The 105,852-nt window shown below is 42.4% G+C and overlaps 2 protein-coding genes across 4 annotated transcripts; one reads left to right on the plus strand and one right to left on the minus strand.

The window, feature by feature from the left end:
• The first annotated feature begins 7,558 nt into the window (after positions 1-7,558).
• Positions 7,559-27,311, plus strand: MNS1 (meiosis specific nuclear structural 1). 2 transcript variants are annotated; one of them, XM_034784647.1, is made up of 10 exons: positions 7,559-8,008; positions 8,403-8,630; positions 10,775-10,902; positions 14,154-14,256; positions 16,681-16,910; positions 17,787-18,003; positions 18,093-18,200; positions 21,206-21,463; positions 23,534-23,659; positions 26,884-27,311. In XM_034784647.1, the coding sequence occupies exons 1-10, from the start codon at positions 7,808-7,810 to the stop codon at positions 26,980-26,982; spliced, it is 1,698 nt and encodes a 565-aa protein (XP_034640538.1). In that variant the 5' UTR covers positions 7,559-7,807; the 3' UTR covers positions 26,983-27,311. The 2 variants fall into 2 exon arrangements, with proteins under 2 accessions (XP_034640538.1, XP_034640539.1); XM_034784648.1 differs by lacking the exon at positions 7,559-8,008 and adding an exon at positions 8,011-8,032.
• A 1,438-nt stretch (positions 27,312-28,749) lies between these two features.
• Positions 28,750-75,644, minus strand: TEX9 (testis expressed 9). 2 transcript variants are annotated; one of them, XM_034783829.1, is made up of 12 exons: positions 75,406-75,644; positions 74,631-74,722; positions 72,892-72,955; positions 64,551-64,627; positions 55,980-56,028; positions 54,485-54,567; positions 51,249-51,427; positions 46,754-46,836; positions 42,274-42,447; positions 34,080-34,214; positions 32,172-32,306; positions 28,750-30,005 (listed from the first exon to the last, which is right to left on the minus strand). In XM_034783829.1, the coding sequence occupies exons 1-12, from the start codon at positions 75,616-75,618 to the stop codon at positions 29,928-29,930; spliced, it is 1,362 nt and encodes a 453-aa protein (XP_034639720.1). In that variant the 5' UTR covers positions 75,619-75,644; the 3' UTR covers positions 28,750-29,927. The 2 variants fall into 2 exon arrangements, with proteins under 2 accessions (XP_034639720.1, XP_034639719.1); XM_034783828.1 differs by having other exon boundaries at positions 75,228-75,484.
• Between the last annotated feature and the right edge of the window lie 30,208 nt (positions 75,645-105,852).

Genomic DNA, 105,852 nt, shown 5'->3' on the forward strand with positions numbered 1-105,852 from the left:
CATACGTCCGGATTTTCCCAGACATGTCCGGCTTTTTGGGCTCCAAATCCCCGTCCGGGGGGAAATCCCAAAAAGCCAAACATGTCCGGGAAAATCGAGCCGGGCCGGCGGTGCGGTGCCGGGCCAGGGGCTCGGGGGCCGGGCCGGCGGAGCGGGGCCGGGCCGGGTCGGCGGAGTGGGGCCGGGCTGGGCCGGGGACCGGCAGTGCTGGGCGGGCTGGGGGTGCTCGGCCGGGGGCCGGGCCGGGGACCGGCAGTGCTGGTTGGGCCGGGGGTGCTCGGCCAGGCCGGGGACCGGCAGTGCTGGGCGGGCTGGGGGTGCTCGGCCGGGCCCGGGGCCGGCACTCCAGGGCCTGAGCCAACCCAGGCTGGAAACGCCGGGAGAGCCAGCCTGGGCCGCGCCTCCTCCCCCCACGCCCCCGCTTACCTGCTTCAGGCTTCCCGCGAATCAAATGTTCGTGGGAAGCAGAGGAGGGGGCGGAGACTTTGGGGAAGGGGCGGAGTTGGGGCATGGGCGGGGCTGGGGGCGGGGCCAGGGCCCTGTGGAGTGTCCTCCTTTTGGAGGCACAAAATATGGTAACCCTACATAAGAGGCCATCCTGGTACTACTGCAGAAGTAACATAAACCCAGGAGAGAAGGATGAGGAAGAGAGAGTACTCTACTGATTTGCAGTAATCCTTCTGGCTAATTAAAGAGCATCTTATCTCTTTCCACCTACATCATTACAGTCAGAGATATGCTCTCTGCCAGTCCCGTTCTTCCAATCATTTTGCAGGAACAGGTCTGTCTCATTGATTAGCAGGAACAAGGGAAAACTATAGAAAAAAACAGCAAAAATTCCACTGATCTTTGGCTGTTTTGCAAAACACAACGAGTGTACCTCAAATAATGAGTAATTCATTTTGCATTATGGCATTATATAATGTTTAACTTCTAATACACTGTTGTAAAACCAACAGAATTTTTCTGGCAAAAATGGTTTTCTCTCTAAACTTCTGCAAGTATTAGCTTTACATAATGAGTTTTATAAAATAGGCAACTTCTTAATGAGTTTTGTAAGTGCATTTTTAAATGAGATCCTGAGTCTGTGTAGTTTCACATATTGGTTAATGTTTAATGTATTTGCTTTTTAGGTTTTGTATTAGATATAAAGCAAACTTTACTGACACAATGAGAAATGAATTACAAGTTCTGATGGATTTCAAGGGTAATGTGGGCATTGTGAATATTCCTCAACTCTTTCACCTACTTCCCCTGAGCATATCCCTTTCACTTGTGTGGAGTTGAGCTTCAGCAAAATGGTCATAAAGGGGGAGAGAAATTCACAATTAAATGCCCTCAGCTGGACTTTTAAGTTACAAACAAGTGAGGTAAATAGGAACAGTGACCTTGTTGCAACTGAAAACAGCAATGATTTAGGAAATAATCTAAAATCTTTTGGGGCAACTAAAATTTTCCTAAACTCTGTTTGTTCAAGGTTTTGCTTAGCAGGAAAGGAGTGCTGTATCTATCCAAAAGAATTTGTCTGAGAGCAGAGCAGGATGGATTTAAGAACATCTGGTGTAGGAAAAATAGTTCTCTCAACTCCACTGTCTCTTGCCTTCGAGACAAATTTAATCAGAAGTCTCACTTTCTGCTCCCCCATAACTATTTTGTTCCAGGCATTTATGGGACAACTACTACACTACTATCTGCGTGCCTAGCTGCTACTCAGCTGTTATATTAGTGGTCTGAAATAGATTAAAAGACATGATCTACCTGTTTATTCCAGTCCTTCTTGAAGGTTTGGTTACATCTTGAGTATAAATGGGAATATATTGAAGTTCTCTGTTCTTGGGTTAGGTTATTGTGCAAATGTATTAACAGGAATGGTCTCTTTTGGTTTTCATTTTCAAATTATTTTGAATATCATTCTCTTTTATAAAGTACTATAGAGAAACTCCAGTTCGTGAACCTACTAAACATTATTATTTGATGGAACTGTTCTATAGTTTAATGTTGAAAATAGGATGGGGATATGGAGAAAGGGAGGGTCTAGATTGAGTTGGATGGAGTTTTGTTTCGTTGATTGATATAAGGCTGGATTTGTCAAGGGATGAAACTGTTTGAAGTTTGTGTGATCTGTATATCTATGTCATTGTTTTTCATTTTGAAAGTCAAGCCCCATTTCAGGAAAATGAAACACATTGCCCCTCCATAGGCCTATACATCTTCCATGCTCCTTCACGCCAACCAGTCCTTTCTATCCCTCAGGGGTACACCCCCTACACTTTTAGAAACACTGTATTAAGTAGTGACAAGATACACAGAGATATTGGATGAGCAGAGCCATCCATAGGCATAGGCAGCATATGCGGCTGCATAGGGCACCTGAACATTTGGGGCATTCCTGGGTCTTAGTGTCCACCAACCCACCTCTTCCTATCCCTGTTCTGACCCTTCCTGCATCCTCCCACAGTTGGCTACTGCAGCCTGGTGACTCTTACTCTGGAGGGGATCTTAAAAGTGAAAAAGCTTTCCCAGCCTGCCAGACCTATTAGCACAACACTGAAGCTGTTAAAGAGCCATCCAAGTGATAATGAAGCCATTTAACAGGCATTTGCCAATCCCCAGGTATATAGTCAGTTTCTGAATATACTGACAAAAACAGTGGTGCATTACTATAATATTTACTCAGAATATGTTAGTCTACAGGACCTTAGTTTAAAATTTGCTTTTAAATATTTCATTAGTGTGTTGCTGAAGATGATAAAATTACATCTCTAAAAAATCCTTGCATAGATTTTTAGATGAACAATCTGAGTATTCATCTTTAGCCTTAAATGCTTGAATCTTCAAACATACAGTTTTTAAAATAAATCCTTCAAAGGACCACCCTTATCTAAAATACACATTTTAATTGTAATTACTATAGTACAAAAAATTTGCTTCCAAAGTCTTCCTGTCCTTTCTCCCTTCACCCCCTGTTGAAGAGAGCCCTTAAAGGGACAACATCCCTTTCCTGACAGCTGGACAAACGAGTTTCCCTTTCTTTACTTCTGACTATTTGATTAACTAAGTTTTAAGAGAAACCGCTAGCAAAATCAGTACCTTAGTAAGATATAAAATCCTTTGTTATGCCTAAAATCTTTGGAAACATTTTTTTTAAAGTTGAAATTTTTTAAAGGTGAAATTTCATAAACTGTTTATTGTTATGGAGATCACACACAAAGTAAATTAGTGTTCCCTTTTTCTAAAAGCAATGAACACTGTTATGAACACACTAAATCTCTATGACTGATTAATTTAAAACGTCTTTGTTTCAGTGAGTTAAATATGTAGTAATCTGGAATGATTACTTTATGAAGGCTTAAGAGTACATTTAAAATATAAAATCGGATTAGAAATACTGATTAAGAAAATGTAAAACAGAGAAGACCTGCATCATGTATTCCATAATATTTAATGTTGTATTCAGCAGGACAGCTGACTTTCCCTTACTACAAAGTTTTTCAAATAAATCTCTGACAAAATTCAGGGTACATCAAAAACCCATGACTGACATTTTTTATTCTCAAGTTTAGTGCTTTTAATTAGGTACCTTCTGCATGTCCAGTCTTCACCTTCTGGCATGCAGTCGAAAACATGCTCCATTTTCTTTAGAAAGAAATTGCAGAAGAGTTGTGTGTTTGTTTTGTTTTTCAAATGCTATTTGCTTCATTTGGGTTCAGGGATTTGGCTGGAAGGGGGTGATCAGGGAGGGAAAGAGAGGAAGGATAGAGTAGGGAGTGGGTGGGGCCTGGGGCAGAGCAGGGGTGGAGTATGGGCAGGGCCACAGGTGGGCTGGGGAGCTAGCTTCCCAAAGCAGCAGCTTCACCCACCACTCATGACAGCAAGTAAGAGGGTTGGCTCCCACACACTCAGTGCGCACTGCAGTCTCCTTATGCAGGGGTGGTATTCACAGAGCCAAATGCGTCGGCGCCGTGCATTCTGCGTGAGGGAGAGGGTATGGGGGTGTCTGTGGGGAACTGTGACTCTCCGCCACCATGAGGCAGGCTGGGCAGCTCGGTATCCTTTGCTGCCTCGTTCCCCCCCCCCCCCCCCCCCCCCCCCCCCCGGGCTGCGAGCCTGGGCTGCTGTCGGGCATAGGAGCACCAGTTTAATAATACTGCGTAGGGCCCCATAAATCCTAAAGATGGCCCTGTGGATGAGTGCCCTTTTTTTAAAGTGTTTTTATAAATCTAAATATACTAGTAAGACTGAAAAGACAGGAAACTGGGAGGAAGTATTTTCATAAATGATCCTTCAACTTCCTTTTTTTCACCAGAGTTCATTAAAGATAAGGAGGTACAATCCCCTTTTGCTCTCCTTCTTTCCAAACCACTGTCACATGAGCATTAGAATATTCTGGGAGTATTGTTTCTATGGAAACCATTTCCTTACTATCCTACTGTATTTAGCCTACCTGTTTCTGCTTTGTTGTTGTTGTTGTTGTTGTTTTGATTCTCAGACACACTGCACCATAGCAATGGAGTGTAAAAATGCTTAAATTACAAATAATATTTTTCCTTAATTAGGGTTACTATATTTCCACAATCAAAAAAGAGGCTACTTGGGGGGGAGCCCCGCCCTAGCCCCGCTCCATTCAGTCCCTCCCACTTCCCACCCCCTGACTGCCCCCTCAGAACCCCCAACCCCCCCCACTTCTTGTCCCCTGACTGCCCCCTGCTGAGAACCCCCCGACCCTAACTGCCCCCCTAGGACCCTACCTGTCCCCTGACTGCCCCGACCCTTATCCACTCGCATGGGTGGCAGGGTTGTAGAAATTTTGGTGGTGCCCAGAACCCCCCCACACACACCTGCCTAAGCTCTGGGAGGGGGGAGGAGGTCGGGGGTACAGGTCCTAGGCTGGGGATTAGAGTGCAGGAGGGGTGCAGGGTGCAGGCTCTGGGATAGAGTTTGGGTGCTGGGTGCAGGCTCTGGGCTGGGGCAGGGGGTGGGTGTGCAGGAGGGGGTGAGGGGTGCAGACTCTGGGATGGAGTTTGGGGGTGGGAAGCGGTGCAAAGGGAGGGGGTACAGGCTTTGGGAGGGAGTTTGAGGGCAGGAGGGGATGCGTGGGAAGGGGGAGGGAGTTTGGGAGGGAGTTTGGGGATAGGCGGGGGTGCAAGGGTGAGGGCTGTGGGCTGAGGATGAGGGGTTCATGATGCAGGAGGGGGCTCGAGGCTGGGGCAGAGGATTAGGGTGCAAGGGGATGAGGGTTGGGGCTGAGGGGTTCATGATACAGGAGGGGACTCAGGGCTGGGACAGAGGATTAGGGTGCAGGGGGATGAGGGCTGGGGCTGGGGATGAGGGGTTTGGGGCGTTGGAGAGGCTCGGGGCTAGGGTGAAAGGGCAGGGTAAGGGCAGCCTGTCTTGTCATTAGTGGATGGGGGGCACTAGGACCTGAGGGCAGCAGACAGCAGTTGCTGCTGGCTCTGGCAGTACAAGCAGGCAAGGGAGAGGCAGGCAGGGATGGGGGGGGGGAATCTGCAGGGGGGGGATGCGCAGAGGGGGGGTGGCAGGTGGAGGCCGGGGACCCATCCAACCCTCCCCCCACTCCCTGACTGCCCCCCGGGACTCCCCATACCATGCCCATGTCCACGTGTAGGCAAAACATTCTGCAGGGAGCAGGGGAGGGCTCTGGCTGCTGGAGGCCACTGGGATCGGCTCAATCAGGCCCAGCTGCCAAATCAGCAGCCGCACTTTGAGGGAGGGCGGGGAGGGGAAAAATCCGGGACCTTTTAACCTTGTTACAATTCCTTCCGGATGGCTATTTAGAGACGCAAAAGCCGGACATGTCCGGGGAAATACGGACGGATGGTAACCCTACCTTAATACAATATGATTTTGGAATTTGGATTTTGAGTTGGAACTGTTGTGTCCTAACTCTGACATCTATTTCCCATCTTACAAACTGTCTTCTTTCTGTACTACTTCTGTTCCTCATATTGTGGCTTCTACTACACTTCAGCAGATTTAACTAAACTGGTTTTAAAAATGAGTCTGTTCATTTTTGCCTTCTCTATATTACTGCTTCTATGAGTTTATTTGAATTTTGGGAGACATTTCCTCAGTGTAGTAAAGCCTATGAGCTAAATATCTATAATCTGGAAAAAATTGCAGCAAGGAAATGTCCTTTTGATGTATCTAAAACCTCCTCCCATCTGTAGCATGAGTCCTGAATGTGATTTTTGGGGACTACATGAGAGTTGCATAAGTACAGGTGAGCAACAATTGTTCCATAGATGCTAAATTCTAAAGATGCTAGAAGACGGATATTGTAGAAAACCACCCTATGCCCTCACTGAAAAGTACTGGGGCAGGTGACTTTTATGAGGACAGAGCTAAAACATTCTTTTTTGTTGACAGTTAGGGCCATGCCTTTACTAGACAGAAAGAGCTGACCTCAGTGGTATTCACCCTGGTAATTGTTGAATAGGAGGCAACTGGATATTTTTTATTCATTGTTGCACAAATGTTTGTCAAAATAGAGGGGTCCTTAGTAAATCTGATGGTTATTATGAATGTTTATGGTTGCAATTAGCCTCATTCATGCGCATTAACAGAGCGATGTTCCCTTGCTGTCTAGGACAGTGGTGCGCAAACTTTTCCAGTCATTTCCCTTTCTATTATTTGTAATCGGAAACTGGTTTTTTTGCATTACCTGTAATCTGAAACTGGAAGGTGGAGTGGAAACACAGAGATAAGACTATTCATTCAGTTTAGTGTTAGAAGCGACAGATTCGAGAAGTCATGGGCTCTCAGCCATTATTATATATGTTGCCAATGTATGTTTTTTAATATCAATTAATCATTAAATGAGTTTAAATTAGTGAGATTCCAAAAAAAACAGGAGTACTTGTGGCACCTTAGAGACTAACAAATTTATTAGAGCATAAGCTTTTTGGGATTTCCCCCCGGACGGGGATTTGAGCCCCAAAAAGCCGGACATGTCCGGGAAAATAGGGAGGGAGGGCTCGGCGGTGCTCGGCCGCGGCCTCTGGGGCTGGGGCCGGCAGTGCTCGGCAGGAGCCAGGGGTGCGGGGCCGGGGGCGCGGTGCTGGGCCGGGAGCACAGTGCCGGGCCCGAGTCCAGGAGCTGGGTGCGCGGTGCCGGGCCGGGAGCACAGTGCCGGGCCGGGGGCCAGGAGCCGGGGTCACAGTGCCAGGCCGGGCCAAGCGTGGGGCCAGGCCGGGCCAGGAGCCGGGGTTGCGGGGCCGGGCCGGGAGCACGGTGCTGGGCCGGGAGCCAGTGCCCCAGGGCCCGAGCCAAGCCGGGCGGGAGACGCCTGGGCCGGCCGCCCTCCCTGTTTCAGGCTTCCCGTGAACAGCATGGGCGGGGGAGAAGTAGGGGGCGGAGAGTTCAGGGGAGGGGGCAGAGTTGGGGAGGGGCTCAGGGCGGGGAAGGGGCGGGGCCGGGTCCCCATGGAGTGGCCTCCTTTTTAAAAACTAAAAGATGGTAACCCTAGGCCAGCCCCCATTTTCTATTCGGTATTTGTAGTGCAGCCAGGGCTAGAGGCCTCATCAGAAATCAAGGCCCGACTCTGCTAGGCCCTGTGGTCGGCCCTTCCCCCATTTTCTATAGAGGCCGATGCGGTGGGGATCAGCCTCCAGCCACTTGCTGTAGAATTTTGTCGCTGCGAAGTCGCTTGCCCTGGACAAGACCCTTGTTCACGCCTCAGCCCGAACGATCCTATTGCCTGATTGCCAATACCGGAAAGGGCGGTTGCTTAGCGACAGCGCATTCTGTCTCTAGAAGGCTGAGCGGCATTGGGCCGCCCGCTTGGCCAATGGGAGCGCGGATTCCCAGCAGGTGGCCTCTGCGCTCCGCCTGCGTCGACCCGGAAGCTGGAGCCGCCGCTTGTTACCAGGGCAACGGTTTCGGTTCCCAAACAGCGCGCGGGCACTACAGATTTGGGGGAGGGGAGAGGCTGCCAAAGTCCGTTAGCGGTTGCTCCTCCCCGGGCGGTCTCTTTGAGTGCGAGAGGATGGTGAGTTAGCAGCGGCAGCGAGCCGTATGTGGAGGAGCGGTGGGGGGTAGTGGGGAAGCGGCGATGCCCTGCGCCGAGCGGGGTAGGGGGGAGCGGCGAGGCCATGGGCCGAGCGGGGTGGGGGGGAGCGGAAGGCCTGTCGGTTCATACCTGCTGCATTGTGTACATTGCTTGGTCCTACCTCATTCACTCACGGCGATGGCGTTTGAGGTAATTATGGGGCGGGCTGTGTCGATAAATCCGAGTGTGCGGTAAGTGAAGGAGAATTTGAACCTGGATTATTCTCTCATGAATCTCCAGAGGGCGCCCTTGGCTCAATTCCTGTCACTTTGTGCATCCCTGCAGCATTGTGGCTCTGCTCCATTATAACATTGTTCCTTTCCCCCCCACGCAGGAGTCGATGAGAAGGCCTCCGCAGCTGAATGCTGCCCAGCTGAATCAGAAAAAGATGAGGGAATTGTATCACAAAGATCTCCTCCAATTGGCACATGAAAAAAAGGTGGAGAGAATCAGGCAATTGGAGGTGATGTGGGAAGCTGAGGAACGGGTTGATCAGAAGCGACTCACAAGATTGCTGAAAGATGAAGAGTATGAAAGGCAGATGGAGGAAGCTATTCAAAAAGTGAGTACTTAGTTGTGTTCTGGTGGTGTCTATCACGTGTGCTAGTTACTGTTCACACATACACATATGAAGATACAGTTCCGGCTTGGGAAAATTCACAACCTAAGATGACATGCAACATATAAAGGGTGGGAGTGAAGGATAAAACATATGCGTAAAATAATCAATGTCTAAATGTCCCCAAACCTAATATTATTTAGCTAATCTTACAGGCAACATAGCAGAGCGAGTAATTTGCAGGGCTTCTTATCGTTTTCATTGCATTTATAAATAAGAGTTACAAAATGGAAACATGGACTGAATAACAGGCTATATGATATCATAGTGTAATTTTGTTCATTGAAGACAAAAGATATCTATGAGCATACCATTTAGTCTAGAGAAATGTATTCTTTAAAGCTGTACATTATAAATAAATATCATAGACTATAGCCATCCAGAGCATGTGTATGTATATACAGTAACTCCTCACTTAAAGTTGTCCCGCTTAACATTGTTTTATTGTTACGTTGCTGATCAATTAGGGAACAACATACTCGTTTAAAGTTGTGCAATGCTCCACTCTTACGTTGTTTGGCTGTCTGCTTTCTCCACAACGGCAGCCTCCCTACGCCCGCCCCCCCAGTGCCTCCTGCCCGCCGGCAGACCCCGTAGATCAGCAACTTCCCTCTCCTCCCCTCGCCTCCTGCCCGCAGCGATCAGCTGGCTTGCAGAGTTTTGGAGGTGGCGGGGGGGAGGAGCGAGGACTTGGCACGCAGGCTCCCCCTCCCTCCCCAACATGGCAATCAGCTGGCTGCTGACGTTTAGAAGGGAAGAGGGGAGGGAGGGGGGAGAAGCTAGGACGCAGCATGCAAAGTAAAGGGGGAGAAGGAGAGGGGGAGACGAGGCGGGTCAGGGGTGGGGGCTTGGGGGAAGGGGTGGAGTGGGCGGGCTGAGGGTTGAGCCCCCCCCACCCCTGGTGCTTGCAGAGTAGGAGAAGCTGCCCTGGAACCTAACCCCCCCCCCCCAATTACATTAATTCTTATGGGGAAATTGGATTCACTTAACATCGTTTCACTTAGGGTACGTCTTCACTACCTGCTGGATAGATCGATTACTATCTGCCGATCGGGGATCGATGTATCGCGTCTCATCTAGACGCGATACATCGATCCCCGGACGCGGTCCCCGTTGACTCCGGAACTCCACCAGAGCGAGAGGCAGAAGCGGAGTCGACGGGGGAGCTGCGGCCGTCGATCCTGCGCCGTGAGGATGCGAGTTAAGTCGATCTAAGATACGTCGACTTCAGCTACGCTATTCTCGTAGCTGAAGTTGCATATCTTAGATCGATCCCCTCCCCTAGTGTAGACCAGCCCTTAAAGTCACATTTTTCAAGAACATAACTACAATGTTAAGTGAGGGGCTACTGTATTTACAGTTGTACATTAACACAATATATCATGTTTAACTGTAATAGATTATGTGACCAGAAGCATTATTTAACCTGTTCCAGAGTAATTGCAGTGATAGATCCCCGAGGAAAGTAAACTATTCCATTTTCAAATGGTTCTTTCTTTTCCAAATGTCTAGATTAATTTGCTTTATTCCTTACCTGTCCCATATTTATAAGAAATTTCTATTATGTTTGCACTGTCCATCTCCAAAACAGTAATCTACTGACTGTTACGATAGGTTTTATGGCATGTCCCAGATCCTCAATATATGTTAATGCACCCATGCTATGCTGTACAACATGCATTATATTTAAATTCGTATGAATCGCATTCTAGCACAGTAACAGCACATGAGGAAAGAACATGGTTTGTTAATTGAAAAACAAGTACAGCTTGATGCAAATTGCTGTGGTGGATCAAACCAGGGTCCATCATCCTGTCTCAGACATTTTCCAGCCCTAGTTATTTCAGAGGAAGAAACCCTGCAAGTAGGCAGTTATGGTGTAACTTGTCCCAAGGGAAAGTTTTCTCCCAACTTCAATAGTTAGAGGTTGGCTTATGCTCCAAAGTGTGAGCATTTACGTCCTTTCCAAATCTTGTTTTTTAATTGACTATTATAATTGAATATTCTCTTAAACGGATTGATAATAAGAATGAGTGTATGAAATGTCTGGGGGGAAAATTGTTACAGAAATTATTTGCTCTGGCCAGGCAGAAGAAAACAAAAAACTGAAAGAGCTGCAGCTGGAGCAGGAAGAAAGACTGGCAACTGAGTTGGCAAGATTAAACTATGAAAAACTTAAAGATGAAAAAATGAGGCAGCAAATAAGAGAGAACAGGTATTTTTATATATAGAACAAATACAGTAATCTCATTTTTAATTCATAAATATTCCAGTACTGTAAAACTGATTCATGCTGAATTCTGAAAATTATATTTCAAAACATATTTATTTATATTGAAGTAATGGAATAAGTTCCATTTATTATTTTGTTTTGTTTTACAGCTGGGGTTGAGCCCTAATTCAGATGCCACAGGATAGGATGCAGTGAGAGGTGCCCTCAGGCAAGGGAGGGAGAGAGGGAAGTTTAAATAAACTAAGGGCTTGTCTACACTGGGACTTACAGGGCTGCAATTTCTTCGCTCAGGGGTGTGAAAAAACACCCCCCTTAGCGCTGCAAATTTCAGCTCTGTAATTTGCCAGTGTAAACAGTGCACCAGCACTGGGAGCACGTCCTTTGTGGAGGTGGTTTTTTTTAGAGCGCTGGGAGAGCTATCTCCCAGTGCTGTGCCGCGGCTACACAAGCCATGTTAAAGCGCTGCCATGGCAGTGCTTTAATGTGGCTCATGTAGTCACACCCTAAGAGTATGAGCCTGTTAGTTTTTGAAAGGGACCTCATGCCTGGTTCCTTTTTTTTAAGACTAGTGTATGCCTGTATGTTAGATCAGTAAGGGAGGGTGGTTCATTATTGGAGAAACTGGAAAGGAGGTGTGTTTTCAGGAGGAATTAAAAAAATAGGAAGATTGTAAAGCACACAAAATTGGTGAGGATATTTCAGACACAGGTGGAAGGGAGAGAAAACAGTTGTGTGTGGGGAGGATACAAAGAGGACAAAGAAGGAAGCAGAATTAGAGAATCAGAGATCCTGAGTAACACAGTGGCAAGAGACAATATGAGATGGAGGCAAGATAGAATTTGGTGGAGTCTAGCAGGCAAGGAGTTTAAATCTAATCTGGAATGAGAAGTCAGTCAGGACAGAAGGGTGACAGAATTTCATTATTTACAACACTGGTCAATTTGAATAAAGTTTCTATTTCTTTTCCTCTCTCTCCCTCTTGTCTATTTTTTCTGTCTCTTTCACAGCTACTCCTCTTTGGCCTATTTTAAAAATCTTTTTAAAGGTAATTGCTGCTCCCCCCCCCCCCCCCCGCCGGCTCAAAGAAAAAGAGGCAAGTGGAGTGGGGAAAGAGGTTTGACAACTGACGGTTTCCAATGTTTTCCTATGATCAGTCCTGAAATCTGCTCTGGCACCGCTATGGAATCATGGAAAACTACAAGCCCTGACTGTAACATTAACTCCTTATTAACATACTATTGGTGTTAACAGATTAGACAAAATTCTGTGTGTGGTTTCAGCAGTGCTAATTTTTTTTAATAAATTTTAAGCATTTAAAGCACAAATTTTAAGTCATATTAACATCGATTTAAAAAGTTAGTAAGAAAGATATTTTTTAAATACTCTGATTTGTTATAAACTGAAGATTTTTAGGGCCAAATTTTGCCCTCAGCCATGAGTATACAAATACTCATTGACATCAATAGGCGTTGCACATGCATACTAGGGGAAGGATTTTGTCCCTTAAAATTAATTTAGTTTTTCTACTCCTTTAACAGAGGGATAAGTTTCCTTTTTAAATGGAATAGCCACATCAGTTTTAGAAACACAATATTTAAATGATTTTTTTTAATTACTAGTGTAACTCATGTGCCTAAGAATGTTAATATGGTTAAAATAAGAACCAGTTCAAACCTTACTGAATGAATACTTTCCCTCTCATTCAATGATCCCTTTCACAAAACCTTTTCCAAGGAAAGTTGTTTTTCTTTTTTGGGGGGGTATGCTTGATAAAATTAAGGACAGAATGACATGAATACCAAAGCTTGTTGGGCTTTTTTTAAGAATTAGTACAATTTCCCATGTAACTTCAAAAGTGGCTGTTTGGTCATGTAGTGCAATGCTTGAATTACCTATCTCCAATAATAGTCCAAGCATGCACCGTCTTCTCTGTTCACCAGCTCACTTCTAGGCTACATCAGAATTATGATGAGGAACAATGGCTAGCTATTTCAATGACGAGGACAGAGCATTAATGATTTTTACAGCTGCTAGTTACAAAATGTAATGTAGCAAGTGGACATCATGGCAGTAGATTATTAAATGACATTGACATTATGGGAGAGCAGATAGAATTAAAAAGATACTACCAGTTTATGCAGCAATTTAAAGTCAAGCTAAGTAGGAATCCTGGTTAATCCTTAAATATGTTAGTTAGGGAAAGAAGCTTAGTGATTGTTCTGTCAGTGATCACTTCAAGTTGGCCTCTATGAAAAAGGTTTTGGAATAGCCTTTTATAACTTTGCGGTAAGCAAAAGACCATTGATATCAGCTCCTCATTATGCTTTCCATCTGTCTTGTTTGACTGTGGTATCTCTATGGCTCTTCAAATCCTACCTCTCCAGACTCCAGTATGTACAAAGAAGCATAACTCCATCCTCAAATAATTTGTCTTCATTTCAAGCTTCACTTTAAATTTGCATTCCATGAGTGAAATCCTGGTCCAGCTGAAGTCAGTGGAAATTTTGCCATTGACTTAGACAGGGCCAGGATTTCACCTCTTGTTTTTAAAAATCCTCCACATAAATTTTTTGTCTCTTTTCTTTTCTTTTTCATTCCACCATCTAGCATAGGAATCGTCTCTCTTTCCTGGAAAAGTCTTAAAGTATTTCTCATCAATTCTCCGTCGTCTTTTCTATCTTGCCTATGTTTCTTAAACATTCTCTTTCTGTACTATTCTTTTTACATGTGAAACGTACCTATTTTAATTTTTTCTAATTTTAACTAAAGATCTGTAAACTATCATGCACATCTAAACAGGTGCCCAACTGCATGATTTCTTTTTACAGTTGTTAGTTGGTTCTTAATTAATGCTGGTGTCCTTTAATACTTGACACTTAGTACAGTTAAATAATGTGGAAACAGCAATAATAAAGTGAAGCAGCAGTTGCTTTAGTAGCTCACCATCTGCAAACTGTTGTAGGTTGTCATAAATATTAAAACTAAATTGAGAACTGTAAATTTTTTTCATTTCAAAACCATTCTATACCCATATTTCAGTTTTAATTTGAGTTCAGCTGCTGGTCCATTTCTGACTTCATGTCCAGTGCTTATGTCATCTCAGCTCTCCAACACAGTTGATCTGGCCTCCGATTTAAGTATTCTGTAATGGGCTGAATTTTTCACGCTGTTCCTGCAACTCAATTAACTTCAATTTTTTTCATTCTCATTGACAAAAAAAATTGTTTTTGCAGTCTTGAACTTCGAGAATTAGAGAAGAAACTGAAATCTGCTTACATGAATAAAGAAAGGGCTGCCCAGATTGCTGAAAAAGAAGCTATAAGATATGAGAAAATGGTAATTTGTTTTTCTGACTTTCACTAAACAAAGGTCCATTTACTGTGTTAAATAACCTCAGATCCTAGAAAAAAAATGGAATAGTATTAAAGACTTCTGATTTTTGGTTTATTATAATAAAAATGTGAAATGATTTCCTGAAGAAAACTAATTGAATTCCAGTAAAGAGGAATTGTATGTTCAAATGTCTTAGAAAACTCATAGGTCCCAATTCAGGAAAGTCTTTCTTTAAAGTACGTGCGTAAGTTCCCCTAAAGTCAATGGGACATAAGTCTGTGTTTAAGTGCACTTTTGAGTAGGGACACTTTCCTGAATTGAAGTCTTACAAAGCTTTTTTGCCCTCTTCGCAGCCTGAGCTGTCTGCTGTTTGCTGGTGGATGTATTCAGGAGTCACAGTGCTCTGCATCGGGACAACCTGCAAATTCTTATATGCTCCTGGGGGTTGTATAGCTGCTCTGGGTTGGCAGTAGTGTATTGGGATTTAACTCAGTTCCACATTGCCTGCACACTCAAACTCCATGTCTTGAATCATATTTTCTATTTCTTTCCACCATGCTGGAGTTATTCCAGCCAGTAACTTAATTGCTAGCCTTGTTGGGTGAGGAGACATTACGATATTGTGGGGAAGAGGAGGAATTACCTGCCAGGATTGAGTAGTATCGCTCCCATCTTAGTGGCTAGAAATGAGGTGAGGGGCTTCTGCCATCTGTTACAGATAGCACTCTGATTCAAGTCTAGGAAACTCTCTCAGTCTGTCTCCTCCATTAAAATTGTCAGTTAAAATAGCCTGGCTGATTCATCCACCCCATGCTAGGGCATAAGGGAACACACCTAGCTTGTTCAAGTATATTTCCTTAAGTTATTCCCAAGAGCTTGATTCTCATATGAAAGTATGTCTCTGTGTGAAGAAGAGCAGCCCAGATGTAATGCCAACTTTGACATTATGTGGCATTTTCTCATGGTTTGGTATGATGATTCTATGCCTTAAAAAGAGTACTGCTTCCATGACTGTGCAGTCCAGAAGGCTTACAGCGACTCCCTGGGTCAGAAGCCATGATGTGAATTAGAGATGACTGGAAGAGAGCCCTTTGGTAGGAACTATGCTGTTGACTTTTGATAGCATAAATACCAATGACTAAAATATTTGTTTAGTTTTACATAATGACGGGAATTATTTTGATTTCTAGACTAGTTACTGTAACAACTAGAATTTAAACTTTTTTGTATATGATAAAGTCTTCATTCCTATCTTTTATGGTTGCTAATTAGCCAGCAAGTTAAATATGCAGGCTTGTGAGTATTTACCACTGTTAGGGTGACCAGATGTCCCGATTTTATAGGGACAGTCCCGATTTTTGAGTCTTTTTCTTGTATAGGCTCCTATTACCCCCCACCCCCATCCCGATTTTTCACATTTGCTGTCTGGTCACCCTAACCACTGTATACAAATTCAAAATTGGGTTAATACGCTGAATAATCATTGTGGTGCATGGAAAGTAAGAGACTGATCCAGCTGTCATTGAAATCAGCCTGTTTTGCTTTTCACTTAAGTAGGAGCAGGTTCATCCTCCTCATTCTCAGCAACAGCTGAAAATAAGCAACTATGCTGAAAGTGTCTCCTTTAAAGTTAGCCTAAGTGTGAAGCTGATTTATCTAAAATGTCATTCGAGTTAAGGGTCTAATAATTTGTTGTAGATCTGATTTTTGTTATGAAAGGTTAATTAGTTGATAGTATATGACCATAGCAAAGAAGCTTAGTTTATAGCAACAATCAGAGCAATAGTTAATTAAATTGCATGGTTAAATATAATATCAAATTATTTTAAATGTTTAACAGAGTCTCTTCTTTTGAATTAAGCTATAGCAAACAGCAGCAGTGTATTTTTACAGTGCGTGGTTAGTGTGCTGATTTTAGAAAATACACTGGTGGAAATTTTATTGCTATTAAATGTATATTTAAAGAATTTCAGAAAACAATCGTGGATGCTTTTAATGTGTGTGATAATGCTGACAAACAGGCAGGTAACTTTGATTATGTCATCATTCTAAATAAATACCTTATTCTTTTGATTTATTTTGCTAGAAAGAAAACATTTTTATTAAAGATGGTCTGCAGAGCTAAGCCACCATATTCCAGTGACCTTTCAGAATTCATCAATAGCTAGGCTGTGAGAGGCGTTCTACATAGTGTTACATACATATCTTCTTTTAGGTGCTGGGGTAATATGTGCTCAGATCTTATCTGTTAATTCAGCACACATTGGTAATTATATTTGTAGGTCATCTTTCAGGATGAAAACATTCGCTTCATTTTTATGGTACAATAAGATGCTATAAGATTGCTTGTATATACGTTATAGTTTTTCATTCCAGATTATACTTCTAAGAGAGGAGGGAAAAATCTTACAATGTTTTTAACAACAGAAACGTGATGCTGAAATATCACAAAAGATGAAGGAAGAGCAGGAAAGGGTGATAATGGAAGAGAGTTCTGCAGAACTGAGGCGAAATAAGGAGAAAATACTTTATCAGCAAGAACTGGAGAAACAGCTTGAGGAACAAGAAAAAAAGAAGCAGGATGCTTATGAGGAGTTCCTAAAAGAAAAACTCATGATTGATGAAATCGTAAGGAAGATCTATGAGGAAGACCAAATGTTAGTTGTTTTTGGTTTTGTATTTTTTACCAAAAAAGTTCATATGATCACATATAAGATGAACCAATTCATGATGTTTATTTCACAAAATGTGGCCCTGATTCAGGAAAGCATCCCTATTCAGGAAAGGTGCTTAAGCACATGCTTTAAGTTAAGCACATCCTTAAGTATTTTCCTGAATAGGAGTGGATTGAAGCATGTGTTTTCCTGATTTGGGCATAAGTATTTTTGTCATCTAGCTCAGGTTGTGCTTTTGTTGACCAGCTGTGAAATCTGCAGCTTATTTCAAGGAGTACTTCCTTGCTTTTTCTTTACCCCAGAAATGGCTACATAACACAGATTTCAACTTTTCATGGTCGCACATGCCTACCTGACACAGACAGTTCTGTCCAGCCAGACTGTTGTATGTGGCAGCTTGGGCTCATGGGGATGGGTAGGGGAAGGCGGTTTTATTCTGGGTGGCTGATGTAAGTTAATCAGAAAGACAACTGAGTTTCTGCTTTCTGAAACATTTCTGCTCTTAAAGTATTTCTTCTGGAGCTTACAACTCCAAAATAAAGCTCAGCCCGTGATATTAAACTGTGCCACATGACCTGGTCTCTGTTGGCATGTGCCTGGACATAATGCCAAGTTCTGTAGAGTAGCTATGTATAGCCTTAAACCACCTGAAGAAACGTATTTATGGCATGGGATCTTCTTTTAGACTAAGTACAATAATAGGCAATAGGGAGGGTCTTGGGGACACTAGGCACCTGCTTTTTTTTCCCTAAGGGGATATAGTATTTACAAAGAGTGAGAGCATATTAATAATAAAAGATCAAAGTATAATTTTTAGAATAATTATTTTGGTATTTACATTTTTGTACCATCATATAGGGAAAGACAGCTCAAGTTAGAGAAAATGAGAGCAACTCAGAGATACATAGAAGAATTTAAAAATGAACAGGCTATTTGGAGGAGAAAGAAGCATGAAGAAATGGAAGAAGAAAATAGGAAAATCGTGGAGTTTGCCAACATGCAGCAGGAAAGAGAAGAAGATCGGATGGCTAAAGCTCAAGCAAGTGAGGAAAGAAAACAAAAGCTCCAGAACATGGTATTAGAATAGCTATCAAAAACTTCGAAATCTTATAAAATGTCTGATGTCTGATTGTTATTTAAAAATGTTTCTTACTCATGTTTTAGATTGCGCAGAATCTGGAAAGAGAGCAACAGGAGCGTGAAGATCTGGAACAAGTGCGACAAGAGCTATATCTTGAGGAACAAGCTGAGGCAGATAGAAAAAGGGAGATGGTAGGTGTTTGCTAGTGGTTAAAGCAATAAGTATAAAGTATAATATTTTTCCCTGGACCAAATTTTCCTGTTAGATATGCACATGGGTCTTCCACAAGTATCTAATGTGAGAATTTGGCCCTTCATGCAGTGGGCTCCTTTAAGTGGTGTTTTGTGTTACCTTCGTAGTTCAGGCACAGATAAACCTGTGTGGATAGGAGGCAAAAGATAATGATGTTGTCATACTTCTTGCAGAAGATTGAGAGAAATAATGGGGGAAATAATAGTCTCAAAGAAGTACAGAAAAAAATATTTAGATTTAGTAGTGTATATACAATAATAAAGTATCTTACAAAGTATTTACAGCTAAGCTCAGGTAGCCAACCCTGTAATTGAGGTGGTTTTACTCCTTTTGATCACTGGTGCAGGACTGGTGCTTAGAAAAGTTTGATCCTGAAAGAATTTGAACAGCATCCATCAAGGTGCTAGCTCTAGCATTTGTAAAATATCAAACTTAAAAATGATGTTCTGGTTACCATCTTGCATTTTTCTACACCATCAATTCTGACATGACTTTGGCAGCTGCTACCTCGCCAACAACATGACTTGTATATAGGTTAATGCTTATTGCATTTGAAAGTTGGGTTCCAAGTTTAAGACGGTAACAAGCACTTAAAGCAGTTTGGCTACCTTTAATATGAATTTCCATACTTTCAAGGGTTTTAAGTTTCTTTCATGTTTAATTATAATGCTGAATTTCTTGACTTTTTAATGGTTTATTTGTTCAGTGTTCTTGTAAGGATTTTATCCTTAAGCTATTGATAGGTACTCCCAGTCGCATGAACTTAAAAGTTATTTGTATGAACATGTATTAATATTTGATATAATCCTAACGTGACACTGGGGAGAGCAGGAAGGGGAAAGGCAAGCTGACTTGGAAGTCTGCAGAAATGGAGCCTCACTCTTGCTCCCCTCCTGATATGCACAGGAAGAGAATTCCACTGCTGTGGAAACTGAGGTGCAGGGTATAATGGGGAGAGTAAGATGGATGTGGAAGGCAGTATATCTCGAGGCATTCCTGTTTTCCTTTCTTGCAATGCTTCTGCAGGACCACTCCCTGTACGCCTTGGGAAATGCCTGGAGTAATGCTCCATCTGGGTGATGCCTCTGGAGAGCTCTCTGGGTATGTCTGCATTCAGCTGTGAGTGAGCCGCCCAGCCTGGGTAAAGAAACTCATGCTGGCTTGGGCTGGAAGGCTCGCTCCCAGTGTAGACATACCCTACGAAGCTTGTGAGCAGGTCTCTTTACCGCTTCCTGAGTCTTAGAATGCTCTTCTGGAGCCAAGTATCACCCTCCTACCACCCACCTAGTATAATTCTCCCTCAACAATCTCCCTTTAGAATTGTTCATGGGCTGACATCCCTATTTAAGCTTGTTTGGATCTGTTAACTCTAATAAGGCTGTTGGTAGTTTGGGGGTATTTGTGAGGGACTTCAGTGAGTCCGTTGTGGTTTCTGAGGTGCCCCAACAAGCATCCTGTATCTTGAAGAATTGGGGGATTAGGGTGAGATGCATTGGATAAACTTAATTTAAATTGTATCCCCTTTCCACTATCAAACTAGGATCTGCCCCCTGCCCCAAAAAAAGTTAGTTTCTAACTGTGGTGGCTAATGCCTTTTTAAAAAATGTGTCTGACTTTACAAACAGCTTGTTCAACTGACTTCAGTTTTGGTGGTGGTGGGGGCGGGGGAATATTTTTGCTATTGACAAGCCTCTTTGGCAATTGGTTTACATTTTGAGGTTTACTTTTTCATGGAAAAGAGCTGGAGACTATTTTTTAAAAATGAAAGTTTAGGTCTCAGACATTCTTATGACCAGGGCCGGCTCCAGCGTTTTTGCCGCCCCAAGCACCCAAAAAAAAAATAGCAAACCATCGTGATTGGCGGCAGCTCTACCGCCGCTTCATTCTACAGCGGCAATCTGGCGGCAGGTCCTTCCCTCCGAGAGGGAGTGACGGCCCCCGCCACCGAATTGCAGCCAGACGTGCTGCCCCCCTCTTCATTGGCTGCCCCAGGCACCTGCTTGCTACGCTGGTGCCTGGAGCCGGTCCTGCTTATGACAGTTTGTTGGAGCGAATGATCCATTCTCTTTGAAATGTCAGTAACTTTAAAATTCAAGTTTAATCAACTAGACATTGGACTTGTGCTCTAGATGACAAATAGATGAGTTTGGTGCATGCTACTAGCCTTCTTTTACATGGTGGTGCCAATAAAAAAAAAAAATCAGACTTTGAGTTCTTCACATAACGTTTTTTAGATGCCATTCAGGAGTAGCTTGTTCAGTTCACTTCAGTTTTTGTAGAAAAATTTTACATTTGCCCCAAACTTAACCTACCAGTTTTAGATTTTTTTTGTGGATTTAGAGAGGGCATATGACAATACTGGAATTATAATAGAAATACCATTGCAGTCTTAACTATGGAATGTCTACCATGTCCACATAATTTTGAAGTGCACTTATTTATTCTGGAAAACCACAGTTACAATAAATAATCCAAAAGATTTTCCAGAGAAGATTATCCCAGATGCTGTTTTTAAAATGTCACATGACAAAATAGCTAAAGATATCAACTTCTTTGCTTGATCCTCCATTAAGTCATGTTTACTATGGCTAAATAAGAAGGCATTAGAAGGGTCAGCATTTTATGGCACTTATCCTGCACTGTATAGTTACGCTATACACTTTTTCCCTAATACCATCCTTGTTGGTTTTAGGAATGATAGCCCCAATAAACAAGTGCAAATCCTAGTGTAAAAATCTTCTTGAAGGATGGGAGAATCTTGTAGGTCCCCAGTAATATACTATTTATTTCAATTCAGATACTTATCTGAGCCCCTCCTTATGGGTTTAAGCATAGACTGGTTGACAGTATTTAACTGGATGCAAGGACACAAGGATGTGAGTACAGGTAGATATGGTACACAGTATTTGCAGTGTATTAGCATTTTGTTGGCTTTTCTCTATAGGCAGAAATGGAGAAGAGAATTAGGCAGCGTCTAGAGTTAAGGCAAACATATGAAGCACAATTAGCCTTCAAGAAGATAGTACTGCAGGCTTTGCAAGAAGAAGAAGAGGCCTTCAGACAGAAGATGTTAGCCAAGTTTGCAGAGGATGATCGCATTGAACAGATGAATGCTCAGAAACGAAGAATGAAACAGCTTGAGCACAGAAAGGCAGTGGAAAAACTTATTGAAGAGCGTCACAAACAGTTCCTTGCAGACAAAGTAAGAGGCTTCTTTTTTTTTCCCCCTCTAGATTTCAATATGAGCTAAAGCTTATTAAAATTATAAGACAATATTTGCAGCAGTTTGTTAGGATTGCTGCTTTCCTTTCCATATCCTCAATCAAGGAATGGGGAATTCTTTTTGTTTTTTATTTTTCATGGAGAAGTCACCTCATGGCTAATTTTGGCTAAACTTACAATGAATGTATTAATTTAGGCCCTGATCGAGCAAGTAGATCCACCATCCTGGACCTCTATGGACAGGGAGCTCTGTTGAAGTCAACAGACTCTGCAGGGGTCCATCCAGCATATATACTTGCCACAACAGGGGTTTAGTGTGCTGTTTTAGGTCACTTTATTCAGCATCATTGTAGAAAATATTCATTTAAAAATTGAACATGCTGTTGTCTTAAAATGATGGTTTAGTCCAAAGAATTTATTTTAAAAGTTTAAATCACGAAATTCCCTTTTGAGATTTAAGCATCTCTTTCCAAAGGAATCATGGCACAGGAAAGGAAGCAGATTCATGTTAACATTCACCTACTAGGCTCACACTCAAAAAGGGGAATGTAATCAGTCTAGATGTTTTATAAACAAAATTAGGAGTAAAACTATGTGAACTGATTCACTGAATCTTTTATTTCTATAGTAGGGTAAAATATAAGGGAGAAAGTTATTACTCTAATTTATACTCGCATAGAGTGTGAAAATTTTCCATATCTGTTTAAAGTAGATGACATATCACATGTTAATCCAACTAAATAGCAGTATATTAGCTTTGGAGTCAAAAAGGACCTTTCTTATCTTGGATATTTTAACATTCTCCTTCGACTTAAAACACATATTCAAATACTTTTATATAGGTAGGTAGAGATACAAAATCATTACTAAATGTAAAACAGTTGTTTAATATTTAAAATCGCATTACTATACGAATTAAAACAGACTCGGTACCAGATTAATGGCTCTCGTTGCAAAAAGTGACAAGCACAAAATCAATCCATTGAAAAGAATATCTAAATATGTTCGCTCCAGAATCTTAGCACTTCATCATAGTTTTGATATATCAAAGGCCATTACACTATTTTAAATACTGCAGGGTACATGGCTGTGTAGCATACTACAATTTAGACTTTAAACCAATACTGAATGTACGTTTCCTTAAAGGGAAATAATACTTTGCATTTAAATTATTAGGAATTAAAGGATTTAATTGACAGATAAATTGCTCACACATTGTATATATGAAACAAATCCAATTACATATCACCTGCAGTAGCCATCTGAGATTCCCTCATCTGAATGTTTAAAAAAATTATATAGCCAAAGGTGCTAAGCAATGTCTAACTAGTTCAATTTTACTTTGAAAGTGATTATGTATAAATGACTTTCTTATTCAGTGGATCTGCTTCTTGTGTGTATTCAGTATCATTTGCTCACTGTATTAACAAAAAATGAGTTTCTTGCTTTTGCACATTAGTACTGTTCTGTTCCTTTTTATACATCAATAGAATTGTTTACTAAATTTCAAATCAGCTACACCTGTGCAAGCCTGCTAAAGATAATCAGGGTTGTATGGATGTTACTGAGGATTCAGTTTGGCCTGAAGAACATGTCTATTTTCTTTTCGAGTTTCTTTTGCTGGACACACTTTATCTTGTCTGAAAATACTTTTAGGTCACAGGGAATCATATCTTCATATATCAGTTTTTAAAGAGGGACTTTTGTAAACATGTAAGCAGCAAAGTAACTTCAACTCTCTTATCTTTCAGAGGCTTATAATTTCTCTTCTCAAGTTTTCTAATTATTAAAATTATGTATTTAAACAATAATTTACTCCTTCACAGCCACTTTCTCATCCTGTTTAAATGTTGAATTTGTGTTGTTTCAGCAACAATCATAACAAAAAAACTTGTTACTTTCTTGCAAGATGATGCAAAAGCTGAGCAATTAAGTGGAAGCCCTTGGTTTGCTCTACTGACGGAGTCCTTCTTTACCAGTTTATATATGTGGTTGAAATTAATTTTCATAAAACAGAAATAGAAGGGTAACGAAGACATGTTTTCTGTAGGAGCGTGAACTTGAAGAAAGGCAATTGGAAGAGAGACGACAAGGAAATATTCATGCAATTGTTGAAGAAGAGAGACAGAAACTTCTTAAAGAACATGCAACTAAATTATTGGGGTATCTTCCTAGAGTAAGTGAATTATATTTTCCCCTAATACTTGAAATATTCATCCCATAAATCTGTTTTCTCTTAACTATTACACCTCAAGGATAATTTCTATAACTAATGTAATTTTTTAAAAATATATTGTGGCTACATTCCTGCACTCAGTGCAGGCCTGTGTGAGGGGTACACAGAGCAAAAACCCATTTTGGCTTTCTGTAGTTGGGCGGAAGTTGGGGGGGCTGCCCAGCTCTTAGCATAAGCAAAGGCAGGCTGAAGGCTGTGCTAACTGACACTCTGCTTCTCATGATCTGAGTTCTGGGAAGCAGAGAATTGCTGAAGTGCAGAACATTCAGCCATGTTTTTCCCTCCTCCAACATATCCCATATGGCAGGAGGAGGAGGGCTAGAGTTGGAGGCTTATACATCAGCTCTATACCAGCCAGAAAGTCCTCCTTAACTTATGGTATTTCCCAGTCGCAGTTTCCACTAGCTTTCTGCTGCTGGAAGGTGTATGGGGAATGGGTCTCAACAGTGAATCTGGCCCTGTCTCCGTGATACCTAGCCCTTCATCTGTGGCAGTAAAATAAATTACTCTGGTATTTAGATGAAACTCAAACCTCATTCTGCTCATTCTAGCAGTTTGAAAGTTCAAAAGATAAGGAGGGACTGCTTCATGTTAATAAACTGTGAAATGTAGCTGAATATAAGTATAATTATAATGAGTATCTTAGACTACACAGACGATCAGAGAGCTTGCATTCAGAATGAACACAAGACATTGTAACTACAACAGAGAAGGGTTAATCAGATACTTGACGAAATAGGATTTACAGTAATATTTCTAAATATGCAGATATCCTGTTAAATATGATGCCTAACATTTATTCATTAATTGTATTCTAATTCAGAGCACCCAGGTGTGAATTTGTAAACCTTAGAAGGTTGAATTTTCAAATTCCACCTAACCCTTTGCTAATGTGGTTGTTCTTACAGAGCGCGAATAATTACATCAAGATATACCAGATGGGCCTTTTTTTGGTTTGGTATTTGAATTAACTGACTGGAATTTGTGTGTTTCTCACCGTGTTGAAGGCACATCTCCTGTCCGCACCCATTCCTTAATTTGTTCCTTTCCTTCATTCTTTGGGTTTGTTGGTTTAGCTTGGGAGCAGGCAAACTTTTTGGCCTGAGGGTCACATGGGGTTTCCGAAATTGTATGGAGGGCTGGTTAGGGGAGGCTGTGCCTCCTCAAACAGCCAGGCACGGCATGGCCCCCACCCCCTATCCAACTCCCCCTGCTTCTTGCTCCCTGACGGGCCCCCCAGAACCCCCGCCCCATCCATCTCTCCCCGTCCCCTGGACTCTCCGCCCCTGACTTCCCTCCACCGCCCCATCCAACCCCTCCTCTCATTCCTAATTACCCCCCCCGATCCCTGCCCCATCCAACCACCCCTTCTCCTTGACTGCCCCCAGAACCCTTGCCCCCATTCAACCCCCCTCTGACCACCCCAATCCCTATCCACACCCCCATCTCCTGAGCACCCCCCCCCCGAACTCCCCTGCCCTCTATCCAACCCCCCTTGCTCACTGCCCCCTTACTGCGCTGCCTGGAGCACTGGTGGCTGGCAACGCTACAGCCATGCCACCCAGAGCACCAGGACAGGCAGCCGCACCGCCCGGCTGGAGCCAGCCACGCCACCGCGCAGCACAGAGCACCAGGTCAGGCCGAGGCTCTGCAGCTGCGCTGCCCCAGGAGCTTGCAGCTCTGCCGCCCAGAGCATGGCGCAGTGAGCTGAGGCTGCGGGGGAGGGGGGATAGCAGAGGAGGGACCGGGAGCTAGCCTGTGGGGCCAGGGGCTCAGGGGCCGGCAGGAGGGTCCCGCGGGCTGTAGTTTGCCCACCTCTGGTTTAGCTTTACCTATTGTATTGTTTACACATGCTGTTTACTCCTGAAGTGAGTTATTATGAAAGGAAGATGTCTTAAAGTTTAACTTTCAGACATTAAGATAAGTGGAATGTTTCCTCCTCTTCTCCTCCCCCCCCCCCCCCAATTCTAGAAATAATTGCAGCAGGGATTGTTTTACTTGCCAGTTGTGCACCTTAGGAGAACGCATAAGGAAATTAAAAAAAAAAATTAAACTGCATTAAGCTGATAAAATGCAGGTGTAAGTTATAAGTACTAGAATATAACAAAAAAAGAACAGGAGTACTTGTGGCACCTTAGAGACTTATGCTCAAATAAATTTGTTAGTCTCTAAGTCTCTAAGGTGCCACAAGTACTCTTGTTCTTTTTGCGGATACAGACTAATACGGCTGCTGCTCTGAAACCTATCAGAATATAAGACATAATTCTTTCAGCATGGGCACAGGACATGAAAGGGGTTTTTTGTTTGTTTTACTTTCAGGTCGTCTTGCACTAGCATAATGGTTTGCCATTTGGGATTGCAAATAGTTAAAGTGAAATATTTTTTTTTCAAATTCCAATTATGGCTTTTATTTTGTGTAACAACTGACTTGAACAGAATTTAAGTTTGTGGTCATATGTGACCTGACTAAAGTCTCTTTAATGCAGTTCCTGGATTTTTATAAATCTGGGAGGTTGGTTCTGTGCTGTGGCCCTTACAAGAGACACCCAGTATGTTTACACAGCAAAAGCTGTGTATAGGCTAGCCTAGCCAAGCTAGATTGAATCCAGCACTAGCTCAGGTAATAATCATAATAAAGACAGCACCGTGTGGCCTTCAGTGCTGATAGTACAGGCCTTGCATGAATCCTGGACATCTTCTCATTTCATTAGCCCATGCTATGATGTCTTCACTGCTATTGTTGCCTCTGTTAGCTGGATTCAAAGTAAACTAGTGCATGCAGAACTTTTACTATGTACATATCCTCACTTGCATTGGTGATGAGCTCTATCACAAACAAATAATACTTTGCCCTATTATGTGATGTCAGAAGCCATTATCCTTACTGACTTCACATCCCCACTGAGAACTAAAACAATTAGGCAAGATTTTTGGTAACTTCTAGCCTCCTTATTAACTCAACCTCCAAAATAATTGTGCTTCTTTACAAAAGAAACAGCCTACCCACTCATTCTTTATTTTCAAATTTCATAATAGTACCACAGGCACTGTACTACAGTGCCTTGCATATACATACCTAAGAAATAATTTATGTATTCTTGGGCCAAATATACAGGAGCTAAATAACATGCACAATGTTTATTCCCCATTCTCCTTAATTGCAGGGAATACTCAGAGATGAAGATGATGTTAATATGCTTGGTGAAGAGTTTAGGAAGGCTTATCAGAAGAGAAAAGAGGATGTGTATTCAGAAGATAACTGAAATTCCCCTGAATTTGTTTTGTTGCATACCACTAGATGTCATCTTATTTCTACATGCTGCTGTTAATAGTGAGAAATTCCTGTTTAATGTTATGAGAAAGGGTCTTGGTTTAGTTCTGAGCTTTTTCTAAATGGTTACAAGAGCTGCAATTTTTAAGTCAGTGATGTAGTTAGTTTGGATCAATAAATTTTGCTATTATAGTATGTCTCAAACAGTGCATGCATAATAAAATGGACTTGCTAAGGGAGTTCACTTTAGAAAGAACAGGAGTACTTTTGGCACCTTAGAGACTAACAAATTTATTTGAGCATAAGCTTTTGTGGGCTACAGCCCACTTCATCGGATGCATAGAATGGAACATATAGTAAGGAGTATATCTATATATACAGAGAACATGAAAAGGTGGGAGTTGCCCTACCAACTCTAAGAGGCTAATTAAGATGAGTAATTATCAGCAATAAAAAAAAAAACTTTTGAAGTGATAATCAAGATGACCCATTTCAGACAGTTTGACAAGAAGGTCTGAGAATACTTAACATGGAGAAATAGATTTAATGTGTGTAATGGCTCAGCCATTCTCAGTCTCTATTCAAGCCTAAATTGATGATATCTAGTTTGCATATTAATTCAAGTTCAGCAGTTTCACATAGGAGTCTGTTTCTGAAGCTTTTCTGTTGCAAGATTGCCACCTTTAAGTCTGTTACTGAGTGACCAGAGAGGTTGAAGTGTTCTCCTATTGGTTTTTGAATGTTATAATTGCTGATGTCAGATTTGTGTCCATTTATTCTTTTCATAGAGACTGTTCGATTTGGCCAATGCTGGCACATATCACATTGGTAGATGTAACACAGCTGCTACTCTGAAACCTGTCACTTTAGAAACTGATTCATGGACAGATGATAGGAATTCCAGTTACATTAGGAAATGTCTTAGCTTATGAAAGAGAATTATCACAATCACGGGACAAGGACAACTTTTATTTCCAAGAGTGCACCTGGGGACAGGTTTCACTACTTTAACTCCTCTCTGTGTGGTACTATGCAGTCTTGCCTGAGGTTGGGCTTTGTTCACACAGGAAAATTAATCTGAATTAACTAAAGGTGTGAATTTGAAGTGATTAGTTATCCCTTTGTCGACACTCATTCAGAACGAAAATGGCCTTAATTCACTTTGGAACCTGTAAAATCCTTCTTATAGCTGCTGATTAAAGTGAATCAAAAACAGCTTGTTCAAAACAAAGCATTGTTTAGTCACGCAAACATAAACAACACAGAACAAAGGGTTAAAATAAAAGCTTATAGGGATTGGTCTTAACTATACCATATCTTTTCTTGGAAACTTCAGAACAGTGTTCTCTATTGCTGGGTTGGGAGAGACAGGCTGCTTGTGCCAGTTTGTCTTCTCAGGGAGTCTGTCACCATCTTTCCCATAGACAGCTGCACACAATCCCCACCCCCATTCTTCCCTAGGCCAGCATTTTAGGTTTTAATATCCTCTTTGATAGCTTAGATATTGGTTTGGGAAGAGTGAACCATGGCAACTTCGGGTATTCCCCAATTAATACTTCCCCATTGTTTCCTCAAGAACCTGTATTCTCTCAGACAGTAACTGATCTTGGCCATTGTTTCATTTCCTGTTTCCTCCTGACAGCTTCATCTGCTGCAGGAGAAACCACTTAGATTTAATAATGGGTGACAGAAGCAGCACAAACTTACTGCGTACCTGTCATTACTCTGAACATACATAGAATAGCTGATTCACCTATAGTCAGTTTTGTCCATTTATTCTTGATTATTGTAATAGGATTACAAAATCATCACATCTTTATATACTACCTAGCACAGTGGGGTCTGCACTCCTGATTGTGCCCTTTAGGTTTGACTGTAATGTACAGAACACTAAATGAATGATGCTAAGAATGATCATTACTTTCATCGAACGTTTACACAGCCATGTGCATTTAATATGGAAAAAGATAACACTATAGGAACCAAATGGGACTGAGAACAGTATATGATGTTAGGAGGACTTAGGAAAATGGACGGGGTCAAGAAAATATTCAACTTCAAATATTTCAGGAGGCACGTTTTAACTTATTAAATATTGCTGAAAATTGAGAGATTTTCATTTTACATTGACACCCATATTTATCACTTTTAAAAATAAAGGTATGGGATCGGATCTTGTCTCTAGTCATCAGAAGCAATTTTAAACAATACTTCCATGTTAGCAAACTAATTTTTGTATGCTTTATTGGACATCAAGATCAAGATTTAATATCTATGGCAAGCTATCAACTTTCCTCTAAATTAAGACAACCAACATCCACTAATGTATTTAATGTTCCAACCCAGCTAAGACTGTGAAGATCTAAGGCGGAATGAACAACAAACATTGTCCCTACGTAGTTCCCAAACCTTTATTTTTACAATCAAATTTGTTTTTATATCCAAGTTGTAAAATTTTCCTCCCTATTAATGAGGTTTTTGAACTATCACCTTAGTTTTCTGAGATATATAAACATTACCTTTTATTTGGACAACAGTGTTTTTCATCTTCTCAACTACAGTTTCAACCAATCAGTATGAAAACAGAAAATTGGTAACTAAAACAGATGTGTATATAATGTGTTCTTCTCTCCATACTGCTTGCTTTACCCCTTACAGTCAGTGAGGATATAGATAGAGCATTTAGCCACTTAGCTAAAGTGTTGGATGAATAACTCCATTTCAAGGTATGTTGCAACACAAAACTATTTACAATCAAACATTAAAATGTTTATCCTATTATAACTCTTAAAAGTTGAACAATTTTACCAGGATTAATCTAAAACTATCTATTTGGACATTTGTGGTAAGTAGCGAGCTGAGGGGTGAAAACATTATATATTTTCAAAACAGCATACAATCAGAACTGATTTTCAAACCAAGGCATTGAACACTGCATCATGGATTTCCCCACTCAAGAGCTTTCATGAACTCTTCTTCAGTAAAAGAAAGCATTTTAGCTGCTTCAATATGCATCTATAAAAGATTAAAATTAATTTTGTTAAACAATTAGTTGTATAAGAGAAGATGATTTTACATTTGCTATATCAAGATATTTGTAGCCTAGATAGCTTAATGCAAATAGAAGTGGAATATGAAATAGGTTTCTAAAAAAAAAGAAAAAGAAAAATTGTGATTTCTCTTTTTGTATGTGTTGCACTATTGATGGAAGTTTGGCTTTTTCTGTCTTTCATTACAAATTAAGCACTGGTCCTTTCCTTATATGTACTTCTCTACACCTGAGATGCTTTTATAAGAGAATCATTGTCTTTCAAAAACATAACATTCAACTCTGCTTTGTATTTCTAGGAACCTTTTAAATTCATGTTTAAGACGACAAAATGTTTCTTCTGAGCAGTCTAAAAATACTTATCAGTTAAGATTACTACAGGAACTATTCAGAACAGAAGAATCTGCTGCTATTTTATCTGTGCATATCAGTTTTCTTTTTTAAAAAAGCAGTTACTAAAGCAGACTGCCTTAGAGACAGTTGGAGCCCACTACTGGTTACTAAACAAGATTTAGTGCCTTCATGACTTTTCGAGCTATTGAAGAGGTTGTCTGTCTCTGCAGTTTCAGTACAACAATTAACTTAAGATACTGTACTAGACCATAAGTATGGTATAAAAGTATATTACATAAATTACCAAAATCTCAATAGTTTACAGAAATGCTGTCTTCTCATGACTAATAAGCATAGTTACTTAAACTCCTAGCAGGGTGGTTGAGAGGGAAAAATGGTGGTAAACACACAAAAATAAGGACCTTGCTTTTTCACACTCCATCCTGACACAACCTACCACTCAAATGGGCATCAGCTATTGAAGCCTGTAAAAGCCCCTTAAAAATGCCATGATGAGATCATATTAAGCTTCAGATCATATTACAGAGATTAATATTTTTATCATCCCTACACTTTAAATTGTTTTTTTTTAAGTAGAAAATTACAATCTGTCCTAGATTTTAATTTTTGAAGGTTGCAAAATCAATGTCCCATTGAGATTTTTTTTTTCTGCTGGCAGAAAAGTTTTCTTCAGTATAACTGTGTTCTTAGGGAATTAGTCTGATGTGGTAAACATTAAGCACAAGAAGCAGCTGATGTCCAAAAGGGATCTGAAATTTTAATCGATAAACATATCAGTTCGAAACAAAAGACAGCTATAACTCCTATAATACACCAGCCTCCAGCTCTGGAAAGCTGAAGGGATCTTCCACCTGTATCCTTTTTTATAAATAAGGCCTTTTCCAAAATATTCTCCTCTGGGAGCTTGTCCTCTAAATCTAGTGAGGCAATCATTTTGAACACCAAGCAAGCTGACTGCTTCAGATTGCAACTCCCTTCTTTCCAGATAGTATTTAGCTTCATTTATGTCCTCTCTCTCACTCCTAAGGTGGTCGCACTTCCTGACCTGCAGGCTACTTCCACCTATTGTACCCTTTCAAATTTGGCATACGAATATAGTACAAATGATCCAACCGATCTTTCCCTGTGAGTGCAATACATCAAGTTTATTTTGCCTAAACTTATTGAAGTTCTTGTCATAGATTAGGAGGCTAAACATAATCAAAGTTATCTGTAGAAGACCACACAATTTCTGAAATAGCTCATGTAGGACAGAACATTGTCGCATTAAGGTAACATGTTAGTACTGAAAGGCCATGGTGCTGACATGTCTAAGCTTTATTTTACATAATTCCCAATTTAAGAGGTATTCCCTGCATTGTCAGGACAGCATGGGGAAGCTGCTCCTATCTAAGCTGTATTTGCTCAGCGAAGGAAGAGGCCGTTGATCTCAGGACTGCTCAATACAGCTTTCAGCAGCACTAAACACATTCCAATTCAGGGACAAAAAGCCAAGACAATCAATTCAAGAGATGACCTGTCCAGTTTTCATGATTTCTTGGTAAAAGGAGAAAACCAGCAATGTTACTTGTACCCCCATAACAGCAGCAAGCCTAAAAACCCACATTGCCTAAACATACCACTTATTGGAAACTGGGGGGATGCAGATCTGTTAGTTCACGTTACTGCCAGAAAAATACTGATGGTAATCTTGACAATTAGCATTCGCAACCTGTATTGTGCAACTCTATCAATATATAAAAGTGAACGATGTTAACCTTTTAGGTTAATAGACTAACCTTTTGTCTCTTCAGAATATCAATTAACTTTAGCTGTTTCTTGAAACCTGTCATTAGCTCTCCTTTTTGTTTCTCCAGTCTCTTGTTTGCTATTTTTAGTTCTTCAAATTTTTTGTGCTCTTGGTTGGCTATGTCCTAGAGGACAAAAACAACCTGTTAGCTGTAGAATGGGCACCAGCAATCTGTGATATTTCAAAAGGAGAAAAAGACACATCAAAACTATTCTTTTACCAAAGCTTTTGACTTCTACCCTTAACAAACAAACAAACAAAACCCCACATCTAGCTGATAACTCTCTTCTGCGCTACTAAGGCAGCAAAATTTATACTGGTACCACAATGTGCATTGTTTCTGTGTGTCTTAGGCATGCATGGTCAGTTGTAATCCATACCTATGTCCACAGAGGTATCTCTTCTTTCAAGCTGTCAGAGATCTGTTTGGGTGCCCCCTTTCAGCCCCCCACTAAACTGCTGTGAGGGGAATTCAAGCCTCTGGATCCCCTGATTTAAGCCTCCAATGCCTGAATGGCGTCAGGCCACTGCCCTAATCTTGGGAACTGTAGGCACACTTGGGGTGCAGAATAGCTGGCACCCCCGTCTGAGAGAAGGAACCCACTGTTCAGCTGCCTAGCGCATGGGTGCTAGGGTGACTCTTGACACTTGCTCATACCTAACAACACACCCTCTCCCAGAACTTCCACCTCAAAGGTGTGAATCTTCTGGTTTACAGTTCAACGCCTTCTCAAGGCTCATCATAATTGTGAAGCATATAACGCACACAATGCTTTGCACAAATCCAATGCATTATTGCTCTTTTACTTAATCATATAAAGCACATAAATACAGATCATATAGAAAATAAACCCTGCATGCATTTTTCTTCATTAGGTTACTCCTTCCTTAGGAGTTGGGGTGGGGGTGAGTGCATGGTTTCCCCTGCCTCATGTTGGGTAGCTTCTTGCTCATGTCATGGAATCTCACCTTCCTCAGCTTGAGAGACCTTTCTCTCACCTTCCCAGCACTTCCTCGTGTGATTCCCTATTTTATATGCCCCTTTCCAATGCCTGTCTTCCTTTATTTCATTTCTTGATAACCTTCCACCGCTCCAAAATAACCCTCCCTCCGGGATGCAGTTACTCTCTCATAACTTTTGTGTGGTCAAAGCACTGTCGTTATCCTTAAGTACCTTTCCTCACTCTGGAGTGTACCTGGTGCCTGGCCTGTCAGTAATGCTGGACAGACATAAAGGCATTCATGATACAGTTGTTTTTCATAGTAACATTTCGTAATTCCATAAGATCAACCAGAATTTGTGTGTTGTAGAGATGGATTTCCAAATAGTTAAACATGTCTTCCTACCACATGCCAACATCTGACAGTCCAGTGTAGTAGAGAGAGACACTCCCTAGCTATGTTTTTTCTAGACATAAGACAACATAGATATTCAAGAGAAATAAACTGCTTTGCAGTTACATGGCCAAATTTTGCCAACATGAATTATTTCACTTATAAGTGAAATATAATATTTGTCCCCTTCCATTTCTAATCATGTAGAATCTAATCTAATCAAGCAGATTGGGGCGGTGGGGAGGGAGGAGAGACAAACTCCAGCACTACACTTTATATAACCAATATGACATTTTTCAACAGGGGTTGCAATATTCTCTATACAGCTAGAACGCTTGTCCAGATACTCAACTGATTTGTTACAGTATTCTAATTGCCTGAATAACTTCTTCCAGCTTTGGATTGTCTATGAAAGACAAAACCCCCTCAACACTCTTATTGCCATCCATTATTTGAGAGTGCTCACTTATTACATGATCGAGCCCTTTGGTGATCTTTAAAGCATTTTTCAACAGGGGGTTATACTTTTAAATCAGTTTATTTTTTTAAACAACTACTGTACCTTATTGCTTTGCTTCAGTTTATTCAGCTCCATTTTATACCTTTCTGCTTCCTCAAGAGCCCTATTTAAGCGAACTTCTGTAGCACTCTGACTGGTAGAAGCCTGCTTTTGTATGCGCTTTAGATTCTCTAGTTCCTAAATAAATTTAAAAAAGTGTGTTGAATAATGGTAAACCAATGAATCCCCCTATAAGCAACACAGTTAGCGCAAGAAACATGGCAGAAAGCCTGTCTGATCTTGTTTGGCCCTGCAGTAGAATCGGACTTCACATCTCCTACTTTTACAGTGCTAGAATAGTTCTGACTCCTACCTTGCTTTCTTTCCCGCCCCCCTCTAGAAATTCTTCTATCTGAATACTAAGACAGGGATCAATGAGACCAGAGGAATGCACAATGGGCCAGTGACACTGAATCAATGTTGCAACACTTAAATCCCCTTGAGACAACTTGGTGTGCTGTCTAGTCTGAAAGACAGAACTAGAACGGCCTCTCCTTCTGATGCTACTATTTGATAGTGCTGTGAGTGGGGAGAAGGTGAGGGGATGAGGCAAAGGTGGTGATATGTAGAGCAGAGTAAAAGATAAGAGATCGAAGGATGAAACTAACAGACTAAGACAAAGCAGAAGGCGACAAGAACATATGGTAGTCTGGCAGAAATGGCAACTCTTGTTACTCACGTGAAAGATGAGATGTCTCTACAAAAGCAGAGTCAGGTTTTGTAAAGTAATAACTAGAGAAAGGCTAAATCATTTAACCAAAAGATAAAAGAGAGTAATGTCTTAAGTATTAAGTCTGCTCCCTGAATTTGTGTCTTTTTGGGAATTGCCCCACTTTTTCATATTTCTGATATCAACCCTGCTGAGGCCAAGAGGTTGTAGTGGTGGTTTTTTTAAATGTGTGCCATTTGTGTTAGAAAGCTATCCTTAATGAAGCTCTATAGGATGAATGACTTGATTATGTAAGTGTCTGAATGACAAATCTGTATAGAAAAGCATTGTGGCAAACTAACACTGGATCATATGGATAATGGAAGGATCCTTGACTTCTCCAAGCTGGACCCAGAGAACAGGAAGATGTGAAATCTAGAAAAGAAATGTGTGTCTGACTAAACCACCTAGATTCTACTGCCAAATTTCCTTCCCCCAAGATTTTGGACAAATAGAATGGTTTTGCTACACTACGTTGTGTCAGTGAACAGGTCATATACAATACTGAGGTAAGATTCACTTTTTTTACCTCTGGAACGTACACACATTTTCAGGTAAGATAACTTGGAAATATAGATTCAGGCAGTAAACAAACAACACAGTCTGCTCCTCTTCATAGCATTACCATCTCTTCTCTTATGTTAAGATGGCAGAGCTCTGAATAAGGTCAATTGCTTGTTTTAGTCTTCAGTGCCATATACTCCACTTCACATTAAAGTGAAATTCTATCTTTTGGAGTAGAGCATTTCAGAACCTGGCAGCATAAAAGGATACAGGCAGTCCTCGACTTTAAGATGTTCAACTTACAACGAATGGCACTTACAACGTTTCTGAATTGACACCCTGAGTCGACTTACGACATTGGTTTCGAGTTTATAACACTCAGTCCTGCAATGGAGTGGATTGCAGTTCCGAGTTATGACATTTTGACGTACGATGCAATTTTCACGATCCAATTGCGTCGTAAGTCCAGGGTCTGCCTGTATATCACTTGCACAGTATGTAAGCTATTGGCTAACCTAATGATGTAACAAAAGGATGGTTAAATGCTCTTTGAATGTTCTGTTTGACATTGACTCCAGAGAGTAATAGAATGCAGTGGGATTTTTGCAGATCTATCAGTAAGGTTGTATTGTATTTTCATATCTTGTCAACTAATGCTACAAAAATAAATAAAAAATAAAGTTCTAAGTAACCAGGATTTCTGCAAATCCTTCATAAACAATTTTTAACTACTGAATTCTGTTTCCCAATTAAGTATCTGAAGAAGGGGGGGAATTACTGCATTACGTCTTTTCAGATTTTTTTCTTAAATATTTTTGTTTAGCATAGCCTAATTTAGTTTAATTTAAAAAAAAATGCTTTCCACTGCCCCTCTACAGTTACTTTAACAAAAGAGTTCAATCTCTCCATTTGCTCTTACAACTATAGGTGGCCAAAAATAATGTTGAAAGACAATCAGCTGAGCATGCTCAAAAACCACTAAGGTAAAAGCATAGGGGATACTTGCCAGATAATGGTTTTAAAACTACTCAGCAGCAGAGCAGTCTTAAAAGGGACAACGCAGAGGCCTTAGATATCAATATTCACAACAGCCATTCAGGGGGGAGGGGAGAGAGGGCACAAAAATGGGCACAGGAATGTGTCTTATGAGTAACATGCATCCCAGAGGTGTTTCATATGAAGGCATATCACACTCTGAAGTTCAACAGCAGTGGGTTAGAAGTAGAATCTGAAGTCCACTAAATTTTTGGGAAAAGCAACAGAGGGTCCTGTGGCACCTTTAAGACTAACAGAAGTATTGGGAGCATAAGCTTTCGTGGGTAAGAACCTCACTTCTTCAGATGCAAGTAATGGAAATCTCCAGAGGCAGGTATAAATCAGTGTGGAGATAACGAGGTTAGTTCAATCAGGGAGGATGAGGTGCTCTGCTAGCCGTTGAGGTGTGAACACCAAGGGAGGAGAAACTGCTTCTGTAGTTGGAAAGCCATTCACAGTCTTTGTTTAATCCTGATCTGATGGTGTCAAATTTGCAAATGAACTGGAGCTCAGTAGTTTCTCTTTGGAGTCTGGTCCTGAAGTTTTTTTGCTGTAAGATGGCTACCCTTACATCTGCTATTGTGTAGCCAGGGAGGTTGAAGTGTTCTCCTACAGGTTTTTGTATATTGCCATTCCTGATATCTGACTTGTGTCCATTTATCCTCTTGCGTAGTGACTGTCCAGTTTGGCCAATGTACATAGCAGAGGGGCATTGCTGGCATATGATGGCATATATAACATTGGTGGACGTGCAGGTGAATGAGCCGGTGATGTTGTAGCTGATCTGGTTAGGTCCTGTGATGGTGTTGCTGGTGTAGATATGTGGGCAGAGTTGGCATCGAGGTTTGTTGCATGGGTTGGTTCCCGAGTTAGAGTTGTTACGGTGCGGTGCGTGGTTGCTGATGATTTTTGGGGTTTGGCTAAAGTGAGATCAAGGACCAAATCACCCTGCTTATCTCCACTGTTCATTAGATTGTTCTTGAGTCAGTTTTCACCTTCTTAAGGCGAATTTGTGTCTTAATTTGTGTCTGGGATTCTAGTCATTCAGACCTGTGTGTGTGTGTTTGTGTAGACCAGAGGCCCCCAAAGTATAGGGCGTACCCCGCTAGGGGGATGTGGAGGAACATCCAGGGAGCATGCAGGACCTGGGCCAGTCCTCAAGGGGACGGGGAGTGAGCGCCACCCAGTCCCACCCCACCCCCAGCTCTGCTCTGGTCCCACCCCCACCCACATCCCCGGCTCCAAGCCCCAGGCCTGTCCCTGTCCCCAGCATTAGCACAGCTCTGCTCCCGGCCCTGCATCAGCCCTCAGCCTCGCCCGCAGCTCCGTTCCAGGACTGGGGTTGAGGCTGGGGCGTAAGACCGGGAGCAGAGCCACACCTGGCTGCCTATCCCTACCGCAACCTGGGTGTGGCTCCACCCCTAGACTTGGCTCCGCTCCCAGTCCCAGACCCACCCCCAGCTGTGACCCCAGCCTTGGCACCCTTGCCCCTGTCCTCATCCCCCATCCCCATCCCTGGAGCTGTAGCTCCACTCCCAGCCCCAACTACAGTGGGAGGTGGAGAGGGTGCAGACAGGTATAAGGGAGGGCATGACCCTCAAAAGTTTGGGGGCTGCTGGTGTAGACAAACTGCACTGTGAAGTGCTGCCAGCAGTACTTCATTATTTGAGATCAGTAATTCTAGTTTTCCTGCAGTACAACTCACTGTTTTGGCAAATTAAGGGTCTAAAATTTCTTCCTTTTCTTCACTGTCCTGGTGTATTTTGTGGCCCCTAAATTCGATAAATGTGAACAAGTGCAAGGAGGTATTTAGTGCCAATGATTCCATGGCTACACTGCTCATGAATTCTCTCCCCACTAGGCAGATAACAATAAACACTTACAGAAATTTATCTTCAGAGTGCTTTGCAAACAGTTAATCCTCACCACAGCCCTGAGAGGCACACAAGCATTATCAACTCCTTTACAGAGGCAGAGTAAAGTGACTTGCCCAAAGGAAATTAAAGGAGTCAGAACTCAGAAGTTTCTGTCTCCCATCCCATGTATCCATACCACTCATTCTCCCTGAGAGTACAGAGTTCACTCATCAAGAATTAATGAGTGAAAGAGAATGGGAGGAAGTGACATTTGCAGAGGGTTTGGGGAGTAGCAGAATTCAATTGTAGTGCCTGTTCCAGGGAAGGAGGTAGCATCCCCTTGAAGTTTAATACCATCCCTCTCTAGAACAGAACAAACAAGAAGGTTGCTAAAATTATTTTAGGTGAGGTATAGCAGCACAGAGGATGGAAGCCAGCTGGTGAGTCTCTGTCTACATACACACAGAAGAGCAGCTGAGGAAGCAAAGAAACCTCAAAAGTTGCTGGGGAGCTAAGCAGGATCAAGAAAATATCCATCACAACCTCATTTCTGTATGGCTTAAATATTACCAACCATACAAAGATTACCTGGATTTTAAAGTAGCTTTTAAAATTCATCTGGACAATCAATATCAAGTGTCATCCACTGTACACACATATGAATACGATAAGTTTGGGACATTGAAACAGAGACAAAACCAAGAATATACTATAGTATAATAATATACTTCTTTAGACGTTAAGCTCTTCACTTGCTAAGGGTGCAGAGAATTAAAAGAAAAGTTTTACGTTAGAGAAATGAAGCCAAAGGCACAAAAATAAAACAGAGGTTAAAACTCATGCTATCCCAACCCACATATACAGACTCTCTAGACTCCAAAGATGTCAGTCTTCAATATCTGTGATCAACATAGTGCAGACTCAGCTTATGATATTCAGCCAAATTTTCTGAAACATATCTACAATTCATCTCTCTTTAATTAAATATTAATTAGTCTTGAATAATGTACTACAAACTTTGCCAAAGAACAAATAGCTTTCAAAACCAAAAGATCAACTCTGTAAGAGATTTAACCATTTAAAAACAAGAATGATTTTTTAAATCCATGTTTACTGGTAGTTAAAACTGAGTTTATGATTAAAAATATAAATGCTAATTCCCTAGAACATTGAAAATCATACTTGTAAATTAAAGAGAACTTTACACATTACTATTTTCCTCCAAAAATGGAATATTCTCATTCCTGACAAAACCATTGGCCCGGGATGGTGAACTGCGGCCAGTGGGGGCCACGATCGGCCGAACCTGCCACGTCAGCAGGTAAATAAAACTGGCCCGGCCCGCCAGGGTGCTTACCCTGGCGAGCCGCGTGCCGAACATTGCCGACCCCTGTTTTGTACCAAGGACACGTGGTTTAGGCTCCAAGTTATGTGTTCAGTTTTCATTTAATAATTTTTTTAGATAATTTTCTCTAGGTTGTTCAGATATGTTTGATTTTAAAATCGACCTCTCCAACTCTGAATAATTAAAGAAAAAAAACACATGCTGCTCTTAGCTTAAGTTCCAAACAAACAAAGCTGTGTATGTGGGCCATCTGGTATAACCAGGCACTTCACAACTTTGCATATGTGGCTTGTACTTGGAGCCAGGTTGGTTTGGTTTTGATTCCTTAAAATCGGAGTGTGATTATTTTAAAGAGACACAGTCAATTTACCAAAAAATAAAAACAAAGCAAGTGCACACACACATACACCCTTCCACCACCATGTACCCACCCACCACCACCAAAAAAACACCCCTACGTTGAATGGTGTTTTATTTTAAATCTACTATTGTTACAACAAGGTTGCTACAACTAAAATAATTAGAAAAATTAAATATTTCTCCTACTTTTTGTTTCCTCCTTTGTGAACTTGACTGCACTTTGTGTATAGTCAGTGTCACCTGCCTCTAGGGATGTTCTACACAAGAATGAGGGGAAAAAATTAAATATAGGAAAATGTGATTGTAAAACCTTAAAACCGTTGGGGGAGTCTGGGAGAAAATCTAAAACTATTCAATCTTTTTTTAAAAAATTGGCTGACTAGACACTATCTTTAAATCAAAATGTACAGCATCAGTATAAGCAGAAGTCAGTATGTTAACTACAGATTTGACTGTAAAGCAGGGCCGGCCTTACATAGGGGCAAACTGGGCGAAAGCCCAGAGATGCTGTTATAAACGGGGAGCCTCTGGAGCAGGGGTGCGCCTCCCCCTTGCTGCTCTGCTAGCATCTGCAACCCCGCGGCTCTGCCCCCTGCTTTGGAGCCGCCCCTGGCAAACTGCTCCTGGAAGCTTCCCCTTTGCTGTACGGGGGAGGGAGGGAGGAGGGTGCTGATGTCAAGGTGTTCCCTGCCTATGTACCCCATCTCCACAGAGAGAGAGAGAGAGAGAGAGAGAGGCTCACCAAGAGAGGGAGGGAGCTGCTGGCGGCTGCTGCAGTGTCTGATAGAGCTTTCCTTCAGGTTGGTGAGTGCAGCTCTCTTAAAGGGGCAGCGTGCAGTCTCACACAGTGCCCCAGCTCACACATGCTGTTTCACACTCATCCTCCCAACACATACTTATATTGTTGTTGTTACTTGTTGGTACTTTCTGCAATGCAAAATCTCTGTAATTTTATTCTTTCAAAGTGCTATTTTATTTTTTTGACTGGTCTGTGCATTTCATAATTTTATTTCTTTCTCATGCTTACATTTAATTCTTTGAGTAGTGAGTTCTAAAATGCCTAACCTCTCCTGGCTGGAGTAATTATCATTATTACTTTTATCATCATATTGTGCTTTCTCATTCATTATTTAAAGTGGTACAATCAAATAATAGTGTCCTTCTAGAATGTAACTTTAGCTTGTACTAACCTTAGCAGTGACGGTTTAAAAAACATTAGCTAAACACATAACTTTAGATACTGGGCAAATGAAAGTTGCTTATTTTCAAATTGTATTTTTAGTTATATCTGTAAAAAAAAACTTAAAATCTGCATGAAAATAAATGCAGTTCCAGCTATGATATCAATTGCAATGATGGAGTCAAATGTTAGTGAGTCACATACATAATTGTGATCGGTAAACATAAATGCCAAAATAATTAGAAAAATAAATTCCCTTTCTTAATAAAAGAGGAAAAAACCTTAATAACATATGTTAAAATTATGTTTTTAGTGAAAAACAATTGACTGAAAGAGTAGATAATAGCATTAACACAGATTTTAAGCAGATTTTATTTATTTTTATGTATCTCTAATAAAGATAGTGTACAAAGTATCAAATGTTTGTTTCTGATATCTGTGTTAAAGTTCTAGAACTGATACCTCAAGGCTTGGGATTGGGAATATCTTGCTGTATTATCTCCTGATTGTTCTAAATTTACATATAAACTTTAAACGTGGCTTAATTGGAGTTTGTGTATATATATATAAATTTATATAACAATTAGATGCAGTGCTCCTGTCAGCTAATTCCTAAGTTATCTGCAGAAAATCTTAGAGTTTTCAGGTGCCTCAGAAGTCCCTGGAATCATGATTAAAGTTTCCTCCCCCCAAATCTGTAATGGCACCCTGGGTGAGCCAGGAGGGCCATGGGCTCTGGCAAGATGCGGCCCCCATGTGACAGCGCGAAGCCCGCCTTGAGCCACACGCCGAGAATCAGGCGCCACAAGCCACAGCAGCAGCGCAGAAAAGTGGCAATACACCATATACCATGCAACCCTTACTTCTGTGCTGCTGGTGATGGCGTTGCCTTCAGAGCTGGGCGCCAGCACCTGACAGTATCAGGCCCCCGTGCCAGTGCTTAATTTGTGCCAGGGCTGAGCTCTAGCTTCTGGCATCTTTCAATACAAATTAAACACTGGGGGAGGCAGCCAGGCCCAGAGGGGAAGCCCAGGGAGCCCATGGGGGCCAGGAGTGATGGGGGGGGCAAAATACAAGTTTGTGGAGGGTGCCATTTTCCCTAAGGCTGGCCCTGCTGTAAAGCAATTCAGGTAAAGGATGTACTTGTGGCAATTATATATTTTTTCCTTCAACTAAGGCTAAGGAAATGAAATGAATGACTGCATTACCTTTTCTACTGCAGTGAGCTGTTGCTGTAATCCTTCACTTTTCCTGTTAGCTTCCTCTGACAGCATTTTGTACTTTTCAATTTGAAACTGTTGAGTACTGACTGTTCGCTGGAGTCTAGCATGTTCTTCCTCAGTTTCTTTAACCCGAGAGTTTAAATTCCGATTCTCATCATCCTGTCAGTCAATAATTTGTAAATTTAGAAATCAATGAATGTTTTAAGAACGTGTTAGGATGAGAAAGCGTTTTTCTACAACTTAATATGGAGTCATTAGTACATGTTTTTTGCAGATATTGTTGTGATCACTGGTGTCTTGTTGTTTTAAAAACTTTTTAAAAATTATTTCTCTCATAAGCAATACCTGATAACTCACAGTGGAGTTCACAATCCAGTTTGGTTAACAAAACAAAAAAATAATAATAATCTTAAATTTTGCTCTTAGTCAACACTTCACTAAATTTTAATTTTCTACCAAATTTTGTCTAGTCTTATTTGAACAATATGCCAAATTAGATATATGCTTTAAATAAAACTTCAGTAATTTAAGGTTCAAGGCACGGAAGATCACAGCACAATACTGTGATAGCCATCATTAGTTATAGAATAACATGTATAGTAAAGCCATGTAGATGTTCTACAAAGTAAATTGAGAATAGTAACATATTTGTGAGAATGTATATAAATAAATGTTTTAAAAAAAAATCTCACTAAGAGAATTAAAGGGTGGATACTCTGAATTTTCATCACAATTACAAAAAAGTAATCAGTTCCCAACTTTTAGTGAGATCATTGATTTTTGAGTTACAATCACAGCTCATATTCTTGGATACCTCAAGTACCCAAATTCATGTTTATTTTAAAATCAAATGGTATACAGCAACAGCTGAATTTTCATGTCCTATTTACCAAATTACATCCGTATTTTAAATAATGTTATGACTTAGAAATCATTTTTTTCCTTTAGAGTATGAAATATCATGAATATTGTCTTATAAATCAGTGTTAATACAGACAAGTCAAAAGACTTGGGGAAAAAAATCAAGCCACATCCAAAAGTGTTTGAGGACAAAGTTTCTTCAACTTTTAAGAGAACAAAACTGCCCCATACCCCTGAAAAAAACAAACAAACATACTAACATGAACCTCCTTGAGAGGAAATCGGCCTTCTGCTATATCCCAAACTTCAACAAACAGTAAAAATTATACATGTTATGATATCCTGTATGCTACTTATACATAGGGTTGCCAGGCGTCCGATTTACAACCAGAACGCCCAGTCTAAAAGGGACCCTAGAGACTCCGGTCAGCACTGCTGACTGGGCTGTTAAAAGTCTGGTCGGCGGCGCAGCGGGATTAAGGCAGGCTCCCTGCCTGCCCTAGCTCCGCGCAGCTCATGGAAGTGTACGGCATGTCCCTGCCAAACCACAGCCAATGGGAACTGCAGGGACAGCGCCTGCGGGAACAGGCAGCGTGCACTATTCAGAACCGCCTGGCCGCGCCGCCACCTAGGGGCTGGACATGCCAGCTATTTCTGGGAGCAGCACGGAGCCAGGGCAGGCAGGGAGTCTGCCTTAGTCCCGCTGCACTGCCGATCGGGACCCGCCTGGCCAGAGCCCACACCCTGAACTCTCTGCCCCAGGTTGGAACCCCCTCCCACACCCTAACTTGCTCCCAGACCCTGCACCCCCACCCCAACCCCCTGCCCCAGGTCGGAACCCCCTCGTTCACTCTAACTCCCTCCCAGAGCCCATGCCCCAGCCCCGAGCCCCCTCCCGCACCCAAATTCCCTTCTGGAGCCCGTGGCCAGGGGCTGAGGCTGGGGACGGGAGCAGGAGACTCAGCTAGGGGCCGAGGCTAGTGGCAGGAGACTCAGCTAGGGGCTGAGGCTAGAGGCAGGAGCCTATTTCTCTCTCTGCTCAGGTGGAGACCATCCCATGAGAACAATCCTCAGTCCACGAATGCCTCCCAGTGGTCAAACATCCCAGAGCCCTCCCTTATAGAACCATTGCCTGAACCATCTGTTGATCATCATATTGTCTCTCCTTCATTCTCCTCCTCTAAGGAGGGGTAGAATCATGATGAAGGTCACCCGAGCCTCCATTTCTTTAAGCGTCTTCCCCACGCTGGCATAGTCTTCCTTGATGTGTCTCAGAGAGAATCTACCAGTATCATTTGTTCTTCAGAAGGAGGATCAGTGGATTCTTTCCTGCTCCCATTAGGATTCTCTTCAGCTTCGGGTCCACACCCAAGTCTTAGCTCCCAGCAGATAGCACACCCTTGTATTTTCTGGATCAGCTCTGGTGAAAAGCCCACCTGTTTTTCTTAGTAAGGAGTCCCCAGTCAAGTAGACCTATCTCTTCCTGGTGTTGGTGGGGCTATAAGGGCCAGAGAATCACACCCAGAGCAATATAAGGGTGGTACCGCCCCAACCCCCATCAATTCCTTCGCACTGGACTTTAAGATGGGAAACTGATGCAGAGGGGACAGAGGGTGGTTCATGGAATACAGTCTTCACCCACATCTTGAAGAACAGTAACAGTATATTTTTTTCCTTTTAGTGGTTGCAGACATGTATTTCACTAGTACAAAGTGGGGCTCAGAGTCTACTGAAATAGTGACTGCAGAACTGCCTTCCCAAAGTTTGTATCTGACTTGATGCCATAGTAATTGCATAATGTTTCTCAAAAGTATGTACAGAAGACCATGGTGCAGCCCTACAAACATCCAATATTGAAACATTGCTGACAAATGCAATCAATTTGGCCTGAGGCCTTGTCAAATGACCCTATAACATCTGTGGGGGCATGGTCTGAGCTACTTCATAAGCTGTAGTAATACAGGAAGTTATCCACCTGGCAACTGTCTGCACAGAGACCACCTGCCCTTCCATTCCATCCACATAAGAGACAAAAAGTCAACTTGATGAATAAATGATTTGGTCTTTTCCTGATAGAACACCAGGCACCACCTCACATCTAACATATGAAGCCGTTGTTCATCTGCATTTGAGTGCGGCTTAGGAAATACAGGTAAATAAATAACCAGGTTAAGGTGAAACTACTCTGGACAAAAACTTTGGATGTAGCCTCAAGAAAACTTTGTCTTAGAAGACTGTGTACGGGAGGCTTTGCCATAAGGGCCTGAATTTCACTGACTCTTCTTGTGGAAGTTACAGCAACAAGAACGACTGTCTTTTAGGAAAGGAGAGACAGTGGATCAAGTTGCTAATGGCTCAAAGAAGACCAATGAGGATGGCCAGAATAGCACTCCTCCAAGAAGAGAAGAAAGAGTCTCTCTGAGCATTGGAATGACTGATTAGTTTTTATGAGTTCTACTCCTCAGGGCACCAGGGGAAGAGGACCAGTGTCGTCTTCTCCAAGGAGAAGAATCTGGATCTGGCAGCCTATCAGGGGTCCGCACCAGCTCAGAAGACTGACAGCCCTGATGATCTGCAAAGGGCCCCAGGGACAAAACTGACTTTATGGCATGTTCCATGCTGTGCTGTTTTAAACATAAGTCCTGAGCAACCTGAATTCTTTCCTTAAAGAAACAACAAATGGAGAACTTTTCCTTAACATGCCCCTCTCCTAGACAGAGCAAACATTACATGTGGAGGATCACTTTGGGGGATAGCCACCCCATACAAAAGACAGTGCTTAAATCCTGGTGAGGGCACAGCATCATGTAACATTATAAATGGAAGTAATTCCTACACTAATAGCTACAAGGATACTACTAATTAACTATTTACAGATAATCTCACTGTTGTCATCAGAAAGTGTGATGTAAAATCTGCACGGGAAGCTCCAACACAAGCTGTGGGCGGTGAGAAGGAACCGAGGGGGGTCGGAGTGCCACTGACCTTATATAGCCTTCGAAGGGGTTGCTATGAGGGCCAGATAATGCAACCACTACCCTGACAGGTACTGCTAAGCAAAGTTCTCCACTTCAGAACACTTGGCATGCATGCATCTGAGTACAATATTTGTCTACAACCAATTGAAGAAGAATCTTAGTTATCATAGCTATCACAGAATTGCACTGTGAGAGAGGTGATCTCTAAGGTAAACTAGCCCCAAACCATTTAGGGTTTTGCACCTTCTAACACCTTAAATAGCACCAGAAATGGGCAGTCAGTCATACAGATCACGCAGTACAAGTGTAATATACTCTGTTTTGAAAACTGCTCCTTGCCTAAAAATTGGATCACACAGAATATGATGGTTTAAAACATCCTATGAATTTTTTTAAATTATACTTTTAAATCTTTAGACTAAAGATTAAATATGTATGAAACACAGAAAACAATATTCTAGGCTCTGGATTCATAAAGAGGAAAAATAGTTATGTAGAACCCTCACTGTCTAATAACTGAAGCTATAGCATCCCACTATGTATCCTAATATAGCCGAATTAACAACAGTGTTAAATGGAAGGGGAACATGTTCAGTCTCTACTGAATAAGAACACTCAATTCTTACCTTTTTACTACATTCACGTACTATACTATCCAGCTCCTCCTGCATAACACGCAGCTTTGCCTTAAGAAATCTGATCTGGGCTTCTGTGAATTTAAATAGTCACATTTAATACCCTTAACTTATAAATACTTCTATGAAATATGACTGATTTTTATTTGCTTTGATTCAAACTGGATCACGTTAGGAACAAATTGTTGTCAACTGCAGACTTGTTTACAAAATACACCATACATACTGTTTAATGCAATTATGCAAAATACTGATTTCCAAATAAAATTTTCATGTAATTTGCTTGTTCTTAGACCAAGTTGTGGATAGCGGTTTTTTTTGTTTTTGTTTTTTTAAAAGACTTACTAAATTCTGCACTCTTAAAACGTAAAAAAATGATAATTGTGGAAATGGCATCTCTATGCTGATCCACAGCACAGGTAGAGATTGGATAGGAAGTACAAGATTCCCCAAAACTGTCATGACAATATGCCTCAAGGAACCACATCTAAAAGTGAGAAGGTAGTGCAGTCTTCATGCAGATTCAGCCCAAAGCACCTCTGCTGTGACTGACTGCCATTAAGAATGTCTACTATGAGGGTGGTATCTGTGACAGGGAACTGAACTGGGATCACCAAATCATTTCACATAGGTCAGTGCAATAGCTGTCGGATAAAAAGCAACAGAGGGTCCTGTGGCACCTTTGAGACTAACAGAAGTACTGGGAGCATAAGCTTTCGTGGGTAAGAACCTCACTTCTTCAGATGCAAGACTGAAGACTGACTTGCATCTGAAGAAGTGAGGTTCTTACCCACGAAAGCTTATGCTCCCAGTACTTCTGTTAGTCTCAAAGGTGCCACAGGACCCTCTGTTGCTTTTTATCCGACAGCTATTGCACTGACCTATGTGAAATGATTTGGTGATCCCAGTTCAGTTCCCTGTCACAGATACCACCCTCATAGTAGACATTCTTAATGGCAGTCAGTCACAGCAGAGGTGCTTTGGGCTGAATCTGCATGAAGACTGCACTACCTTCTCACTTTTAGATGTGGTTCCTTGAGGCATATTGTCATGACAGTTTTGGGGAATCTTGTACTTCCTATCCAATCTCTACCTGTGCTGTGGATCAGCATAGAGATGCCATTTCCACAATTATCATTTTTTTACGTTTTAAGAGTNCTTGCATCTGAAGAAGTGAGGTTCTTACCCACGAAAGCTTATGCTCCCAGTACTTCTGTTAGTCTCAAAGGTGCCACAGGACCCTCTGTTGCTTTTTACAGATTCAGACTAACACGGCTACCCCTCTGATAGCTGTCGGATAGTTACTACTATCAATTTTGGCTGGATTTTAAATATGCAAATGGCTCTATCTTACATGACTCTTGAGCCATCTAGCTTTCAAGCAGTAAGTGCTGAGGGTTTTTGTTCAGTTACAGTGAAATTCACCCATCCCTGCTTAAAGCTTGAGTAACTGGCTTTTGTGAAGGTAACTTTGTGGGGGCTGGGTGGATTGAACTGACACCTCAAACCACAGACAAGCCACTATTCTAGCAGAATGGAACAGACAATTACCTCTCTAGGTTATTTACATGAGATTTTTGGGCCAGTGGATAATCCATTTATTGTGAACCTAGTAACCTCTCTTGGTTTGTCACCAATGGTTCCATCTGTACTGGCCTATTTAGAACATTAACTGCTAAATTCTGGTGTCCAGGAGACATTCAGGCATATATTCCAACTGTCTGTGGATGATCTGAGAAGCGGAAATCAGTCCAAGGTCTTTTTCAGCTTCCAGATCCAGTTATGGAAACAGTCTCCAATGCTCAAACACAGAGTTCAATCAGTAACTCTCTCAGGCTAGATAGCCATGTGGTGTTAGTTCAAGATGCCTTGTTCCCATTGCCAGACACTAAATTAATCCTTTTCTCCATCCTGAATTGATATAGTAGATGGTTGTAATATTCTCCACAGCACACTTATATTTTAATTGAGAACTCAGGGTCACAAAATAAATAATATGAGAGATTCACATAGATTCTCCTTGATAGGTATTCCCAAAGTGTCTCATACAAATCACACAAGGCCGAAGATCAAGCAACTCCTACCTTGAATCCTCTGTCAAGTACTGATTGTTATCACCATGCAGTTAGACACCAACACCATAGCATTTTGACAATGTAATAAACCTCTAACTTCACGCTTCCTTTCACACGATGGGTCTATGTGACAGAGTGTATTGGGCCCTTTGAGGCCTCCGGCTGAAGCCTCCTGGTTCTATCACACCCCACCCCAGGAAACAGGGCCAGCTCCAGGCACCAGCTTGTCAAGCAGGTGCTTGGGGCGGCCACTCCGGAGAGGCACCAGCTATTCGGCGGCAATTCGGCGGACGGTCCCTCACTCCGGCTTGGAGCAAAGGATCTCCCACCGAATTGCCGCCGCAGATCGCGATCGCGGCTTTTTTTTTTTTTAATTTTTTGGCTGCTTGGGGCGGCCAAAACCCTGGAGCCGGCCCTGCCAGGAAAGGAGCAGCAAAGATGGATCCCTTAGGCCTGTCTAGAAAAATTGCAGAGAAGTAGCCAATCAGAGTACAGCAGGCTCAGTTAAAAGTAGCTGTAGGGCCTAAGCATGTCAGTGCCTTACTGTGACCAGAGGAGCAAGGAAGGGTGCTCTTTTCTGGAGCTCACGGGAGAACCAGAAAATGGGTTCTGGTGGCAGTGGTATTTAATGTGAAAGAAGAGGAGATGAGAACTTCAGCACCGAGGTAAGGGGGAAGAGAAAGGGGCTATGTGGGAAGAGGCTCAGGGAATAGCAGCAGTGAACAAGAGACAGTGGTATGTGGCTACTGTTTATAAGCTCCCTGGATTGGGACCCAGAACAGTAAACAAGCCCGGGTTCCCCCACTGGCCACTAGTGAAGTGGCCAAATCCTCAAGAAGGGGACAAGTTTCGTTTACAGCCCAAGCAAAGGGCTGGAATTTAAAGGGTTCAGGGACAGGGCTGAAGACCCTGATAAGGGCAGACACACTATCTGGTGAACTCTTTGTTACCACCCACCCCCAGAAGGGGACTGAAGTTAAGGAGTGACCTGGCTGGAGAGCTGGGACACTAGACAACTGTTGAGGACACAGAGTCTCCAGGGAGAAAGCCCTGGGGGTAGTGCTCCAGAACAGGCAGAGACAGGCTTAAAGCTAGCCCAGAAGGGGCTGAGAACTGCTCAGAGACAGGGCTACAGACACCAAAAAGGGCACAGCGATAGTCCTTGTTGGACCTTTGTCACCCCGGAAGGGATTAGTCCATTTCAGACTGTGTGTGACTTAGCCAGTGGGTCAGCCCTCCAAAGATGTGCCTGCAAAGGTCAACAACTTACAGGCAGCACCAGGAAAAAGTGCAGGATCACACACCGCTGACAGGAGGTGCCCATGAGAGGTGAGTGCACCCTGTCACAGACACCATAAACCATTTCATAGCCAGGGCCAGCTCCAGGCACCAGCATTCCAAGCAGGTGCTTGGGGCGGCAATCTGCAAGGGGCGGCAGTCTGTATCTTTTTGCCACCCCAAGCAGCGCGCCGAATTGCCGCTGTGGACGGCGGGGGCAGTCCATGTGCCGTTAGGGCGGCACGTGCGTTTCCGCGGCGGCGGCAATTTGGTGGCAGCTTCTATGTTCAGCTGCCATTCTATGTTCAGTGGCAATTCGGCAGCAGCTGGCGCCAAATTGCCGCCACCGCCCTAACAGCACACGGGCTGCCCCCACCATTTGAGGCGGCAATTCGGCGCGCTGCTTGGGGTGGCAAAAACAGTAGAGCCGGCCCTGTTCATAACTCTACCAGCTTGTCATACCACAGCCAAAAAGGCAGGTGTGCATCATGCCTTTAGCTTCACTGACAAAATGCTACAATCCCTTCTCACATTCTAGTTATTGCTACGACAAGTGTAAAAACACCATTTGGAGTGAGAAAGATCCAAAGGTTCGTCATTGAAGCATTGTAGCTAAAACATTACTTCATAAGCTACTTACCCAAGTTCCACAGCATGGATCTGCTGAAAGGATTTAGCCCTAAAGACAAAGGCTGTGAAAGGATTTTTATCTTATGGAAATACAGCCTTAAAACCAAATCCTGTCCTTGGATACATATTTGCAACTCCCAATGAAGTTAAAAAAAGTTATGCACTGATCTAAAGTCACAATTTTGTCCCAGGTAACTCACATGACCTCCTTCCAGAAGAGGCTGATGCACTGCTAAAGAACAAAGGTAAGTTAGGTTTCCAGTGGAGTAGGGACACCAACCCATTCTTTCCATGTTGATTTGTATGTGACCTGGGAATCCACACAGAAAAAAGTCACATCTTGTTCCCCTCATCCACTCCCCAGAGCAGTAATCTGAACATAATTTAAGAGTTATAGAACTTTCTCCTATAATCTATACAGAAATGATAAAATATAGGGTTTTTCAGAAGATTCTAACAGTAAGGAACCAAGGATAAGAAAATGCATAGCTATAGGAACCTACCTGTTCCAATTTCATTTCCTACACTTGGAATAATATCATCATCTAGACTTTCAAGCAAGTCTCCTTCCTCCAGTTTTCCTTCAATTTTACTAATTGTCTTTGCGAGAGAAAAATCTGTGAAGTCCTCCAGGATGGCAACATCATCAGCAGCTTTTATATCAATGCTTCTTAGTTTTGCACTAAAATTCCATAATAAGAAATTTCTAGACTGAAGTTATGATATTCCAAATAAGCTACAAAAATACTTAAATGGCAGTCATTTATAATTGTACAAAACCATTTAGCTATGTGCAGTCTGCTATTACCTTCATCTTTTACATTTGTAAAAAAGATATAATGCCAAGTTTGTACCATTTACCAAAAAATCTTTCCTACATTCAAATTAGGTTCAAACTAGTAGCAACAAGTATCATCTACTGGCCTTCACACCCAAGTTACTGTGGAACAGGGATGGGCAAACTTTTTGGCCCGAGGGCCACATCTGGGTATGGAAATTGTATGGTGGGCCATAAATGCTCACGAAATTGGGTGTTGGGATGCAGGCTCTGGGGTGGGGCTGGGTATGAGGGGTTGGGGGTGTAGGAGGGTGCTCCGGGCTGAGACCGAAGGGTTTGGAGGGAGGGAGGGGGGAATCAGAGCTGGGGCAGGGAGTTGGGGTCAGGGGTGCAAGCTCCGGGCGGCGCTTACCTCAAGCAGCTCCCAGAAGCAGCAGCATGTCCCCACTCCAGCTCCTACGCGAAGGCACGGCCACGCAGCTCTGGGCGCTGCCTTGTCCGCAGGCGCCGCCCCTGCAGCTCTCATTGGCTGTGGTTCCTGGCCAATGGGAGCTGCAGGGGTAGGGGCAGCATGCGGAGCCCCTTGGCTGCCCCTACACATAGGAGTCAGAGGGGAGACATGCCACTGCTTCTGGGAGCGTTGCAGAGCAGGGCAAGCCCCCGACCCCACTCCCTGGCTGGACTACCAGAGTGGGGCAAGCCCCGGATCCCGCTCTCCAGCAGGAGCTCGAGGGCCAGATTAAAACGTCTGGAGGGCCGGATGCGGCCCCTGGGCCGTTGTTTGCCCACCCCTGCTGTAGAAGGAAGACATAAAACTTGATTGATTCAAATTCTGTGTGACAGCCATATTGTGTGCAGAGAAACTCATCTTCTTAGTGACAGGAGGCTGCAATAACAATGATTATTTAGCCTGGAAAGGGAAGGCTTTATTAAGATATTTTAAATTACAACATAAGTGTTCCTTTTGATTAAGATAATCTATCTGCATTGGTCTTCTGCCACAGACACTGTTGATCATTCTCCCCTCTCTTGGCTTTTGCAACTCTGTCTTCTTCTGCTTCCCCTCCAACCTTTCTGACCTCTTCTCTGGTATCGCCTATGGCTACTCCATGTACTCCCCTGTCACTATCAGTTGGCAATGGCATCCTTCAGAATTTTGTCATACTCATTCACTATTTCTTCTTTGGTGACCTTCATCTGTTCTAAATTCAGATTTCCAAATCCATTTTGCTTGTCCTGATTTCAGCTTCCTGTCCTATTTCACATCTACTGTATCAAATTCACTCACACCCAAGACTGAGCTGCTAATCTCTTTTATTAATCCCTCTCTGCTCTCCTATTCCTGACAATTCTGCTTTCCTCCATCTCAAGTGCACAACCTTGGTGTCATCTTTGACTTCTTACTCTTTCCCCCTTACAGCCAGTGACTCTTGCTGTTTCATCTAATTCTACTGAAGCCCACCCCTCTCTCTGTTATACTTATGCTAAAATTTACCATCTCATCCCTTGATATCCCCCTTACTCTGCTCCCACCTCCATTCTATCAAAAATGCTATTTGTCCCTCTCCTGCTACTTGAAATGTCACCTGTCTCCCTCTGATGGGGTTTACAGACCCCTCACTAAGACGAAAGAAGTAGTACTGGGATAAGAAGGCCCGCCCTTCAGCAGTTTCAGAGCGTGCTCCAAATGGATGGCCTGCTTAAAAGGAGACGGATAGGCAAAGAGGGGAAAAGTGAAGGAGAGACTGGCTGCAGGCAAGCAGCCAGGCTGTAGCTTCTGGGACAGAAAGATCCATCTACAGGGGAAGAATCTGGACTCTGGGTAAGACCCAACTGAGCAGCGAAGGGCTTGACTCCCTTTTTCTTGCCTCTTCCCCACTTCTCCCTGACAAGGAGGAGCAAGTGGGCACTGGAAAATGAGCTGGGAACACCCCACAGACTATTTGAACTATTGAGACTGTGAGAGCAATCCTCTGCTGAGAGGGAAGCAAAGCACCATGACCATGCTACAGACTGAAGCGAGAACAGGAGGAAAAAGAGGTAGCCCTGAGGAGGTTAGTTTTTTGTACCAACCAGAGGGAACTGAGACTCTCCTCACTACTTGGGCTGGGACCTTGTGGAGTGGCAGGGCCTGGGGTCCCCAACCCTTACCCCTCTAACTGACCAGGGGAACCCAGGGAGCACCAGGGGATGGGAGAACTGTAACTCAACCACTAGGCCTTCATATTGCTTGGCAAGGCCATCCCAAGATTCAGACTGTTGAGCCATGGGCCTGATCCCTAGGCCTGCTAGCCTCTAGTGAACCCTACTACACTCCCTTTCTACGTTTTATACCATATCAAAAGCACTTTATAAAGAGACTAGGGCTAGTAGATTAATTTTCTCCCTACCTCCATCAATCAAAACTTCTCACAATATTAAAGTACCCTACAAATTTTGCCCCTATCTTTGCCTCTTATCTGTCATCTTGGTGAATCTTGAGCTCAGATACCACTGTAATGGGCACACTAAAATATGTAGATAGATGCCTTTGGGACCTATGGGCCTTACTCTTCCCCTTTTTCAGCTGCAATTACTCTGAACTGCTGTGCTCAAGCGCATTCATTCCAGGTGCCTCTAGTAGAATGCTTTCCAAACCAGGACCAATAGGTAGAGATCTGCTTATTCCTCTTTCATTGAGACAAAGTTTAAATCACAGCCTTGACCAGTCCTTTGTTTTAAATTTGTGATAAGCCACAGTTTCATTGCTGTAGTGTTAACCATGGCTACTCATTAAAGATTTCCAGCTGCTTTATGTAGGCGAGCATAGAGCAGAAATAGGATTAAGTAAACTATAAGACATTTCAGACACAAAGTATATTTGTATAAATGTGTATCAATATAAAAAAAATCAACTAAAACTATTCTCGTTTCATTACCAGAGTATAAATTTTAAATAAATGCAGTGTACAATTAATGTACCTTGAAGTTGTTCTCTTTCCCTTACTGCCAGAGTGTGGTCTGTTCTGAGCTGTAGACATGGAACCAGATTTCTTGTTTGGTTGCTAGGGGAAAAAGGTATTATCATAAATATGATCCTGACTACTGAAACCATGACACTTTTTCTAGCACAACTATTTTTCCATTTTCCTGTAGTCAAACTATGACAGTCAAAAGGAATATTTTGAACAGTCTGATTTTCAAAGCCTGAGACACCCAAGAAACTAAAACTTTTTTTGCCTAATTTGCAAATGTTTTTACTGCTACTGCATGTGCAGACTTGTTATCTGCATGTACAAGTGACTAAACACCTATTTATTTGCACATTCAAAACTGACTTGCATGTGCAATCATAAGTATGCACAAATAAGGTACACAACTGTTACTGAGCCATTAATGTACAAACACTTCTAATGTACTACAACTAAATAAGCAAGATTATTCCACCTAGACACCAAGCTGAATCCATCATACACTTGGCTCATGAGTACAATCTCAAGTTAACAGACATTGCTGTTGACAGCGTTTGCCACCCCTTCTAAGTCACCAATGGAATTAGCATATTTTTAGTCTTGCTAGATCTTTCTTCTGCAGTAAAGTTACTGAGTAACTTTCTGAGCTTACTCCCAAATTAAGAGTCTCCAAGAATCAGCTTTCTTTGCTATGGTCTTTCTTAAAGGAAACACTGTGGAAACTTTAGCTGAATCCCTAAAGGATGCAATGTAGCTAAAGCTTAAGAGGCTAGTGAGTCTTTGCATTTGTTCCTGGCCTTTTTTATCCATTATTTTCTTCTCATAATATCCAGTTATTTTGCTCATTAACTTCTTTAAGAGGACTTTAATTGAAAAATAACAGTATTGCCATTAACATTACACTGACAAGAGAAGAAATACACAAAAATTTTGTCTAAGAAAAAGGCAGTATTATAAAATTTTACGTGTCACCTTTAATCTAAGGATCTCAAAATACATACTGAAATAATAGCTCCATTTTACATAGGAGTAAAATATGGCCCAGAAACTAAGAGCTTGTCTACACTTAAAATGCTACAGCAGCACAGCTGCATCACTATTGCACTTCAGTGTAGACACTAACTATGCTGACAGGAGGGGTTCTCCTGTCAATAGGTAATCCCCCTCCCCGAGAGGCAGTAACTATGTTGAGCTAGCACTGTCTGCACTGGAGGTCAGGTCAGTTGAACTATGCTGCTCTAGGGGTGTGGATTTTTCACATCCGAGTGGCATAGGTAAGCTGACAATGTTCTAGCATAGACCAGGCCTAAGTGACTAGTGTAAGGTGACCTAGCAAGTCAGTAGCACAGCAATTTGCAAAAATAGAACCCAGGAATCCTATCTCCCAGACTTCTGCTTTAAACACCCCATAGATTTTCACCACTCAGTACAGTTTCTAGAATGGTAGACATACCAGACATATCTGGTAATTCCATTAAAGAGCAAAGTTTGCAGAGTTTCAGTACCTTAATATGCGAAAGTGTAAGGATTGGCAGTTCAGGAGAAAGCACATCTCTGAAAAGAAAAATAAAACGAAAGTAAATTGTTTTGTAAACTCATAATAAAACAAATACTTAAAGAAAAAATATTCCAAAATGAACTGTGCTTTTTATTCTGCTGGTTCTGACATTTTACATACATCAGACCAAAACAGTAAAAGTGAACGTAAAATTGGAGAAAATGCACCAACTGCTTTTTTTACTAAAATTATTTTAATCCAATAAATCCAGTTGATTTGGGAATTCAGTGTCTTCAATGATAAAGAATAAAAGAAGATCAAGACTAAAGGCTGATCAGTGAAAGAAAGTTTAAATAGTTTACCATGTGGTAGGCTGAGATGAATTAAATTCCCAATGCATCTCTGTGGAAGCAAATTAAAAAAAAAAACCCTGCAAATAACTTATTTATGTGATTTCTTACCCATTTCTTAAGCCTCCTTCACTGCTGATCATAAAGGGATAGAATTGTAGTCCTGACTGATCCCACACACAGGGACATAGGTTTTATTCCCCCATATATCTCACTTACACAGGATGCTCCTGGTATGGTACATCTATTTAAAGGTCATTGTTTGCATAAATAACAAAAAATGTGGTGATGCTATTCTCAGCCTCTACTCAAGAGGTCTGTTAGTAAACAACACTACTAACTAAACAGGGGAGGAGGGAGTGCTATGTGGGGATTGGTGATGATCATGTGACTTGTGGTGTTCCATGTGACTTTCCAAGACCATATTTTAAAAGTCTGTGGCTCAGTGGGCTAGGTAGGGAGTGGAGATATCACCTACGGTTGGTCTTTCTATGGTAACAAGCTTGATAAGACAGTCAGGAAACCTGGTTGAACAGAACTGTGAAAAAGCCTAGGAGGTGCCTAGGGCCAGGACATCAAAAGACCCTGAGGATGGTACAATCAGAAGAAAATAACCTGGACAAAATAGCATGGTGGGAAGTTAACACTTTCACTTAGCGAACTGGGATTTCAGCAAAGGTGGGGAAAAGCCCCTATCTCCTTCTACAGCCTTCTACCAATAGGGCAAAAGGATTGCTGATCCTAGTAGGGAGTCTAGGAAAGGAAGTGCAGTCCATCTTGAGTGAAGACATTGTGTGGCCCTATGAAGGTGAACCCTGAGCAATCATGGGAAGAACTGTGTGTTTTGAGGAAGGCCGGAAGATGATTTTAGACTTGTTCTGGCCCCTCCAGAAGCGATGGAGGAATTGCATGACTTAGCCAAAGGGCTAAATCATATCAGGTATCCAACACTGCTGAGTCAGAGGACCACCAAAGGAAGAAAGTGGATGAACCCAGAGTAGGAACGCTGACGCAGATATCCCCCTTGGCTTCCAACTGGGTAAAATGATCAGATATGAATGGCCATCCACATTGTTTTGCCCTTGCTACTTCCTTATGTTAATATCCCTTCCTGGACTCCTTCTCTGCCCTGTTCCTAAATCTCTAACAGGCCTCTTCCTATCTCTATTCCACCAGCCTCTGACTATTTTCCCAGCTCTCTTGCCTTCTGCTATGACAAGTCCAACCCTAGGCCTTTCTTCCACTCCCCATCTTTCCAGCGAACCACAGGCTTTTTCTTTTAGTCTTGGCTGGTTGCCTGACTCCCTCAGCCATACAACTCCAAACAATCCCTCCTGCAGACATTTCCAGTGTTCCTGGTCTTAAATGGACAAACCCTAAATTATGCTTGGAGACATAGCACTTGCTCTTAAAGATGCTCCCTGACTGTTACAGGCAGAAACAGAGAACCCTAAACTATTTGACCAGATATTGAGAGCTGAAAATTAGGTTACAAATTAAATAGGTTAAAAAAAAAGGAGAGTTTGCTGGCCGTAAAATGCTTTTTTTTTTTAAATTGTTTTCAGACACATCTGCCACCTATTACTTGGTATTAAAAATTAGAGAAATTTTCTTCCCTCTGCATCTTTTTACTCCTTTTATTCCACTCTAAACCAACTGTCACACCTGTACCTGTTAGGGCTGTCAGAGGTGTACTACCAAATACCATTTTGGACTTAAGCATGTAACAAATTTCTCCCCTGTGACTGACTAAGGGTGCTTGCCTTATGCTCTCTCCTGAAATTTCAACATGCATGTGCCACTGACTCCAGGTGGCTTCTCCTAAGCCAAACTTTCCTAACAGTAGATACTCTGTTTAAGAGCACCAAGCTGTGGCTGATCAAGGACACCTGTCACGCTCAAAGACCACCCAGAGATGTTCAAGAAAAAGGCAATATCCTGTAGGTTACTGCTGAGAATATCTGTAACAAAAAAAAACGTGTGTTTGGGAGTGCACATTGTTTGGTATTTTGTTTTTTGCTTTAAATACATGATAGTTGCAGATAAATGGTCCATGTTGAGATGCATCTATTCTCTTCGCAAAAACCATTTATCTTCTACCTGAAGCAGTATCAAACAGAGGAGGGTCATGTCTCATGCTGTACTACTTATCAGTAAAAACGTAGTGCAATTGAACAAATAGTAATCAGAGCTCTAGGAACACAGCAGGATTCTGTAAGCAAAAGATTGGTGTCTAATTTACACATTTTAGAAGGAAATAAGATCTTTATTTTCCCCTCCAAGAAAAGAACTTTTTTTTATATACAATCTGTCTGCTGTTTATGAAACCCCTCTGTTATACCCCGTTTACTCTACAGGATTTGGTATGCCAGCGAGATCAATGTCAACGACAGTAAACTGCAATTTTTAGCAGGATCCTAAACTTTGAGCATTCTGTCTCAGAGTCCAATACTTTTATTCTTGTGGCACAGGAATGTGGGCAAACTACAGCCCATGAGCTGTTTTAAGCCGGCCTGCAAGCCGCGCCACATGGCTCGGCCCCGCTCCGGCCGGGGCGCTGGGTCAGGGGCCACACCACACAGTTCGGCCCCGCTCTGGCGCTCAGCCAGGGCCAGACCACACGGCTCAGCCCCACTCCGGCCAGGGCGCTGGGTTGGGGGCCATACCACGTGTCTCTGCCTCACTCTAGTGCTCCTGCTGGTGCGCATGGTCAGGGGCCGCACCACACAGCTCTCAGAAGCCGCAGCATGGCCCCACTCCGGCTCCTACACGCTCCAATGGGAGCTGCAGGGGCAGTGTCTGTGGATGGGGCAGGGTACAGAGCCGCCTGGCCGTGCCTCCGCATAGGAGCCGGAGAAGGAACATGCCATTGCTTCCGGGAGCCGCTTGAGGTAAGCGCCGCACAAAACCTGTGCCCCCTGAGCCTCTCCCCATGCCCCAACCCCCTGCCCCAGCCCTGATCTCCCTCCCGCTCTCCAAACCCCTCAATCCCAGCCCGGAGCACTCTCCTGCACCCCAAACCTCTCAGCCCCACCCCAGAGTCCACACTCCCAGCCAGAACCTGCACCCCTGCCCCAGCCCTGATCCCCCACCCTTCAAATCCCTCAGTCCCAGCCCAGAGCACCCTCCTACACCCCAAACTCCTCATCCCCAGCCCCACCCCAGAGCCCACACCCCAAACCCCAATTTTGTGAGCATTCATGGCCTGACATACAATTTATGTTCCCCGATGTGGCCGTCAGGCCAAAAAGTTTGCCCACCCCTGTGCTATTACATACCAATCCTTTTTATAGTGTCTTTCATCAGTAGAGCTGAAAATAATTGTCAGAAAACAAAAACCTATACAGTTGTTATACCCATTTTATAGCCAGAGAAACAGACTCAGAAAGATTAAAGTGTGGCCAGAATAGGACTATGAAAATATTTTGCATAACATATCTGCTCCTTGTGTTCAGAATTATATCTGCTTATTTTATTGACAAATCAACATCTTACTATTCTTCTTAAATACAGGAGAAATGCAGCTTTGGAAAAAGAAAATGGATTCTTTTCTGGGTAATGAGTCATCAGGTATAGTGTAGACACACATTAAATGCAAATTTTGAAGAAAGTAAACACTAAGCTTAATTATGTGTTATAATTGTTACTAATTACATCTTAAAGTAAAAAAAATCCACTTTACTTTTCACTACTTATGCTTCTTATTTTTTCCATTTATCTCCACATGGCTAATGAAAATCCACTAAATCAGTTTTACTTCCAGGTTCTTAGTGCTGCAATATTTGCATTTCAGCCACTGGAGTAGATTGTTTAAAAATGACTTTATCAATGTTTTAAACAAGTAAATAGTTCATCTGCAGGCTTATAAAAATTTGTTTTCATAATACTTAAATTTTACACCAAAGTTAACTGCACTCCCTTAACTTTATATTTTGAGGTTTAGAAAACACCTTGGTTTGGACAAAGGTTCAGGTCAGTTCTTACCACCTCTACCTCCATTTGGTTATTTCTAATCCAGACAGAAACAGATCTCTATGCTCACCCTACACTAACATTGGGAACTACACTCACATTCAAACCTCCCTATTCACAAACACAAGTGTTATCTGCACAATGCTCTAGATACTGTTAATCCAAGGAACTGGAAAGTCCTTCCAAACATGTTTTCTGACTAAGATTTTTGTTTGTTTGTTTTTTACAGTTGTGATCTAGCTATCTCAGGGGGCTATTCGTGCTGCTAGTATCATATGATTACAGACTGAGGATCTCTTTTGCGGGTGGCAACAGACACAGAGAACAGATAGTCTTCCTACCCAGTTTTCCTCCTATTCCCATCCTATTGGCTAGCTACAATCACTGAGGGAAGGGTAGGATTCATGCCCTCCTCCACAGCTGCTGACAAAATATTCCATTACATATTGCTTACAGAAATATTAAAATGCAACACTTCTATTCTTGGGAAAACAAGAGCATCCCTTTCATCAGCATGTGAATTTGTTCCTAACACCTCTGTACTTAGACATTCTGACCTAAAATTCAATTTGTTTGCTAAAGTGTTCAAATCTATTTAATTTTAAAGGCACTGTTCATTTCCCCATGTTTGCCTGCCACCCTGTTTGGTTTTTTAATCCTTAAGAAATGAAGATTGTATAAATCATTTGAGATGTGAAATTAAAGTGTTAAGCCTCAAAAGGTTCACAAATAAGTACCTAGGCTGGTGGTCACATCAAAATAGCAGCTAATGTTTACAATCGCTTTCCTGCACATAAACATGAGGTGCGCGTGCATGAGTGAATCCTTTGTGTTCGCTAATCCTATTCAAAGCCTATAGTATGCCTAGCCATGCGCGCACACCCACTGCCCACCCTTGTGTGCCTGGCCATGCCCTGAAGAGTGAAAGTGTAAACAAAAGCTGGTCCTTTAGAGTAAACACCATAGTTGCTTTGTTTCTCAATGTAAAATATTAATAACTTGGAGGAAAAGAGACTATGCTATAAAATACTTCAGAATCGTCTTGAGGTAGATTTAAAGAAATGCACCTAGCCTCACTTTAGTGTCCCTTTAACTTAATAAAACATTTGCTTTAAAAAAGCAAGGATTTTTTGCTTCAGTATCTTTTTCATTAAACTCCTCTGCCCATTATTTAACTGCTTTCCATCCTTAACCTGTTTTTTCTCCTGGATTTTGTATCTGTCAAAAGACTAAGAATGACCACTAGAAAAAAAAAATACAGAAAAGAACACAGCCTCTCTCAAATGCCTAACTGGTGCTGTCTGTCTACTTTTACCATTTGTTAATTCAATTTTTCAAATTATAATATGTACCCCTCTTGTTCCCCCCCTCCCTTCCAAAAAAAAGCCACACACTGAAATAATTTGGTACAGAGAAATACACTGTGAGTTAAAGACAACCCCTTTTGAAGGGCAATGGATGCTCATCCTAGGGTAATCAGTGTGTCCAACTACCTAGTTTTTATAACTTCCATCTTCTAATGGCTATCAATAGCTTATAATTTTTTCACTACAGTCTGGAGTTTTCTCTTTTTCAGCTAAAAGTTCACTGGACATACAAACAGTGGTTGCCTTAAAAGCTTTTCAATTACTTATGTAATTGACAGGTCAACTGTATCTAGAGATTCCTGGCCAGAGTTCCTCCTCTTTCCCCAACCCCTTTTAGGCTATGTCTAGACTACATACCACTGGCAGCAGCATGTAGAGTACATGTAGCTATGAAAAGCAGGCTGCAGCCACGCTGCATTGTACAGCTAAATGTCAGTAAAACACTCTGGCAGAGGGGAGGCAGTGAGCAAAGCCTTCAGCAGATATCCACTGCCAGAGCCTTTCACTGAAGCGGGCAAATGGCTCCAGCGACAGGGAGTTAATGGAGTCTTTTCTCAAGCCTCCCCCCTGCCAGAACCTTTCCTTGCTGGGGAAGGGTTTTTTTGTAGTCGGGAAAGACTACAGCAGCAGAGAGGCAGCGGGACACTACGCTGCTAAAAATAGCAATGCATGGCTTAGGCAAGTAGAGAACACAGAGGTACGTACTCACACACATACCCAAAAACTTCAGGTGTAGTTTTACTCTACTTAGCTAAGCCATACCCCACACAAGCAACCAACATAGCTCTGTCAACACAACTCTTAGCATAGACTCAGTTATGCTGGCAAAAAAGAATTCTTTTTCCACTATAAGCTGTGTCTCCACTTTGTGTGTGTGTGTGTGTGTGTGTGTGTGTGTGTGTGTGTGTGTGTGTGTGTGTGTGTGCGCGCGCGCGCCACTATATCTCTACCAGTACCTCTATTCCAGCAAACCCCTTTGGGTATAAACAAGGACTAAGTGCCTCCCTTATTCATTTCTCTGATTTAGAGCTATATGGTCATGAATAGCAATCAAATCAAAATCTTTGGCAAACTAATTTCCCAATCAGAGCTCAACATTTGAAACAGTGTGACACTGCATTTTCACTACCCTTTCAAGATCAGCAGCGACATAAACTTGAAATTTTATCAGTTTGGGGAGGTGAGTTGATAAACCATCTCCAATACCTCTTCAATCTAACCACTATTTCTAATGACACTCCTATGTAACATACATCTGACTAAATAAACAGCATAGTTAATTGTAAACTCTGGAGTTAGCTGGTGTACACATATGGAGCCCAAACATATGCTGTAGTAGAATATAATGCCTGCTGTTATAATGTAATGACACACATTCCACAGGGTGCCAGCTGGATGTCTCTCTGTTTAGGTCTCTGGCATAAGCATTTCCAGTCCTAGAGGCTTCTAGATCATGCCTTTGTTGATGTAATTGGCTGAGAACAGGCTAAATCTTTACAGTTATGAGTTTCTTTGGTATGTGTTAACTCGAGTTATGTTCTTATACACATCAATCACCATGGTGCCCAGCAGTTTAGCTATAACACTTTCAACAGCACTAAGTTGTTCCTTTAGCACCCAAAGAAGAGCAGTATATTGCTCAATTATAAGTGTGCTGTCTGTCACTGAAAGGAGCTCTCCTACCCCCATACTTCTAAACTCCAGAGAGTCAGTGGGGGAGTGTGTGAAAGAGCAAAGGAGTGAGAGGGAGCTGCCCTGCCGGAGACTTGAAGCCTAGAGCAGGCTTGCTAAATGAGCCAACCAGAGAGACCTGGTGCGGGGAAGGAAGCAGGAGATGAAGCAGTTCCAAGGAGAGGGAATGGGACTGACTCTGAAGCCACAATGGAGTCAGCTTGGGCAGGGCAACTGTAAACTGATGAGAGACTGAAGAAACGCTTTTCCCTCCCCCAGGCTCTGACGAAAGAGCCATGCCCTGGAACAGATTTTTGGAACTGAGAATTTCCTTTTTTAAGTTTAAGGACCTCCCCCCCGAGCCTGAACAGGCTGTGTGTTAGTGAGACAAGCTTTCATAAAGCTTCTTGTACTCTCTTTTTTGAAGGAAACTGCCTCCCCAGATCCTTCCAGGAGGGTAGGTGCTGAGGTCAGGCAGGGAGGAGACATGTCACTCCTCCCTCACCCTCCTACAGAGGGTATCCTAAAATTCTTTCTAAATCTGGCATTCTGCATAATGAAATGGCTATTGCTATTTCACTTTATCAGGCATGGCTTATGTTTGGTCCCTCTTCATCCTCATAGTGATGAAACACTGCATCCCTACTTTGCTCTATATTGAGCCATCATTTTGTTCAAATAAAGAACAAAGCAGAAGTCCTTTAGAGGCCAGCAATACCGCTACTTAATAAGCCAGTAGCAACCTGACAAAATTACTCTCTGAAGCTTAGTGTTCAAAGACTACGTGCAATATAGGAACCTGACCCTGCAAACTCTGATTCAGGGTTTCTCAAACAGGGGTCGCCGCTTGTGTAGGGAAAGGCCCTGGCGGGCTGGGCTAGTTTGTTTACCTGCCGAGTCCCTTGGCCCGCGCCGCTTCCAGCAGCTCCCATTGGCCCGGAGCAGCAAACCGTGGCCAGTGGAAGCCGCGATCAGCTGGACCTGCAGACGCGGCAGGTAAACAAACCAGCCTGGCCCACCAGGGGCTTTCCCTACACAAGCGGCGACCCCTGTTTTAGAAACCCTGCTCTTATTTACATTAGTGCTCCTTATTTCTACAAGCAGGCCCATGCAAGTCAAGTGAATTACTCGTGCAAGTCAGGGTTTGCAGAATCAAATTCAAAGACTCCATATCCATTACAGACAGCCAATAATATTTTGGAATTTCAAAGCATTTACCTCAGTTGTTTGTCATCATCTTCACACAATTTAACCTGTGTTGAAACCGGTATTGATAGTATCTCTTGTTGATCTCTCTTTAATAAGGAAAGAAAGTTTTCCATTACAGGAAAATACTGTTGGTACCATACAATCAATAATTAGCAAGCATCACAAAAATCAAAAGTGCTGTCGCTTTCCACACTTGAGAGACAGAAACAAAGAGGGTAGTAGGTAGGATAACTTATCTCTCTCAAATCCAGAGAGGAAAGGTTAAGCCTAAAATATCACTGACAGCCTCAAGTGTTCTTCCACTTCAAAGCAGGTATTTAGCTTTTGCTCATGTGAAATCTTTCTACCTATTTTAAAATAACCTGGGGAAAACTGTAGGTGTAACTTTGTGTCCTATGCACATGTTGTAGAACATATAATAATGCACAGTCGATGAACAAACTTCCTATTTTCCAGATTATGCAAAAGAAATAACCAGTCTTTCTAATTTAAAATATTTACATTCTCCCAATTCTATCCAAATAAATAAAACACGGACACGTTTTTTTTAAGACATCAGTTTAGCCAGAGACATTCAGAACTTGTAAATCATTTTTCTTTGAAGTTTCTAGAGTGTTGGCTGGAATACTGAGTCCATGAAAAACATCCAATATCTGCTTCTTTCAAAGAAACACTGGGTTCTTACACACACAATGCCAGTACAGCCATGTGGTATTTTCATCCCTTATTTATTTTTATTCTTGCTTTAACTGTCTTAACTACTGGGGAAAATGTTACCTGAAAGTTTGCACATCTATGGAATTGTTATTGTCGTCGTTGTTTTAAGCAATATTCATAAGGGGAGATTGAAGTATATACAGAAAACTTACTAGTCAAAAGTACTGTTAGATTACTGAGGCAACACAGCTTCCTTCCACCAAGGAGGTTTCTGTGGACACTTGCATATCTGATGTTTAGCACTTGGAAAATGTATGTACTGAAGAGCATGTAGCTAATTTTACAGATTTCTTTGTAGGGAATGAGATTTTGGGGACCATGATGCTACTTTGATCTCGGTGGGTGGGCTTCAATATTTGAAGGGGTGAAGGAATGGACTTGAAAGCTCTGTTGAAGGTGATGGATTTGAAGGCTTTCTTGCCCCCAAACTACTAGATGATACAGGGACTAAGTTTTCCTTAACTTTTTGGTTCTTCAGAGCCCTCCTGCCACAATTTCTCCTTTGGGAGAGATGGCTTCACACAAAAAGGAGGCAAGCTATCACTTGAGCACTGCACAACAGTTTGCCTTTGGACCAAAGGCTACATATGTTCTTAGGATCATTTTGCCTTAAAACATGGAAAACTGATCAATTGATAGCACTCCTAACTCTGATTCTTCCGCCAGATATGATGGCCACTAAATGCCACCTTTATAGATATAGAGAACTATGTAATGGTTTAAAAGGATGCTTACTCACACTTCCAGGATTGGATTTAGATCCCAAGGGGGAACCTGAGCACCAGAGGAGACCTTCTAATTTCTGCTGCTCTGAGGAGTTTTTTGATGTCCATATTCTTTCTTTTCCTGGGTCTTAAATCTAGCTATCTTGGAGAAATTCTACAACACGAGATATTGTAGTCAGCTTTGGTCTGGTTGAGTTTTACCCACACAGTTTTTGATCTTATGCCACATAAGGAAATACAGCCAGTTGGCAGGTTTCTTTTGAAGAAAGAAAAACAGATAGCACTTTGAATGCCTCTTTCAGCTGCTTCTTTTCAGAAACCGGATAGCTAGGCTCAGTTTGCAGGGTCCAGGTGAGCTACTGGAATAGGTGATACCTAGTGGGTATGAAGATTGGTGATTCCAATAATTGTGCAGTGGCTTCAAGAACTATGGACTTCTGCGTATGACTTTAGCTTTTTCTCTTTTTGATATGGATTGCAATACTGTAAGTAATTGGGGGAATATGCCTATTTGCTGTCTTAGTTACTGCTTGAACAAGCCTGATTTGTTTCTTAAGGTTGAGATTTTATGATTCTCTTTTGATGCAAACAAGAATATTGTCTGTTGCCAGTCTTCAGTCTGCCTGGTCCAGATCCTGGTGACTGCCTTGTTAAAGGAATACTTTTTGCTTTAAACAAGCTCCTTTGTTAATAACAACACTATTACTAATTATGCTGTTTACTTTACTGTTTGTATTTCTCTCAACTTGGACAATGCAAATCAATCAAGTCAGTTTCACTTATTTATAATTAATTTCACTGTAAGGTATCAGGGGGTAGCCGTGTTAGTCTGTATCTACAAAAACAACAAAGAGTCTGGTGGCACCTTAAAGACTAACAGATTTATTTGGGCATAAGCTTTCGTGAGTAAAAACCTCACTTCTTCGGATGCATAGAGTGAAAGCTACAGATGCAGGCATTATATACTGACACATGGAGAGCAGGGAGTTACTTCACAAGTGGAGAACCAGTGTTGACGAGGCCAATTCAATCAGGGTGGATGTAGTCCACTCCCAATAATAGATGAGGAGGTGTCAATTCCAGGAGAGGAAAAGCTGCTTCTGTAGTGAGCCAGCCACTCCCAATCCCTATTCAAGCCCAGATTAATGGTGTTGAATTTGCAAATGAATTTTAGTTCTGCTGTTTCTCTTTGAAGTCTGTTACTGAAGTTTTTTTGTTCAATGACAGTGACTTTTAAATCTGTGATAGAATGACCAGGGAGATTGAAGTGTTCACTTACTGGCTTGTGTATGTTACCATTCCTGATGTCCGATTTGTGTCCATTTATTCTTTTGCGGAGGGACTGTCCAGTTTGGCCAATGTACATGGCAGAGGGGCATTGCTGGCACATGATGGCATATATGACATTAGTGGATGTGCAGGTGAATGAGCCCCTGATGGTGTGGCTGATGTGGTTGGGTCCTCTGATGCTGTTGCCAGAGTAGATATGGGGACAGAGTAGGCAACGAGGTTTGCTACAGGGATAGGTTCCTGGGTTGGTGTTTCTGTGGTGTGGTGTGTAGCTGCTGGTGAGTATTTGCTTCAGGTTGGGGGGTTGTCTGTAAGCGAGGACTGGCCTGCCTCCCAAGGTCTGTGAGAGTGAGGGATCATTTTCCAGGATAGGTTGTAGATCGTGGATAATGCGCTGGAGAGGTTTTAGCTGGGGGCTGTATGTGATGGCCAGTGGTGTTCTGTTATTGTCCTTGTTGGGCCTGTCCTGTAGTAGGTGATTTCTGGGTACCCGTCTTGCTCTGTCAATCTGTTTCCTCACTTCCCCAGGTGGGTATTGTAGTTTTACGAATGCTTGATAAAGATCTTGTAGGTGTTTGTCTCTGTCTGAGGGGTTGGAGCAAATTCGGTTGTATCTTAGGGCTTGACTGTAGACAATGGATCGTATGATGTGTCTTGGATGGAAGCTGGAGGCATGTAGGTACGTATAGCGGTCAGTAGGTTTCCGGTATAGGGTGGTGTTTATGTGACCATCACTTATTTGTACTGTAGTGTCCAGGAAGTGGATCTCTTGTGTGGACTGGTCCAGGCTGAGGTTGATGGTGGGGTGGAAATTGTTGAAGTCCAGGTGGAATTCTTCAAGGGCCTCCTTTCCGTGGGTCCATATGATGAAGATGTCATCAATGTAGCGCAAGTAGAGGAGGGGCACTAGGGGACGAGAGCTGAGGAAGCGTTGTTCTAAGTCAGCCATAAAAATGTTGGCATACTGTGGGGCCATGCGGGTACCCATAGCAGTGCCACTGACTTGAAGGTATAAGTTGTCCCCAAATCTGAAGTGGTTGTGGGTGAGGACAAAGTCACAAAGCTCAGCCACCAGGCTTGCTGTGGCCTCATCAGGGATACTGTTCCTGACAGCTTGTAGTCCATCCTCATGTGGAATATTGGTATAAAGTGCTTCTACATCCATGGTGGCCAGGATGGTGTTTTCAGGAAGAATGTCAATGCACTGTAGTTTCCTCAGGAAGTCGGTGGTGTCTCGAAGATAGCTGGGAGTGCTGGTAGCATAGGGTCTGAGGAGAGTGTCCAAATAGCCAGATAATCCTGCTGTCAGAGTACCAATGCCTGAGATGATGGGGCGTCCAGGGTTTCCGGGTTTATGGATCTTGGGTAGCAGATAGAATACCCCTGGTCGGGGTTCTGGGGGTGTGTCCATGTAGATTTGTTCCCGTACTGTAGCTGGGAGTTTCTTGAGCAGATGGTGTAGTTTCTTTTGGTATTCCTCAGTAGGATCAGAGGATAGTGGCCTGTAGAATGTGGTCTTGGAGAGTTGCCTGGCAGCCTCCTGTTCATAATCTGACCTGTTCATTATGACTACAGCACCTCCTTTGTCAGCCCCTTTGATGATAATGTCAGAGTTGTTTCTGAGGCTGTGGATGGCATTGCGTTCTGTACGGCTGAGGTTATGGGACAAGTGATGTTGTTTGTCCACAATTTCAGCCTGTGCATGTCTGCGGAAACACTCTATGTAGAGGTCCAGTCTGTCATTTCGACCATCGGGAGGAGTCCACGCAGAGTTCTTCTTCTTGTAGTGTTGGTAGGAAGGTTCCTGTGGGTCAGTGCACTGTTCAGTGGTGCGTTGAAAATATTCCTTGAGTCGGAGACGACGAAAGTAGGCTTCCAAATCACCGCAGAACTGTATCATGTTCGTGGGGATGGTGGGACAGAAAGAGAGTCCCCGAGATAGGACAGACTCTTCTGCTGGGCTAAGTGTGTGGTTGGAAAGATTGACAATGTTGTTAGATGAGTTGAGGGTACCACTGTTGTAGCCCCCAGTGGCAGGTATTAGTTTAGATAGCTTACAGTCCTTTTTCCTCTGTAGAGAAGTGAAATATGCATTGTAAATGGCTTGTCTCATTTTTGTAAAGTCCAGCCACGTTGAAGTTTGTGTAGAAGGCTGGTATTGTATCAGAGTCTCCAGTTCTGAGAGCTCATTCTTGATCATCTCCTGTCTGCTGTACAGGATGCTGATCAGGTGGTTCCTCAGTTTCTTTGAGAGTGTGTGGCACAGTCTCTCACCATACTCAGTGTAGTATGTTGATTGCAATGGATTTTTTACCTTCAGTCCTTTTGGTATGATGTCCATCTGTTTGCATTTGGAGAGGAAGATGATGTCTGTCTGTATCTGTGCAAGTTTTTTGTTGAGGTTGATGGATTTCCACTCCATACGGCTAAATTTAGTGCCTTGCATGTTGTCAAGTATCAGGGGGTAGCCGTGTTAGTCTGTATCTTTATCAAGCATTCGTAAAACTACAATACCCACCTGGGGAAGTGAGGAAACAGATTGACAGAGCAAGACGGGTACCCAGAAATCACCTACTACAGGACAGGCCCAACAAGGACAATAACAGAACACCACTGGCCATCACATACAGCCCCCAGCTAAAACCTCTCCAGCGCATTATCCACGATCTACAACCTATCCTGGAAAATGATCCCTCACTCTCACAGACCTTGGGAGGCAGGCCAGTCCTCGCTTACAGACAACCCCCCAACCTGAAGCAAATACTCACCAGCAGCTACACACCACACCACAGAAACACCAACCCAGGAACCTATCCCTGTAGCAAACCTCGTTGCCTACTCTGTCCCCATATCTACTCTGGCAACAGCATCAGAGGACCCAACCACATCAGCCACACCATCAGGGGCTCATTCACCTGCACATCCACTAATGTCATATATGCCATCATGTGCCAGCAATGCCCCTCTGCCATGTACATTGGCCAAACTGGACAGTCCCTCCGCAAAAGAATAAATGGACACAAATCGGACATCAGGAATGGTAACATACACAAGCCAGTAAGTGAACACTTCAATCTCCCTGGTCATTCTATCACAGATTTAAAAGTCACTGTCATTGAACAAAAAAACTTCAGTAACAGACTTCAAAGAGAAACAGCAGAACTAAAATTCATTTGCAAATTCAACACCATTAATCTGGGCTTGAATAGGGATTGGGAGTGGCTGGCTCACTACAGAAGCAGCTTTTCCTCTCCTGGAATTGACACCTCCTCATCTATTATTGGGAGTGGACTACATCCACCCTGATTGAATTGGCCTCGTCAACACTGGTTCTCCACTTGTGAAGTAACTCCCTGCTCTCCATGTGTCAGTATATAATGCCTGCATCTGTAGCTTTCACTCTATGCATCCGAAGAAGTGAGGTTTTTACTCACGAAAGCTTATGCCCAAATAAATCTGTTAGTCTTTAAGGTGCCACCAGACTCTTTGTTGTTTTCACTGTAAGGTATCACTGCTGCAATGGCTAGGTTTCAAACATTGAAATGTAATGTTTATTTAAGATGTGGATTTCCATCTCCCGAAGAATGGTGTGGATATGCTTCTGTTGGCTTGGGGTAGGGCTGTCAAGTGATTAAAAAGATTAATCGTGTGATTAATCGCAGGGTTAAACAATAATAGAATACCATTTATTTAAATATTTTTGGATATTTTCTACATTTTCAAATATATTGATTTCAATTACAACACAATACAAAGCGTACAGTGCTTACTTTATATTTATTTTTGATTGAAAGTATTTGCACTGTAAAAAAACAAAACAAAGAGTATTTCAATTCACCTAATACAAGTACTGTAGTGCAATCTCTATCATAAAAGTTGGACTTACAAATGTAGAATTATGTACAAAAAAACCTGCATTCAAAAATAAAACAATGTAACATTTTAGAGCCTACAAGTCCTCTCAGTCCTACTTCTTGTTCAGCCAATCGCTCAGACAAACAAGTTGGTTTACATTTGCAGGAAATAATGCTGCCCGCTTCTTGTTTACAATGTCACCTGAAAGTGAGAACAGGCATTCTCATGGCACAGTTGTAGCTGGTGTCGCAAGATATTTACGTGCCAGATGCACTAAAGATTCATATGTCCCTTCATGCTTTAGCCACCATTCCAGGGGACATGCATCCATGCTGATGATGGGTTCTGATCAATAACAATCCAAAACAGTGCGGACAAATGCATGTTCATTTTCATTATCTGAGTCAGATGCTACCAGCAGAAGATTGATTTTCTTTTTAGATGCTTCGGGTTCTGTAGTTTCCACATCTGAGTGTTGCTCTTTTAAGACTTCTGAATGCATGCTCCACACCTCATCCTTCTCAGATTTTTGAAGGCACTTCACATTCTTAAACCTTGGGTCGAGTGCTATAGCTTTCTTTAGAAATCTCACAATGGTACCATCTTTGCGTTTTGTCAGATCGGCAGTGAAAGTGTTCTTAAAATGAACAACATGTGCTGGGTCATCATCCAAGACTACTATAACATGAAATATATGGCAGAATGAAGGTAAAACAAAGCCGGGGACATACAATTCTCCCCCAAGTTCAGTCACAAATTTAACAAACACTTTTTTTTTTTTTTTTTTTTTTTAAACAAGCATTGTCAGCATGGAAGAATGTCCTCTGGAATGATGGCCGAAGCACAAAGGGGCATACAAATGTTTAGCATATCTGGCATGTAAATAGCTTGCAATGCTGTCTACAAAAGTTCCATGCAAATGCCTGTTCTCACTTTCTAGTGACACAGTAAATAAGAGGGCAGCATTATCTCCTGTAGTAAATGTAAACAAACTTGTTTGTCTTAGTGATTGGCTGAACAAGAAGTAGGACTGAGTGGACTTGAGGCTCTGAAGTTTTACATTGTTTTGTTTTTGAGTGCAGTTATGTAACAAATAAACAAAAATCGACATTTGTAAGTTGCACTTTCGGGACAAAATTGCACTACAATATTTGTATGAGGTGAATTGAAAAATACTATTTCTTTTTATCATTTTTACAGTGCAAATATTTGTAATAAAAAATAATATACACTTTGATTTCGATTACAACACAGAATACAATATATGAAAATATAGAAAAACATCCAAAATATTTAATAAACAATAGAATACCAATTGAAATTTAACAGTGCGATTAAAACTGCGATTAATCGCAAATAATTTTTTTGAGTTAATCGTGTGAGTTAACGGCGATTAATCGACAACCGTAGTTTGGGGTTGTTTTTGTTTCTTTGTTTTTTGTTTTTTAAAAAGTAAATTTGGGCCAAATTCAAGTATCCCTTTAATTTTGCTTTGCTGTAGCTTGGGAACATTTTAAGCAACCACAAAGGCACTCCAGCTCCTGCAGACTCAGAGGCTAGCACTGAAAAAGTTCATATTCAATTTGTATTAAGAAAGATTTTTTTAAATAAAAAAGCTTAAGTTCTGCAGAAATAGATGACTTATGTCCAGCTTGCCCATGAAAGCTTCCTACCTCCTGTAGCCAGAGAATTTTTTTCAAGAATTGACACTTTGTGCACGTGAACTACATTTGCATTATGTAATATAGCCTAAATTTACTCACTATTACTTCTTCAGCCTGACGCACCAACTCTGCTGTTTTTGCCTCTAATTCTGCATTCAGTCGCCTGAGACAATAAGATAGCTTTGTTATTAAGTTTACCTGAAGAGTTTAAAGGAAATACATTTTAAATGGAATCTCTGCAGTCTGGCAGTACACAAACATTGAATAATCACTCACGTCTACAAAGCAGAATGAAATACTTATAGCTTCCTTTATAGTGGGAAGTAGTAACATCTTACCTATTTCTGTGTTAACAGACTGATGTCATATATGCAGTCTGCCTTTTAGATACATATGTATTTTAATTCCCTAAACCCCACCCAGGGTAATACTTTCCTACAATAAAAGTAAAATAGCTAATTATTTTTTAAGTTCAACTTATTTCACTTTTACACATCTAAAGGAAAAAAGCTTTTGCAGTGCTTTTATTCCAGTCAGTTGAACTTTTCTGCATTAGAAAATGTAATGCTCTGTTGGACACAAGTTAAACGGATTATCTTAAATTGTCCTTCTCCCCTTAAAAAAACCCAAATACACAATGCAAAATTTCTATTCCATTGTGCTACTAGATTTTCCTTTTAGAATAAGACTAATTATTACATTAGTTGTTGCAGCAGAATGAAAAAGCTATTCAAGTTGCAACCCAAAGCCAGAAAATACAACACAATCATGTATTAGAACAAGTCAGTACAATCAAAATGTATGGAGAAGACACATCTCTGCTTTTTCAGACACCACTTTTTATTATACCTTATGTCGCTCAACACTCAAACATTTTTAATTAAAATCTACATAGGTAGAGCTGACAGCAAGCATGAGAAATGACGCTGGCATTCTGTGGAAATAGTATTATGTGATTATATAACTGAAGACTGTATCATTACACATATGCACAAGGGGGAGAAAGGGTGAATTAAGGTTTCATGGGCAACCTTAGTTCCAACATTTCCTAACTTTTGAGTGCTTAACTTTTGAAACCTTAACATTATTTTAATGTACAGAGGGCTTTTTTTTTAAATGTAATATAAAGTTGTCTTACCAGATGTATCATTACATATCCCTAACAGATAATAGGGAGAGAGAGAGAGAGAGCAGACACCTGGGAGGGGAGTTTATTGAAAGAGGGTGGGGTTCTACCCTTCAGCTAAAAATGTCTTGATTTAAAAAGTTAACAGCAATTTTTAACTTTTTAAAACAAAGTTTGAGCACTTTAAAGGAACTTTCATATTCTAAAGTCATCGCATCTTTTTACCAATGGCGAGTTCAAGATGCAGCTTTAAAAAAAAGGGGGGGGGGAATCAAACCCCTAAACTAACCTACCTACACTGAGGCCTAGTACAGTGAAAATGTTTAAGATGTAGCCTTTTGTGTAAGATGCCAATAGGGAGGCGGGGAGGTGTCAGAGCACTAGTTAGCAAGAATCATCATTTCTGCCATGACCAGATATCCTGATGAAAAGGGTACTCCTAATACTTCTGGCCATCACTGTTTGGTAAGGACAGTTGGGCCTGTGGATTTGGGTAGCTCTGAATTGAATGTGGGTCTGTTAAGAGCCAGAGAGGCCATCCAACAAAGAAGAACCGTGCTGGGGTACCCTAAAAACCCAGTAACGATCCTGAAAGTGCTGGAGCATTTGCCTTGTCCAATTTGATCAATCCATTCTGAACACAGTATTTTACTGGTATCAAAATAGGGTCAAGGGAGCCTCTCTCCTCCTTGCCTCACAGTTCTGTCCTTACTTGTACTCTTCCTCCTTAGCCAGGAAGTCTCCATGCATCAAAGTCTTCTTTGGCATGGCAGGATGGGGCAGGATCCTGTGGGATTTCCGCACCTGTAGAGACCAGGACAGGTGAGGGATCCCTACTTAGCACACTGGATCACACCTCACCCTCTGGATACTCTCCCCACCCCTGTCTGACCCCTAATCTGCCCAGGCCCAACCCCCCCCTAAAACCCCAGCCGACTCCCCAGACATCCCTGGGTCTGAACCGCTAAGCACCCAGACACCCCGCCACAACCCTGATCGACGTCCCCTCTCCCAGTTCTGGCCCCCAACTACCCCAGACACTCCCACACACTCTGATTGCCTCCCCTGGGTCTGATCCCCTAGGCCGCCCAGACACCCCCCTCCCCAACGCGGGTCTGAACCCTTAATCCGATCAACTCCCCCCGCCTCCTCTTCGTCTGGGCAACTCCGGTTAGCCCCCCACCCAATCACCGCATTCACCCAGCCCCTCCGGGATGGGCCCCACCACAGCCTCCCCGCCCCCGGCATCGGAACCAGCCTCAGGGGCCTCCCCTAGCAGTCAGCACTCCAAATTTCCCTCACGCCTCACCCCAGCTGAACCGCAGCCCGCGCCTCGCCGGGCCCCGCCGCCGCGGCCCGCCGCCATTTTGTCCCTGCTGAGGGGCCGCTGAGTAGCGTCGCTGTCACTAGGCAACCGGACCCACCCCCGCCCTGGAAGGGGCGTTAAATCGTCGCGTGTCGGGGCCTGGCGAGAGGGGCGGCCTGACCGTTCCACATCGCAGGAGAGCGGGTTCGTGGAGCTCATCCTCACTCCGTGGGGTTGGTTCCTGGCGCCTACCGGGGGAGGAGGGGTTAATTCTTGGATGTCTTCCCCCGCCCCCCCCGGTGGAAGGGTTTGGTTCCGGGCTCTGCTCCTTAGGGGGGCAGCGGGGTGCCCTTGTGACCCCACCCGTGAACCCAACTGCCACCATCTCCGACATGGGCAGACGGGTTTTTGCATTTTCCCTTTTCCCGGTGCTTGGTGTGGAGGCCAGAATACAGTCTGGTGCCAGCTCTCACTGCCTCTCCTCGCAACCCCTCCTCCAGGAGCACAGCCCTGCTGGGCTAGGTGCTGTATGGACACAAATAGCCCATGAGGCGATACCTGCCCAGAATGCTTCTAGTCTGGTTGTCAGGACGTGACCAGCGTCCAAATGCAATGAGGGGGTGGGGGGGAGATCAGGTGCTAAAATGAACAGAATTTAGGGGGGAAAGTAATGGCTTGTCACTTGCCTCACTGCTGCCAGCTGGTAGTGATTTGGCGGGGACAGGTGTTAAGGATGCTAGGATGAATTTATAAATTTTGACAAGGAGTTTATCCCATGTGTGAGGGGTGACATAGGAGAAAACGTGGAGGTGGATGAGGAAGAAGTGGAAGGCAGGAAATTAAGGCTGCCATGAGGGGCAGAGCAAAGGCGCAGGGGTCAATGGTTTGCAATGTTAAGAATTGATGCAACAAGACTAAATGGTGAAGAACGTTAAAGACAAAGCTAAGGGGCTTGTGTCTGATGTGAAGGAGAGGGAGTTAACAAAGAGACTCAGAAAGGCTGAGGATGGAGTAAAGGCCCCTGGATGAGGCCATGAAGAGGTCACTCAAGACCTTAGTGCAGTTTTGATGCTGGATATGTGATTAGGATGAATGAAATTTTTAATGAAAATCAGGGACATCTGTCTTGGGTAATGCATGATTTCAGTGGGAGTCATGGAAGTGCACGTAGGCCTACACTACAGACTGCTGCCACCATACATCAGTCACCGGGGGGTGAAGAAGTGTGATTCATGACTGACATAGCTGTGCCATCAAAAGACACTAGTATAGATGCAGTTATAATGGTGAAACTGCACTTTTACCAGTATAGCCTGTTGTACACATAGGGGTTGGTTTTACTAAACCAAAGTGCACTTTGCCAGCATAACTGTGTCCACACTAGGAGGGGGTCTTTGCCATTATAGTATACTGTATTCCTATACCTGTAAGTGGTTCCTAGTACTGTATAGACATAGCTTTTTAAAAAAAAAAAAAGCTGGAGGCAAGATAGGAGTGTGGGCTAATTCCTATCGTGTCCCTTCCCCTTTCCTGACATTTGAAGGATATGAACTACAATAAATGGTGAAATGGACAAAAACTTGTGTGTCCTCTGCCCTTTCTACTGTTTTCTCCTATTTCTAGTTCCTCGACTCTATTTTGTACTAGTTCCTGAAAGTTCTGCTCAGTTATTTATCACAGCTTTTCCAGTCCTACCCTGTCTTCTGCTTTTCTCCTCTGTCATCTTCCTCTACCTGGGTATTCTGTCCTCAATTCTGTCCTATACTTTTATCTTTTTTCCTACATTGTTCTCCGCTTTGTTTTTGAATTTCCCCATTCTTTCTACCTCATTCTCTCTCACCCACACACTGATTGATTTTTCACTGTGTCTCTCTTTCACAATCATCCGCTTATTCATTCATTCCTCCTTTCACATATCCTTCATTCTCCCACTCATGTTCATTCATTGATTCTTTGCCACATCCTTACATTCACTCATTCATCCTTTCACATATCATTCATTCTCCCACTCACACATTCATTCATTGAGTCTCTTCCTCTTCCTTATAGTCACTCAATTTTTCACTTTCACACACACTTCTATTGAGCTGTGAGGAGGAGCCAGAAAAGCAATAGATTGGGGATCACCCAAGCCTGAGGGTGGGGATCAGGTAGAGGAGGAGCTGCCAGGGATGCAGATTTTGGTGGAAGAGTAGCCACCACAGTGAAGGGCTGAGGACTAAGTAGAGTAAGAGCTGCAACTGGGTAGTTTGGAGAGGGGCATGTGGAGAAGTATGAGGTAGAGGTTTGAGGGCCATGGAGAAAATTAGCTGGTAGAGGGTGGTGCTGAGTGGATAAAGTTCTGGGGAAAAGGTTAGGAAGGAGCCTTTGGAGTGAAGGATTATTACTCATGAGGGAATTCTGCACCAAAAAATTAAAAATTCTGCACATAAAATTTTGAAGTTCTATAAAAATCTGCTTATTTTATTTGTCTAAATAACAATATAATCTCCCCAGTTTCAATTATTTTGGTAATTTATTTCAAAATACCTGGCAGCAAGTATGTCTGTATATACAGACAAAAAAGATTCAAGATATGTTTTTTTGACAAATAGATTCCTTACTTGGCATATTAATACAGAACTTTGAGTCATAATTCATTTAAACTACAATACAGAAACATATTTCCCACACCCTTCAGAAGCAGTGCAAAGACTTGGGGTAGTCGGGGTAATGGGGGAGCTGAGGGAGAAAGAAGTAATTGCTGGGAAGGATCCTGGGGGTTGTTGGGTGTGGGTGAGAGAAGTATGGAACAGGTTTTTTCTTGGGGGCAGGAATTGTTAGGAAGTTGGGGAGGCTTCCTCATGCAGACCCTGGCTGACCCCTAGACTCTCCTATTCAGTTAGGCACATCTTCCTCTGTCATATCGTAGAAGGTTAGGGTTGGAAGAGATCTCCAGATGTGGCCTCACCAATGCCGAATAGAGGGGAATAATCACTTACCTCGATCTGTTGGCAATGCTCCTACTAATGCAGCCTAATATGCCATTAGCCTTCTTGGCAACAAGGGCACACTGTTGACTGATATCCAGCTTCTCGTCCACTGTAATCCCCAAGTCCTTTTCTGCAGAACTCCTGTTTAGCTAGTCGGACCCCAGCCTGTAGTAATGCCTGGGATTCTTCTGTCCTGAGTGCAGGACTCTGCACTTGTCCATGTTGAACCTCATCAGATTTCTTTTATCCCAATCCTCCAATTTGTCTAAGTCACTCTGGACCCTACCCCTACCCTCCAGTGTATCTACCTCTTCCCCAAGCTTAGTGTCATCCATGAACTTGCCGAGGGTGCAATCCATCCCAGCATCCAGATAATTAATGAAGATGTTGAACAAAATCGGCCCCAAGACAGACCCGTGGGGCACTCTGCTTGATACTGGCTGCCAACTAGACATCAAGTCGATCACTACCAGTTGAGCCCGACGATCTAGCCAGCTTTCTATCCACCTTATAGTCCAGTCATCCAATCCATACTTTTTTAACTTGCTGGCAAGAATACTGTGGGAGACCGTATCAAAAGCTTTGCTAAAGTCAAGCCATATCAAGTCCAGTGCTTTCCCCAGACCCACAGGGCCAGTTATCTCATCATAGAAGGTAATCAGGTTGGTCAGGCATTACTTGCCCTTGGTGAATCCATGTTGACTGTTCCTGATCACCTTCCTTTCCTCCAAGTGTTTCAAAATGGAGCACCTGCTCCATGATTTTTCCAGAGACTGAGGTGAGGCTGACTGGTCTGTAGTTCCCCGTGTGACGTTGCACTCTATGATTTTTATGAAAATATGCTAATGAGTGTGAATATAATGTAACTGGAATATGCTTCATGCAAAAGGTCTCATAAGGTATCATTACAAAGCTTATAATCTACTGAGTGTGTTCATTTTATTTTTATGAATGCATCATTCTTGTATCTGAAACTAGAAATATGAAGTATAACTCTGAGGGCCTATTGTAATTATGCAAAGTGTGGGCCATTAATGGTGGTTTGGAATCTTGATGGCTCCCATTAACCAGGACAATTGTCTGTAGATGGCTGTGTTATACTTGTAAGTCTTCCTGTATACATGTGTGCTGGTAAGTGGGTAATTAAGTCTTACAGTGACATGTGATCATGTCACCTGAACTGGAATCCATCTTTAACCTGTTGTTTTTCCATTTAGAAGGGGGGAGACCCAAAGAGACAAAAGATTCCTGCCTTGTGCCAAAGCTATATAAAGGGGTGGAAGGGGTAAAACAGAACAAAAGGCACGGCCATCATGAGAAATCCCCTAGCTACCACCTGAGCTGGAGCAAGGGCCGTACCAGGGGAAAGGATTGTGCCCAGACTAGGAAGGCGTCCAGTCTGTGAAAGAAACTTATTGAAACTTCTCTGAGGGTGAGATTTTATCTGTATTCAGTTTTATTACTGTACTAGGCTTAGACTTGCGTGTTTTATTTTATTTTGCTTGGTAATTCACGTTGTTCTGTCTGTCACTACTTGGAACCACTTAAATCCTACTTTCTCTATTTAATAAAATCACTTTTTACTTATTAATTAACCCAGAATATGTATTAATACCTGGGGGGGGGGGGCAAACAGCTATGCATCTCTCTCTATCAGTGTTATAGAGAGCGAACAATTTATGAGTTTACCCTGTATACATTTTATACAGGGTAAACTGGATTTATTTGGGGTTTAGACCCCATTGGGAGTTGGATAGCTGAGTGTTAAAGACAGGAACACTTCTTAAGTTGCTTTCAGTTAAGTCTGCAGCTTTGGGGCACATGGTTCAGACCCTGGGTCTGTGTTGGAGCAGACTGGCATCTCTGGCTCAACAAGAAAGGGTGCTGGAGTCCCAAGCTGGCAGGGAAAGCAGGGGCAGAAGTAATCTTGGCACATCAGTTGGCACCCCAAGGGGGTTTCTGTGATCCAACTTGTCACACCCCGGAGTCTCCTTCTTCCCTTTTTTAAAAATGGGCATTATGTTTGCTTTTTTCCAGTCGTCCAGGACCTCCACCGATCGCCACGAGTTTTCAATCACATCAGCCAACTCCCTCAAAACACTCGGATGCATTAGATCCAGCTCCATGGACTTGTGCATGTCCAGCTTTTCTAAATAGTCCTTAACCTGTTTTTTCACCACTGAGGGCTGCTCACCTCCTCCCCATACTGTGATGCCCAGTGCAGGAGTCTGGGAGCTGACCATGTCTGCGAAAACCAAGGCAAAAAAAGCATTGATTACTTCAGCTTTTTCCATATCATCTGTCACTAGGTTGCCTCCCCCATTCAGTAAGGGTCCCACACTTTCCCTGATTTTCTTGTTGCTAACATACCTGTAGAAACCCTTCTTGTTACCCTTCACATCCCTTGCTAGCTGCAATTCCAATTGGGAGTCAAAGTCTGCTTTTCTGAAGTCCAGAGTCCATATTCTGCTGCTCTCCATTCTTCCTTTTGTCAGGATCCTGAACTTGACCATCTCATGGTCATTGCTGCCCAGGTTGCCATCCACTTCTACTTCCCCTACCAATTCCTCCCTGTTTGTGAGCAGCAGGTCAAGAGGAGCAAAGTCCCTAGTTGGTTCTTCCAGGACTTACACCAGGAAGTTGTCCCCAACACTCTCCAAAAACTTCCTGGATTGTCTGTGCTCTGCTGTATTGCTCTCACAGCACATGTCAGGGTGATTGAAGTCCCCCATGAGAACCAGGACCTGTGATGTGGAAACTTCTGTTAGTTGTCCGAAGAAAGCCTCGTCTACTTCATCCTCGTGGTGTGGTGGTCTATAGCAGATGCCCACCACGACATCACCCTTGATGCTCTCGCCTCTAAACTTAACCCAAAGACTCTCAACAGGCTTTTCTCCAGTTTCATATTGGAGATCTGAGCAATCATACTTCTCCCTTACATACAGTGCAACTCCTCCATCTTTTCTGCCTCACCTGTCCTTCCTGAACAGTTTATACCCATCCACGACAGTGCTCCAGTCATGTAAGTTACCCCACCAAGTCTCTGTTATTCCAATCACATTATAGTTCCTTGACTGTACCAGGACTTCCAATTCTTCCTGCTTGTTTCCCAGGCTTCTTGTGTTTGTGTACAGGCACCTAAGATAACTAGCCAATTGCCCTACTTTGTTAATATGAATCAGGAGGCCTCCTCTGTTGCACCCTCCTCCTTGTGTTTCCTCCTGATATCCCACTTCCCCACTTACCTCCGGGCTTAGGTCACCATGTGGCCCTACACCTCCATTCCCATTCAGCCCCTGGCTCAGTGCTAACACCCCACTAGCCCTCCAATCTACATGACCCCTCAGCAGCCCCATGTGCCCCGCTCTGTCCGTCCCCCGATATCCTTTGCCTCCTCACCTGATGCTGCAGGCAGGGCGCTATGAGGAATGCAGTCTCTGACCCCTTCCTCTCCACAGCTGGTTGCTTTGGCTGTGAGCTGGTTCCCCTCTTTTCTGGTGCCATAGCATTCCCTGGTGGGTGAAGGGTGTAATTGTAGCGCCTCCCCAGGCAGAATGTATTATTCTGTGAGGAACATTAATTCTACTACTTGCACAGTGGTGCAGAATTCCCTCAGGAGTAGACTATGAAGAAAGCAGAAGGAATGAACCAATCCAGGGGTTTGGAGGAGGCAGAGAGAGTGAGCCATTGAAGAATAGTGTGCCCTTTATGATTCTCCATCTACAAACTATGCAAGAACAGTGTTTTGTCCAAAAGTAATATGGTTGTAGCCATCAACCATGAACTTCTTAAAGAACTCATAATAAAAAAAGGAAGAGACATTGATGGTATTGCCATCTCTGTACATACAATGGCTTTTCAAGGTTTAAGATATCCACAATTATAGGTTGCACACTTGTTTGAGCCGCTAAAGACAATAATTTTACAAAATGGGTACAAAGGAAAAAAGGGAGGTTGGTAGCACTACACAAGTTGAATTAAGGATGTTTGGGTGACTTTAACGGGGCCTTTTCATACTCTTGAATGCTTCTTGTTGATTCCTTTCATTCAACTCATTGTACTATATATACACGTGTACTGGACCATGCAGGTTATATAAAGACTTTAATTGAAGGCTTTATACAATAGACATTAGAGCTATGAGGACCCTAAGCACGAGGGCAATGTGGACTTCATAAAGTGCACATCTGGAGACTTTCTCCAAAGGTACTCAGCTCCATTGGAGAAGAAGGGGGGAAATGTTTGGAGGAGAGGCAAGTTTGAAGATTAGACATGTGAGATCATGGGGCAAAAGTGGAAGAAGGGGGAAGGGTCAAACAAGGTTATAGCAGCAGGCGCAGAAGTAGATGGATCACGGACATGGAAACTAAAGTTGCCTAGGATTAAAGTTGGGTATTGAGATGAAAGGAAGAAAAAGAACCAGTCATTTAGGTTGACAAAGGGTGCGGGGAGGAGTATGGTCATCCCAAGTAGTTAGTAGATTGTAGCCATTTGTTGGCAGAGGAACAGAACAGAAGCATACAGTAGGCTTCAAAAGAAGAGAAGGCGAACTCAAGCTGGTGGAATGAGACAGGGAGAGGGTGTTGATAGAACCTAAGTAAATGGACAGAGGGAAACAGATGATAAGAATGAAGAGATTAATTCAGTAAGAGATTAAAAGATCGTGGTCAAGGTCAGGTTTTTAGAGCTGGAATAGAAATTCCTAGAGGAGTAGGAGGGAAGTGAGGGTGACAGAATCCAAGGGATGGGGAGAAGGTTGGCAGACTACAGCCCATAGAAGGACCACGCTCAAATAAAATAATACTTCTTTTGTCTTTTTTACAAGAAAAACTATCATTTCTTTCTACAGTATTGAAATATTTCTTAGGAAATTATTATTTCAAAGGCTTATACAGGTCTAGATATATGGTGATGGGATGTTAGAAATTCCAAAGAAAGATGAAGTTAGCTAGGTCTGATAACATCTCACTCAAGGTTAGGTGCTGAGGCAACAGTGTCAGCAGGGGTTATGTATATGTGCTGTATGAAGAGATTAGAGTCCTTGGTGCTTTATCTATCCTTTAGCTGACTGATAATGAGCAAAAATGGGTAATTACTCTATTCAATCATAAATGATTTAAAAAAATATTCTCATTGTTCCTTTTGTTTAGAGCCCCTGGGACAGAATAACTTTCAATAAATGAAATATATATATAGTGCTGTAGATTCTACATTCTTTTTGTACTCTAAATAAATCATGCTGTGGACCTTATAAGGATTTGTTCAGTAATGTTTCGGGCAGGCTTAGAATACAGCCACCAATGTTTTGAGATAATGTGATAGGATGAAATAAATATTTCTAAGTGAACTTTAATGGTATTTGTCTGGAGACATGTAGAAAACAGAAATAGGAGATTGTGTTAAATTCTTGATCCGTTATACCATTAAGGCTTTGTCACTTTTAATATGACCTGAAATGACCTTAACAGTTGTGGTTGAGTGAGTCTATAATACATAGTTGGTAACTGGGTAAAAAATAGGCTTACATTAAAGCCAACAGCCAATAGCAAGATACACAGGAAACTAAGGCAATTCATCCCAATATTTATCTTCATGAAAGAAGCATTTAAAATAATAGACCTTGCCAGCTCAAGACTTACCTAACATTTGTTAGCAGACTCCCATTTCCATTCAAGAATTAAAAAAAAAACACAACCAGCTCAAATATCAAACATTTGTAAAATAGAAATATTTGTGTATTTAAAAAGGAATTGTTACTTTAAATCCAAGTGCTACATATTCTAGAGGTTGTTCTAAGCCATAAAAATAGATCTGGATTTCAAACAGCTCAGTCTGTGAATGTTCTGACCCAGGGTTTTGGTTTGGGTCCATCTCTACAATCTTCCTTCCATTAGTTTATCCCATAGTCATTACTTTGCAGTTTCTGTATGTTCTGATTATTGTTTTGTCTCTCTTGCGGGAGAGAAGAACCTCAAATTAAATGGCTCTAACAAAAAGGAATAAGTTCCAAATTGTATAGTTCCCATCATGTGTTCTGTTCTTGCAGAGAAGGAGAATGTAATTATATATGTAAAGGACAACAAAAATAACCACAACCAATATAGCCAACAGGGGATGTTCTAGTCAGAAAAGTGTGCAAACAGGACATGGTATTATTGTAATTTCCTGTAGAAGACACCTGAGTGTAAGCATACATTTGTCTCTGATTAGTCTGAAAAACATACTTTGGTGACATGTTATGATGCTTATTTTCCTGTTCCTTTTGCAAGCATGGTATTTGGATGGTTTCTTCACAAAAATATGCAGACCCTGAGATTCACATATTAAGTCAGTCTTTGTACATTTTTAAAAACTAATTTGTTGTATAATGTATTTTCCATTAGCAGAATGTCCATCAGATGTGAAAGCCGTATGCAGTGGACAGAGTTTTGGCTTTTCAGTTTGAAGTGTGGTTCTTATCTGAAAAGTAATTGTAAAGATGATATAGAACACCAGAATATTTAATGAATTCTAGTGACTTCCTAAGTAAATATATGCAGTTAAAAATGGTAAAACTCATCTTAGAATCTCAAAATCAAATTGGGTTCCCTCTGACCTATCACCAATCGCTAGAGATGGAACTAACCTAATGCTCTGATTCAGCAAAACATTTAAATATGCACTTAACTTTCAGCACTTTATGCACCCTCTACAGTGTGTATATCACTTGATATGCTATATGAATGTTCCCCCCCCCATCCACTTTTTGCACTCCTGCTACCTTTTCAGCTAGAGACTATCCTTCACTTCAGCCTCTCGAGAGGACAGCAACATCTAAATAAAAAGGTTACTCCTTATTTCCTTCATTGACACAGTAATCATTAAAAATTGTCTTACACCTGGTCTACATTTTCAGAAACTGGAAAGACATGCTTGTAGTAGTGGAGGAACTCCAGTACAGTATACAAATGTGGTTTATATTTAATACCCCCAAGAAAATTCATGGTGGAGTTTTTTGTCCGTGTTTTACTATAGCAAAGGAACAAAGTGATCACTTATGTCAGTGTTTTTGCAGTTGAAAACATGTATGTAGCGCCACAAATTTACCCAGCTCTTCACGCACTGACAAATTCCCTGCCCCTAAGAACTTGTAAAGTAAGGCCCCAATTCAGGAAAGCATCTCTATTCAGGACAGCACTTATGTGGATGCTTAACTTGTAGTTAATGTTACTTAAGCACATGCTTAAAGTTAAGCACCTTAATTAGAGTCCTAGATCCAACTGCTCTATTATAACCACCCTATCATTATTCAAAAGCCTTTTTAAAGAGACTTCTTCTGTTAAGCCTTCCCACAGTGATCTATCAATGCAGTGATGTTCATATTGAACAAGGGAAGTGTATGTAGTGCTATGCATTTGCCCTACAATTACAGGTCATTCCCATGTAATTTTAAGATGTTTATTTTTGTGGTTTGTTGTCTATTTATACCATACTTATCACACTTGTTCAGTAGTGGTCTAATTCATTAGCTAAAGAAATAATATGTAGTAGCTTATTAGGGAAAAATTTTCATTTGGCTCATAAGCAACATTAATAATGTATGTACACTTGTTATTTTCAGTTCATAATTTTTAATCCCAGAAGTGTAACAGTAAATTAGATGAATTATAAACATCTGCTTCAGTACCTACAGATACAGCTATTTCATATGGTGTAGGATAAATTGGACTATGTCTGAAATTCTGGTAATAAATTAACATCATTCCTGGGACTAATGTAGGGCTTGAGCCCAACAATTCTTATGCAGACAAAATTTGTTGTTGACATCCAGAGCTTAGTAAGGAACTCAGGATTCAGTGCACAGAGTGTTTTCCATGTTCTCCATTTGAAATGCGATATTTAGCGGTCTAGTTTCTTACAGAGCTGGATATACTGTGGCCAATATTTCAGAAAGGAAACAAGAGTTGAATGTATATATGTATAGTAGTTATCTGTTTGAATCAGAAATTATAAATTATTCAAAGTGTGATGGTGTTTTATGGCAAACACCAATAAGGGGTAAACTAGCACATGCAATGTAAGTTTACTCAAAACGGATACATTGCAAGAGAATGCTGAGATCAGGCTACATTTTCAAAATTGCACATGCACTTCTTCTGCACATTGTACCCATTATGTGCAAGCAACAAGAGCATGAATGAATTTTGCAGCAGAAACTAAGGGGACTACTTTAAAAAAAAATGGCCCACGTTAAGCAAATAAATTCATACTTTAAGGTAAAACTCATCATATAAGTGAAAAGTACATCAACCAACTCTTAGATGAAAGATCATATTAAGGATTACATACTGCCTTGTATCTACAGTGGAATTAATGAAGTCAGTGAGAGTTGTGTGGGTATGGAGAAAATTTAGCCTGTACCACTACATGTGCTCCCCTGGCATCTGAAGCAGTATAGGGCGTGGAGAGAAACAATAAGTGAAGAGAGAGTTGGCTACATGGGAGAGGAGGTGGGCCTCAGAGGTTGTTTCCAACTTGTTCAGTGGGACAGTTACAGTAAAGCCATGACTTAGTGCTGAGCTTCTCACTCACAAGCTCTCCTGTCTCCACTCCACATCCCTCCCTTTCCCTCCCAGCAGCCCTCTGATCTAGGTTGAGGAAAGAGAGGCTAAAGAGACTGTTTCCCCCTGTAGTATCTCCTACAGTGGAGAAGAGAACGGAAACTTCTAATGAATATAAAGGGGATTCTTTATTGAGGCAAATCAACAGAGACAGAACATGCCATTCTCACTGGTATTTTAACTCCTTAACAGTTTGTGTTGCATAGTGTACTCATATCCAGTCTCCTAAACCTTGGCTTGGTCTAACCAGTCAAGGAAGAGACTGGTCTATACTACATCCCTCATTTCCCCTAAAGCTAATCTCGCTAAGAGCAAAAGATTTGCACACTCAAACAGGGTGTCCATGCTGGTAGTGAAGGGGACCACAATGCACATGCTACTCAACATCAGGTTAAAGGGATGCTAGGAAGTAGAGTAGAGACAGGCCTGCTAATACAGCTTTACAGCTCACAGCAAGGAATTTAGGGCCAGATTCTCAAAGGTATTTAGACCTCTAACTCCCATTGATATCAATGGGCCATAGTGCCATGAAACATTTATTTATATGTCAAATTGCTAAAAAGAGTACCTATTAGGGTTGCCAACTTTCTATTTGCAGAAAACCGAACACCCTTGCCCCACCCCTTTCCCAAGGCCACACCCCTGCTCACTCCATCCCCCTCTCTCCGTCGCTCGCTCTCCCCCACCCTCACTCACTCGCTCGCTCATTTTCACTGGGCTGGGTAAGGGAGTTGGGGTGCGGGGGCAGGGGAAGCTGGTGAGGACTCCAGCTGTGGGTAGGGGCTGGAGATGAGGGGTTTGGGATGCAGGAGAGGACTCCAGGCTGGGCCTGGGGGGGGGGGGAAGAGAGCTCCATCTGAGGGTGCGGGCTCTGGGGTGGGGCTGGAATTTGGGGTGCAGGAGGGGGATGGGGCAAGGGGTTGAGGTGCAGGGGTGTCTGAGGGCTCTGGCTGGGGGTGTGGGCTGTAGAGTGGGGCCAGGGGTTGGGGTTCAGGAGGGGGCTCTGGGCTGGGGCCAGGTTGCGGGAGGGGCTTTGGGGTGCAGGCTCCGGGTGGTGCTTATCTTAGGTGGCTCCCAGGAAGGAGCGACATCCCCCTCCGGCTCCTAAGCAAAGGTATGACCATGTGACTCTCCTGGCCAACAGGAGCAGCTGAGCTGACACTGGGAGCGGGAGCAGCACGTAAAGCCCCCTTGGTTGTCCCTCCGCCTAGGAGCCAGAGGGAGATGCTGTCAGCTTCCAGAGAGTCACACAGGGTAGGGAGCCTGCCCATGCCACCAACCGGACTTTTAACAGCCCGGTCAGAAGTGCTGACCGGAGCTGCCAGGGTCCCTTTTTGACCAGGTGCTCCGGTCAAAAAACGGACATCTGGCAACCCTCGTACCTATCCACATGTTCTAGGTGCCATTGGGATAACTTGAGGTATTTGTAAATGCAGCAGTAGAATTTTAGGTAGACCACCAGTAAGCCAGCCCACCCCTGAATAATTTGCCTTCCCTTCATTTTTCCCTCCTTTTTCCATTTCCCTAGAGGATCAAAGATCAGCTTTGCATCATGCCCAAGACTGTGTAGTTATGTAAGTGAAACTTCATCTTTAGCATATTTCCCAAAAGTCAAAAGAAATATGTTAAAATATATTTGGGACTAACTACCTCATTTAGGAAAAAAAACTGCTGCAGTATATTTCATGCTCCCATCATGTTGAGCTTTTAGTGCAAATTAAATTTCATGCTAAACAGCCCAAGACCATTAATGTTGAACTCATGCCTGAAGAATCAAACTAATTATAGTAAAATATTTGAGGTATATGTGCACTGATGGAGGAAAATACACTAATAATATTAACCTGTTGTATAATATATTTAAACATTTGTGAAATGATGGGAATTAGACAATGGGTAGATATTAAATCAATAATCTAGACATTGAAGGAATTCTCCAGACAGCTATTAGACTTTTTCTCCTAATCAGTAATAATCATCTTGTGGTGTTTGAAAGCATGTAAACTGGTATAATTGAAGATAAATGTATTCTTTGGGTGGAACAGAGTTTACTTTACTGCCCTTTTCCTAGTGCCAAAAAGAACTCTCATAGAAAAGTACATGGAAACCCAAAAAATCAGTCACTGAGGATTTTCAGCAGGGAGTGCACAGGGTCAACCACCACTCCCACTCCCACAATCCAATCCAAAAAGAACAAAAGGAATGAAATTAATTCTTAAGGCCAACTTTATAAAGATAAAAAAAAATAATAAGCACAAGAATAGCTACAACTTAATTTCTACAACATACCATGGCTACTTTATAATCCCCATACATTATCTTCACAGTAATACATATACATCAAGAAAACAAATTAAAACTAAACAGGTCATTCGCCACAGAAACATAATGAGAAGAAACTCAGAGTTCCCAAAAGCTTATGTTGAGTTCACCCAAGTCTTAGTTACAGTCTTTAATTACCAAATTCTATGCAGTCTGATGAGTCAAAAGCACTGCCACAACATCTTCCCTCCACTGGCTTGTAGAAATCTTCCTCTCGAATCCATGCAGACTCTGCCTCCATCACTGCTGAAATCATTCAGTTTAATTAGTTAACTGAGTGGTTGGTTAATTACTCAGCTAAGTGTATGGATAGATTAAAAAAGGCCTGTTACAAGAAAAAAACAAAACTGAGAACAGCAAAATATAAATAACTCTTTCCCCATCATCCTAGTCATATAAGATGAGAATTGGTAAATCATACCGGTTAAGACAATTTTACTAAAACAGTTTGGCTAAAATCAAGCAACATTCCAAGTATACAATTAAAATGAAAGAAATTAGTTTTCCCCTCCGAATTTCCTCTGTCTATAATTAAAACGGTCAGGACTCCCCTGTTGGAGGGTTAACAATATCACTAATCTGCTGCAAAATACTTCAGAGTTAAGGGAAACAGCCTACTTTCTGCTCCTGGGCTCAGCTTCTCCCAACGCACACAGGGCACCTGGCCTTTTGAAAAGCAGCTGCCCTAACTACTTGCCCTTATAGAGTCTGAATCCAGCAACAGGGAACCTGTTGAGCATACCCCAAACTATCACACCCAATTCCAGAAACTTTGGAGTGTGGATAGCTAATTGTGTATCAGCTTAGCAATAATGAACCAGACCAAAGTCTTTCCTACCCCCTCCCCTCCAATAGATCTCATAAAGAGATATTCTTCTTCGAGAGATGTCCCTGTGGGTGCTCCACTGTAGGTGCTGGTGCGTCCCTGCGCCTTCGCCCGGAGATTTTTACAGCAGTACTCATACCGGCCACGCATGCTCAGAAGCTGCCCCCCGCTGTGACTCTAGGTTAATAGTACGCATGCGTGGCCGGTCTCCTCAGTTCCTTCTCAACCGTCCCCGGCCTGAGACGGATCTCAGCAGACTCATTAGCAAATCCTTCACTCTTACCTTTTAGTAACCAGTTCTTGTCAGTTTTTTTCTGTTAGTATAGTTACTTACCCAGTTCATCTGTTTAAAAAAAAAAAAAAAAAAAAAAAAAATTTTTTTTCTCTGTCAGCCGCGGCTATGCCGGGCTCCACAGGTTTCAAACGCTGCGCTACCTGCAAGGAAGCTATCCCGTTGTCGGACGGACACTCAAAGTGCATAAAATGTTTGGGGGAAGCTCACATTCCCCAAAAATGTGCCCACTGCTGTAAACTCAGCTCCAGGGCACGGAAAGACAGGGAGCTTAAACTCAAACTGCTCCTGCTTCAAAAATCTATCGGGTCAGTTTCAGACCCAGGCATTGAAGCCGGCTCCGCTACCCGACACAGCCCCCCCCCTCTCAAAAAAGCTCAAGAAGTCTACGAAGAAGGGGCACCTTTCCTCACCGAACAAGACTATGAGGCATAAAGTTTCTCCAGGCAGATCAACGATCTCTCTGCCTGTGCTCCCTCGCCTCAGCAATTTCTATGAGCCAGGCTCCTCCAGAACAGCGCAAAAGCCGCCTGAGGCTTCAGCGCCGCCGAGAAGCTCCGGTGCCGAGGCATCAGGCTTCCAGTTGCCTGCCTCAGTTACGGCACCGTTCGGCACCGCGAATGAGACGGTGCCGACATTCCACAGCACGCCTCACCCGAGGCAGCCTGACATTTCTCGCCCGGCACCGACCGCGGCACCGACGCCTGCGGGGCATTCTGACACACAGATCACAGCCAGAAGCCCCGATCGCGGGAATGCTCCTGTGCGGCAGCCTCTATCGGCTCAGCTTTCATCTCCCGCAGGAGCTTCATTCACTCATTTTACCCAGACAGCTGATCTTCTAGTATCACCTACCTTGCAGTCTCCGCTCATGAATGCATATTCTTTTTCAATGCCTGAGTCAGGATCTGAGCAGTTTTCCTCCAGTGAGGAGGAAGCAGATCCACAGGGAGTTTTTTCTCCATATCATGACTCCCAGCCCCGGACCCAGAGCAATAAGGGTTATGGAAATACTACCTCATCCCACTCTCAGGACCCTGCCCCTTGGGGGATGAACCCCTGGATGGCACCACCTATGCCCTACCCGCCACCATGGCAATACTGGACACCATGGGCATCATACCCTCGGGAACACATGCCCCGTGGCCACTCGACCAGGCGCAACACTGATCCAGCGCCGTCTCCTAATGCATATGCCAGTGACACGAGACGCCTGGCAACACAGCCACGCTCCCAGGATAAACCTAGCCCTTCTCCTGGTCCAACAGACCCGGAGTTAGCACCCGAGGAAGCATTACTTCCCCTTCCTCCCACTCCCTCTGATGAATATACAAAATTCCAGGACCTCTTTAAGAGAGTTGCTAGTGACCTGAACATTAACCTGGACGTGGTTCCCGAACAACAGCATGAGCTAACGAACATCCTACAGCCCCCTTCTTCCTCCAGAGTGGCACTCCCAATTAACGCAGCCCTTTTAGAACCCGCTAAGTCCATCTGGCAGACTCCAGCGACAAGCCTACCTACCTGCAAGCAAGCGGACAAGAAGTATTTTATTTCTCCAAAGGACTCTGAATTCCTTTTTACCCACCCAGCACCAAACTCATTGGTAGTAGACGCTGCGAACCAGAGGGCTAGACAACAGTATTCTCGTTCTGCCCCACCTAACAAGGATAGCAAACGACTGGACCTGTTTGGTCGCAAGGTCTATGCATCCTCCACCCTCCAATTTCGTATAGCTAATTATTCTGCAGTCCTGGCAAAATACGACCATAAAAACTATAATAAGTTAATGGACTTTATTGATGACATTCCAGAACAAAGAAAACAACAGTTCAGAGCTATGGTTTCTGAGGGCCAAGCCATTTCACGCACCACTCTCCAAGCAGCCCTCGATGTAGCCAACACAGCGGCAAGATCTACCGCTACAGCGATAGTCATGCGACGGGGCTCATGGCTCTCCTCTTCCTTTTTTCCTCGCGAAGTTCAGAACACAATTGAAGATCTTCCCTTCGACGGTGACAAACTCTTTGCTTCTAACACGAATGAAGTGCTTCATTCAATGAAAGACTCCAGAACAACCCTCCGGTCTCTAGGTCTCCAGGCACCTACGGCAAGAAGACGACAATATCGATACCAACCATACCACCGGCCACGTTATCCCGCATTTACACAACCTTCCCATAGACCGCAGGATCAGCAATAGCCGCAACATCCACGACCAAGATTCCAGCGACGTCGCCCAAACTCTGCAGGGGCGCCTCAACCCCCACCAGCTAATAGGCAGATTTGAAGACTTGGTCGAGGGTTTAGAAAGCAACGCCCTCACTTCAGCCGGCACACCAATCTTTGGACACCGCCTACGACCTTTTTTCCATCAATGGAGGAAGATTACCTCCGACAAGTGGGTCTTAGAGGTAGTTACAATTGGATACGTCATCCCCTTCCTCTCCTTACCTCCCACCCACCCACCCTCCCCGTCCCTCTTCAGGGACCCTTCTCACGAGCAACTACTCCTCCAAGAAGTGCAACATCTCCTTCATCTGGGAGCAGTAGAAGTCGTGCCAGAGCGACACAGAGGGAAGGGTTTTTACTCCCATTATTTCTTAACGGAGAAGAAAAATGGGGGATGGCGACCAATCCTCGATCTCAGGCGGCTCAACACATTCATCAAAAAGCAACAGTTCAAGATGGTGACCCTCACTACCATAATCCCAGCGCTGGAGCAGGGCGACTGGTTTTCTGCCCTCGACCTACAAGATGCCTATTTCCATGTCACTATACATCCGGCCCACAGACGTTTCCTCCGATTTACCCTTGGTTCCACACATTTCCAATACAGGGTACTCCCCTTCGGACTATCTACAGCCCCCCGTGCTTTTTCCAAACTTCTAGCTGTAGTCACTGCTCACCTCAGGAGACAAGGGGTAGTAATATTCCCTTACCTCGACGATTGCCTCCTCAAAGCTTCAACATTCGACGAGGCGCTCCGGTTCACACGGCTCACAGTCGAGTGCTTTCTTTCTCTCGGCCTACAAATAAACAGAGACAAATCCACATTACGCCCCACCCAGCACCTGCAGTTCATAGGCGCAGACCTCGACTCTCGGACGGGGCTAGCATCGCTCCCACCCGATCGCTTCAATTCCATACACCAACTGGCCACAATTATTCGCAACAGCCCTCAGGTAACTACCCGAGACTGCCTGCAACTACTAGGTCACATGGCCTCGTGCACTTTTGTTGTCCGGAATGCACGCCTACACATGAGGTGCTTCCAAACGTGGCTGGCAACAGTTTACAAACCGAATATGCATTCTTTAAACAAGACTCTCTCCCTGCCTACTCCAGTCAAAGATTCGCTACATTGGTGGACCGTCCACTCCAACCTCTGTTCTGGAGTCCCGTTTCTTCAACAGGCTCCATCACGCATTCTGACCACCGATGCATCTATGACAGGGTGGGGTGCACATATGTCTCATCACACAGTACAGGGACTATGGTCACCAACCGAGACCTCCCTGCACATAAATGTTCTAGAACTTCGAGCCATTCACAACGCGTGCCGTCACTTCCTGCCACTAATCAAACATCATCACGTACGCATAATGACGGACAACATTGCATGCATGTTTTACGTAAACAGGCAGGGCGGAGCTCGTTCCCATTCGCTGTGCACAGAGGCTATGAAGCTCTGGAATTGGTGTATTGCGAACAACATCCGGGTATCAGCAGCCTATCTTCCCGGAATCATGAACACCACAGCGGACGAACTGAGCAGACGCTTCCCATGGGACCACGAGGGGGAGATAGACGAGAAAACCATTCACGATGTATTCAGCACCTGGGGTTACCCAACCATAGACTTGTTTGCAACTGCAAAAAACAAGAAATGTCTCAATTTCTGCTCCAGAGCAGGACTGGGCAAACATTCCCTGGGGGACGCATTCATGATCTCATGGCACCAAAACCTATTTTATGCGTTTCCCCCGATACCAGTTCTCAACAGGGTCCTGATAAAAATACGAACGGATCGAGCCAAGGTGATCCTCATTGCCCCATCGTGGCCCAGACAACCATGGTTCTCCCAACGCGAATTAGATTGCTCCAAACAAGTTCAGGAGGTACTCCTACATAGCAGAACGCTATCTACTCGCAAGACCTATCTTCAAAAGTGGAAACGGTTCACACATTGGTGTTCTGCTCAACATCTTTGTCCTACCTCAGTACCTCTTTCATTTATATTGGACTATCTCTTGGGCCTTAAGCAATCTGGCCTTTCCTTCAGCTCCATCAGGGTCCATTTAGCTGCTATTACGACTTTCCACGACAGAATTGATGATACGTCTGTCTTTGCTCACGCTACTACGAAGCGTTTCCTCAAGGGTCTACAAACCTTATATCCAGACATTAAACCACCGACCACCCCGTGGGACCTTCATCTAGTACTATCTGCCCTAACTCAACAACCCTTTGAACCCCTAGCCACGTGCTCCCTCTTACACCTCTCGATGAAAACAGCATTTCTAGTGGCAATTACTTCTGCCAGACGGGCAGGAGAAATAGCAGCTCTCATGGCACATCCACCATATACGATATTTTTTAAAGACAAGGTTACCCTCAGATTACATCCCAAATTTCTTCCGAAGGTCCACTCGTCATTCCATATTAATGAACCCATACACCTGCCGACTTTTTTTCCGAAACCACATGCGAACTCCTTCGAAACCTCAATGCATACACTAGATGTACGCAGAGCCTTGTCATTCTATTTGGATAGAACCAAACCTTTTAGAGTTTCCTTCAGACTTTTTGTCTCTATCGCCGACCGCTCTAAAGGCACGCCTATTTCCACCCAGAGACTCTCGAACTGGATCTCCCAGTGTATCCGACTGTGTTATCACTTGAAGGAGGTTACACCTCCAGACGGCATTAGAACACACTCCACTAGATCTCTGGCTGCCTCAGTCGCGTTCTTACGCAAAGTTCCCTTGGCTGACATTTGTAAAGCAGCCACCTGGTCCTCGGACCATACTTTTGTTAAACATTATGCCCTTACTCAAGGACCTCTCTCTGACATACGCTTGGGCAGAGCGGTACTTTCAACGGCGTTCCTGCCAGATCCGAAGTCCCTACCTCCTTAAGATACACAGCTTTTAAGTCACCTACAGTGGAGCACCCACAGGGACATCTCTCGAAGAAGAAGAGGAGGTTACTCACCCTGTGCAGTAACTGACGTTCTTTGAGATGAGTGTCCCTGTGGGTGCTCCACTACCCACCCTCCTCCCCTCTACTTCGGAGTTGGGGGCCTCCGTGGTAGAGAAGGAACTGAGGAGACCGGCCACGCATGCGTACTATTAACCTAGAGTCACAGCGGGGGGCAGCTTCTGAGCATGCGTGGCCGGTATGAGTACTGCTGTAAAAATCTCCGGGCGAAGGCGCAGGGACGCACCAGCACCTACAGTGGAGCACCCACAGGGACACTCATCTCGAAGAACGTCAGTTACTGCACAGGGTGAGTAACCTCCTCTTTCCCTCTTACGCACAGGGGTTACACTAGCATTTATTTTGTTCTGGTATTTTTTTCATATGACAAGGTCTCCTAAAATATAAAGAAAATCAAATAGGCATTCATTTTTTTGTAAAACAGTGGCCGGCTGTTTGCATAACACAATCTGCAAGATCTCTTTAATCCTTTAGGTACAATGTACTTAAAAATGGTTCACCATCAATATATCCCACTGTCTTATATTTGTTGTTGTGTAGAATATGTGATCAATGTTAGCTGCTTCTGTGACAAGTTTTCTTTTTGTAAAAATATTGTACATATATATGTGCAATACAGGATATATGGGTAAAAGTGTGGTTAAAAATAAACTGGCCAAAGCACTTATATTTTGGAAAACAACATTTGTGGGGGGATGGGCAAGATCCCCTAATAAGTCTCTTCCATCTCTAATTTCTATAGTTCTGTTATCATATGGATTTTTTTATTGTTCAAATGAAATATTTATACAGTTTTACAATAACTATGTAGACAAGCAGTATACCTAGTTTCCAGGTTTTTCTATTTTTCATAAATTGTCAATATACATATATAACTGTAATATACTAAAATCATAACAGTTTGTTTTTCTGTTTTTGTTTCACTATCTGAGCTTACTTATTTCAGTGTCATCCTTTCTAACCTAATCCAAACAATAACCTTGGCTCAACAATTTAAACATATTGAATCCCACAACCAGAGTAGTTTTCCCTAATAATACTCTGATTACAGCAGCGTTTATGTCTGCACAGAAAAGGACCTTAAACATTAAATCTCATCAGCACTAAAAAATAAGTGGTGAGCATCAGTCACATTTTCTTGAAATACCACAAGTCTTCCTTGAGGCATAATCCTTTAATCTCAGGATTTTGGGCACTTCTGTTCTGATTGCTAAGGATCAGAAGGTTTGGCAAATACTTTTCAGATCACTTCTAAAAGTGGCCATTGTAATATTATCAGGTTATTGTGAAAACTGCATGGTTATCAGTTGTTCTGATGTCTGGTAGTCTTAGAAAATTAGAAGGGGAAAGTAACATTTCAGAACTACAACCCACTTCAGTGCAAATCTAATAAAAACATTGTCATGTATATTCCTATAATACTGTGGTTAGGGATTTCAAAGTAGGGCAATGTCAAAGTGGGTGGGGTATCTCCTTCATAAAGATGAAAATCTCTTCCCAAATATATGAAGCATATAATGTTTTTATAGCTTAGATTACACTTGAGTTGTTGTTCTAGTTTATGCCATTATATTTCCAGCCTATCACCAAAATTATAAAGTGATACTTAACTTTATTGAAAGGAGGACTCTCCTTGTACTAACTTGTGTCTGAATAATATTTCAGAAATGGACACTCCAGGGGATCTATCTTTTTAAAAGCAAAATTAAGCCTGTCATTTTGGGTGCATAATCAGTAATCAGTCTGTTTGACAGGCAGTTGTCTCTTTTGGAACATGTAATCCCCTGTAGTTCCATTTGTTATAAAGTGGTTCAGGTATGAGTAGGTGAGTAGGTGGCTTCCCCATCCTGCTCCAAGCATAGTCCACACAAGTTGTAACAAGTCAAAACCTATCCCCTTTCTGGGGTTCCATTTTGTTCATAACAGCACTCACAAATAAAACAATACAAAATCCAGGACAGCCTTTTCCCTAGGATTGGCTAGTAGAGTTCTCCTGAGAACTACTTAGCCCACAACCCTAGATCTTTTTTATAGAGAAAGAGTCTCTCCCACATCTCTTAAATCAAGGTGGGTTAATAATCCACCTATAACAGCAAGCCAGCAAAATCCACTTGACAGTTTCCACCAGGATCCTTTCCTACTAATAGGATGGAATTGTCAAGCAAACTCTGTCAGCCTCTTACAAGGCTCTGCCATTATAACATGAGCCCAGACATAAAATTTGCAATGTTGATTTATCAACAATTTTCCTCCTCCTCTTCCCCCACATCCTTAGTTATTGGCTCACATTTATCTCCATAATCAATACAGATAGCAGTTAGAAAACTGGTCATGTATTCAGTACCAAAAACACCCCCAAAGTCTAAAAGGAAAGAGCCAAAAAGCCTTTGGGTCCTATTCATCAATATTTTACTTGCGCAGGTATATCATCATTTGCATGCAATTCTTCCTTGCTTCTAGAAGAGCATGTTCTATACATGCTATTTATCAAACAGATTCTCTGAAAAAACACACTTTTATACTGTGTGGGATTTGCCTTAGTGTATATTTGAAGATATATTTCAAATATGAATGTATATGACAAATAGGATCTTTAAAAATACTTCGCTGTTTAACACTAACACCAAAATAGATCTGAACATTTACTATCTACTGGCATATTTTGTTCATTTTCCCCTCGTTACAAAGTAGGATATATATTGGTCCTGAATCATTACCCAGATGATATAGAATAGCAAAATTGAGCAAACTTACATTACATAACAAACACAAACAGGTTCTTACTTTTTTTTTTTTATTTTGAAAGATGCTGGTTTGATAGTGCTGGAGACTGAAGTCCTCAATATAGCCCTAACACAGAAACACATTAGTTTTTTCCACACATTACCCATCATATGCTCCTCAATGAGAGATTCAGCCAGCCTCTAGAAGGGAGAGGACAATTCAGTCTGCATCATCCATTTGGTCTTTGGTCTTCTTATTAAGGGCTGATCTATATTAGGAAACTTGCCCTGGTGTAAAAATATCAACTTAAAATCAACATACATGCATACACACATCTGTGCAAACCATTAATATAGATGCACTGGAACTGCTAGTGCATTAAGCTAAATTGTCAATTTATACCAGTTTAAGTGCATCTCTATTAGGGGCTGCACCAAAGTAACTAGGTTGATTTTAATCTACTAAATTACTCCACTGCAAGTTTTCTAACATAGACCAGGCCTCAGACTGGTAGCAAAGGTGTCAATTGATCTCAGTTGTGATGTGTTTTTGTGGCTGATGCAAACGCCTGTCCTCTGAGAACCAGAGACCAAACTTATCTCACATATTATAGGCTGCTGAACAATTCAGAGTGAACAAAAAATTGGATAGCTTCTAAAAATAAATGACCTAATTTTTAAACATGCTGCACACCCAGAAATACACTTAAAGTCAATGAGAGCCATGGGTCAACCTCACCTATGAAAATCATCCATTGCCCTTATAGTAACCAACTACAGCAGATAACAAAAGATGAGCTGAATAGCCTTTTTGAAAAATAAATAACATTTAAGATCTCAAATCATTGTAAAAAAAGTGTAGCTATCAAGATATTAAATAGTTGCATTTTCATACAAAATAATCGAAAATCCACTTCCTTCTGCCTTATTGCTCTTCTCTCCACACAGACCCCCAAGCTGAACTTCTTGCATCAGTTGTTGTGGGACAAACAATGGACCAGTGTATTGACAGGTAAAAAACTCTGCAGTCATTTTTAAGGCAGTGTCAGACAATTTATGTAACAGTGCTTTTAAATAAAACTTGTGAGTTATAAGGCCCTAAACCTTTGGTTCACAAAGCGTGGAGAACAGAAAAACATCTAATATGAAACACGAATAAATTAGTTTTTACGCTTTTGGCCAACCTGAATAAAAGGGGCATTCCCAAAAAGTTTAAAATGAAAGTGGAGGTTATACTTAATTTCCCACATTTTCTGCAAAAAATACCTTATGTTAATAAATGTGTTCATGGAGAGAGAGAGAGAGAGAGAGAGAGGTATTCTGTTTATTTAGAGTTGAACAGTTCCCTATGGTGTCTGCAACCAAAACATTACACGATCTTGTTATTGCATGAGAAGCAGAAAGTGAAATGCAGAGACAAAAATGAACGTTCATTATCAAAGTGAAGTTCACTACTTGAGTAGTGAAAAGCACATTAGATTTACTGTAAAATTTCTTCTCTGTTTAATAATTTAAAGTTGTGCTACTCACAACTAAGGCAATATCAAAAGAAGTTTACATGCATCCCTTTAAATGTGAAAATAAGCATATTAAACAATTGCACTATAGTTGCTCTGGTTAATAAAAACATATTTTGTAATGTTTCACTTGATTCATTCATTGTATATTTAATTTACAATTTTTATTAATGTAAAATTGAGGTTGAGATTCACAGCAAAGAAACTCTGGGCTGAGGCGGTCATAAAGTCCTTACTTCCTCCTCATTACATCTCGGAAATGGAACTCAGACCTTTATGATGTGATATGTGTGATCACCCACCTACCTATCTTCCCCAAAAGACCATAAGAACAGCTAAATCAAATATGATATTTAGCACTTACAAACATGCACTGAAACAAAATAACTGAAAAATCAGAAATGGTACTGTACAACCAGAAAAGATGCTATATTCACTGTAGAAATTGTTCTTGAATTTGATTTGCTCAGCTCTGATTCTTAAATGTTTTATTGTATTTAACCACAATTAATACACCTGAGACTTGCTGTTTAGTGTCCATCTTGCGGAAAAGTTACATCATATGGAGAACTGGTGTTAGGCTGTAAATTAGTGTGCCTCCTGAATTAATTATAGTTTAATAATCAAAAGAGTAACTTATAGTTTGAAAATGTAATCATATTAAATCAATATTAAATACTGTAAAAGTACTTTAAACATCTCTGTCTTAAAACATAATCCTTAGTAGAGGTTTGTAGCCTACTCAGATAATATCAAATATAGGCATTTTGCTCAGAAACATTTCTGTTTTCCTGTCCTCTGGTGCACTATGATTTTTGCTTTACCATTATCAGATATCCGGCATGTGACGGCATATTCAGTATAGGAAGATTCTTGTAAAATTATGTTTGTGGAGGATTAAAAAGTTAATTGCATTTGAAAACTAAGCCTTCTATTTATTTTGAAGTCAGTATAGAATGGGCAATAGGAGCCTGGATGGGGGAAACTACCTCCATTCAGTATCAGGTTTACAATGGCTCCGTGGCACTGGGCCCATACTCAGAAAGGGCTCATACCAGCGCCTGGACCGTGGCCCTGCCCCTGCTCCGCTTCTTCCCCTGAGGCCCCACCCACTGCTTGCTCCTCTCTGTCTCCCCCGCCCACCGCTCACTCCTCTCCACCCCCTCCAAACCCCGTCGCTTGCCCTTAAAGCAGGGAAAAAATGATGGGGCCATGGCCCCTCAGTTGCCCATGTTCCAGTGCCCCTGTTGCCAGGTATTTGGTTTTCGACCGGAAACCGAAAAGAGGACCTGGCAGTGTCCAATCAGGAGTGCTGATCGGACACTAAAAGTCCGGTTACAGGAGTAACTGCAGGCAGCCTCCCCACTAGGTGGGAAGAGCTGGAGGAGCTGCAGCTCGGCTGGCAAGAGAGACTGGCTCCCAAGGAGTCGACTACGGCGGTGAGCTCCGCGCCGCCCCGGGAAGATCCTATCTGCACCCCCACACCTCACTGTGCTTATCTCCGGTCAATGTCTTGCTCCAGGGATTGACCCACACAGCCCCCTGATAGCCCAACCCTGGGCTCCCCCCCAGCTCTGCTGGTGCGCATCACTCCCAACGCACAGCTCCCTGCCAGCTCAGACCTGGGCTGTCCCCCAGAAATTAAGGCAAAAAAAAAACCCCACAACACCCTCTTCAGCACAATGAGATGAGCATTAGACATTACTTTTCTATTGTTGTTACTGGAAGTTGTGCATTTTATCCTGTGCAGATATTGAAATCTCAAGGATTTAATTCTAATCCTGCTCTGGTATATTTGTTTTATAATTTTACTATTATGTAGAGTTTGTTACCATGTCCTGACATCTTTTATTTTTGGATGCCAAAGAAATTAAAAACAACTCTTTTTTATCAGATTAAGACATTTAGTAATACATGTAATTAAGATCTGGCTTTAGAAAGTGCCATGCACTGAGCAGTCAAAAATTATATGGAGTTATGAATGACCAAACTAAGCTCATTTATGGGGAAAAGTTTCATGCATGTTTGTGCCTGCATTTCTTGGAAGTGAATAGTTGGTCCACGTGACCAACTTTGCTTGTTTGTCAGAAAGGAAGTATATGGACATATAAAGGCAAAGCATACAATTACTTCATTCACTTTGCTTAAACCCGGTGGGGGGGGGCGAAGCGGAGGGAGATCAGTGAGTGGCAAGGCCATGGGGGGAAGAGACGGGGCAGGAGTGGGGTCTCGGGAGAAAGAGGCAGGGTGGGGAAGTTCTGGAACTCCTGCTATACTGTCCCATGGGTACGGCCCTACCAAATTCACGGTCCATTTTGGTCAATTTCATGGTCATAGGATTTTAAAAATAATACATTTCATTATTTCAGCTATTTAAATCTGAAATTTCATGGTGTTGTAATTGTAGGGGTCCTGACCCAAAAAGGAGTTATGTGGGGGTTGCAAGGTTATTGTAGGGAGGATTGTGGTATTGCCACCCTTACTTCTGTGCTGTTGCTGGTGACAGCACTGCCTTCAGAACTGGGCAGCTGGAGAGCAGCGGCTGCTGGCCGGGATCCCAGCTGTGAAGGCAGAGCTGCCGCCAGCAGCAGCACAGAAGTAAGGATGGCATGGAATGGTATTGCTACCCTTACTTCAGCGCTGAGCCCTCAGTCAGCAGCTGCCACTTTTTGGCCACTCAGACCTGAAGGCAGAAGCACAGAAGTAAGGGTGGCATGGTATGATATTGCCACCCTTACTTCTGCACTGCTGCTGGCGGGGCGCTGCCTTCAGAGCTGGGTGCCTGGCCAACAGCTGCTGCTCTCCGACTAACCAGCTCTGAAGGCAGTGCAAAAGTAAGGGTGGCAATACCACGCCCCCCCCCCCCCCCCCCCCGCCCGCAACTCCTTTTTGGGTTAGGACCCCCAGTTTGAGAAACGCAGGTCTGGGCCCATGAAATCTGTATATATAGGGTAAAAGCACACAAAAGACCAGATTTCACAGTCCGTGACACATTTTTCGTGGCCACGAATTTGATAGGGCCCAAACCATGGGAGCCCACAAATATGTTTGGTGCTGGGCCCACAAATGGTTAATCCAGGCCTGCCTCTAAGGAGGAGCTGATAGTTCATTTTACATTCAGCCTTTACACTGTTAGACATTAACAACAAGGCTGCAAATTAAAGCTAGTTAGTGCCATTTATGATTGTGTTTTTTGTTATGTCCTTGTTGTCCAAGAGGAACTGAAATGAAACCACCATTTCAGTCAACCATAATGAAGAGCCACCGGAGGATAACTACCAACCTGGCTAGGGTTTGAGTGCTGAACTTTTTATGGAATATTTGAATTCATGCCAATAAAGATGTACAAATCTACCTCTATGACAGCAACAACTGTGGATATTCCTGTAAAAATATCCCAGGCCTACACAAAAGCAAGCAGCAGCTATGTATAAAATGTGAGCCCTTGCTATTCTCTCTGCAAGATGCTTGCCATGTGAATTGCTTTACAAAGATTTGGGTGAGGAATCTGATTTTTGTTGAAAGATTCATAGTGCAACCAAGCTCCTAATTCAGCAAGATACTTAAGCATGTGCTTAATTTAAAGCACATGAGTAATTCAATTGGACTAATGATATGCTTAAAGTTAAGCTTGTGCTTAGGTTCTTTACTGAATCTGGTTTGATTTTATTTAATTTCCTTTTTGGCAAAGTACTACTCCAGCTTCTGAGATATTGCTCATGCCAGCCATGACATACCTTTGTTTCCAAAAAAGAGTTGCTAGTTGGTTTTACTTTTTTCCCTTAGGATTGTTTCTTTTGCAGAGGGAATAATTTAAATTATTTAAATTATCTACAGACAAGAAGGGATGCAATGGAGTAGATTCCATAAGTAATAAATAGGGAAGGAAAACATTTTTGGCATTCCTATGAGTAATACGAAACATCACATTAGTTTAATCTGTATCTATGCTGTATTGTTAGAGGTTGACAAGTTCTTCTTTCCTCATGCTAATTCCCTGGAGTTTTCATATGACATTTTTACTCCCAAAAGTATCCATCCTTTACATCAGTAATGAGGTATCAGGCCAAGCTGCCTCCCCCTGTGCTTTTTTGAATTGATTTACTTTTTTAAATGTTAGTTTTTATATTGCTGCCCTAATATTAAATGGAATAATTTATAACAAATGCTGAGATTCTTCAGAGAATTCAACACACCCCTTACTGCTAAAGTTATCTAGAAAAGAAGATGGAAATATCTGGGATGTGTTAGGAATGAAACCAGAGCATCTGTCATAGCAGGTGTGCCATTGGGCAGCTGGAGGGACAGACAACGGGGACACACTGAAAAAATCCCTGCATCAAACAGTACTCAGAGAGGGAAAACTTATGGGATTTAACACAAAAGACATGCAAAGAGGATAGACAGGAATGAGTGAGCCTTGTTTTGTCCTATGCAATGTCTGACAGCACAGGAAGGACTTAGATTCAGAATTCTCCCCTATTTTGTAACTTCTCCCTTATCTCCCATAAGTGAGTTTGAGTCATGAAATTGGAAAGCATTGCAAAAATGAAACAAGGGACCACAACAATCCACCCTATTCAGGTAGTGAACAAACATTCATCTACCTTATGTGATTTTCCATTCTGCATATAATTTTGTCAGAGCCTTTCTTTGGGCCTGATGCTGCAAGGTACTGAGTTCTCTCAAAATCTATTGCAGGAGGCATCAGCATACAACATGACTGGTCTCATGAACCCACCTCTCCTCCCAACCCTTTACTACTTTTTTCTCTACAGCCTTGATTTCACTAGCTTTTAATCCCTAAAATTTCCTACCATCACTATCCCTGTTGGCAACTGTGTTGCTAGTGTACAAAAGGTTCAAGCAGCTATCAGCATTTTAAGGAGTGGGTCATCTAAGACCTACTGTGAGAAGGGTAAGAAAATATGGTGATTAAAATGCCAATAACTGTCTAAGCTGTGTCCGTGCTAGCACTCCCATCTACTACAGTAGAGGTAAACTGGCAGTAGCAACATGGAAAGGGAAAAAGGCTGGTGTAGATAGAGCCAAAGTTTCTTTCTACAGAACGCCACAAAAGGCTTTCTCTGCAAACCACTGGTGGTCTATAATCTTAGCTTGAGAACCATTTTTTTAGAAAAAATACAAGTAAAAATCTCCCATGATATCTGTTCATACATGGCTCAATTTTTTTCATTAAAAAGCAATGTTTCTGCATCCATTCTCCACTTGTTTTCTGATACAAACTTCTTATAGAGTCAGGCACATCTAAAGTCAGGCACATCTGGTTGAGACTGAGGGTGCCATAAGCTTGTGCATTGGCAACTTGCCAGGAGCCCGAAGGTCATTCTTAATTTGCATGTAGCCTTACATATGCTATTTACATTAAAAAATAAGAGCTCATGATCCTGATACACTGCTCTACAGCCAAAATGCTTCTGAAATAAATGTAGTCAAACTTTACTAATTCTGGGTCACTGAGAATGAAAATGATGCTTAAAATTGTTGATTGGCTCTAGTTTTCAAGATATGCTATTGGGTCAGTATATACCACCCTTGACTTGGGAATGGCAGAGGATAAGTGAGTTATAAGGGGAAGGGATCTCAATTTAAACCAGAAATGACTAAAATACATCTTTGACTGGATCTATGAATAAATCTATGACTCGGTTTGGACAGTACTTGCTTTTTAGGCAAAACAATGAATGATGCAATCTGAAGCTGGTATTATTATTATTATTATTCCTAGAAGTCATGGATGATGCAATCATAACGAAGCTTACATCACTCTGCTGAACAAATTGCCCTATATCAGCTCTAGAAATCATACAGTGTCGTGCTCTCTTATTTGTCAGTGTTTGATTTTGCAAAGGGACACATTTCTGTTTAGCCAAAGTGAGCAGAGATGCCTCGTACTTGTGTGAACAGTGCAGATAACTTCTGCTATGTTTGTGGTGAAATGACTTTTGCATCACAAAAGCACAGTATAACCATTATGGTTAGGAAAGCCTATCACCTTTATTTTGGCTGCAAAATTGGAGATCAGGACAAGAGGTGGGCCCCACACATATGCTGCAACACTTGTGCAACAAATCTTCGCCAGTGTTTGAACAGGAAAAGGAAATCTATGCCTTTTGCAGTGCCAATGATTTG

This window comes from Trachemys scripta, chromosome 10 (genome assembly GCF_013100865.1).
Source record: "Trachemys scripta elegans isolate TJP31775 chromosome 10, CAS_Tse_1.0, whole genome shotgun sequence".
Taxonomy (NCBI): Eukaryota; Metazoa; Chordata; order Testudines; family Emydidae; genus Trachemys; species Trachemys scripta.

Coding starts and splice junctions, on each gene's coding strand:
- MNS1 (XM_034784647.1), top strand. CDS start 7,808: ATGGGAGCGCGGATTCCCAGCAGGTGGCCTCTGCGCTCCGCCTGCGTC. Junction 10,903..14,153: donor CAGCAAATAAGAGAGAACAG/GTATTTTTATAT, acceptor TTGTTTTTGCAG/TCTTGAACTTCGAGAATTAG. Junction 18,201..21,205: donor CAGATAGAAAAAGGGAGATG/GTAGGTGTTTGC, acceptor TTTTCTCTATAG/GCAGAAATGGAGAAGAGAAT.
- TEX9 (XM_034783828.1), bottom strand. CDS start 75,443: ATGAGCTCCACGAACCCGCTCTCCTGCGATGTGGAACGGTCAGGCCGC. Junction 42,448..46,753: donor TACGTGAATGTAGTAAAAAG/GTAAGAATTGAG, acceptor ATTGACTGACAG/GATGATGAGAATCGGAATTT. Junction 34,215..42,273: donor AGCTCACTGCAGTAGAAAAG/GTAATGCAGTCA, acceptor AAATTTATTTAG/GAACTAGAGAATCTAAAGCG.